Below are 144,179 nucleotides of genomic sequence, written 5' to 3'. Positions count from 1 at the left end.
TTAGTGCGATTCTAATACACCACGTTATATAAAGCACGCGTATAAATGATGGCAAACTACTCTGAAGGCACATTTTGTCCCCGTACAATCTTTATTAGTTCGGTTAATGTCACACATGATTATTTCAGCACTACGTTTAAGCGTTAATAAATCAAAACCTTCATTTTTCTGCTTCATCACTCCCCATGAGTACACTTGAGCATGTATGAGTGTGGAGGGGGGCATATTCAAATGGAATTTCTTAGACTTTAACAAAATATAACAAAATGCATTAAAAGATGGTGACTGCAGATGTACGCACATCCAATGCTACCATTTTGAATGAGTTTCCAAAAATATAAAAAAATATATTTAAAAGATGGTGGCTGTGGACGCATGCACATCTGCGGCAACCATCGTTGTATTCATTTTGAATCTTTAACCAAAACATTTTTGCAGGTTGCCCCCATGGATGCACATGCATTTACAGTGACATCTGGGATAAAACAAATGTTGGCAAAGCCGACAGGTTTCATGGCTGAGGCATATTGGCTTTGCCATTGCTTGGTTGTCTCTGTTTCAATGGATTAACACCATGCAAAGCACTAGATTCTGGCAACTGATGTTATCAATGGTCAAATTCAATGTATCCTGGTGTGATAACACTGTGCCTGTGGGAGGTGTTGGATAATTGCAGGAGGCGCATTATATGTGTTCAAAATTCGACGAAAGACCACACACACCGTTGAGGAGATGTGTTATGTTATCTTAAGTAAATTTAAATTTGTACAAAACACTTCTGCAGGGCCTGGATAATCGAGGGATTCGAGAAGGAGAAAACTGTGAGTACACATTGTTTTCAAGCCCCCTGATAATCTAGGCCACGATTACATAAGGGCCATATCAGTATCGCAGGGGGGACACCACTTTTGCCAGTCCCAAGTACTCCGGTGTCATTGCACCTGTCCAGGTTTACAGGTTGCCAGTCTGCACATTTAAATCTGCAGAGAAGAGAACGATGGTTGTGGGACAGGTGCTGCCTGTCCCCTGCCCAGCCCACAGCAGCACCAAGGGAGAGCAATCCACATTCACCCATCCAGGCCGCAGCCTGCCATGGCCGCCCCCCCTGTCACATGACCCCACACTCCAACACAACATGGCCGACCACTGACATGTACCACCTGCCCTCTCCAGGTGCTAAATGTTTGCTGAGAATCAGAGAAAGCATTCAGATTTTCACTCGGTATTCACAGTCTGCAAAGTTATTCCGCATTTCAGGGACTAACTTGTACTGTTCAGATTTGGGATATCAGGCAGAGTCTCTGCACCTAAAGGCAGCCAACCACTATTATCACAGCAGAAAGTCCGGTTTTACTCGAATTTATATTTTCTATTTTTTTTAAAATCTGTAGGTAGTGACTGATTGGAATATTAGATTGTTTTTTTGGCCGAACGAGGTTGATGGTTAGTAAGAATCTGAGTTTCTGGATTTTTAGGGATCGTTCACTTGTTCATAACAATACTATGGTTTTGAGCATTTGATAGGTACTTTATTATAATCGTCAATTAGGCAATATATACTATAATAATAACACTAATAATAATAACAATAATAACAATAGCAATAATAATAATAATAATAATAATAACAACAATATTAATAATAATAATACTAATCATTGTTATTATTATATATTATTGTTGTTGTTGTTGTTATTATTATTATTATTATCATCAATATGATGGTTATCATGATTATTATTAATAATAATAAATATTGATATTATTATCGCTATCGTTGTTATTATTATTATTATTATTATTATTATTGTTGTTGTTATTATTATTAATATTATTACAAGTACTATTTCAAAGAAGAGTTACATTATGTGAACAAACCAGCACAGCACACAGTAATGTCAATGCAATTGGAAAGCTAACAGGCACGTTTGTAAGGAAAGTTCAAGCTTTGGATATCACGGCTGTCTACCATACTCTCGAGGTCAATTCCTTGAACTCCATTGAGCCTAGTGGTCTCAGCGCCTAGGCTGGTCCACAAGTCTCCTCTCCGCCGCATCCCAGGGACATCACAAGCTCTTCATGCCCCTTATTCATTCCTGACATAGCTATAATGAGTGGGAGGGCATCATCAATGGCCAAGTATCATCAATGTGGCACGAGGCATGGCCTTTAAATGTGCTTTAAAGGTGACATAAAAAAAGGACTTGCTTTATATGAACATGGTCCCTGTTTGCGCATTTAAAGTATAAGAATATGTGACAGAAGTACAGGGCCTAAGAAGCCAGCTTGCTACTTTCTAACAAGAGCGTTCAGTTGTGCAATTAATGAAATATTTGCTCAGTTTTCCTGTTTTCTGAGGCTCAGCTTAATTGGCTGGAAAAGAAACATTTCCATTTTCCAATGCTGTTGCATAAATGTGGCAGCTGAAATATGGCTTCTCTAAGAGCTCCTTATGCCAGCTGCTTCTTGTAGTAAGGAGAGAGAAAAGTAGCAGTAACTATCCACACATTTCCTATGTTTGATCGAGAAGTATTGGTCTCTGTTCTACATAACAACAATTACAGCCGAACACGGGCGGACCCCCCCTCTTTCCACGGAGTGCCATATAGACGGGAGGTACATAAGATACCGTTTTTGGAGTGTGGAAAGACATACGGGGCAGTTGGTGATGGGGGATAAACTAGAGTTCCAAGTACAATCGCACTGTTACATATATCGGTAAGCTTCATGTGACTTACCATATTGTTAGTAATCGACTAATACAGCCATGATACCCTCTCATTGAAACTCATTGTAATCTTATAGACATTCAGCAAGAAAGCCATTTTCACAACTAAGTGCAGAAACACTCCATAACAGAAGTACGCTAAGAATATCAGGGATCTGCGGCCAGACTTGTGACAGACCATTTGGTTTAGGTCTAGGTGATACATTTCTATGCGTATTGGAAATACATTTGTCTTGTTCTGTCCTTCCAGTTTCAATATTTATCAAGGGCCTCAAATAGTACTCATGGCACACTAACAATATAGGAAGGTGTGTGTGTAAAGATCACTTGTTTAAATAGTAATATAATTCACTAAATAGGGTCAGATATATAACATTAAAATATAAATATAATGAAGAAATGCATCATTATTCAAATACATATAGATCACGATTTGGCTGTTATAAATAATACAGCCACTTGGGATGTGGGCATTAGGTGATGCACCAGACAAATACTAATTACGAAATAAAACACATTATTAATTCAGAAATTCACATATATTAATTGCTACAGTCAATCTGCATGAGGGAATAATACAATCAGTGTTTTAATCTACAATGACATGTCAATATGGGATGAATAGAATCTGACAAATTGATTTATTTTAAATTCAACTCAAGTGGATATATATATATGATCTTAGTGCAACTTTGACAAATGATACATGATTTAACTTTTCAATTACTTTTGTGACACATATAAAGGTTATACTAATAGGAGGCGATTATGTTGTTATTGTATCCTTTACAGCCTTGAAAAAGCAAGATACGTGGTAAAACACATCAATCGTCTGCTAAAAGTACATATTGAATAACGCAATCAATTATTTATGAAACATAAGGTAAGCACATGAAGGTAGCATCAAAATAAATACTTGAATGAGCACAGGTGGAGGTCATGTTGTCTTTTTTTTTTAATTAGATTAAGACCACATTGAATTTCCATGTGATGGTACCCTCCAATTAGGTCCCAGTATCTGTCTTTGAAATACTATACATCTACATATGGTTACAACCTAAGTGGGGTTTAGATTGATTGTTTAGGGATGTGTGGTGAGCTATGGGTCACCTGACACGATCCCCATGTGTACATTACTTGCTGAGCTATTTATAATACCTGCAATCATTCTAATTCCTGTACTGTGTAAATGAAAGTGTATAATAATCATATAGTGTTAAATAGCAGTTCGTGTGTTCACTGAACTCAGATATCTGATAGAGCTGTATATAATACCTGGAGGTAAAAGGTTCACTGACATGTTTTGCCTGACTCCTAACACTGTTGTCTACTTGAACTCTTCTCAGTATGGAAGAATGAGAGAAAACGGCTAGTTAATTCCTCGAAAAGATCACAACGTCCTTTTGGGGCTTATGAAATCTACCAGGTACAGCCTCAATAATTTAGGGGAAAGATTGACAAGCGACTCACTTATCATGGGCTCAGCATCCTCAGTGCTTCATTGTCACCAAGCGTGTAGCATTATCAGCGGTTCAACATGATCAGTGGCTCTGCATTAATAGTGTGTCAATATCATAAGTGCCTCCTATTTGTCATTTGTTTATGTGTCGTCACAAAAGAAACTCGGTTTCACTGAAGGCTCAGAATATTTCTCATTATTACTTGTAAGATAACTTAATTAGTTAAGTGCTCACCCCTTATAAGGACACACTTAACTGCAGGTCATATCTTACATTTTGAAAAGAGTGCACTTGCTTTTTATTGTCTTACACATTAAAGTACATTGAGTGCCACTAAATCAAGTAATAGTAACACTGACTATGTGAATTGCTACAAAATGTCAAATCTGTGGTAGCATGTGTATTATAAAGCAGGTTGTTTTTATCACCCACTAAATATAATCAATAACTTAGTGTTATATGAATCTCTGTATCATCAGTGGCTTGGTAGAATCTGTGGCTCAAAATCAATATTAGTATCAGTCATTAGTATCTTAAGGCTCAGTATAAAGGTCCTTACTTGCTCAGCATGACTCAAGTTCCCATTCCACTATGCCTGCAACTAACCAATCTGTTAGGCTGTGTCCACAACCTGTCCTCACTTTCCTCTTTATTTTCTGGCTGCTGAGTTGTTATGATGCTGGAAGTTACCATCTTTAGGGCTAGCAGTAGGCGGGATTTGTCAGGCAGACGTTAATATAAAGGAATGGGGTGTAATGGTGGCAGGGAACGTGTCAGTTGCTCTTGATATAAGGCTTCCAGCCACTGTGAAAGCAGTAGCTTGGGCCACTCACCTGCCAGAATCAACAAACAGAGAACATGTTACCCTTGCTGGACTTTTTGCAGGCATAGGGCTTACAAGGTCTCTTTGACCAACCACCAAATGGCTGGCGTGACTGGGTATGTGCTACAACCAGCCCCCCTCATCAAGCGTTCCTGGCCCTGATGGTGGCATTGTTGTAGACTTGTCTCCCTACTCCATGGAGGGGGCTACTTTAGTGAAAGAAAGAGGGACATTTTGGAAAGCAGACCTGGTGGCACTTTTTTATTTTTCAAAGATATGGCCCTAAAGCCGGGGGTTGTCTTCAGAAAATTAACTGGCAATGTCTGATCTGCAGGGAGTTGTGTCCCAGTGTCTGAGGGACAATGTGCTCTTGTCATTGTGTACACAGCATACCTGGACAGGAAGAACTCTGACGGACATGGGGGCACATTTACAAGAATTGACGGACAGTTATGCTAGCGCAGTTGTCCTGAAACATCTTTAATGCCATACTTACAAAAGAGCGCACCATGGCAGTAAGAAAAGGCTATCATAAAAAAAATGAAGCTCGACTTTGCGACATGTCGCAAAAAAAAATTATGCTAGTGCCACAAAAGTGGCCCTAGCCTGAATAGTGGAACATATTTTGACGCTAGTCATTCTAGTGTCATTTTTGGGCTTAAAAGTGTCCAAAAAAGCCTGCAAAAAGGGCAAACAGAAGCCTTGAGGTGATATAATAGAGAAGTCAGGACAGGAGAGACCCCAGAGAGACCCCAATGAGCCCAGTACAAGCCTGGAACGGGAGGCATTGCCCACATCAGAGGATGAAAATGTGGAATGAACATTTTTCACCTGTAAACCTACCAGTAGCTCCAGTTTGTGTAACCTGGACAGTTTCTCTTTTTCTCTGTGCTTAAGATCATGCCAGTGTTGCCAGAACTATCAACACCCCCTCTTCACTCTCTTGCTGTTGACCAACCACACATGTGGACTGTCATTGTGGCCAATCCTACCTAATGGCATTGCAATCACCTCCTCACTGATGCACTACTCTCCTACACGTCTCATGACATGCTCCTCCCCTGGACACTGTCTGGACATCCAATGGCTTGGGATCCCTAATGGGGTCATCCTCCGGTGTACTGTACAGTACTACATTTATCATTATTGCACATGTAAATACATTAATTCAATACATCATTTGTGTTGAATCTGTCTCGGAGACATACAATGTGTGAAGCCAATACACTGAGGAGGCTATTTACAACAAAATGGTGCAGTGGTGCAAACAGTGTACTGAGCTAAGCTGCGTAGTTTCCAAAGGTTTTCCTAGCACCTTTGCTGAATCAGCTGCCTATTACCAATGCAGGCACCCATTCACCATAGTGCAAGGGTGCCTGCGTTGCAGGGAATGGTTGTTTATGTGCAGGAAATTGTCCCTCCCTGCACATAAACTATCAGTAATGGCTCCCCGCTCCTTCTATGTGTACTGCACAATGCAGCACACATATAAAAAACAAAAACAAGGAGAAATAAATGTATTTCTCCTCGTTGTGCCATGCCAACCCTATCCCTGGGGGGGTGTCAATGTTTTGGCACAGTCACACCTGTATCTAACTACTGTTTGCAAAGGCATGTGCCTAACATGACATGTTCAGACGTGCTACCGCCTAGACAGTAAATCATGATGTAGACAATATAGTAGAAAAAAACAAGATTTAATAAAACTACAAATCTTATCTTAAAACCCCTAAAATACCTATACTAACCTAAACTATACTACCTTATCCTAACTTATTCCTACAACTAACTTATCTTAACTTCTTCTACACATCTAACACCAAATGATAAACATCAGCCCCCCCTCCAGACCCCCATAAAAGACATCTATAGACAAGGACAACTGTAACTACAGCTAAACATTGACTTTTACAACACAAATACCCAAAACATCACCCCCCCAAACATACCAAAAAAAGAGTTACCTGAAAACCCACCCCTAAGAAAAAACTACTGTGTCCTACAACTAATCTTTACTATGCCTACTTATCTAACCCTAACTATCTACATACCCCAAAAATGTACAAGAATATATACAAGGGGAAGAGAAGTAGTGTCTATCTGGACTATTACCCACCACAGCACCTCAACACTGCAGCCCTCATTTCTCTGAGTTTTTTCATTATTTGATCATTATTGTGCTCAAGTCTGGCCATCTGATATTTCTGGTCCGCAAGCTCTGTGCAAAATTCCTACACATAGGGTGGCTCCACATATGTTGGTACAGCCTGTGAACCAGTTGGGTCACTTGTTGTTGCAGCTGCTGTTGTTGCTCCTGTCCCTGTAGAGCCTGCTCTGACTGTGGCCTCAGACCTGCCTGCTGTGTGGGTCCTGGAGGCAGACGGTTCCTTGGGTGGACCCCCTTGAGGGAATGCTTTCCATGCGCCCGATGCACGCTCCCTCTCATAGAGCCACCCCATTCTCTGGTAGCAATTTGTGACCTGACGTATGTGTTGGTAGTGTTCCGCACGCTTTTTACACTAGCACTTCTAGGATGGGATCACGTTTGCAGCTGCAACACGAATGGGACATGTCAGCCAAATGTATAATAGGTAAATGAACAACATGCATGCAATCAAAACACCATCTGCAGTTGTCACACGTGGGAAGCGGTCTTGACCACGACTCCGTAACAACGAAGTTGTGGACAACGAAAGCGGAACAACGCTTTTGTTAACCACGACTTTGTTGTTTGGTGCCTTAACCACGCATGTGCTGAACCACGCACATGTGTGGTTAAGGCACAGAAGAAGGAAGTTGGCTGAGGAGGGCGACGTGATCAGTCAGGTAAGTGGGGCTGATTTAGGGGTGGGGGGTCAGGGTATTTTTAGTTTTAGGGGCAGAATGGGGTGTTGGGTATGTTTAGTTTTGGGGGGTCGGGGTGCTTAAGGGGAGGGGGGTCAGGTTCTTTTTAGTTTTAGGAGCGGTTTAGTTTTAGGGCCGGGGGAAGGGGTGGGGTATTTTTAGTTTTAGGGGCAGGGGCGGGGGGTCAAGCTATTTATAGTTTTAGGGGTGGGGGGGTCAGGGCGGTTTAGCGGCAGGGGAGGGAGAGGAAGGGTAGTTTTAGGGGCTGGGTGGGGGGCCGAGGTATTTTTAGTTTTAGGGTTGGAGGCGGTTTAGGTTTGGGGAGGGGTATTTTTAGTTTTAGGGGCGGGGGTCAAGGTATTTTTAGTTTTAGGGGTGGGGTCGGGTTGGTTTAGGTTTAGGGGCGGGGAGGGGGGTCGGGTCATTTTTAGTTTTATTAGCGAGGGTGGGGGTCTGGTCATTTTTAGTTTTAGTGGTGGGGTGGGGGGTCGGGATATTTTTAGTATTTGGGGTGGGGGGTTGGGGTGGTTTAGGTTTTAGGGGTGGGGTGGTTTAGATTTTAGGGGGTGTTGGGTGGTTTTAGGTTTTAGGGGCGGGGTGAGGGGTTGCAGTAATTTTAGGTGTGGGGGTTGGGTTAGTTTTAGGTTTTGGGGCGGGGTCAGGAAATTTTGGGGGGTTGGGGTGGTTTTAGGCTTTAGGGGCGGGGTGGGGGTCGGGGTAGTTTTAGGGGCGGGGTGTTGGGGTGGTTTTAAGTTTTAGGGGCAGGGTGGGGATCGTGGTAATTTTAGGGGCGAGGTGGGGGGTTGGGGAAGTTTTAGGGGCAGGGGTTGGGGGGCAGGTGGGACGCATGCTGGAACCATGCATGCTGTTCACTAATGCCTTTACCATGAATGCCTTTACACCGAAAAATCATTGTTAAGGCATTCGTGGTAAAGACATTAGTGGTAACAACGCGGTTGTTGTTCCGACCTTGTTGTTCAGGCATGCGTTGTTCCGACATATATTCATCACACGTTGGCCAGCAAAAATCACAGTCCCATCCTGAAGGGCAGGGTTAATACACATCTGCACAACAATCATCATCTCCACATAGGTCATGACCAAGGTATCAAGGCTAGCTATTGTTGCGCATTAACATTGAACCATCTTGGAAAATGTTCAAAGGACCATGTCACCATTGACTAAGATTTACATACACATCAGCCATGTGACCATGGTAGGTAACACTCATCAAGTTGGATTGCTCATCAATGTCCTTTATGTTTGCGCAAGTGACCTCAGATCCGTTGGCATGTACCTAACTCATCTGAGCAAGGACTGCAAGTTAAATGTGGTCTCACAACAGTTTGTGCCTCATATGGCAAAGACAGATGTCTGGACACATTGCTACATGAAAAATGGATGTGACAGGTATCATGTGTGAAAATGGAGGGTGGAGCAATCACCCATGTCACACAGAGGAGCATGACACGACTCTCATATCCACACATGTCAGTACCTGGTGAGCTGTCCCATGACGTGATGCATAGTCCCAGAGTTACTGGATGTCTCCCACTATGCTGCACATTGGCTGTATATGTGTCCAAAACTCTGATCAGCGTGTTGCACAACAGCACTCAGAACCACCATCTGGTATGTGGGTGCATGCATGCCCTACATCTTATCTGCACAGGGATCTTGGAACAGCACTGGCTAATGGTGTACATTGTGTGAAGCTGCTTGCTTCACATCATGGACACTATCTGGACCACCAAGATCTGATGATGTTGTGAATTATGGCATGACGTATGAAAATGTTGTATCGACATCCCTCTGACCAAACACACATGACAAGATCTGTGAGGATGACATGGGTTGGCAATGTTGCGAACTACAACACAGATTATGGGGCATTCCACAACAGTGGTGGCCAAAACGTTGGTATTTTCAAGTGTGGTATGTTGACCACTGTCCTGCTAATCTTAGGATACAATTCACATGGTCATTAATCACACCATGACCAGAGTTACTTTGTACTACGTGTGGCGCACATATCAGTAACATGTTTAGTGAACAACATCTTGCCTCCCTGCATACATTTGTAGGACCCTGAATGTTCGCCACATGTCCTGTCAGCACTGTGTTTCGACTCATGTACCATGTCCAACATTTACACAGCCCTTGCTGCACATGTTGCCACCAGTGCATTTTTTTCTTGGGATGTACATCCTACATACAACTGCAACCATACAGTCCATATCAATGTCTAGCATACGATGTATGTAGTAGCATACATGTACTTGGTACATGGCATTGCACACAACATACAACAGCACACACAGTACTGGCTCTACACATTACACATACAAATTGACACTCACTGGTAGCACCGGGGTCTGCAAACAGTGACACCTCTCCAATGGTGTATGGCTGGGGTTTACCTGCAAGAGGGAACATGAGACATAGCACTGTGAATGTTGCTCAATGAACACTATGGACACATATTGCGCATCAGAAATGATTTGCTAATGGAAACAGAAATTGTATTGAATACTCAAATAGGCCATTAAACATGTCTCAGTGACATACATTGGTAGGCCAGGCTGACATGTACATATATGTGCTGGAACCTGGCATACATGTCTCTGCTACATTGTTCACATTTTGCAGATGACTTCCTACTGCAACATTTTCCAAGCATAGCTAATTGTAATGGCACTCTGCACATACATGGCTCACAGGACACACTCAGCCATGACTCCCTTTACTCCTCAGTTATTTTAACATCACATGTATATGACTAAGCAACATGCAACAGTAGTCAGGCACTTACTGGACATGGACATGTGTTCCTAGTAACCATGCACCCTTCCACCTCGACACAGTTGTGTCGGCATTGGTGCACATCAGAATTTACTGGCAAAACTCAGTGGACAAGGACAGGAATATGCCATTTGTCTGCTTAAAGGAGCCTTGCTGCCCTCATCATGGATGCTATTTTGGACAAACACACTACTCACAGCCTTGCCCTTTTGTCTTAACCTGGCCAACAGACATGCACTTGCAATTGCGAAACAGGAGTCAGCCACATAGATTGTGCACTCACCCACAGCTCCACGAACCTTGATTCCAAGGTGGTCCAGAAGGTTCCGTTCCCCAGGGATGATGTCTGCCTAGCGATGTTTCAATTGGTGGACAATGCACTTTACCTTGACAGTACAGGTCATGTGGGACAGGACCTTCCCCAACTGCAGCTTGCATGCCTCCGTCCGGTATCCCTGTATCACTCTTCCCTCCATGGCCACCATATTAGGGAGGTAATGAGTGACCAGCCATAGGAAGCCTCCCAATTCATTCGCACTGAGGTGACAGGCTCTTCCCTTCCCTACGCTTAACAAAACAAATATAACCCAAAACTACCCGTAACTACCCCAAAGACAAACACCCGACAATACAATCACAAAACAATATAATTAACAAATATACAGGACAAAACTAAACAGACATCAGGGACACTACAGAGACAGAAGACAGCACAAAAGACACCTCTAACAGCACTTTTAAACACAGCTCACAAAACACACCACCTCTCTCCAACACAGACAAAAAGACTGTGAATGTAATAGAAAGTAAAAGTAACTTTGCAGTTCCTAGTGTGCAGCATGGCAGAGACTTTACGTCAGTTCCTGTAGAGATACAGTACATTTTTGACAATGTGTAATTTTTTTAATACTACACGCCAGTGCGTGATGTTTTATGTCGCATGACAACTCAACATGAGGCTGTTCCGGCACGTTGCATGGGATGCGTCATTTTTGACAGACGCAAAGGCTTCTGAAAACAAGCATTCAAACAATGCGTCGATTTTGTAAACACAATGACTGTAATATGTATAAAGATACAGGGGGGGTCATTACGACCCTGGCGGACGGCGGAGAACCGGCGGTAAGACCGCCAACAGGCTGGCGGTCTTAATCTGTGGAATTATGACCATGGTGGTTACCGCCATGGTCATCCGCCGGTTCTCCGTTCCGCCCGCCAGGGCGGAGATGACCGCTGGGCTGGAGACCTGGGTCTCTAGCCCGGCGGCCGTCACTATACCGCCGGAGGTATTTGGACCCGGCTTACCGCCGTGGATTTCCAGCGGTTTGAACCGCCATGAAATCCATGGCGGTAAGCACTGATAGGGGTCTCCACCACCCCCCACCCCAACCCCAACTCCATCCCCTACTCCCCCTCCACCCCTGCCACCCCCCAAAGGTGGCAGGGCCCCCCTCCACACCCCGATCCCCAACATCACTTCACCCATACCCACACGACACGCACGCAGGCACCACCTACATACTTACACGCACACATGCCGACATACATGCCTACATCCACACACATAGTCATACACGCACACCCACATTCAAACATACACGCACACATCCATACAGACATACCCACAGACATACACGCATCCATTCCCATACACACAACACCCCCGCAGGCATACACGCACTCACACACCCCCTCTACATACACACACGCACACCCCATACACCCACACAACACCCCCCACCCTCCTACCCTCACGGACGATCGACTTACCTGGTCCGACGATCCTCCAGGAGGGGACGGGAGCCAAGGGGGCAGCTCCGCCGACACCACACCACCAACAGAATACCGCCACGGCAAATCACAGGATGTGATACGCTGGGCGGTGTTCTGTTGCCGTGGAGGTGGAGTTGGAGCAACCTCCACTTCCCCGCCTCCTGCCAGTATGGCTGTTGGCGGCTCTCCGTCCGTAAAAGGACGGAGAGCTGCCAACGGTCATAATAGGCCGAGCGGCAAACCGCCACCACTGGCGGTCTTCCGCACGGTGGTCCCTCGGCGGTCTTGGAAAAAGACCGCAGAGGTCAAAATGACCCCCATGGTGTCCTGTGGAATTAATTTTTACATGTTATCAGTCGTGGATTATTGTGTTGCCTGTGAAAAGATCTGTTCAACTTACTCCTCGCTTTCCCTGTGTCCAAGGTATGTCTTGTAAGTCTACATAGGTGATAGTACATGCCTTACTAGGATCAGATAATGCATAGGCCACATTTACTATGAGTCACAGACATGACAACTTCAAAGGGTTGCCTCATGTGCCAACTATTGGGCATATTTACAAGCCCATTACGCCCCTTAGTGCCACCATAGCGCCATTTATTTTTATGCTATGGCAGTGCTAAACAGGCTTTACAAATATTTACAAAGTGGTGCAATGTTAGCATTGCTCCACTTTGTAAACCCTTGCACCACATTATTCCTGCACCAGATAAAATGTATGTAAGGGGGACATTCCCACACAGGGAGGCCCCAAAAAATGGCACAGTGAAAATTACAAAATTTCACTGCCCCATTCTAGCATAATTTGTTAATGCCTGCTCATGGCAGGCGTTAAGCTGACGCTGGTGCTAAATCCTATTGGCCTACCTGAGCTTTGCTGGACTACCGTTACAATTTTTGGCACTAGTCCAACAAAGCACCACAATTGTGACAAACATTTTTGCACAGTTGTGCTAATGAGCGCCATGGTACACTGTATTGTAAATGCAGCGCCACCATGGTGTCGGTAGAGGGGCGCAGAGCAGCGCAAGGACACTGGCGCATCAAAGCCGATGCGCTAGTTCCATGTAAATACGCCCCTATGTGTTGGCACATCAGTCCATTGTTTAGTTTACTCCCAGGGATGCCATGGACTAGCCTTGGAATGTGGCCCATACACCCAAATATAGGACTGCGCACATGTCAAACAATATGTGCTGCATCCCTAAGTACAGACAGCAGGCTGTCACGCAAGGGGAGGATGTGGTTACAGTGTGTTATGCTGGCAGGTGTGGTAATACTCAGGGCCTCATTTACAAGCCACTAGCTCCACAGGAGCTTTGCTATTAACCACCTTCCTGTCTTCTTATGTGTACAATATGTTTACTGTGTGTGCACATATGTGAGAGTACATGCATTATTGGGCTCAGACGACACAGATGGCACATTTCCACTATTTGTGTAGCCACACAGCTTAGGATAGCTGACCCATGTGCTCAACATGTTCATGCACATGATACCCTTGCAAAGTGTATATCCAGGGATGCTGTTGACTTTCCCTGGATTGTGGGAAGCTAACCCACCCCCGTGACAGTACATTTGTGTGACAATCTAATGTGTGTCCCAAGGTGCAGACATCAAGCTGTCATGCAAAACAGTTAACTTACAGTTTCCCGTGCAGGCAAGTGCTGGGATTCGCTGGACAGACATGTGCCATGGATGTGTTTGTCATGCCATGCATGTGGGTGGTTTGTGTTCTTCGTGCATGATTTTTTTGTGCCTACTACAGTGCCGTGTTTTGTGAAACTAGTTCAAAAATCTTCATGATCCATTCATGGGTCAATAGCGCTCCTTCAGAGCAGTATCTTTGCTCATATCAGTGAATAAACGTGTTACCCTCTGTAGATACATGTCTATTTTATGTAAGTGTTAAGATCTGTTTTCCCAAAACACCAGGCACTATGGTGCATCTTTGCATTTGTCCATGTTCAAAGGTGCGGGCCACACAGAGCCTGGGGCACCTAGTGTGGTAATTAAGGCTGCATTTTGTAACAATATTCTTTGCACATACACTTTGACTGTACACTTCCTCATCATGAAGTTTTTCACAGACTTCCCTTTTAGCACCAGTCTGCATGGCAGGACTGCCATCAGACATGGATGGCAGGCTACACATCAGTACTCTCTCAAGTACAGGTATCTAACTGTATGACTACACTCCCTATTTTCTACTAGGGACTTACAGGTTGTTGATGTCAACCTTGCCTATTATGTCCCTGGGACTTAGACCCAGATTTACAAGTATCTGGCGCATCAGTATTGGTACACCAGATTTCCTGCGCCCCACCGCCACCTAACAACACCATGGGTGCGCCGTATTTACAGTATGGTGCACCATGGCGCACGTTAGACTAATAGCGTCATACTTTTTTAGGTTATTGTGGCATTTTGCTGCACTCGCGACAAACATTTTGACGCGAGTGCACTAAAGTACCAGGAGGCCCATTGATTTCAATGGGTGCGTCCTTTAACGCCTGCTTGGAGCAAGCGTTAAAAATGACGCCAAAATTGGTGCAATGAAATCTTGTATATTTCATTGTGCCATTTTTGCGGGACTTCTAATGCCAGAACGCCCACCCTTGCATACATTATGCCTGTCTTGTAAATATGGCGCAGTGATCTTTGCCTCGTTGAGCCAAATTAGCTTTAAAAAATGCTAATGTGGCACAAGGAGGCACAAGGGCCTTGAAAATCTGGCCATTAGAGAGGTGATCTATGTCAGCTTTGCCCTATTATCTTCTAGGGATTTACATGTGATTTATGTCAGCCTTGGCCTATTTTCTACTAGGGACTTACAGGTTGTTGATGTCAGCCTTGCCGTATTATCTACTAGGGGCTTACAAGTGATTTATGTCAGCCTTGACCTATTATCCACTAGGGACTTACATGAGCCTGTGAACTGGGATGGTATTTGTGCCTTTATTGCATTGACACTCCATTGGGAGATAGTGGGACAGGGACATGTCTGCAGACCCAGGGTACAGATAGTGTTGGTTCACACATGCATCACTCACACATGTTTGTGCTGGCCAAGCACACAGGTAGGTTTGCTGACACTGTGACTGGGATGTTAAGTAGCCTACACAATGTGTGTGCTTATGTGTGTGGTCTTACATATCCACAATGTTGTTTTGTGGAGTGATTTTTAAAAAAGTTTGTGTAGTCATTCCCACATGTTGAAGCCAGATTGTGTACTGTAGGTCTCAAGACCCACGTTGCTGGCACTGGTTGGACAATGTGTACTTGCTCCTCATCTTCCTCATCCTCACTGCCCAGTCCTTCATGCATGTCACAGTATTTTGTCCATGTCATATTTGCCAATGAACATTGATTCTTCTAAAGGACAAGCACTATTTGCTGTAGCATAACCATTGTATGCAGGATGAGTGACTGACACTCACACATCTCTGGACACCAGCCACAGCAATGGTGTAGTCTGTGAGCCACCTCCACAAAGTGGCTGTGCTAGTTAAGTACAGGAGTGTCTCAACTGTGCTTCAAAATGCATGTGTTTTACATGGGCACTCACACACAGCTGCAGCCAGCATCCTTCACCAGATGCACAATGAGTGTGGGTGGATTGTATGAATAGTCCTGACAGCTTTGAGTACAACAAGTGGAAATATGTTTGTATCCTGATTGACACGTGGAGTTTGCCAAGGATGTGAGACATGCTATGACATTGTTTGACATACTTGCGAGATGACAACTGATTTGAGTAATACAAGCATAGACATACCAGTGCAGTATCCTCTGTATGTCACACACTATTTGTCATACATATAAGTGCCACTGAGGGGTATGGTATGAGTTGTCACCTGTGATTATGACATGAAGACAATGCGTTGTCACATAGCTGACACTGACCCATTGTTGTAGGTACCGACTAATCTTGTCCTACCAAAGCCTGTGTTGGAAATGGCCCCTTTTGCAGGGTCATACCCAATCTTTTTGCCTCCTGAATCCTATTTTATTCTGACCTGTTGATGTTGGCTTTTGAACTCTGAGCACTTTACCACTGCTAACCAGTGCTAAAGAGCATATACTCTCTTAATTGTGCAGTTGTTTGGTTAATCCATGATTGCCATATTTGATTTACTAATATGTCCCATGTAAAGTTCATTACAAGTGCCCAGGGCCTGTAACTCAAATTCTACTAGTGGGCCTGCAGCAGTGGTTGTGCCACCCACATGAGTAGCCCTGTAATCATGTCTCAGACCTGCCACTGCAGTGACTGTGTGTGAAGTTTAACCTGCCAATTCGACTTGGCAAGTGTGCCCACTTGCTAGGCCTAAACCTTCCCTTTTCTTACATGTAAAACACCCCTAAGGTAGGCCCTAGGTAGCCCATGGGCAGGGTGCAGTGTATTTTTAAGGTAGGACATATACTAATGTGTTTTATATGTCCGAACAGTGAAATGCTGCTAAATTCGATTTTCACTGTTGCAAGGCCTATCCCTCTCATAGGTTAACATGGGGGCTACCTTTAAATATGATTAAAGTGTAGATTGCCTTTGGAAGCAGATAGACACGTGGAGTTTGGGGTCTTGGAGCTCACAATTTAAAAATACATCTTTTAGTAAAGTTTAAGATTGTGTGTTTGAAAATGCCACTTTTAGAAAGTGGGTTTTTTTCTTGCTTAAACCATTCTGTGACTCTCTGTTTGTGGATTCCCTTTCTGGGTCAGTTTGACAGTTGGGCTGTTTGCACCTCTTTCTAGACAGTGACACAAAGGGAGCAGGGGTGTAGACTGCAAAGCCTGATGAGCCATCTGTGCTAGGAGGGAGGGTAGGAGTGGTCACTCACACCTGAAAGGGTTGTGCCTGCCCTCACACAATGCAGTCTCCAACCCCCTGGTGTGTGTCTGGGGCCTGGCCTGGGCAAGGCAGGATTTCACAAACAAGAGAGACTTTTCTTTAAAGTAAGCCTACTTCAAAAGGCAAAATGGGTATAAGAAGGGCACCCATAACCACAGACTTTAGATCACTTCTGGAAAAGAGCTGAAGAGCTGAGGGAGAAGAGCTGCCCTGCCTGTGACTGTGCTTTGTGGAGCTATCCTGCAGTTGCTGCTTCTGCCTGTGCAAGAGGACAGAGACTGGACATTGTGTGCCTTCCTTCTTGTGAAGAACTCTTAAAGGGCTTCAAATTGAGCTTGCCTCCTGTTGTTGAAGTCTCAGGGACAGCAAAGAATTCTCTCTGCCAGGACCTGGAGCCTCTGCTGAGACTCCAGACCCGATGTGTTTTGTCCGGATCAATGCATCTTTCTCCTGCGGGGAGAGAAACAACGCACACCGATTGGACTGGAAAAGGAGAAACGTCGCACAACCTCGCTTGCGGGTGGGAAATTGATGCACTTCTAAGCTTTTTCGATGCACACTTTCCCGTGCATGTTATTTTGTCGTGACCCAGGTAAATTTTCACGCTAACAGCGTTAGCGTTGTGCTTCAAAGAACATGAATACTCTTTTTACATTTTAATTAATAGCTTGACTTTTGTATGTTGGATTTTTGTCGTTTTGGTCTTGTTTTGTTTAGATAAATATTCTCTATTTTTCTAAACCAGTGTTGTGTCATTTTGTAGTGTTTTCATTAAGTTACTGTGTGTGTTGGTACAAATACTTTACACCTAGCACTCTGAAGTTAAGCCTGTCTGCTCGTGCCAAGCTACCAAGGGGGTGAGCGGGGGTTAGCTGAGGGTGATTCTCTTTTACCCTGACTAGAGTGAGGGTCCTTGTTTGGACAGGGGGTAACCTGATTGCCAACCAAAGACCCCATTTCTAACAGCCTGACATATGGACAACATTCATCACATGGAGTTCCAATATGGCTGCTGTCAAATTTTAACCAGACAGACTTGTGTGATAGGTGTGTTGCTATGTAAAATGTATGTCCAACTGCAATGCATACTTTACACCCACACATTCCTTTATCAGTGCTTTGTGTGTAGTTGTTTGGTCTACCTGAGTGTGTTCCTACTTGTTTTCCCACTGTTGTGGCCTAGTCTTGCTTTCCTAGATGTGGATGAGTTGCTATTGCATTTGAATGTGATAGATACTCCAAGACAACTGTGTGATTAAGTGATTTATTTACAAATTTCTGCAATGTGAAATATTAGTTTCAATGTTTATCCTGAGGTGGGCCAACATTGTCCTCATCCTCCTCCCTGGGGTCCCCCATCTGCTCATCCCAGGGGACATGCGCCCACATACAAATGTTGTGGAATATGGCACACACCACAATACTTTGGCAGACAAGGGGTGGTGAATATAGGAGTCTTCCCCCTGATAAATCAAGGCATCTGAAATGGGACTTCAGGATCCTGAATGCCCTCTCAACAACATTCTGGGTCCAGATATGTGCCTGATTGTATGCTTTCTCTGTGTTGCTCTGTGTATTTCCATATGTCCATATGGTGTAATCACCAACAGCTGGATGCCACATTCTTGGTCCGCTGCAATAGAAGAGGAAAGACAGTGTCAGACTTGCCCTTGTGTTTCTTTCTAACTAGTCTTTCACAATATCTATGAAGTAGAGATTCAGACTTGCATCTGGAGTTGTGTGGGTTCCTGTTTGCATGCATGATTGTATTTGTGTGTGGTGGTGCACCTTCCAGTCAAGGGTACATACAGCCTCAGGGGCATGGTGATTGTGTGATTTTTGTGGCATGACAGTTCACTGAATGCAGCACACATAGGAAAAGCAAAAACAATGAGAGATTCAAGTATTTCTTCTTGTTGCACTATGGTAATACCACCCCTAGGGTGGGGTTATTTTTTGGTGCTGCCTCAGGTATACAGTTTCCCGTAAATATGGGGATGTGCCAAAATACAATGTGTGTTGCGGTGGCACATCCACAGCAACACCCATTGCACGCCCCTTTTACACTAAGTGATGCGTGTGAAAGGGACACATTTACAAGGCAGCATTAAGACACAAAAAGTGTTATAACACAGCCTTGTAAAGGCAGAGCGGGCATTGCTCCACTGGAGCAACAGTAAAAGTGACACTCCAGTGGTGCTAGGGTCTTGTACATAGGGTCCTATGTGAGGGTGATGTGCATTGGATGTGTGGAGTGATGCATGCTGCATATGTGTTGATCAGCACTCATCCATGAGTTACTATCCATATGCGCAGAGTGTGGTGTGTGTATTGTTTGCCTCATATGCCTTATTTGGTGTATGTGTTATGTAGTTGCTGCTAGCTTACCTACGAGTAGGCCATTGCCATATTGTCCATTCTGGAAACATTGGTTGATGAAGGAGTGCAGGAAGATATAAGCATCATGCACGATGCCAGGATTTTTTGCCAGCACATTGGTAAAAAGCCCCCAGTGGTCCACAATGGCCTACACATTAATAGAGTAGGTGTGCTTCTTTCTCCGATAAAGATATTCTGTTACAGCCGGGCAGAGGAGCTACACATGTGTACAGTCCATGGCACCCATCACATGAGGAAACCCAGCAATTGTATAAAATACTTGTTTTGTTTCCTGCTGCAGTGGCTGGGTGTTGGGGAAGAGGATGTAGCAGGGAATGAGGCGGGCAATGGTGTTCAGTACAGATGGCAGGAAGGCAGAGAAGGATGGCTATGATATTCCACCAACTCATGCTGCAGACATCTGAAAGGCACCAGAGGCCAGCATGCGCAGCACAGCTATAAGCTTTGTCAGGGGTGATATAACTGTCAACCTGTCAGCTCTCACCATGATTGTCGGTGCAATACGGTGGAACAGCTGGAAAACGGACTCCCACTTCAGAAGGTAATATTTGATGACCTCTTCTTCTCTGATGCCAAGGATGGACATCCTTTCGCTCTCTCTTCCTGCACTGCTTTTGTGGTTGCATCTGTGCTGATGGTGGGTGATGCGGTGATGCTGGTGGTGCTTGGCGTTGTCGTTTTTCATTGTCTCTGTGTGCCTAGCTGGAGCAGTAGCAGGTCCACGGTGTCCTGTGGACTGCCAGAGTGCCTTGTGTTTGTTTTCCTTATATACCTGTGCCTATGAGTCATCTTAATGACTGGTCTGACCAGGCATTAAAATGTTGACGCTGGTCAGAGCTAGCGTAATTTTTCCTTAGCTTGTCTTTTTCGGGAGGCTTATAAATATGACGCTACCGGGCTAGCATAATTTTTTAGGCGGGAAGGACTACCCGTCATATCATTGTCGGTAGAAGGGTGCAGTAGCACTCTTAAAAAATGATGGATGCAGTGGGAAAGTGGCAGCAGACAGATCTAACGTCACTTTGTAAATATGTCACTGAGAGTCACCTTTGCACCAAAAAAAATAGTGCAACATGGCGCTAACTCCTTGTAGACATGCCCCATGGAGTCATAGTGAACACACCTTAGAGGCTGCGCCTCCAACGCCGTGTCTCTGAGTGGGTGTCCAATCAGGAGGCTGTTTCTGATGGCAGAGATGGCTTTAGAAACACTGCTATCCTCAACGTTTAAATTAGGCAAGGTGCAAGCAGTTGGTTGACAGCTTAGCTGTAGCTTTATCACCCACAATTTGTATTCAGCCCTTGAGCAAAATTTGCAAGCTGCAGCGATTTCAGCCTGATTTCACAATAAGAGAGTAATCTGCAAAGATGGCATGCATTGTTTTAGCCCACCACCGGGGGCTGTTAGTTTAAATACCCCCAACTTAAATCTAGAGGATTAAGTGATGGGCGAGAGCCTCCATGATGTCTAGAAGAACGAGTCTGACAATCGCCCCATCTTAAGGGGCTTTGTTAAAAGTTGGAGTAAAGGTATTTTACGGACATAAGGGCAGGCTAATTATTGGAAGGTAAAACATCATAGTGTTCATGAATGAAGAAGTAAGTAGGAATAACACTCATGCTAAATAAATGCCAGGCATACACCCTGATCTCTTCACATATTAGGTATCTGTTATAATACACGTTGCTTTTATGAAAGTAATAAACAGGAACCTTTCTAAATAATCGCTAAAAGCGTGGCATATCATGGAGATTTTATCATGTCCCAGAATTTAAAAAACGTGTGGTTTCGATAATTATTGCAACCTAAAGCACCTCATAGAATAAAGGCAAGGCCTAGCCACGTGCAGCAAAGAATACCTCTATAAGAGAAAAATAATTCCGATCTTATAGGAACTATCATAAATTGCCCTGGAGTCTTTGCAACTGCTTTAGTATTTGACAGACCTATGTCAGTGCTGCAGAGGGCATTACCTCTGTCATTCTGACGGGCTACCAACTATCAAATTCAGAGATGATCGCCGCCTATCGGTCATCTGTGTACAGTGAGTGGAGCAGCAGTATCTTTCAATGTTCAAAAATATGGTTGATGGTCGCCATCAGTTCCAACAGCTGTTAACCAAACTTTTAACATTGTTTGTTTCTCAGTCATTGTGCCTGAAAAATAAAAACACCAATGACTCCCACACCCTGAGAGGTTTTTACCTGGATGTGGGGTACATTTTTTGTGTCTTTTTCTCACTATCAGTTTTTCCTGGCAGTGACGGACAGTAAAAAAGTAATTACACCGACCACCCTAAAAAGGGCAAGTGGTATAAAGACTTTCTTCCAATGCTGCCTTCTCTGTCGGGCCGTCGGAGGAAGTTTTCCATAAAGGAGCTAATTAGGGATTCCATCAACGGAAAACTTAAGGACATCTAGGATCAGGATGGATCTGAAAAACACAGCTGAGCAAACAAACGTTAGTTAGATAGGGGTTGAAGATCTTGTTCATTTATACACAATCTCTATGAGTGTTGGGACATTAGTTTTTGAGTGTGAGAATGGGTGTAAGCCTTGATATTTGCATAGTGTGGCATTTGTGACAACATTTGGAATATTCGTGATGTAACAATAGTCCATTTTTGTCATACTGTGGCATCTAAGCAACATGCTGAATATCCCTGCCTTATTGATAACCCTTCTGTTAAATATAGTGAGCATTCTGACTATCCCACATATGGAATCATTGTTAACATATTGTGGTATCCATGATGGGATTGTGGCTATCCCTGACATAAAAGTGCCCCACTCTTGACATATTGTCTATCCTTGCCTTGGAAGGGCCCATACTTGACATACTGTGAGCATTCCTTCTTGACTACATCTTAGCTACCCATTGCATAATAGTGGCCTATCCTTGACACAGTGTGGAAATTCTTAAAGGCATAATGACTTGTCGGTGCACTAATAATTTTCCTCCCATGAGATACTTTGGGCATGTTTGCTGACATTCTGGCTCTTCCCTGCCATATTAGGGGCCCATACATGACATAGGATAGACATTTATTGTGGATTTCTGGCTACATCTGTCATTATATTGGACCATTCTTAACAGATTATGTGCAAGAATGATATCATAGTTACCTATCCGTGCCATATTGTGGGCATCTCTTATGGCATAGCTACACCTGCCATAATAGGCTTTCCAGATATCTGTTAAAACCGACAAATCACTAGAAAACACAACCAGCGCTAAAATCAGCTCTCCTGGATTAACCCAAGTCACTGATTTTTAATATGTTTTACAGCTGCACTGCTTTACCACTTGAGAAGCCAAAGCAATGCAGAAGTACAGGCAAACTTGTTTGCATTTTATAGTAATTCAGCAGCACCTACATTCAATTACTGGAGACGCATTGGTTGGAAAGGTTGGTGAGCGGAGTCAGATCTCATTTAAATGTGTGTAGGGCCTGACTATGTCCTTGACACCCCTCCAATCTACTACAGATGATGCCCTCCTTTGCATCTCACAGAAGATTGTCTCCAGGACCCTGCAAGAGGTACGTTAGCACTGTACGCTAAGCACAATCTGGGCTACTTTCCATGTCATGTGTTGGAGCAGCATCTTCTTGAAGCACATGGGCTTGGAGTTGGGATGTAGAGGAAAGCACTATGTGAATCAGCTCTCCACAAGGTCAGGCCTTTCCCCAAAACACTGTAATAACCAGGATTACTTTGACTAAAGTACAGGAGCACTCCTCACATAACCAGATTCCCAGGGATTCCAGCTCCATCACCGTGCGGTACTGGAGAGAGAATCTGCCTGAAGCATGGGAGCTCTTCCCACATGAAGGGAATCCTATACCCAGTGCTTAATTTGTGCTTTTTGTTTCTGGTGCGGAGCACCAGCACTTATTTTTGAGGGCTGGCACTTATTTTTCTGCCTCAAGCATTTCCTGCGAGCAAAAGACACGTAAGGGAAACACTGAAGAAGAGAAAAACGAAAAAGCTTCACAATGGGAGAAAGCAGAAAGCTTCAAGAGTGAGCTGAAGGGCAGTGAGTGGCTTTAAATGGATTGAAGAGGCCCGAAATGGCTTCAGGATTACACTGCCTCAGTATTCCGTGTTCGCACATTTAATTGCAGAAGCCACGTGTTTAATGAGGGCTTTGGGCACCAACAAGTTTTTATTTACAGTTTAAGCACTGCCTATACAATGGATTCCCTTTCCGGCGCTGCGCAATTCAAGAGAGGGAATCCAGGGAATTCCCTTTTTGCAGAGGTTCTCCCATACACCAGGCAAATTAATCCTGGTGTTTACCTCAAATTTAATGGCCAATGGATGCTTGGGGCGTGTCCCTGCAGCTTCCCCCATAGCAAGCACATCTGACACAAACACTCCCTGTGGGCAGGGCAGGTGGTGTCAAGAGAGGGAACAATCTCTAGTTGAAAGTGAGGCACATTCCAGCCAAGTGACCTTAGTATGGGCTGAGGTGCAGTAGTATGGTTTGGGGTGGAGTGAAATGGGGGAGGATGGGAAGGGGCAGCAGACACATCTTGTGCACCAGCTCCTGGCAATGCTAGATCTTCCCCCTCAGAAGGTAATCACCAGCATTACTTTTCTTAGAGCACACGAGTTCTCCTCACATAAACGGGATTATTATAATAATCTTTGTGAATGGATGCTGCTTCATGAATTATTTTGCATTTTCAATGAATACTTTTCTCCTTTTAAGTTATGTTAAGAGATTGGCATACAAGGTTTGTGGTAGGAGAAAGTGGAAGGGCTCATGAGCCCTGCCAGCAACAGAAATAGTTATCTTCTTAAAAGTACCTCTGTTAGGACTGTAAACACATAGGGTCAGACGTGGAAAGCCCTAATGGTCTGAATTGGTATTTTGAGCGTTAAGAAATGCAAGACAGCCTTTTCTTATGTACAAAGGCCATTAAGAAATCACAATTTGCAATTCCCAGAGGTGGGAACTGCAAGGTGCTTTGTTTAATTGCAATAGAGAACACATATGCCCTTTAACATATGTGTGCTCTACAGGTGCACTCCTATTTAGGGTTCATCAAGGAGGCCCTTTTGCCCATTGACATCCATGGTTTTGCATTTCCTAAATAGCTATTTCTTAATAAGAAATCTCTATTTAGGAAATGCAAAAGTGGCCCATTGACTAAAATGCAATGGGATTTCTTAATACTGATTTCCTAATATTGATTACTACTTTGTACATAGCATTTTGCAGCTACAAAGATGTCTAGACTTATGCATTACTCTTTTTCTTTAAGCCAGATTTATTTCCTTTGCATTCTAGGAATTGTAGTCTTGGCTGTATAATGGGATAAACAAGTATACAAGTCCCAGAAAGCAAAAAAACAAAACTGAATTGGAGCAGCAAGTCACAAATTGACAAGGATAATGTGACAGAGCTTCAGACCCATAACTGATAACTAGGGCTTCCAGTTTTATGGTATTTGTTTAAAGATTTCCATCTGTATATATCCATATTTAATTTGTGGTCATCCTATTGGTTTTTTCCACATTTCATTTGTGTTTTGAGAAGAAATGGAGTCGTAAAATGGTATATTTCCACATTTATTTAACTGATAAGCATGCACTTATACCTTGATGCCTGTCACCTTTAAGGAAACTAAGCAACCAAATATAATAAAACTACACCCACTGGTAAATATAGCATAATGTACAAATATAAGTTAACATATGCTGCCTCTGACAGTGAGCCTGATTCACAAAGGCAAATGTAAACATTTGTGCAAGTTTATGATTGTTTGTTATTCACAAAGGGATTTATGAGTAGAAGCTTTATGAGTGCAGAGTCTCCGTACACAAAAATACCTATCTTTGTATTTGTGGAGACCCTGCACTAGTAAAGATACTGCTTGTAAACCCCTTGATACCCACACCTTGTCCCTTCCTTTGCAAATACTTTTTTCCCCCATTTCATCGATTGCAGTTGGAGTAATGTGCCTGACCACTTCCCCATTCATAGGTTAATGACTGGATGGATGACAAAATGGCATTTCATGGCAAATGCTACCGCTATGTTTTGCTTTTTTCAGGCACACAATATTATTATAGGATGTGCATGATTCACTGCTGTCAAGCACAATAATTAATCAGTTCTAGTTCAAGGCTGTCTTTTAAACCTGTGCTTTTTAGCCAATATATTTAAAAAACAACATGGTAATCTGCATTGTTTTACTCAATTTTGCAAACTTTTAATGTGGAGACAACCTTGCAAAATACCCATGGGGGTTTCTGGCTGGCTCACTCACTAGTGCTGCTTTCAGCTCCCAATCCGTCCCTAGAAGCGCATCACTTCATGATATTTTTCTACTTTTAAAAAAAATTCTAGGTATGGTAATCACCGGGATTACCTTGCCTAGTGCATGGGAGGACTCCTCACATAAAGGGAATCCCATGGATTCATTCCCTGGGATTCCATTTATGTGTGGATTCTCCAGCCAAGGTAATCATGGGAGTTACCTCAATTTTGAAGGCAGCTGGATGCGCATGGCAGTGCCCCTCCACAGCAGGCACGCCCAGCACCAGCACATGCTTCACACTAATCTCTCTATGCTGTCCTACTTTTTTATGTCTCTCCCTACTTCACCCCATCCTCAACCTCACTTACCTCTCTCACTTCCTTATGACTCGCCCAACCTCTCTCACTACCTAACATTTCAATATATCTCATATGTTCTCTCCCTCTTCAACTTTCCATCCCTCCTTAATATTTTTCTACGTCTCTTCCCTCTACGTACCTTTCCCCAAAACCTTACTTCTTTCTTGCTACTTCCCTTTCTCTGCCTCCTTTTCCTATCATTACATCCTGTTCTTTGCAGCCTTTTCTATTTTAACTGACCTTCTCTATTACACCCATTTATCTGCTATTATTTATACATTGCCTCTTTGTCTCTACTTCTCTCTCTCGTTTAACTCACACCTTCTAGTCCCCCACTCCGTTTGCTTTTTTAGGTCGAGCACGCAAGCGCTCTGGCGTGTTGTAATCTATCTGTGGGCTTGTAACCACACCCACCGCACACACCATCACTATCACTTGTTCATGGGCTTGCCTTTCAAAAATCCCTCACGATTGTTACTTCTTGGGGCAGTTTTGTTACCACATTGGCCTTCAACCCTGTTACATGGATAATTGCACGTTTGCAGATACATTTGACTGCGGGCAAACTTCTTTTTCCTTTTGTGTCTCTCCTTCGCGCTCACAGTCACGGTGGCATGGCGCTTTGAATTGGCTTGCTTATGTCTTCTGTTTTAATTTTTATTTTCAATTTATGTGGCAAGAAAAGTCCATTTAGGAATTTACAATGCTAATAGCTCTAACTTGAGCAAAAGCGAGACCCATTGCATTGCAAATGCTTGTCTATATTTCCTTCTCCTTGTCACTAGGGGCCAGATGTATGAAGCACTTTTACTGGTCGCAAACGGCCCATTGGGCCGTTTGCGATCAGTAAAATGCTTTTTGGCATTGACCAACTCTATTTTGCCAGTCAATAACCTATTACCGACTTACAAAATAGGGTTTGCGACTTGCTATTAGGAAGGGGCATGTCAAGGGTGTCCCTTCATAATAGTGAATCGCAAAATTTCACAATTAGAAAATCGCAAACCAAAAGCTACGCACATCAGACCCCAGCTGTTTCTACCGTACTCTAAATTTTAAAGGGGTTATAGTGGAGGGCAGATGGTGAGCAGGGAGGTCCAAATAACCCTCAAGTCTCCCACACTATTGATACCTTTTAGACTTTCAGAAAGACCATGCTTCTCAAAGCATGTGTTTGACTGCAAAGTAGCTAACCACAACCCGAATTGTTGTATACTTATATATGTTTAGATATGCTGATTTTACAAAATTAACATGAAAGAATGTTTGTCATACTGTGGTGCACCAAGAACTGTTTTTTTCTATAAAATGGTGAGGCACAGCATCAAAAGGTTTGAAGACCATTGTCTTAAAAACATACCCATTTCTCTAGCAACGTCTGTCTCTTTCTACCTCTGCCTCTGTCTGGCCACTTCACCTTTCTCCTTCACTAAACATCTCTCTAACTTACCTTTCTCTCAACCTCATGTCAATATCCACTTCCATTATCCCGCTACCTCATTTCTCGCGCTATCCCATTTAGTCCTCCCAGTCTTCATCCTGACTCCTGCACTCTCACATTTTCCTTAAACAGCAGAGTCTAAGGACAGTATTTAGCCAGAAAGGGTCCAAATGGAAAGAAGAGAGGAGGGACATTTACCCTTCTTGAGCACTGCTTTGATTGTCAGTATTGCAGCAAGAATACTAGTTGTGACGTGAAATGTATTCAGGATTTCAAATATCCAGAAGCTACAGCTTCAAGTGCTTTGCTGCGTGGATATGCTTTCTTTCAAAGTAATGCACTAGTCTAGTAAGCATCCCCACAGTACCTCTTACTCTGACTTTCTTAAAATGTGAGTGTCTGGCAGGCAATTCACTGAACTTCAGGATTCCCTTTTGTCGTTGTGGTTGTGCAGTCCAGGTAAAGGTATTCACGGGGACTGCTTGACATTTTGCAGCCCATTGAGGTGCTCCAGCAGATTCCTGGATGGGCAAGCACCAGGTGTGTGGTTCTCATAATGCAGCATGTGCAGTGGCACCAGACCAGTTCTGGGCAAACTCTGTGAGGGGCAGCACAGTCCACTCCAATTATGGGTGGAAGGACACCTCACTCTTCTTGTTTGTATTAGGTGCCATTTTGCCTTCGCTGGCAAGTGGAGACTATCTGTGAAGTGATGGATGAGAAGTAGGAGAATCAAGGCTGAGATTGGGAAGCACATGTTGGTTAAAGCAGTCTACACGGGAATGTCCAGAGATTGCTTTTTCAGTTACTTGGAATGAGATTTGCCAGATGTTTAGGTTCAGCCAATGACTCCTGGGATATTAGAGATATATTTTCATTGGACAGAACAATATTGGTGTGCTGCTATGAGCCAATTCAACAATCTCTAGTACAACTGGTAAATCACGCAAGCGTATACCCTCTTGTGAAACGTTTGTCCCTGGCCTAGCTATAGCATTTGACATCTTGGCTTGTTTCTGTGCCATTAAGATTAAGACCAGTACCTCATTCTACGATTCTAAAATCGAAGCAGCAAGAACCTCCACTAGAGAGTTTTTCTTGACAGTGAAAAGTTAACAATCATGTCTCCTTTGCAAGAACTTTGCGATAAAATGTACACATTTTTAAAGAAAAACTAGTTAAGATTTAAACTTAAATTGATGATCCAGCTGTGCCTGAATGAGCTGAGATTCTGACTACTACCTCTTCCACAGAGACCCGTTGATGATTGTGCTCATGAGTCTTTCCATACAAGACCTCCATAAAGCTCTCCTCTGGACCCTTGCCACCTCACAACATTGCTCTAACATCAGATCAGATATCTTCAGGCTTGGCCAACCTTTGCAACCGATCTTTACTTGCAGCCAAGGTTCAATCCTTCTGGAAGCTTGAAGGGGTGTACTTCTACTAAAGAACCCCTGTGCCAACCCCAATTTTCTTAACATCTGTAGAACAATATTTCTGCTGCTATTCTCATCTTAAATCCTCAACACAAAAAGCGAAAAAGCAACTTCCCAACTTCCGTGAACTCAATCATTTTCTTGATGACACCTGATCAGGTTTTATACCTCTAAACAGCACAGAATTTGATATTCATGTTGTGTTAGATCATCATCAAAAACATTCTTGAGCAAGACAATTCTGCAGCCTTAGTCTTACTAGAGAGTACGGCAGTATTTGACATGGCCACACGTGCTATTTTCACAGTTTCTTTGAAAGGAGTATCCGCATTTGGGATTTAACTAGGTATATCTTGTATTATGCAATCACTCTCACTCTGTCTTACATGGCTCTCTCTGCTCTCCTGAGACTCCAAACAATTGCGGAGTCAGGGCCTATTCTATATGTCACAACATAATTAGTATATACATTTCCCCTATTCTATGCTGGTCATATCATTCTGCTTTGAAGCCATGTCTTCTGCAAATGACACCCAAATTGTGGTGTTCTTCTCAAATAACTTGGCCTCGACCCAAGAACGTTTTGATACCCACATGTCGGCCTTTGTATTTTGGGTGATAGCCAACAGTCTAAAAGGTAATTGCGACCAGACCTGGGTTCCACTTTTTGGTGGTCAACTCTTAGTCTGGCCTTCAGCCTGGTGGACACCTGAGCAGGGTGCTACAACCACCTTGAGTGTTCAAACCATGAACTTTGGGGTCGCCTTTGAGTGCCCCCTATCATTCACTTGCTAGATATACTGAGTGGTGGGTCAATATTTTGCATTGCTCAAGTTGTTAGGGAACATAATCCTTCTAATTACTGAATGGGCCAAAAGAAAACCATCATTCCACCTCTGATCATTTCACACCAAGAGTATAGGATGTCTCTCCATATGGGTCACAAAAGATTTCAGTTTCTATAAGGCACCACAATGGTTTAATTTAGCTACGGTTGATGTGTGCAAACCAGTTGGTAATATGCTTAGATTTCACATTTTAGTTCATACATAAGGCATTTGCTTTTCATGACTCTCTTGCAAAGACAGCACAGACAAAGCCAAAGGAAACAATAGGACTGCAAATCCACTTTAGGAGCCCGAAGAAGACCAATGTTGAAAACAGTCATTTACTGAAGTAATTGTTTAGGTAATTGTTTAGAGTCTAGTTACAGAAATAAGCTTTTCAGGGCCCATCTTAATCTGTGTTGTCTTTATCATAAGAATCTTAACTCTGAATGAGAGTCCTTTCCTGGAACAATTCTTCTTTTCTAACCATTTAACAGGATGTGTGGTTGGGTGAAGGTGGTGGGGGCTTTGAAAAAACTTAAAGGGCAAGTTTTGAAATGTGTTTTCTAAATCAAGATAGTAAACTAGGTTCTAAGTGGGTTTTTCTAATCGTCTAACCCAACAAAAACACCATGCCCCAGAATAAAAATAGCAGCAGGTCATGCGCATGAAAACAAAGATTTCAAAGAAGAGATGTATTCATGAAAGATGTTATTTTGCAAGTTTTGTTGAGTGACTTTCCCAGTAGTAACTGGAAAGATTGCAAGCTGAATTGCTGAACGTCTTGTCACCAAAGCTTACCTAAAATTGACAGAGCCACCAAATAGTGGCAGCTACGCAAGATGTTCCTCAATGAGAAAATAAAACACTTCAAAAAAAAAATGAGGAAGAAAAGGATGTGGCATATAAATGTATACTTTCTTGTGCAATCTGGAACCAGTTGAATCCAAACTGGATCTGCTCCAGAAAAATTTACCAGCAAGCAAAACATTGTGAAAATCTACAAAAATGTGTGAAAAATACCTGCACGAGGTGTTTCTTGCAGATACTGAACATAATATAGAGTTAAACAAAGGTGATGTAAAGATGTCTGTTACCATTGATGAAGCTGCAAGGATGCATGGTGTCCCGCGGTGGAAATATTGATCACATTTTGTGACGCAAAAAAATTGATGGATCCGGTGTACCTTCATGGTAGATCTAGATATAGTGAAAACATGAAAAGCAGTGACATTTGAGTGTTAATGCAGAAAGCACTTACCATGTTTTATAGGAATTGGAGTGATATTGTTTGTAATTGCAGTGATCCATCTCTGTAGATGAACAAGTTGTGTTCATAATCTGTCAAAATCAATACCCGCGCTGAAGTGCTTCCCTGTGGGAGATCCTTGACATTTGTTAGATGGCATGCGACAAGCAACTTTACAATCTTCAGAATTCATGAGAAATGCTATTGACTTGATATTCCATTCTGGTGCAATGCTTCATTGTGGGTGTGTTAAAATGCTAATATTTCTCATTTTGTGTTTAGAGTGGCATAAAAAAAGGAGCCATTCCAACTCTGCCATTTAGCCAGTGGTTCTTGTTGCTAGCGGCTGTGAAAGTTATCCTATCAATGTGGTGACCATTTACAGATTTTTCGTGTAAAGCAAGTGTCACAAGTAAGTTATTTAAGGATCGCAAATATGGCCCGATTAACAAACAGCATGTTGTTCTGCCAGTATACAATTCCGTACCCCTGGCAGAGGAACCACCCACCACATATATGAACGACCACCAAGCAGGTGGTTATTTATAATGCATTGGCAGGATCTGCTGTCACAGTGGTTCCTGTCAATGCATTACGCTGTTTGGTGCAGGGCTCCATCAATATGATGGAGCCCTGCCCCAAACAATTATTATTATTTATTTTTTTCAAAAGGAAGATCCCAAAATAGTTTTTTTTTCAATTCAAAAAATGTAATGCTCCCCTCACCATTGTAGTCATCACCGATGACAAGGGGGCATTATTAGAATTTCACTGTCCCTCACCGCAAGGGTTTGCCTGAAAGTGATGCTCAGTGAAAAAATGGCTAGATGTTTGCCTATCCTGCTAGGTTGGACAAACATAAAGCCATTTCTCCAAAGAACCTTGCGCTATCAGAAAGGTTTGCATATGGGGGGACGAAGTAGCACCTGCTGTAGCCAAACCTATGGACCACCCTCATCTAAATAGGGCAGGCGGACCATTATGTGGTGGTAAGGATATGGTAACCACCAAAATATAAATCAGCCCCTTAGTCACATACTGATAGCAATGTGACAAAGGACAGTCTTGTATATTCTTACATTTTTACTTGAAAATGGGGCTGTCGTAGTGTCTGAAAACCCCCATGTCAACCAGGTATTTAGAGTAATTGTTCGAGATGATAAATATCTCCGCACGTTCCATGTTAGAATGCTTGCAATGTGGGAAGTAAAAAATTGTTGAGTAGTGCCTGAAATTTTAGTTTATAATTCATGAGAAATGGCTTGCAATGAGGCATAGAAATCTCCCATCAGCATCCATGGCATTTGAAGTCAATGAGATGTCACTGAGGTACTGTAGTTTAAGACAACTCCTACGAAGGATACATTTCTCCCGACTTTGATAAGTATTCAGGGGCGAATAGTGCTCATGGGCACAAGGGGCGTTGCCCTACCGCCCTCCGTGGAGAGGCAAGAACAGGGACATACACCAGAACAGCTGACCATTATCCACTGAAACAGTGTCTCCTGGGGAACCCTAGTGAGCTCTGCCTGCCCTACTGCACAAGTGCCAGCCCGGAGGGTTTCTTTGCCCTGCAGGCACAAGCTTCAGCAGTGACATCATCAGAGAGGGAATGCTGAATAAGAATGCCATGGTTCTAGTTGCTTCTGGGGCGCAGAAACAGTGGCCCTGGGAGGGGTTAGCAAAGCTCCATTCCTTTCAATGTCTGGGGATGGGGCAGGCCAGTGAGGACAAGGAGGGAGTGGGTGGCAACAATTTGTTGATCATCACAGAGGGGCAGGCCGTGGGAGGGGTGCAGGGGGCGGCTCTCCTGGTAGTAACACACGTTTAGTACTGCATTTGGTTTCACTTTGAAAAAACACATTATGGAGTTCAGCATGGCAGAGTGCTGTAGAGGCCCAAGAGAGGGAAGTAACCAGCTGCGGACAACAATTGCTGTAGTGGAATAAGAGGTAAGTTTGCAATTAATCTTCTGCCTTCATCAGGGCCATCATCATCCCCCCGCCCCTTAGCAGCTACAGTGGAGTGTAATTCTTGATCTTCTGTCTGCAGCTAAGCAGCAAAAGGGACAGAATTAACTTGGGAGGGTGAGTGAGTGAAAGGACGGATGGGTGGGTGGATAGATGGATCGATTAAATGGTGGATGTATAGATGATTGGATGAATGAGTGAAAGGATGAAAGAGTGAGAGGCAGGGAGAATGTATGAGTGAAAGGGAGGGTGGATGGATGGATGGATTGACAGTTGAATGGATGGATGGATGGATGGATGTATGGAAGGATGAGTTGTTGGATTGTGAGAGAAGGGATGGATGGATGGTACAATGAGTGAAAGGATAAATGGATGGATGAGTGGAAGGGTAAATAGATGGATGAGTGGAAGGATGGATGGATGAGCGAAAGGATGGTGAGTGCAAGAATGTATGTAAACATGGATGAATAAAACTAAAACAACGGGTGGACGAGTGAAAGGCAGGGCAGATGGATGTCTGGATGAAAGGGTGGATGAGTGAAGGGATAAATTAATGGATGGATGAATAGATGTATAGATGGATGAGCGATTGAAAGGTTGGATGAATTAGTGAAAGGGTAAATGGTGGGATGTATGAATGGATGGATGGGACGAAGGATGGATGGATGTAAGGATGGATGGCTGAGTGAAAGGGTGGATAGATAGATGAGCCAAAGGAAGAATGATGGATGAATGGAATGAAAGGATGGATAGATGGAGCGAAAGGGTGGATGCATGAGCAAAAGGATGGACGGATGATTGAAAAGATGGATTAATGGAGGGATGAAAGGGGGTGTGGATAAGTGAAAGGATGGGTGATTGATTGGATTGATTTGGTTTGATGGATGGAAGTCCCTGGACCAGGGGCGGCTCGCATTTATGGGCTCCACAGCTGCACTAAACTCTCCTTGTCTTGTGGTCTATGGTCTATTTTTATTATACCAAGAGTGAATAATTATTCACTCTTGGTATAGTGAAAATAAAATGCAGACTGCAGACCAGCAACAAACTGAGGTAGCTAATGACATTATTTGGTTGCTGAGACAGGTGTATGCAGGTGCCTATACCAGTATTCAGAGATACTGTTCAGAGCTGGAGAAATCCCAGCCCTGTGATCCTGTCTGTGTAACTATGAGTTTGTGAGGTAAAGTGAGAGAGAGTCAGTGAAGGAATGATTCAGAGTGAGTGAGAATGAGTGACAGTAAGAACCAGTATGTTTGAGAATGAATGTGAGCAAGTGAGGGAGAATGACAGTGAGTGTAACTATGTGCTACTGTGTGTGAGACTGAGTTACAGTATGACAGAGTAATTCAGGATGAGTGAGAATAAGTGGGACTGAGTAAGACAGAGTGGGCCACAGTAGAAAGAGTGAGACTGAGTGAATTAGTGAGACCAAGTGAGTCTGAGTGAGTCAGAGTGAGACAATAAACTTAGTGCAAGAAAGTGCAAGAGAACCCTTCATGAAACACTTTTTGGAATTCGAGCCAAGGATTACTCCCCACCACTTTTAAAGATCACCAATTGCCAACATGGGTATTAGTTCACGATTTACTACTGCAATGAGTCTGAGGGCATGTGCGTCCAGTCAACGCATATGTTGCAGATTCTGTCCCTGATAATCTCAATCTTCTGATTTACTAGTATGGGGATGGAAAGCTATGCCAGTGGCCAGAGTGCACAACTTGTATACTGGCTGTTTTGGCACTGCCCGTCTCATAAGTCACTGTTGACAGGTCCTTTTCACAGATAAAAGTTTTCATGGAAGGAAGGAGTGAGCACAGATGACCAAAGACTCACTCCAAGAAGTATTTACAATGTATTACAATAGGTTTGATTTGTAAAAATGTATTTGAACCTTATATAAAGTGTAGTCATACTGTTTAGATATCATGCAACACCATGGCAGAAAGCAATATTAAAAGCAAAACGTTCTATGAACACCTGAAAAACACTGCCTCTGTTGTTTTATTAGCAAAAAAAGTGTTCTCATTGATGACTATTGATTTTTTAAAGTATTATAAACACTGGAAAACACTGAAATAATTCACAAACATAGAAACTGAAAACAGGCCAGCCACATGATAGTGTCTATCCTAGACATGTAGGCCCATATTTATGAAAAATGGCATACAACTGCGCTAACTCAGTTGTGCATAATTTTTTTTAACGCTGGCTAACGCCATTCCCTAACGCAATCCATGCGCCATATTTAGAAAATGACGCATGATGGTGCTAATGAATGGCTAGCATCTCAAAAAAAGACACCAGCCGGTCAGGGATGGTGTTAGGTGAAATGGCACTTGTGGGTTAGAAATTACGCTAGGCTGGTTAGCGGCAACATTTCTGCTGCTAGTCAGCCTACTGTCATTTTTTGAAGCACAAACAGCCAAAAAATGACTCCTGTCTAAGTACAGACAGGAGTCATTACCCCTACCCCAATGCCCAACACAGAGGGCCAGTGTCCCACGGGCAAGCCCTATATTCCCAGTGCCAGGCGGGGGGCACGTAAGAAGCCCCAATGGCACACCACACACATACACAAACTCTTACCTGCAACTTACCTGGGATGGGCTCCCTCCTCCTGTAGTGCTCCTGCATTGTGGGTGTTTGTGTTGCTGGGGCTTGGGGTGGGCATCCTTGTGCCCATTTCATGGAGTTTACTCATGGAAATGGGCCTACCTGCATTTTAACGCCTGGTCTGACCAGGCGTTAAATAATGACGGTAAACAGGCTTAGCGCCATTATTTAGGCCCGCCTCCCAGTGGCGCGTTGTTTCTGAGTCAGGAGTTAAATATGGCGCTCGGAGGCTAGCATCATTTTTAGGAAGGGAACACCTACCTTCCATCTTTTTGACACAAGGTGAGTTAGCGCATCATAAAAATGGCACTAACTCCAATAGTTTGACGCTAGACGGCTCTAGCGTGAAAATATAAATATGGAGTTAAGTTAGGACCGCTTTACCGCCAAAATAAATGTCGCTAAGGCGACCCTAAGCTTCCATAAATATGGACCATAGTGAGCATTCATGATGAAATTATGAGTATCCCTGGATTAATGTTGGCCCCTACTCAACATATTGTGGTTATTCTTGGCAATATTCTAGCTATGCCTGACTTTGTAGTATTCCATCCTTAATATATTTTTCCCTTTTCTGACAAAATTCTGTCTGTCCATGGCATAATAGTGGTCCGTCCTTGGTGTTTTTTAGAGCACTCTTGCTTTTCCTGGCATAATAGTGACCAATCCCTGACTTATTGTTGCCATTTGCAACAACAGTGGCCCATCCTGTCATAGTGTTGACCATCTTAGATAACATTCTGGCTAATCTTGGCAGAACGGTGCTCATTCTATACATATTATACGTATTCTTGACATAACTGTGGTCATCTGTCCCATAATGGCGGCTTTTATAGAATGTTGCCCATCATGGCCTCTTATGGTCAACATAGACATATCTCAGGCTCTTAGGCCGTGATTTATGCCAAAGTGGCACAGCGCGGTGATGCGCCAAAAAAAGAAGTGCTGTGCCACTTTTGAAACACAGAGATGCGCCATATTTACAGGAATACAGCGCACCCCTGCCTTTCCCCCTGCGTCGGCACTGAATTAAGCCGCCTGCGCCAACGCAGGCATCCTTTCACCATAGAGCAAGGGTGTCTGCATTGAGGGGAGAGATTGTTTATGTGCAGAAAGGTGTTCCTTCCTGCACATAAACAATCTATAATGGCGATTTTCAGAATGCAGCACACATAGAAAAAACAAAAAACGAGGAGGAATAAAAACATTACTCCTTGTTTTGCCATGCTAACGCCACCCCTTGGGTGGCTTTAGTTTTTGGCGCTGCCACAGATTTACGATTTATAGTAAATCTGAGGCAGCATCAAAAGCAATGGGTGTTGCAGTGGAACGCCTACAGGAACCCCCATTGCATGCCCCTCTGACGCAGAAAAATGCGTCGGAGGGGCCCATATTTACAAGTAAGTGTAACGCCACAAAAAGTGGCATTACACCTCCTTGTATGTATGGCGCAGTGGTTAGCAGTACCAGTGTGTCATGAAAAGTGATGCTTCAGTGGCGCTAGGGGCTCTTAAATCTGTCCCTTGGTGTGTGAATGTAAGCCTTGGCAGCATGGATATGCTGTGGAATGTTGACTCTAGATGTTGTGTGAATGTGATGATGCACTGGGTTCTGAAACTAGCTGTATCGGAATTCACATACAATATTGAAGCACCTAAGCGGCTACAGGCGCATCTGTATGAAGCCCTGCCATCCAAGTATGTGTTTACCAAATATGCAAATCTTTTATTTTGGTCAAAATATGGTTATTTTTCGTGACAGTTAAACATTTTCAGTTGTGGGAAATGATTTTTTTATACAAAATAGATCATTTGTATTTAGTGGTCAATTGTTTCCATTTTCAGACACTGACAAGCAGATCTATCAGACCTAATCAATATGCTACTGATTTCAATTGAAAACTAATATTTGAGGTACACCTGAGCTCAGGAGTTCCAGTGATAAATTTGGCTCCTTGCTATTCCAGGACATTTATAGCTGTTATTGCATGACCTGGGTGGCAGCATTTCAGCATCCTCTATTGATAACGCTTTTTATTGCATTATCACTACTGTTGGCTTGTCTTGTTCTCGGGCAGGATCAGTCCCAGTGCCCCTGGGCAGGATAAAGCTGTCCTGCCACTTCAGAAAAGCTCCATTAGTGCCTCAGTCAGAACATTTGATTTTTTTTTTGCAAATTGTGTGTTGTAAAATGAATGTTTTTATCCTAATCTTCAAAATGTCTTGTTGATGGTGGAGGGCTGAACAGACTTCATCTAAAGGACGACTGGCTTGATCACTTCACTTGCTTAAGTGGTCCAGTTTGAGGGAGGTTTTCACGTCCAAGCACTTTCTGAGTGCCCAGCTGTGACTGTGACCTGTGCGCTTGAAGTGCCCAGGATACATTGTGAGTGCTATTACCCCATGTGGGGTGCACTTTGAGTACCAATCAGTGTGAACGTTGGGGCAGCGAAGTGAAGTTATGTGAGCGGTGTGAGCGTTGTAGGGTGCTCTGTTAGAGGTGCTACTGCCTTGTGGAGGCTGTAGAAACGCAACACGCATGCTGCATGGTTCAACATGACTGCCACATGGAGCAGTTTGAGTGCAGGTGATGAATTCTACATTCTGTTGAGTGCATCCCGAGAAGGAGCCTGCTGTACTCATGAGAAACATTGTAGCGCCATCCTGTCATTGGGCATATGCCACACTTCATCAATCAATAGATTGAGGGGTGCGTTTTACGAGTTGGGCAGACTGCGGCCTGACACAGATTAATAGGTAACTCTGGTGGAGTGAAAATACTGCCTATTGTATGTTTTTGATGGATAACATGCAGAAATCAAAGTTTCCTGGACACTTCTCACAGGTTTTCACTAGGCTCTGGTGAAATTTCATGTAGGCGGGTCTTATCTTCCATATTTCTGGCATCTTACTTAGGATTGTCATAGGAAATGCCTGAGATCACACCATTAGACCATGTCGCATAACTGAGATTCCGTTCAAATAAAATTCCTACCAATGGAGTACGGATGGAACGCAAACAATTCCAATGCGAGCAGCTGTTGTTTGTGTCACACACAATTTTGCACTATTTTGGCATGAAATATGTCGTCACTCCAAAAATGGATGAGAGGATGAATTTAAAGGTAAAAAAAAGTGAAAAATGCCATAGTCGGCATTTCACATAATAATGCCTGTTTTCAATTTTTTTACTATTCGCTGAATGTCCCCAAAAGAAATTACACAAATTTCACCCAGAGAGCTTTCAGCCGCTGGATGCTCTAGTGAAACTGGGACAGCTGCACTCTCAATGGAGTTGCTAAATCTTGTTATCAGTCTCATCAGTATTCCCGCACCTCTCAAAAGGAGGGCTTCAGGAGATGAGAAAATCATTTTAGGTGTGTTGCAGCCTGACACATGCTTTGCCCATCTCATTGTCTACGTCGTGATCCGGTCCTTTGTTCTAAGCAGAAATGAGTTAATTTTATGCGCTGTCATCTCCTCTCATAACTCAATCACATTTCAAACAACCTTGGCACTCGTCTCCAATGCAAAACCCAAATTAGGGCCTTGACCTCTGTGATGCAAATTCTTTATCACATTATTAAATTCATGTGTAGAAAATTGCTCTTTGGAGATTCAGATTAACTCCTATACTTCTAACGTCGTACAAAACATGATGGCTCTTGAATTTATAATATTCTTAATAAATGGAATGAACTGTGGTCGAGCATATCTGATGAGCTTAGTTCTAGGATTCAGTAAACCACTGTGGAGCATTTCCATAATGCCACTTTACAGGCCTCGGTTAAGAACAGAGACCCAGCGTACCAGTTTTTTTAGATCTGGCCTAGATCCAGAGTCAGTTTCTTGTTTTCCAAAAAGTTCATGATAAAAATACATACATACATATATCAACATACAAGGGTTTCTGTCTGCTATTATCATTTATTTGCCTCTTCAAGCTTCATTCATGTTTTACATCATAGAGTTCGTCGTTTGGCCGTCACGCACTCAAGTGACAGCATTTTCTCGGTTCACATGTGCTAGTTTCTTGAAAAGCAGTGCACTTCAGTTCTAAGACTGAATTACTTGGGCTGCTTAGACACTTATTTTTATATTTATTAAAAAAAGCTTATTGCATATACTTTTGAAAAAAAAAAAGTAAAACATAAAAAAAAATCACATATTTGCCAAGGCCAGGCTTGTTTGCACAGCAAATGCTTGTATAACTTTTGAGCTCAGATCTCTGAATCACTGCTGCAAAACCGGGGTGATGAGCAACTGATTCTTGATGACGTTTATGTTACCACCTCACTGCACGTGTCCCCTTTTCTCACAGCACCCCGACAGTCGGCTGCATATGGCACGCCCTATCCAGTTCTTCTCTGTCCGTTGTCTTGGAGATGGTAGAGAGATGCCAGGCCCAAGGTGTTGGAAATGGACGAGAGGTTTCGATAGCCTTAGGAAAACATGCTAACTTTTATAATGCTACTCTGAGAGCCTTGAGATGTAGGATATAGGTTACAACATTGAAACAACAAACGCCGCAAGCACGCTCTAAACAATGTTGGCTTTACCACGGGAACTTAAAGCTATTGGATAATAAACCATAACCTTCCTTTCATCACATTTTGGAGCATAAGTTTCTAAGGTATTTGGAGGAACATATTGGCCATTAGGGTGGTATGAGATTTTGATAACTTCACTTTGTCTGGTGTGCAATTGAGGGGGCATAAATTGTCAAGTTTGGAGTAAAAATATGCCTTGTAGCCAATCTTCCTGAAGGATAAGATATTTAATTTAAATATCCTATAAAAAAGGACTTACAATATGCTGTTAAACCCGCTCAAGTCTATTGTGCTTGACACACTTCTAACTGTAAATAAGCTGTGTGCTGGTGCTAACTTTTTATTGAGAAATAATATTTTCCCCGACATTGCGAGAACATCAGTGAAAGAGTCTCAGGCACCCTAAGTCACATGACATAAGAGTCGGAATGTACAGATATCATAGTGGCAAGAAGCAGTAGGTAGACCTGCAATCGAAGCAGCTTTTGATTGGATGGGGTTTGCAGCCTTGAAGAAGCGGGCACTGGCCAAAACCTATGAGCTCATTTTGGCCGGTAACTGGAAGAGATGTGGATATTTGTGTTGGTACCTTATGAAATGGTCAGGGATGTTTTCTACAATGTAATAGTTGTGACAGGGAGGCAAACTCAACCTAAACAACAGCAGTCACCTAGATGCTGTCCAAGCAGGTACATCTAAACCAAGGCGCTGCCTTTAGTAAGAGGAAAACATGCTATATGTATTGTCACAGAAATCCTCACGCACACTGAGTTAGAAGTCTCAAAATGTTTGTCGGCAAAGGAAAAGCAGGGCTATGCTGGCATCAATAGGCTGATAGCTAAAGAGCACTAGTATAGAACACAAATTGATATGTTTTCATACACAGGCCTCTAATGGAGACCATGTGACGACATGATTACAAAGTGCCAGGCAGGCGCAGAAATTGAAATTGTGGGAAAGTACACTGTCGAACTGATACCGAAATGTAAGCTTTCCAAGAATTTCAGATCTATGATACCAGACATGAGACTGGCGCTATTACATTTGCACTAATGAAATATGTTAAATTCCACTGTATGCAGTGTCCTTTAGCTCAATATGTGGTTGATGTATTGACAATGCAAGCTCGCTCTGTACCTTTGCACCTGTTCAAAAACATATGATACTGTTTCATCTTGTATATCTCTTGTATGAACTGTTTTGGAACTCTATAAATGTCCGGCTCTCTGACGCCCTCTGGCTTCTTGTTCATGCCTATATACAACTTATAACATATATAATTCATTAATCAATCAATAAGCAGTATGATTAACATTTTGCGGTGTCCTTACACTGATAACACTGATGTTGAAAACATCTCGCAGGTTTTTCCAACTAAGGCAGGACAGAATTTTAAATCTCGCACTTAAATCTTGGATGCATGGGCATGTGTGATTGCCTGTATATCTGTTTTGCATCTCTCCAACTAGATTTGCTGGAACATCCTGGCTAAACACTTAGAAGAGATGTAGGACCTTCCAAGTGGAGATCTATGATTGTTGCAGCTAAGGAAGAAAGGTATTGGTATATTTCAATTACTCTCCTTGCATATAAACCACCAGGATGGGTTTTTATCAACTCTGGGAGTAAAGACAGTAAGCAGACGGCTCACAATAGTATCTACAATGGAGAGACTTCAGAAGACACTGCCAAAGGTACAACTGGGGAAATATTGTCAGAGATCAATTTAAAGGATGCATACCAATGTATCCTAAATGGATCTCATCACCACAGATCTCTCCAATTCATTATCTTGCCACGGTAATTGCACTTCCTAAATCTGAAGACTGGAGATGGCCATTCCAGTCCTCACCAAGATGACTGTCCTTGACTCTTGCATGATGAAGGAATAGCAGATCACCTCTTCCTCAACCACTAGCTTATTTATGAGCACTATCTTAGCCATCTGCGGGGCGCCATAAATTAAGGTTGCTGATCACTTGAGATCTAAGGCAGTTTAGATTTCTCATGAAATCCTGACTGACACCTACAGACAGGTAGAAGGTCATCTAGGCACTCTGTCGGATGAACTTTGGGGCAGTCATGACAGGTGTAGATGAACTTTTCTGTGTCACACTACTGGAGACACTCAATGGGAGTGGCTAAGAGTCCAGGGCCTATTTGTGGACACTGGTGGTTTCTGCTTGCACAGAAATGCAAACCATATTCATAATAATTTGCACAGACTATCAGACATCAATTCAGGCAAGCCTGTATTGTTAATTGAATACATAACACCACCAGTCAGGGAGGAGCAGAACTAATGCAACTTCTGGCAACCATGGGAAATAACAAGGGATGTCATCTGAACAAGACAGGAACAGGAGCGCTACTGGAGCAAAGATGCATCCGTTGCTGATGGGCGAGAAAAGAGATTAAGCACTATTCAAATTGAAAGAAATTGGATGCTGCACACGGGACACTTTTCACGTTTAAAAATCATCAGGGAGAGATTGTGTTAATCAAGAAGGATAACTCCTGCCAATTCATATACAAAAGGGCAGGATATATCAAGTCAGAGTACCTTGTTAATGTGATAACAGAGATTCTTGGGTGGGCTGAGGGTAATTGTCTTTCACTGTCAGTAGCTCATGTGTGGGTTATAAGTGATGGGTCAGCTGGTCTTGGTCTTTCTTCATTGCAATAATTCAGGATCAGTTTCATAGCTATCTTAGAGGTTCAGTCCACAAATTGTGGACAGTTACATTAGCAGGTCAGTCATGAAAGGCTACTCCGGGTTCTACAACCAAATATTATGGTAAATGAAGACATTTCTGGAGGCATGGCCTCTGGGACTACCATGCACATTTCACCCAACCATGTAATAACAAGGTTTGGAGGTGAATGGGGAAAAATCATATTGATCAAGTATTACTTGCATCATTGTCCACAGTTTCCCTTTCTCAAAGCACTGCAGGTGGAGACACTGACAATTATTATTGTTGCTTCTTTTACTCACATGTTGAGTTCTGTTTATATCACAGTGGTGAAGATTCTGAACAAAGGCAAGGTGGCTGAGGGGTCATGTGGGGCAAGCACCAGAAACAGTCCACACTTCAAGAAGATCTTCAATTCAAGGGGCCTACAAATGCCCCTGGATGTTCTTCCAGGTGTGGGGAAAAGTACACAGCCACCTACAATGTGTGCAGCCTATGACTCCTTAAAACTTGTGGTAGCCAAACTCTTGCTTCAGTTGCAACTCTTGAATGCAACTTAACAACTTTTTGAGCACCGGAACTCCCATTAGTCTTCAAGATTATGAAAGATGCCTTCTTTGACTCAGTCAAGTGGTTTTTCGAGATATGCCTTTTTTGTGTCAGTCTAGTTGATTAGGCATGTTGACAGTCTGGGGACATCAGTATCTTACCCACAACATCCTTGAATGGTACCTGAAAGATTTGTTCTGGGTCCGGGGTTAGGTTGTTTCCAAAAATGCACTCTTCATTTCATTTGGACTAGAAAATAGTACTTTCTCCATAGGCAGACAGTGCACACCTAACTAAGAGGCCTCAATGTGAGAAAATTATTTGCAGTATATCTGGAAAGGATTGTATCTTCTGGTGTACAAAATCATCTGATCTTGAATTTTTGAATAAGCAAAAATAGCATGAAACCAAGTTTTACCATTTTCAGCAGACAGATTTGTCGCAGCACATTGAAGGGTTGAGATGTAGTCCTTGTGGATGTCACATCAATATTCAAGAGAAGCTCCACATGAAAAGAAAAACCATCAATGGTAGAAGCTGTAACTGTTCCCATGATAGGTGTTGGACCAGCAGCGGACCACGCCTTTGTGTTGCGCTGTAAGCTGTAGCTGGGAAGTTCATAAGCAGACGTAGTGGGGCTGACACTTGGTTCAAATCATATTAAATAAAATGCAAGGATTTTGATAAGAAGTACTGATGCAGCAAAAGTTATGTACCCTGTGATTCTGATAAAGTATTTGCAACCCAGGGTAAGAGAGCTTTGGTACCTTATCAGAAGTAAGAACCTGGCTAATTGCATCTTCGCAAGGGAAAAGAAAATATTTTTGGTACACACATAAAGAACTAAATTCAACTCAACATGAATGTGATTATGATACATTTGTTACACTGTGTAATTTGTTACACTGTGTTTTGGTTTATGTCATTTTATATCTTGTGTGTTTTTTGGGTATGTATAGTGCTCATATATCGCCAAAGTAGATTCACAGATCCCGGCATAAAAGGACACAATACATTCATTTTCACAGTGCTTCTTGTGGTGAAAGATCCAACTAATTTCCAAATGGCAACTGGTTCCCGTTCATTCATATTCGCTTATCTATGAAATTCAATGGACCTCAAAGTTTACTACAGAAAAGCACATAAACTAAACATTTGTCACATAGTAAATAGAGTCAATAGAGTATTGTTTTAAATGCTAAAATTAAAGTACCAAAATATGAACTAAATGATACCTTTAAAGGAACTAGAGACCAGCGATATATATACTCCTGTGGGCAAAGAACATAATTGTACACTGTATTAGGTTTGCAACAGGACACATTTGTAATTGAGGCAGAGAAAGAATAATATGTTCTAATGTTGCTTTTGCTTGTGGAGCAGGTATCTCTTCATAATAATTTCAGGAAGACAAAACATGTGTCGGATGAAGAAGATGCATTTATGGAATTTATATTACCTGATTATTGCCGTCAGTGCTTAATTTGTGCTGGTGATTACAGGTGAGATTCAATAAAGACCAGGGGGCAACCAGCGCCAGCCTTAAAATATTTCAGGCCCTGTGCAGAGTATAATGTACAGGCCCCCCATGACACAAGTCAAATTGTTTTTCATTGCTAATCATTTTATTTTAGTAGCTTGTTAACAAGTACAACAAGTAAAATGTAACTACACAAATTCGCCTGTACCAGAATAATATATAATGTACCTTCTTCACTAAAAGGGAACTTTTCTTGCTTTCTGTCCTGTAAATTTGTTTATTAATTCACTGTAGTCGTGTGTCCAACTTCATGTTCAAATGATATCAATGCCAAACCAGTCAGCCGGTCCTGGGTCATCAAAGAGCGCAATTAATTCTTAATAATTTTCAACTTTGAGAAGAATTGTTCCACAGAAGCTACTGTGACAGGACCTGTCAAAAACATTCTAAGAATGATGTTTAAATTGGGACATATTTCAAGTTGGTGCAGCAGAGGATAGGCAGATCCTACACCATATTCGACAGCTTGAGCTCCTAATCTAAGGAAGTAAACAGTTGACCACTCGCAGCCTGAACTTTAAAATGAGTAACACCACAGGCCACAAGTTAAAACAACCAGATCTGCATCATCCCTGATGCATGTTTAAACAAGCAGCTTGAACTTCTCACACTGCAGGTTATGGGGAAATGTACTTACTGGATATGAATGAATTGATAAATGTATACATAAATCGCTCTGTCCCGTGGCAGGTCACCGTTCACAATGTACCGTGCACATGGCTGCTTTTTTCCTGCTGTGTGCATTTGAGAACTCACACAGGCCAATACAGCGGAGGCTAACGCCATTCATGTGGTGCAGCAGACTACTATAAATGAAGTTACACGCAGCTTACATTCCAACAGTCAGCCACAGAGGCACTGTGTCCTTATGTTACTTGCTACTGTTCTGAGACCTCAAACCTAGCAGTGGCATAACCAGCGTTTACTGTTCTGTGATCTTCAAAGCTAGCAGTGGCATAGCCAGTGTTTACAGAAACCATGAAAAACCTCCCGCTTTCTGTGGGATGTGTCAATTTACAGGACTTCTGTGGCGCACACAATCCCTTTTGCCTCCTCACCCCTTGTTCTTTTGTTGCCTCCATAGTTGAATACACCCAGCACTTCGGCACTGAGGGGCAGGCATTCTGATGTTGATGGTAAATTTCTGTGAAATTTTCAGAGTAATTTTTAGGGCCCCCCTAAGTTACAGGCCCTGTGAGACCCCATAGTTCGCACATCCCTAAGCCCAGCACTTTCCACAGCAACAGCATAGTTTTTAAAGTGTTAACTAATGGGCCAGTGGTGATGATCCCTAAACAAAGTTTAATTAAACTACCACACTGCCCACACATTGCAAGCACACAGACAGTGGAGAGTGGGTAGAAGGGGCTGGAGCAAGAGCATGGACAATGGAGAGTGGATGAAGTGGCAACAGCAAGCCAATCAACAATGGATGGTAGTTGAGAGGGGCTGAGGCAGCACATTGACAGCACTGTGTGGGGTGAAGGGGGTGGGTTTGGCAACCTAATGTTCAATGAATGTGGCTGGTGGTAGAGCATTGAGGGGGCAGAAGTACTTAAGGGAGACAGCTGAAAAACACACACTCTTGTAGAGTATTTAAAGCAAAAAAGTAGCATCTGAAAAAGCAAGCATTTGAAGGACACAAGTAATGCATCCATGCTCCAGGGTTGGGGGAAACAGGAACGAAGTCTGCAGAAGCTGTTAAATAAGCAATGCCGAACAGGTCTATTATTGCACTGGACATGTCCCAGTGGGCTAAAGCCATGGGAGGCCAGGTTTGAAAGCCCTGGGATGCTCCTGGTGCCTTTTTCACTTTCCCCAGCTCCCACAGATAAACTGCAGCAGACACAGGGTGTTAGATCTGCCCCTCTCTGCAGGGCCACCACCAAACGTTTTGATTTTTACCATCTACGTTTTGCTGAATTTGTTTTGGTTGGCCTTAGTAGTCTGTGCACTTTACCACTGCAAACCAGTGCTAAAGTGCTTATGCTCTCACCTATAAAACATTTTTCAATTGGCTTATAGGCAATTGGCATATTTAATTCATATAAAAGTCTCTTGTAGAGTGGTATACCATATACTCAGGGCCTGTAAATTAAATGCTACCGGTGGGCCAGCCGCACTTATTGTGCCACCACTTAAGAAGCCCTTTAAAATGCGTCCCAGGACTGCAATTGCAGTCTGAATGCAGTTTTAAACTGACTGTCATGTTTGCTTTGCATTAAAACTCCCTTGCCAAGCCTTCAACTCCTCATTTATTACATATGTCACCCCTAAGGTAGGCCCTAGGTTGCCCACAGGTCAGGGTCCATTGTAGTTAAAAGGTTGGATATGGATTTTTTAGTTCTACATATCTTGGTAGTGAAAAACTCTTAAATTCATTTTTCACTACTGTGAGCCGTACCTCTCCCATAGAATAACATTCGGGATTCCTTATTACTTTCAATAAGCTGTAATTTCCAAATGGGAGCAGGTAGCTATGTCATGTCTGGTGTCTTTTTAAGTTGTAATGAAAAACCTTATTTAATGTTAAAGTCAGGTTTCGGATTACAATCTTGAAAATACCACTTTTAGAAAGTTGGCATTTTTCTGCCCTCAGCCCTTTGTGCTTGCAGTGTGACCTGGGTAATAAGACTCGTGTAACTGACAGATTTTGTGAACTCCTCCCAGACAGTCACACAACAGAGGGATTAGGTATGTCTAAATGGGCCATCTGCTGGCAGGATGGGAAGGTGGAGCTGAGCACAGGCCCACTTTCAATTGAATAGCCTGTGCTCTGCCTTCACAGAAAGGGCTTGGCATCCTCACATTGTCACTGCAGCAGCTTGGAACCAGGGCAGGGGAGTCAGGAAATTCCATGCACTTCAAAGCCACTGTCTTAAAGCTTCTCCCACCTTCCAGAAGGAGGGCCAAGGGTATAAAAAGGGGACCTCAGACACCAACTCTTCAGTACACTTCTAGATACTCAGCCAGGAGGAAGGAGTGCTGTGCTGCTGGAAAGACTGCCACTCTGCTGGATGACTGCTCTGAAAGGCTAACAAAAAAAGGAAGGGACCGGGAGTATTTCTGGTCCAGTGTACAATCTCCCAGTAAGAATGATTATATAAAGGTACACTGTTCCAAAGGCACTAATATAGAAGGAAAACAGGGGAGACCTGAAATCTCAGGAGCAAGAGCCCTCAAGCATCACTCTGGATGACTGGTATCATCATCGGGAATAGCTCCTCACTAGGCCGGCACTGCAATGCCTAGTGGGCACCCCGTAATGGGGGCTCTCAGCCGAATTTTGAGATAGTGACTGGAAAATTCACAGTGCAAAATACAGGTGCCGCAAGTCACCACCCAAAGCAAAAAGAAGTGGAAGAGGTTTTAAAATTGGTTATTCATCCATAAACTTCATCATTTAATCGGTCTAGTATAACAAGGATGAAGACCAAGGTTAAAAGCAATTTTGAAAGTGAAATTGAGGATTATGCTCATATATCTTCCAAAAAGTCAATAAATGTACTAGAGTGTCCTAAAAAAATTAATTGAAGGAAACCTCTATGTGATGGTCGACATGTTTCGAGTCTATTGGTCTATCCAGATCCACTGACGCTTCATCAGGACCTACATGACTCGGTAAGTAAACCTCTTTAGAAATACATGAAAACCGGTCACTTACTTTAGTTGACTGGTAATACAGGTACCCTGAAAAACAAAGATAAAATCGCCAAAAGAGTGTGAAACAGATCTCACTATTATAATAAGTATCAAATGAGAAATGGCGCAACCAAACTCTGGTCAAAAGAAAAAATGACAATGAATAGGACATTACACAGGGAAAATGCTTACCACCCCCTACTTGAGAACAGGTTCCATGGGTAAGGCGTCTCTTGGACTCAAAGTGACACTGGTTGTGAATCAACATGGGGAAACAAAAGGAAGAAGTGACTCGTCATGTAAATTAAGAAGGAAAATATGGACATATAAATGGCTATCTAAATTAACGAGTGCCAAGGTGGTATGAAAAGATATATATCTAAGTGGCCTAATGGTGCCACAACTAAAATTGTTAATGATTGATATAATGTTAAAACCGATAAACATCCATCATGTAGTCAAATTCTAAATTATAGCATGTCCAGGAAAAATATGACGTGTGTTGTCAAAAAATGTATGAGCAAAATTACACGTTACTCATCATACAATATATGTGAATGGTCTGTATTTAGATTGAAGAGCTTATGGCTCAATCGGTGTCAAATACCGGCACTTGCGCCTTGCTGTCGAATGGTTGAAGGCAGAGCTACATACAGTTCTTCTTACGGTGTATTGTATGTGGGAAGTTACGTCGAAAATCTATTGAAATCAAACTCATGTTAACTACCGGCACGCTTGCCCGGCCACCAAATGAATACCGAAGTGAAAGAAATATATCACATATCAAGACGTTTTGGTTCAAACGCAGACGTACTTACATAATAGTACACCGGTCCTGTTGTGGGACCTACCCTCGGAGACCACCTCCCGGAAACAACCTGGTCGGGTGTGCTCCGAGCCATTAAATAGACGCCGCTGTTCTCAGTGCGTCTATTAACAAAATAAAAGACGGAGTAGGTAAGTCCGGGGGAATAATAAAATAGAGGAAGGACTACAAGTGCTGGAGCACTTGTAGTTCGAAACCTCGTAACAAGGACCTTAATTTGAGGTCAAAGAGTACAATCGAGTGCCCAATAATACGGCCCATATAATTTAAATGGCTTCAATGGCACTTGGTCCTGCGAGTATTTAATTCTCATCTCATATTTGTAGCAGGTACATAATTAATATCTCAAGAAAACTCGAGTGAGATTTTCTTCTGCAAACATAACAGAAGAGTCAGTGGCCTGGACTACGAGTCGGGGTGTCCTAAAATAATACTCCACATTTATGATGTTTGAAATTAAGTGTAATATAGTACTAGCAAATAACCTGAAATATCTTTTCATTTAGATCGCTTTAACAAATCAATGGTTGATGTACAAAAATAGGAATAAGAATACTTCAAAAAGACGTTCAAAGTCGATGATCAGTGACAGAAAATCAGGGTGAAAGAGAGGTCCAAGGAATGTCATCATTAAGACCTCTTAAATGAGTGCCTAGTTTGAACACCCATTTTTGTTCAATCTTAAAGAGAGCTCTGGAATCATTGGGGCGAATAAAAGGTGCTTCAACTACCACTCACCATAAATCATCGGGGGAATGATGAACCTCCAAAAAATGAACACTGAGTTTAGTAGTGAGCTTTTTACACCTAATGTTACTTCTGTGTTCATTAATACGAGTCTTGACAGGTCTAGATGTCATACCGATGTATCGCAGATCACAAGGGCACGTGATCATATAAATACAATTTTTAGTGTTACAGTTGGTATGTTTTTTAAGGTACCAAGGCCCAATAGAGTCAAAATCTAGTTTCTTTAAATGTATGGTAAGGCCACAAACATTACAATTACCACACAGGTGGTGTCCCACAACTGGAGGGAGGTCCCATAAAGTCTGTTGGTTAGAGGAGTTGTGTTGAATTCGTGGACATGTGTGCACCACTAAATCTCTTATATTGGCAGTCTGTTTGAAAGCAAAGAGAGGTTTTTGTAAATTGCAGCCTCCGCTTGTAAGGATGGACCATCGCTTGTTAATCAATTTCTTGATAGAATTTGACAATGGAGTATAGGTTGAAATACAAGTCAACCTAACTTGAGGACGGTGTTCTCTTGGCGCTAATAGTGCCTCTCTATTGTTGTTCTTGGCTCTTTTCCGTGCTTGATTGACAACTTTAGATGGGTAATTCCGTTCACAAAGTTTTTCTTGGAGAATTTCGGATTGTTGATCGAATTCAATGAGTGAACTGCAATTACGTCTAAGTCGCAAAAATTGACCAAAGGGTAGATTGTCCCGCAAGGCCTTTGTGTGGTGGCTTTGGTACAATAGGAGTGAATTACGATCCGTGGGTTTGTGATACACACTGGTCTGCAATTTCCCGTTGTTGATTGAGATCATCAGATCTAAGAATGGTAATTGATGGTCAGACACAGTGGCTGTAAATTTCAAAAAAGGATCGAGGGTGTTAATCCAAATTATGAATTGCTCTGCCTGGATCATGGGTCCTTGCCAAAGGATCAGAATATCATCTATATAGCGGCGCCATAGCCTAATAGAATTGAGAAACGGATTGATTGGCAATGAGATATATTTCTTCTCAAAATCGTACATGTAAAGACATGCTAGGCTTGGAGCAAATGTGCTCCCCATTGAGGTACCTTGGATTTGATGGTAAAATTGGTCCTCAAAAAGGAAAAATTCTCAGTCAAGGCTAGTCTGGCACACTGTAAGATGAAAGGTGCTGGAGAGGACAAAGTTGGAGATACTTCATGTAGAGCAGTCTCTATAATTCGTAAAGTTGCTTCTTGAGGAATGTTGGTATAAAGTACCTCTACGTCTAGGGTGATGATCGCTTGAGTGGTCTCTCCTTCATTGATGGTTTCAATCAAATTGAGCACTTCCTTAGTGTCTTTCAAATAAGTAGTGGAATTTCTTACTAAAGGTTGTAAGAAATGATCGCAGAAGATCGAGAGTGGTTCTAATATAGAACCCAACCCTGATACTATAGGGCGTCCCGGGGGGGGGGGGTTTGTTTGTAAATTTTCTGTAAACAATAAAAATATGGTATCTGTGGATGTTGTGTATCCAAGAATTCAGCTTCCCTGGGAGAAATCCACAAATTATTCCTAGCTTCCTCAATCATAGTTCTAATCTGTGTCTGTAGTCTCACTGTAGGGTCGCGGTTGATTTTCGCATAATAAGTGGAATCACTCAGAAGACGCAGACATTCGCTCCTATAATCAGCAGAGTTCATTACTACGATCGCTCCTCCCTTGTCAGCTGGTTTTATAGTTATCTCAGGATCAGATGATAACGAGGTCAGTGCTAACCTTTCTCTTGTCGGAATGTTGATGAAGGCTTGTTTTGGATGGAGAGTGTTTAAGTCAGATAGCACTGCTTTTTCAAAAGGCAGACATGTCCAATGGTCCAGAGACGAACCACAGATGATCACCAGAAGCCAGGTTTTTTGAGACCTGACTCTGGTCTCAAAAAACCTTCGACCTTTGTTCCCTCCCCTGCAGCAATGCCAATTGAAGTCCTAACTTAAAAAAAAAGCAGTGCTATCTGACTTAAACACTCTCCATCCAAAACAAGCCTTCATCAACATTCCGACAAGAGAAAGGTTAGCACTGACCTCGTTATCATCTGATCCTGAGATAACTATAAAACCAGCTGACAAGGGAGGAGCGATCGTAGTAATGAACTCTGCTGATTATAGGAGCGAATGTCTGCGTCTTCTGAGTGATTCCACTTATTATGCGAAAATCAACCGCGACCCTACAGTGAGACTACAGACACAGATTAGAACTATGATTGAGGAAGCTAGGAATAATTCGTGGATTTCTCCCAGGGAAGCTGAATTCTTGGATACACAACATCCACAGATACCATATTTTTATTGTTTACCGAAAATTCACAAACAAAAACCCACCCCCTCCGGACGCCCTATAGTATCAGGGTTGGGTTCTATATTAGAACCACTCTCGATCTTCTGCGATCATTTCTTACAACCTTTAGTAAGAAATTCCACTACTTATTTGAAAGACACTAAGGAAGTGCTCAATTTGATTGAAACCATCAATGAAGGCGAGACCACTCAAGCGATCATCACCCTAGACGTAGAGGCACTTTATACCAACATTCCTCAAGAAGCAACTTTACGAGTTATAGAGACTGCTTTACATGAAGTATCTCCAACTTTGTCCTCTCCAGCACCTTTCATCTTACAGTGTGCCAGACTAGCCTTGACTGAGAATTTTTTCCTTTTTGAGGACCAATTTTACCATCAAATCCAAGGTACCTCAATGGGGAGCACATTTGCTCCAAGCCTAGCATGTCTTTACATGTACGATTTTGAGAAGAAATATATCTCATTGCCAATCAATCCGTTTCTCAATTCTATTAGGCTATGGCGCCACTATATAGATGATATTCTGATCCTTTGGCAAGGACCCATGATCCAGGCAGAGCAATTCATAATTTGGATTAACACCCTCGATCCTTTTTTTAAATTTACAGCCACTGTGTCTGACCATCAATTACCATTCTTAGATCTGATGATCCCAATCAACAACGGGAAATTGCAGACCAGTGTGTATCACAAACCCACGGATCGTAATTTACTCCTATTGTACCAAAGCCACCACACAAAGGCCTTGCGGGACAATCTACCCTTTGGTCAATTTTTGCGACTTAGACGTAATTGCAGTTCACTCATTGAATTCGATCAACAATCCGAAATTCTCCAAGAAAAACTTTGTGAACGGAATTACCCATCTAAAGTTGTCAATCAAGCACGGAAAAGAGCCAAGAACAACAATAGAGAGGCACTATTAGCGCCAAGAGAACACCGTCCTCAAGTTAGGTTGACTTGTATTTCAACCTATACTCCATTGTCAAATTCTATCAAGAAATTGATTAACAAGCGATGGTCCATCCTTACAAGCGGAGGCTGCAATTTACAAAAACCTCTCTTTGCTTTCAAACAGACTGCCAATATAAGAGATTTAGTGGTGCACACACGTCCACGAATTCAACACAACTCCTCTAACCAACAGACTTTATGGGACCTCCCTCCAGTTGTGGGACACCACCTGTGTGGTAATTGTAATGTTTGTGGCCTTACCATACATTTAAAGAAACTAGATTTTGACTCTATTGGGCCTTGGTACCTTAAAAAACATACCAACTGTAACACTAAAAATTGTATTTATATGATCACGTGCCCTTGTGATCTGCGATACATCGGTATGACATCTAGACCTGTCAAGACTCGTATTAATGAACACAGAAGTAACATTAGGTGTAAAAAGCTCACTACTAAACTCAGTGTTCATTTTTTGGAGGTTCATCATTCCCCCGATGATTTATGGTGGGTGGTAGTTGAAGCACCTTTTATTCGCCCCAATGATTCCAGAGCTCTCTTTAAGATTGAACAAAAATGGGTGTTCAAACTAGGCACTCATTTAAGAGGTCTTAATGATGACATTCCTTGGACCTCTCTTTCACCCTGATTTTCTGTCACTGATCATCGACTTTGAACGTCTTTTTGAAGTATTCTTATTCCTATTTTTGTACATCAACCATTGATTTGTTAAAGCGATCTAAATGAAAAGATATTTCAGGTTATTTGCTAGTACTATATTACACTTAATTTCAAACATCATAAATGTGGAGTATTATTTTAGGACACCCCGACTCGTAGTCCAGGCCACTGACTCTTCTGTTATGTTTGCAGAAGAAAATCTCACTCGAGTTTTCTTGAGATATTAATTATGTACCTGCTACAAATATGAGATGAGAATTAAATACTCGCAGGACCAAGTGCCATTGAAGCCATTTAAATTATATGGGCCGTATTATTGGGCACTCGATTGTACTCTTTGACCTCAAATTAAGGTCCTTGTTACGAGGTTTCGAACTACAAGTGCTCCAGCACTTGTAGTCCTTCCTCTATTTTATTATTCCCCCGGACTTACCTACTCCGTCTTTTATTTTGTTAATAGACGCACTGAGAACAGCGGCGTCTATTTAATGGCTCGGAGCACACCCGACCAGGTTGTTTCCGGGAGGTGGTCTCCGAGGGTAGGTCCCACAACAGGACCGGTGTACTATTATGTAAGTACGTCTGCGTTTGAACCAAAACGTCTTGATATGTGATATATTTCTTTCACTTCGGTATTCATTTGGTGGCCGGGCAAGCGTGCCGGTAGTTAACATGAGTTTGATTTCAATAGATTTTCGACGTAACTTCCCACATACAATACACCGTAAGAAGAACTGTATGTAGCTCTGCCTTCAACCATTCGACAGCAAGGCGCAAGTGCCGGTATTTGACACCGATTGAGCCATAAGCTCATCAATCTAAATACAGACCATTCACATATATTGTATGATGAGTAACGTGTAATTTTGCTCATACATTTTTTGACAACACACGTCATATTTTTCCTGGACATGCTATAATTTAGAATTTGACTACATGATGGATGTTTATCGGTTTTAACATTATATCAATCATTAACAATTTTAGTTGTGGCACCATTAGGCCACTTAGATATATATCTTTTCATACCACCTTGGCACTCGTTAATTTAGATAGCCATTTATATGTCCATATTTTCCTTCTAAATTTACATGACGAGTCACGTCTTCCTTTTGTTTCCCCATGTTGATTCACAACCAGTGTCACTTTGAGTCCAAGAGACGCCTTACCCATGGAACCTGTTCTCAAGTAGGGGGTGGTAAGCATTTTCCCTGTGTAATGTCCTATTCATTGTCATTTTTTCTTTTGACCAGAGTTTGGTTGCGCCATTTCTCATTTGATACTTATTATAATAGTGAGATCTGTTTCACACTCTTTTGGCGATTTTATCTTTGTTTTTCAGGGTACCTGTATTACCAGTCAACTAAAGTAAGTGACCGGTTTTCATGTATTTCTAAAGAGGTTTACTTACCGAGTCATGTAGGTCCTGATGAAGCGTCAGTGGATCTGGATAGACCAATAGACGCGAAACATATCGACCATCACATAGAGGTTTCCTTCAATTAATTTTTTTAGGACACTCTAGTACATTTATTGACTTTTTGGAAGATATATGAGCATAATCCTCAATTTCACTTTCAAAATTGCTTTTAACCTTGGTCTTCATCCTTGTTATACTAGACCGATTAAATGATGAAGTTTATGGATGAATAACCAATTTTAAAACCTCTTCCACTTCTTTTTGCTTTGGGTGGTGACTTGCGGCACTTGTATTTTGCACTGTGAATTTTCCAGTCACTATCTCAAAATTCGGCTGAGAGCCCCCATTACGGGGTGCCCACTAGGCATTGCAGTGCTCTGAAAGGCTGCCGCCTTGCTGGATTGCTGGCCTGTTCTCCTGCTCCTCTACTGCTTTCTGCCTGAGGACAAGGACTGGATCTTCAACTGTCCCAGAACCTCCAGAGTGACTCACAAGGGCTAGTTTGCTGGCCCACAGGGACACAAAAGGCTACCTCCATTTTGAACCTGCACCTTCACCCACTCTGATTGAGTCCTGACCCTCCAGTCCTCGACCCTTGGAAGTGGTGCTAAAGGTGTCCAGAAGGCCAAAATCCAAAATAGGGAAATTTTTTGGTGAAAACCTCCTGTGAGAACCAAGAGAAGACCAGGCCCAACCTGCTCACTTATCCTCCTGAGCTGCATCGCCGGTCAGATTGGCTTTGTGGCTTCTTCCACTGTGTTCTTCTCCACCGCAGCAAATCCATTTTAGCGGTCCTACACCAAAGGGGTATCTAGGCTTGTGGAACTGTCTGTAACTAGACCCCTTTGCCTCGTCCCACTGGAGTTTTAGATTCCATTTCAGAGACTAAGGCCCTCATTACGATTCCGGCGGCCCGAAGACCGCCAGGGCCACGGTGGCGGTCTCACCGCCGACAGGCTGGCAGTGAAGAACACCACATAATGAGTGTGGCAGTTTGCCTTTGCCAAACCGTCATATCCCTGCTGTTACCGCCAGGGCGGTTGGACAGCCGGGCCAGAGATCAGCATCTCCGACCCAGCGCTCCACCCAATAGCGCTGGCGGTATCACAAGTTCGCTTTCTGCCAGGGATTTTGTGGCGGTAGAACTGCCACGAAATCCCTAGCGGAAAGGCTACCGGCGACAGGAATTTGCATTCCTGTCACCGGTACACGACTCCCCCATCCCCCATTTACCCAAGAGCCCCCCTTCCCATACAACATTCCCACCTCCCTGAACCCCCAGGAACCTCCCTACTCCAGCCCCCTTTAGTGATCCCACCATCCCCTGGCATACACGTACTCGCTCCCCCGATCCCTGAACTTACCCCCGCCCCCACATACACACACACCCACCCACAGACATGCACACCCTGACACTCACTCACACGCACAACACCCCCACTCACACACGCACTCACTACATTCACTCCCATTGACACACATACACACCCCATCCCCCACCCCCTCCTTTCCTCAACATACTTACACACATAACTCCCACCCCTTTCTACATGCATGCACACACACACCCCGAACCAGCATTCACATTCACCCACACACACATTGCCATCACCACATTTACACACAGACACACACGCATGTACACACAATCACTCCCCCTACCTCCCCCCATTCATGACACTCATACACACACTCACACACATCCATTCACACACCCCACACACCTCTCCTTGCGGAGGACACTAACCTCTTCCGACGAGGAGCTCCTCCCTAAGGGGATGGGACCCGGTGCTCCCACCACCGGCAGCGCCCCGCTATCAGGACACTGTCAGGCAGTATTACGGGTCATAATACAGCAGCCGGAGTCCTTTTGGTGGGGCGGGGCCGTCAGTGGAACCACCTCTGCACTTCCGACCGCCAGTACGACTACTGGAGGATTTTCCCCCAAATTGTGGCTGAAACCCTTCAGTACTCGTAATATGGTGGTCGGAAGACAGCCAGCACTGGCGGTCTTCTGGAACCCGTGACTTCGGCAGTCTTAGGAAAAGATTGCCGAAGTCATAATGAGGGCCTAAGTCCGAATATAGAAATCTTTACCACAGCTTCATCCAAAGGCTATCCGGCAATGACAGCTCTTGCAGCCTTAACCCATTGAACTTTACCTACTCAGAATTTTTTTTAAAGAAATGTTTCAGTGTCTGAAGGTAAGCACTAATCAGGCCCAATCCACTTCTGGTATCTGAACTGCATTGCATCATGGTCGACCATATTTTTTTACTTTGATCCAGTCTAGTGCGACTGGATGCCCGCAGTTGGCAGTTTGATCTTGTACGTGCTAGTTTTTACTAAAAACTTTAAAAATCCATAACTCTGGCTCTGATTGGATTTTTGTCATTTTTATGTTAAATCATGTGTTAACATATACTCTGTTTTTCTAAATTGTGTGGTATTTTTGTTGTGTTGTGTTTTCACTTTATTACTGTTTGTGTACTTCATAAATACTTAACACAATGCCTCTAAGTTATGCCTGACTGCTTTTTGTGTCAAGCTGCCCAGGGTTGAACACAGGATAATTTAGTGACTTTTTCTGGTTCACCCTGCAAGGGATTGTGGCTGTTGCTGTACTAGGGCTCACACGTCAGTCAACCAGCATCCTAATTTCTAACACAAGGAGTCTTGAGGAAAGAGAGAAACAGAAGGAGGTAGTAGGAAGATAGATACAAAGCAACCAGAGAGGGAGGAGAGAGAGAGGAAAGAAGGTGAGCTAGAGAGTGGATGGAAGGAAAGTGAGAAATTGCACGAGGAGACAAAAGGAGCAGGCTGATTTGAGTATATTTTGCCAGGGCTGCTTTTGGTTCCCTAGTCCTACCCAGCAAATAACCAAGCAAGCAAATGAGAGTGACAATGAAGCAAACCTAGGGGAACCAACAAGCATTCTCTAAGTACTTGGCAAAGTCACAAAAGGCCTTGCAATACACAATACATGCACTACCTTAGGCGAGACCTAAACAATATAGTAATTCCAGCCAGTCAGTCAGGATAAGGGGAACAGGACTAGACTCCTAACAAGTTGTTCACTGTATATGGTAAAATAGTCCAGGGAGGGGACAGAATCAGAGATGAAATTATCTTGCAGTGACTATCATGCAATTATGCAGGAGATCTGGTCTAGTGCCATAGTTACTTTCCTTGAAAAGAACTGTGTTCTAAACTTGGATTCCACACTTAATAATAATGCGCATGATGCTGAGTAAATCGTTTTATCTTCATGTACCTTAAATTGTTAATAAGTGTGAATACTTGTGTAAACTAATAGTATCTCAAATGCATGTTCCCATCAACCTCCCAATCACAGCCTGGTTGTTGTAATCTGGTTTCATTAGACACCCCATAAACATCACACTGTTCTATCAGCAGCACCCCAGGTTTGAAATGCACCTGCTGCACTACAATTACTTTCTAAAAAGGTCTCGCCTGCTCCTTGGAAATTGGTTCACAATATATCAAATACATACGATCAATAAAATCAAGTCATGACAGGATACGTGCTGAAAAAAATTACATTTCAAGACTGAAAAGCTAAGATGAATTTATAAACGTGTAAAGATAATTGGCAGTTTCTCGGTTATATATTAGAACTGTCGAGGTTGTCACAAATTTGTTTTATCTCTCTCTGTGTCATTTTTTTATTGACAAGGAAGTATTTATATAACAGAAATAAAAAATTTAAGGTGTCTTGCTCTGTTTGTTTTGACATTGTGTATCTGGTTCCATTTCACTCCAGCAATTGTGATGATATTAGTTGCAGTAAATGTAAAAATATTTCCAAGCTGTACGAATTAACCAAAGGAACATTTTGTTATTTGGGGGTTAGTTATCCTCTGAAACAGCATTCCCGTGTCACCATCTTGTTTGACCCAAGCATGGGCGTCTCTTGTTTGAAAACAACCACACAATGTAATATCAGTGGAGTAACCTAAAATGATACCCTCCCTGCAAAATATCAAGAGGGCCCCTTAAGTCTCCCATATTCAGTGCTTAATTTGTAATTAGAAACGTGCTGGTTCCCAAGGCCCGCCTCCTAAACACGCGGCTGCTGCATTTAAATGTGCGAGCAGGGAATACTGAGGCAGCGCAATCCTGAAACCATCTTGGGCCTCTTTAATCTATTTACATCCACTCCCTTCCCCTCCAACTCACTCTTCCAGCTGTCTGCTTTCTCCCTTTGTGACGCTTTTTCGTTTTTCTCTTCCTCTGTCTTTCCCATACGTGACTTTTGCTCACAGCAAATATTTGAGGCAGAAGAATAAGCGCTGGCCCTTAAAAATAAGGGCACTGGCAACAACAAGCACAAATTAAGCACTGCCCATATTTCACAAACATTCATAGGATTTGGACGGAATGGGGCCCATTTGAAGGGTTTGGAGTGCAGTGCTGGGGTGGGGCACCCCTATGTCGCAGGGGCAGTAGGGGCCTACATTATGCCCCTATGTATTATGTGAGGACAAAAATAGTCATTTTGCGTGAAAAAACGTTTGGCTTAAAACAAAATGGACTAATCTTGCAGGAATACAAATGTAATCAGGGGTATAGTATATAGTACATAATAGATATAATATATAACAGCAATAATGTCTAGATAATATTATAATAAAGTGTTTAGTAATAGAAAGACTAAAAAAACTGCTTTCTGGATTAATTAAATCCACCCTTCGCCTTGTTCGTAACCTCGCACTACATGCCGCAAAAAAGACACTCTAAGCAGGGACATAGCACAAGCCCCTGAGGTCCCTATGGTGCTGGGGGACCTGACCCCTTCAGAGGCCCCCCTCAATCCTTCTAGGGCCCCCCATTCAGTCCAAGGTGAAAGAATATTAGTGGGATATTGGAGACTCAGGAGGCCCTCCTTAGATTCTGCAGGTTGGTCCCATATTTTGGTTTACGCCAATGTTTCTAAGGAGGGGTCTCTTTGTTTCCATTCTCTAACCAAACTCCCTGCAATTTTGCTATTGGTGCTGAAGCACCTTCAAGGCCGGCTCCAGGACGGTGCGACAGGTGCCACCGCACCAGGTGCTGACTGCAGGTGGGGGTACCTGGGTATATTATGGTTTTAAAAGCACCTGCTGCTGCCTTCCTAGCCTCAGCAATTTTCAGGCAACAATAAATATGTCAAGATAACTCTGGTGATTAATGTTCTGCTTTGAGAGAGATCAGAGTTTTCTCAAGTGGAAGTTTTAAGGTAGCACAAGGGGGGGTTAATATGCCTGCTGCAGAGCATGTGTACCATGCAGATCACAACGTGCGTATAATATTATAGGTTAGAGTGTTAATACTTTTGACAGAGTGGTCCTTTTGCTACTTGCAGTTTATAAATTATAATCCTAATATACAACAGTAACTGTCATCAAAAAACTGCATGCATTCAGCAAGGTATAGATTCCATTATGACTTTTTTCCCCAGTCTTTCATTATCCCAATGCGGCAAAACGGGTTCATTTGGGTAGAAATCAATTGTTTTTTATTAAAGAGAACCCCCCAACCGTGGTGTTATATTTTAAGTTCTGAGTTTGTGCTTCCCCAGACCAAGCACTCTTTAGCTATACACCCTACCTGTACGGGTGTCATGTGACTCCTACACCTTGCAGTCCTCTGTCTTATGTAACATTTCTTAAACACTGATTTACACACACAATTGATTGCTCTGTGTAAGGTGTGTGCAATATAAAGTGCTCTGACACCCTACGCCAGTGGTTCCCAACCGTTTGACTCCTGAGGACCCCCACTGAATCACTGCTGGAAGCCAAGGACCCCCAAGCAATTCCTACAATTTAAATTTCAAACATTAAAACAGTAATTCAGAAAAAAATACACAAACAAGTACACACCGAACAAATACTCAAATTACTAAAGATATAATTATTTTATATTGACAACATATGCAAAAATTGAAAAACTAATGGGAAGGTTGGTGCTGAATCTCAGCAACTAACTTTTCAGTGTTTGGTTTTATTTAGGAAAGCTGAATCCTCAGGTCAGACTCTACATTTCCAAAGCAATTTTTGTTTTAATTTTTTAGGTACATAGGATCTGAGAAAGCTTTTTCATATAATATGTGGTAGGTGAAAGGCGGTAAAACCATAAGGGCCTCTCATCTATCCATAGCCCCTCTGTCACAAGTATTTCATTAGTTTTATAGCACCTCTCCTACCAGTGTAGGGTGTAGAATACTTTACAGGGGACTGCAAGGAGTAGTAGGCATTTTCTAAGAGTGCTTGGTCCGGAGAAGCACAAACTCAGGATTCAGAACATAACACAGTGGCTAGCGTTGACTTTAATAATAATGCATTCCTATGCAAACAAACTTTTTTTTAGCAGCATAATGAAAGTCTGGGGAAATACATAACTTTCTAAATTGTTCCATGCAGTTCTTTGTTGGCAGCTCATAGCTCACTGTACTAGATTATAGTTATAACTAATGAACTCCACAGTAACAAAAGAATCTCAGTGACATAAACAGTAACCCACTGTGCTATGCACATAATATACTTTCCTTTGCATGACATGCGGTTATTGCAGCAGGCATATTAACCATCTATGCTACCTTAGATGAGTCAAAACTGCCACTACACGAAACTCCCATCTCTCTCCAGCAGGTATATTAATCACTAGAGTTATCTTGATGCTTTTATTTTTGTGGGAAAGCTTACACAATACTTTGCAGTGCTTTTAAAGCTGCTGCACAAATAAACTAACATTAAAAAAGCAGATGTTTTTGTAGAGGCTCCAGATGGAGAAGTGCCTTCCTGTAGGCACAGGTCTGCGGACCCCCTGGGAATGTGTCACGGACCCCTAGGGGGTCCGCGGACCACAGGTTGGGAACCGCTGCCCTACACTGTTATGAGTGGAGCTATAACACTAATTAAATGCATCTGAGAGAGAGTGCTTATGGAGACTTAAGAGGCACTGTTAAAGGGTGGTAGTGAGAGAATTCGTGGCAGAGGTGGTCATTTGGAGGTGCCAACAAACAGTGTCACACACGGCGCCACCAGTGCTAAAGCCCGCCCTGAACATCTACCGCAACCCTTCTTACAGCGACACTGCTAACAAGTAGCAGGGGGATAATTCCCTGGTCATGCAATAGCCCAGGTCTTTACCTGCTTCCATCATGTGTAAATGAGTGTACATTTTGGTTGTTAGAGTGTAAACGCAGTTAGCTACAGAAAAATAAATAGTTTCCTCAAATGGCTACTTCAGGTAGAGAACTGGTCGCCAGTGTTGGCTTTTGGTTGCAATTGAAACTTCATGAAACGTGTTTGCTTGCCTTGGATGGTTCACTGGACCGGACTGGCTCTCCCATGGGGAATTTCCCCGGGGAGGGCTGTAAGCATTGCATGCATTTTTGAAGGCACTGAGCTGCCTCTGACACCTCCTGTCACTCTAGCCAGTTCCCCGGGGTCTACTGCAGCCGGCACAAAGGGGGAGTAAATAGACACAAAGTGATGGGAGAGAGAGAGGAGAAAGAGAAGAGAACGGTGAGGTAGAAAGGGACAGAGGGAGGAGAAACGGAGCGCGACTGTTTTAAACATTTTTGTGAGGGCTGCTCTTTGCTCCCAGTGCAGCCCTAGGTTTTGCTTTCCCAGTAAGCATCCGAAATTTCATCCATTCCCCTTTACATTTCAAGGAGCCCACTGCTTCTTTCTCCACGAATACATGTGAAGCAGTTTAAGGATTGTTAGTCGAACATTCTGAGCATTTCACATAGTGGATTTTCATAGCACCTTCTAACACGTAGGTCGGGTAGATCAGCGGCATCTGGTGGTAAAATAAATAAACTGCACCTATGTTCGCCGAACTGTTTATTCTAAATCATGGCTAGTCTCAAACATTTTCCCAGGGGCCACAAAGTTTGGCCTATGATGTGACGGAGGGCCCCATTAATGCCAGCAAGGTGGCAGTTGGGGATGTGTGTGTGTGTGTGGGGGGGGTGGGGGTTGGCAGAAAGGTGGGTGTAGGGTAAGTGACACATATATATCTTATATCTGAATTACACAATGTGAAACCACAAACATGGGATTAATCACAGCTTCTCACCTTAACTAAATTGTGTGATCCTTGGCAGTTGTTTTATTTTCCTCTTCCTATTCATTATTACATATGAGGCTCTGAAATAGGAGACTTTAGGATGTGTGCAGTACAAAGCCTTCACCTGCCTCTGATTTAGTAAACTGTAATGTTCATGTATACTAGAATCCCGGGCCACCCAAAAAGGACACATAACAACTGATTTGCCTTTTAGTTCACTATTGGCTTCGTGTCAGGGTGGGGGTGAATGTGGGGGAATGAACGTTTCTAAATAAAAGTTTGAAAGCTATCACTTAAAAAATTCTTCTCAATGCATTGGTATAATCTAATATACTAAAGTGAAATGGTTCTGCATGATAATGAAATACGCTTTTTGAATTTTAAACAGACTTTAAAAAACGTTTATGCTTTTGCTAGAAGATGCCTTTAAAAATGAAGGAGTTTCTAAATTTAAGCTGTGTTGGACACCCAGGTTACTTCCTTTCTTTAACTTAAATTAACCTTCAAATAAATAAAGGCTTGACTATTTGACAACTTTTTTATGTTTTTGATGTTCACGCTGAGTCAAGTAAACAGCTGTTGCAGCTGCTGTTGACCAGGGGGCTGCATGTAAAGATCAGGAGGACCGCATGTGGCCCCCGGGCCATACTTTAAGCATCACTAGTATCACTACTGTAAATTAAACTAATCAAGGTGGGTGTAAATTCAGAAATAGACTCCCCTTTCTCACATAGTAAGACCAAGAGTTTGTCTGCCAAAAAACGGTACCTGGGTTGCTAAATTTTGGTGTGTCCTGTAGAGACTGGCTGATTAAACAGATAGCTCCCAATTCTTAATGATTGCCCTGTAATGTCCTATTACTTACTGGTAATCTTCATTACTCCTGGTCCTGTTGTCCTTGTCCCATTCATAACTAATGAGATATTACTATCACGCAGACAGAAAAAGAACAAAAGGAATTCTGGAACCTATACCCCACCACCCTTCTATGAGGAGTTCTTAAGAAGTACTTACTAAGCATTCCTTCTGAACTACCAAGCCCCAAACATGAAGGCCGTCCGGCTGGGACAGAGGGAGGGACGTAATGAGTGGGACAAGGACAACAGGAGTAATGAAGATTAGGGGTGTGTAAAAGGCATTACCCCAGGTCCCGCCTGTCCTCGTCCCATTTATTACTAATGAGAATATCCAAGCCAGGAGGCTGCATTCATGTAGACAGAAATAAAACAAGGGTACAACACCAAACAGCAGCATCCAAAAGGCGAGGTATCCACAGAGGGTAAAACACAACGCAGGAGCGCACAGTCCCCAAACTAAAAAGGGGATCAACACACAACCCATGCAGGAGACCAAAACGTTTGAGAAGGGAAGCAGAGGAGGCCCAAGTCACCACCCTGCAAAAGGCACAACACAATAGCCAATTCAGTGCATTACAAGAAGCAGCCTAGATCCCAAGAGAGCTCCCCGCACCACCAACGAAGGAGGAGACCCAGGCAGAGAAGAACCTAGAGAAAGCAATGTGAAAATCACCAATCAATGAAAAACGATGAAGCTACACCATCCCCTGGAGAAGCCCCAAAGAAAACAAAAGAGACAGACTCAGTGACGGGAAGTTGAGCAAACCCAACAACCAGCAAAGCCCACACCATGTCAAACAAGGACCACAAAACTACCCCAGCTGACCCTGTAGCAGCCACCAAAGCCGGCAGAATAACACCCCAAGACAAAGGATGCACCCACAACAGCAGAAAGACAAAATCCTAAAAGACACAGAAACCAAAGTCCCAACACAAGAGGCCAACCCCAGAAGCAAACAGAAAGCTACACAGCAGCCTTCTCACCCAGATGACCACAGCAGCCAGGTACCTCCAAGGGGGACCGAGACACCCTGATAGCAGGCCACAGGGCTTTCTGGGTAGAGAATGCCAAAACCATCCACAGGAATTGCAAAATAGCACCCTGGAAACAGACCAGGGGAGACCACTGAAGCAGACCACACTAATGCTGTAAATACCTCTTTCTGCCCCAAAGGACCTAGGCATGGAGAGCCCACAAGACTGGAGGAGGGCCACAGCTTAGCAGCAGGGAAGCACCAAACCCTGCAACACCATCCACCCAAAACTCCCAAAAAACGAGAGATGAAGCCACAAAGAGGAGGGGAAAGCAGAGGTGACAAATGATCCAGAACTGCCAAGAGCCCGAGCGGTAAAACCAAAAGCCATAGAGCCAATCCCAGACCACCATCACCTGGGAAACCCCCAGCAGACTTAGAAAGGAACTGGGGAAGGAGGCCAAAGCAGGAAAGGCACATAAAAGGAGGGTCGACCAAGGCGTGGGCAAAACAGCCCCCCAACACCATTATGCTTCAGCAGGCACAAAACCATGGAACAGGAGCAGCAAGCCAGGAAGCAAAGAGGCCCAGAAAAAGGACACCAACCTCTGGCACCCTCGACAAAAACCACCTCAGAGAAAAACAAGGGTGTGGTGGCAGGAAAGCACCAACAAGGAATATCAGCCCCCCAGACGTGACCAGAAACCACTGAGGGGCCACAGAAAAAAAGACCATAGGCCTCAAAGACATCCCCACAGAAAGAACCAGCAAATCCCACCCATGTAGAGCCAAGATAGCCGGAGAAAGCCAGGACCAGCAGATGGAAATCCTGAGGGCATGGATCCCAAAAATCACAACCAACCCCGAGACTGCAGCGAAAACATGGCCCAAAGAACCTGGAACAGCTGCCACCCTGCGACCCAAGAGATGCAACCACAGCTGCACCGGAAGGAAAACCATCCATAAGATCCCAAATACCCCAGTAGGCAGAGGACCAGCAACAGGGCCCAGAGTACAGGATATGGAGACCCACCTGGACAGAAAAGAACTCAAAAACACCACCGTACGCGACACAGGTAAGCTCAAAAAGCAACCCACCGAAAAGAGAGGCATTCTACTGCACCTAAAAACGGGACCAGCCAGAAAACTGCCCCAAGGACTAGACACCCCAACAGGGTCCGAATTGCAATGGACTGCGGAATAAAGAATCCCCTGGGCAGACCCAGCCCACAAACAGAAATGACCAAGGACAAACACCCTGAAGGGTACCCTGGAATGAGATGCAGAACGCCAGTTTCAGAGAAGAAAAACCACCCGAGTGGTCAAGGGAGATAACCTCAATTAAAGGAAATTTAAGAACAGAAATGGCCACAGACACACCTGGAGGAGAACCTTCAACTTTCAGTGCGAGAGTCTGCGACTGTAAATAAGAGGCCACAGTGGCACCCACACTTACAACCAATGATGCGACCATCCACAGGACAACCCCAGCCAACCAACTATCGGCCGTAAGCAAGGTCCAGGAGAGACGAGGCCACCCCTACCAAACTCATAGGGACATGAAAACCCCCACAAGATGAGCTGATTTTGCGTCTCGGAGGGCAGAGGAAAAAAAATCCAAAGCAACACCCCAAACTGCACCCAAAACAACCGAAGCAGTGCTAGCACGCCTGGTCCTTAGTAAGTAAACTTACAAGGGAACGCGTATAGGTCAATGAACCTTTTGATTCGCTTGGAGTATCCTAGTTACGGTGTAACCATTGTGCATAAATGATCAATACACAAACCAATAACCAATAAGCAAACATTAGTCAGTAGTTAATAATGTCAACATTCATGAAAAACCACAACTCAATATACGTTTTAACAATTTTATTTCCCTATTGGTTACAATACTAAGTCATGAGACTAATTCAAACTTTATTCAAAATCAACTCAAGATTAATTCATTAGTGACCACCAATAACATAATCTAATCATAACTTGAGAAAACATGCATTCTAAAGCATCAACGTAAGCCAATAACGATGAATATGTTAACATGAGTAGCACAGTTCAGCAAATCAGTCCTGTCAATCATTGTCACCGTACATGTCAAAGTTTCAGTATAGAAACCCTACCTAACCCAGATTAGCATTAGCATGTGGGACTTCATGTGAAAACAATTTAAAACACAAATTTGGAAAACATCGAACTAAAAGAGACTATTAAACAGCGCAATTGGTACGTAGAAAGGAAAGGCACAAAAGTTAATTCAATCACATTGCCATAGCTACCTATCCACGGTATGGAACAGCAACAAAGTCAGTCTTCGCCTTCAGGCCATCAATTGATCAGCATCACATCAGGCTCTCAAAAACAGGAGCCCAATGACAGAATCTCGAATCTCTTCTTCCCCAATATCGCATCAATTTCGAAATAATGTCTCTCCTTCGACATCTGCCCCCAACATCTCTGCCCTCTCCCCTTCTGTCATGTCATTATATCAAAGTCACCTAGACTATCCCCCAATTTCTAATTGGTCAGTTATTCACCAGTCATGATTCTATCCAATGATCTTAGTTTTTCAAATCTATGAATTCTAATATTACACAGTTCTCAAGGTGACGATTGGTTCACTGTACGATGGCCTCATCATCCGGCTCGTCAGGTATCAAAATGTTGCATCTTCTCCAGTCAGTATCTTCATTGTTCAAATCCTGTGAAAGCACATCTCGTCTGCTTTACACAGTCCTTGATACATTTATGATTCCATCATCTCCTGTCCGTCGGTTCACGCATAGGATTTTACTGAGCAGATTTTATTAAACAATAAGCGGTTCATGGTCAGTCCAGCACATTAGCTTCTCTACATTGCTCTAATAATTCAGCTTCTGCATGAGGCCTGGCAAAACTAGGCCACAACTTCGGCTAAGTTAATTCTAAAATATAATGCAAAACATACATTAGGTATCTCAATATGACATACTACTACATTGTTTTAATATATTTTCCATATTTCATACACGTTAATCATTTTATTAGTACATTTGTGAATCATGGTGACAACTCTTCGAGGGCACATTTTCAAACGTGCACATTAATTCTCTATGTTAATTACTCAAACTACGTAAAATTTATTAAAAATTTCTAATTAGTATATCTGCGCTATCAGCAGCAAAGAGAAGCACCAAGTCAAGATGGTCACCAGCACCACCAACAGCGCAGTGCTCAGACAAGAATCATGAAAAGGATTACAGGAAGGACACCAGAAAAGCTGGATGTCCAAAAGCCGAACCGGACTGAACAAAGGTGAAGCAACAGAAGGGGAGACAGCAAAACGCCCCTTTGACCCAAACTGGCAAAGCTACAGGTCAATACCCTGGTAAACATACCACCAGGACCCCAGACGCCCAAGCCAGAGATGAAAAGGAGCACCTAGGGACCAGCGTGAAAGGAACCCACACCAAAACAGAGCCAAAAGAAAAACTCCAGTAGAGGGAACATGGAGTCCAAACAAGCCCCCAAACAGAAGTTCAAAAACTGGGATATAGGTGCCCCAAAAGCCTGTACTCCAGCCAAACAACATCCTGCAGAAAAAAAAATAACACACAAAAAAAGTGGTGCTGGAGACAGGGTCCAAACCGCACCAACCCAGCTGCCGAAAAAGCAGAGGAAAGGAAGCTAGAAACCATCCCGTGTCAGAACACCGACCAATAAAAGAAAACTATCTCCCAGGTAGCCTGCAATGAAGCAGAGTGCCCAAAAAATCCATGACCAGACTCGATCCTGAGAACCAGCCCAGACTTGCAAACCCAAGGCAAGCACAAAAAACAGAGCCGCTGTGAAGGATGCAAACTCAGAAGCAGAAAGGAACCAACAACGCCCCCTGAAGAAATGTCAGGGAGCCCAGCAAGCACCCTGACCCCCAGACCATCACCACCCGGTCCCGAACTGCAGAAGCGAAAGTGACCAGAGGAAATCACCGCCCGCAGGAGGAAAGGGAAACATCAGTGCTGAGTCGAGCCCAGGCCCCTCACCCAGACAGTGCCCTGTACCAAATGCAGGTGCCAGCAACAAAGACACCATACCAAAGCCTCGCGGCTGGCTGGGAGACCCACCGATCCCACGGCTGACACCCCTGCCCAGATGGAAATGCCGGCCAGGGAGTAATTCAGAACGAGTGGCCTTGGGTGTCCAGGAAACACCGCCAAATGGCATTCCCACGAAGTCGGGCAGCCCAACGCAACCTGAAGAAAAGTATACATAAAACCCATTGTGACATTGAACCCCCATCACAATATGAAAACCAGAGCCGGCTGAATGGCCGCCCTCGAGACACAGATGGTGAGCAAGATCTGCCACACGACCCCCTGCCATGTGGACTGAGGAAACCCTCTGCCTCCACATCCTAGGGAAATGCATGGGAAGGCAGAACATCCCAGGCCACGAGAGCAGCAGGTGAGCCTGCAAATGATGCATGAGAATGTCAAGTAGGCAGGAAGCCAGGTCTTGCACCCACCAACTGACAGAAAAACGAACCACACAAGGCATCACATTGTACATTTTCTTTTACTTTCTTCTTTACCTTCTTATGTCCTAAGCGAAACCAGGCCACCCCGGAAGCGCTCATACTGCCCCACTCTCCCTGGGCCCAAACAATCACCTCGGCCTGGAAGCGCAACTCCCTGTCAGCCCAGCAGCCAGGGTGACGCACACCCCGAGCAGTGACGGGACCTGGAAGTCCCATGAAGAAAACAGACCCGGAATGGGCAGACAGCCATCACCGCAGCATGCAGCAGAGTCAAGGACGAACGGGAAACCGAACCTCCTCCAACATGACGAAACCGACGTCCAACACGCATGCCTCCCTGCCAGCCCGGCAGCCACGGAGGGTGGCTCACTTCCAGCCATCACCACCGCCCCCAGGCACAGCGTCCGCCACTCCAGCCCCACAGGAGCAGCCCTCGTATTCCTGCTGGCAGACAGGAAAAAGGAATGCTGGGTAAGTATGCCGTAAATACTCCCTTTGGGAGTGGGGTGGGGTATGGGTTCCAGTATTCTTTTGTTCTTTTTCTGTCTGCGAGATAGTAATATCTCATTACTAATGAATGAGATGAGGGCAGGAGGGACTGGGGGGTAATTTACTCTTGTTAATATTCCTGGATTATTTCTGAATTCTACGAATGAACTGAGGGTACCAGGATGTATCCTTGTGTCAGAGAAGACTACTCTAGGAATAATCCAGGTGTAGTATAAGAGCAAGGTTCACAGCCTCTAAAAAAATCTTAATCAGTCCCGTACACAGCGGCGTGCCTAATTTATAGAGATTAGAGAATAGATGGTACCCTTCTATCTTTCATTTCCCTCTTTCTTACTCTTTGTTTCTCTTCCGTGCGCTTCCTCAGTCTTTTGTTTTCTTTCCTTCATCCTAATGTTCTTTCTCTTTCCCTCTTTCATTTCCAATTTTTCATTACCCCTTTCTCTGCCATGTACACTCTTTCTTTCTTACTTTCTATTTTTAGATATTTTTTCTCACTTTTTTATTGCACATTTCCTTTTACTTTCTTCTTTACCTTCTTATGAAATAGAAATCATACTCAAAGTTACATAAACACAATAGGGACATGAAAATATATAATTCATCTACAAAACGAAATTTAATTCCATTCACAGTATATCAAAATGTGGATATTGAGGTATATGGCCCATTGTGTAAACTTACAAAATACATCATACACTGCGGCATGTAAATCATATAGTACATCATTTTCAGAGTTCGATCTTGCACAATAATTGTAATTGGCCTGTGCTGTGGATGTTAACTGCTGATAATTGCTTACCATATAATTTTAGACCCATTAAGACAGCAGGAGCATTTAGGGAAGGAAAAGTGCAATCAACTTTCATTAACACCCAGCAGCATGTGGGTAACAAGACTATTATCACTATTCCCTCCCACCCAGCCCAGGAAAGGCAAACACACAAGCACGTTGTCCCTTGGCTTCATGTTTGAGCTTAAAACTTTCACTGACTGAAATTACATGCAAATCTCAGATTGGCAAAGCCATTCTCTTATTCCATAGAAGATGCTACTTAGGTAATTCAGTTCATAAGTTTGAAAACTAAAGTTTGAAATCCCTTTTGGTTGAAAACCTAATGGTGAACTCTGAAGCCCTAATTAGCAAAGGTGTGTGCATGTAAGTTCAGCTCATATGTACGAATTGACACGTGTGGAACATGGTATTTAAAGAACACCTTAGTCAAAGAATATAAATCAACTCCTTGCGTTCTGCTTAATGTTAAAAAGTACTGCTTATATTTTCTGCACATGAAAAATCAGCATGTCATAAACCATGCTTGCAGATGCTATTTATTATCATAGTTAGGGAGGGTGGAGGGGCGCATGACCCTCTTCATACCCTATCTCTTGTGAGGCAGGACCCTTCTTCACACTCAACAATGGTTTTATTTAGGACATTACACAATGCACACACACACACACACGTGTTCAATCTATTTTTCCTTTGAATGTTCCTTTTCCCCATCCCATGCCTGTTTAGCTATCTTTTTAATTATTTTTTAAACTTTGAATTTATTTTAAATGAACCACTTAAAAATAATTTAATTAATCTCAAATATTAATTCATTTCATTAATTACACTGTTGTAGGTGTCAAATACCGTAAATTCGGAACAGGATCCTCAAACATGGACAGCTTGAAGTGCGAGTACCGAAAACCGAGCATAAGCTTCACTAAACCATGTATCACCCTTTAGGGATTTGCGGTTATTGATTTTGTAATTCCAGGAAGGTGAGACATGGTTCAGAGAAGCTTGCCCTCTGAGGGCAGTATCTGGGCATGACACATATCCTGGATTCACGATACCAAAGCAAATCCAAAAGAAAAATAAAAAAGATAAAATAAGGCCAGTCACCAGGTCAAAGGCCAAGTTCTGTGGGCCAGTCCTTATGTGCACATCTGAAATCCATGCATAGCAGGGTTTAGCAGCCACAAAGGGCCACAAAGGGCCAACCCAAGCATACAGCTTGATCAAATGCTAGGCCCTGCAGATAAGATCTGCTGTGCATTGCTGAAGGCTGTGAACAGCAGGGCTTGGCTGCTGCCTTGCGAGTGGTCTTCAGTGATGCATAGTGGTGGTTAGTCACAGGCCACGCCTTGAGGCCAACCTCTGCTGTGCACAGCCAAAGGCCATGTGCAGCAAGGGTTGGTTGCCCACACTGGGTTAAGCTCAGATCCTGGCCACAACAGGGCTAGCAAAATAAATAAATCATAAAAACTGTAATTCACTGACAAAAACTGTAAAAAATAGATTTATGGTTCTGGCTCAAATGTCCTTAACCACTGAAAATTTGCCAGGTATCGTTATCAATTAATGTCATACACAACATACCTTGGTCTACCTCCGATTCTCAAAACATCAGTTTGCCAATGGCACAGAAACAAAGAAGGAAGATATAAGGGCCCATATTTATACTTTTTTAGCGCCGCAATTGTGCCGCTTTTTGATGCAAAAGCGGCGCAAACTTGCAAAAAACAATTGTATTTTGGAGGTTTGCGCCGCTTTTGCGTCAAAAAGCGGCGCAAATGCGTCACTAAAAAAGTATAAATATGGGCCAAAGTGAACATCATAGCAGGTGGTGTGAGTTATGGCGTGTGTTGTATGCAGAGGGGGTTTGAAATAATATATATCATAAAAAAAATCCTAGAAAAGAGATGATAAAAACAAACTTAGAATATGTGTTGTGGTTCTGGCTCAATCTAAAAAACACTGAAATTTGCCAATTATGATATGCAATACCGTAATGCTATAACTTAGTTGTCCATATGCTCAAAAGACATAGTTGTACATGGCACAAGGAAAAAGGGCATTCTAAAAAGAGGAAAAATTGTTGTATGATGGAAACACGCATGCCATTACCACGCATGCTTTCACGATGCATCTATTACCACGCAGAAGCCTTTAACATGCTTGCTTTTACCATGCAAGTCATTACCACGCATATGCCTTTAACACAAATACCTTTATAACAAAAATTTAAGTATATTACAGGTAAGTGAAAACTTTTTATGCCACCCAAATACACTCACCCACCCTAAAAGCTAAGAAAAAGTTGCCACCCAAATGCCCTCACTCACCCTAAACCATAAAAATACCCTTTATACCCCATTACCCTCACCCACCCTAAACCCTAAAAATATCCCTGCCCCCCAAATACTGTCACCCATCCTAAACGCTTCAAATACCCTGCCACCAAAATATCCTCACTCACCCGAAATCTTAATAATATCTTTGTCACCCAACTACCCTCACCCACCCTAAAAATATCCTTGCACCCAAATACCCTCACCCACCCTAACCCCTAAAAATACTAAAATACCCTTGCCACCCAAATAGCTTCACCCACCATAAATCCTAAAAATACCCCTGACATCCAAATACCCTCACCCACCCTAAATTCTAAAATACCCCTCCCACCCAAATACCCTCACTCACCCTAAACTTTAAAAATACCCTTACCCACCATAAGCCCCCAAAACACCCTTGCACCCAAATACCCTCACCCACCCTAAACCCTAAGAACACCCTTACCCTAATATATATATATATATATATATATATATATATATATATATATATATATATATATATATATATATATATATTATTAATTTGTATATTTGTATATCCAGGGCCGCGGATTCATTGTGACGTTGTTGCAAATAATGACAAGCTCGTGCAGGGAAATGCAGAGCTCTGATTGGCTGCCAACACTTCAACCAGGAAGTTGGCAAAAAATGCAAAATAAAAGGAAAAGGGGCCTAGATAGGGACACCCTGACCCCTTTGCTCTGATGCTGGGTTCCCAGAGGGACACAGCCAGAGGAAAAAAAACACTTACCACGAATTTGCAACGTCGTCGAGAATTCACCGTAATTTTTTTTTTTTAAACCAAGCGTGGTCTCCTGCGCTTGTTTTTTAATAAGGCCCCGGGTGAGCCTGGTTCCAGGAGCATTGAAAATGCTCTCACCATGCGTTGCCAATCACCCCACAAATAACGACACTCATAGCATCTTTGATAACATAATTCATAATATCAATGTAACAGTTGCAGTAAAATTTTCAATGAAAAAACTTTGCATGGCGAGGGCGCTAGTTATAGTTACCTTAGGGCACGAGTTATAGTTACTTGAGCTAACGCTAACTATAAAAGGTGAATTTCTATGGTTTTGTATGTTTAAAATGTGAGCCTAACTATAACATCCCTCTAACCTTTGTTTTTTAAATTTAATTTCTATGTTTTTTAAAATTCTATTCCTTAACTATAGCGTCCCTGTAACCTTTGGGTTTTTAGTGAATATAGATAGATAGATCGATGTACCCGGCATAAGCTTTTTTTGTTGTAAAAGCATGCATGGTAAAGGGATATGGATGGTAATGACTTGCATGGTAAAGGGATATGGATGGTAATGACTTGCATGGTAAAGGTATTGGGAGGCAATGGATGCATGGTAAAGGCATTGCGTTAGAATAACTGCGTGGCAATGGCTGTTTCATCCCAAAAATTGGCAGCTTCTGTGAGTTAAGGACTGTTATTGGCCATATTTATTACCCATGCTAGGGCATATAAATAAGTGCATATAGATACGTATATGTAAATGTGGCCCAATAACAGTCCATAACTCACGTAGCCCGACACGTTTTTCTCTTCCTAGAATGCCTTTCGTTCCTGTGCCATGTGTCTTTTGAGAAAAGTAATATAGACAGGGCACAATATAGTACAACAGTGTAAGTGTGATGCATAGCTTTATACAGGAAGGGAACCCTTCCAGTAAACAATACAACAATTAGACAGAGCTTAAAACATTTCCAAGTTTGTATATCGTTGTTGAGGACAGCACACATGCAAAGTTGGAAATGTTTGGAGAAATAAAAACTTTTCTCCAACATTAAGCTTGCACTTTGCATGTATGCTATGTTGTGCAGTATACACACACACTTGGAAACTTATCAAATTATGTCTAAGCATTGAATTTTGTACTGGAAGGGGTTGCTTCAGAAACCTACGGCTGACCCGAGCGACCTGAAAAACTTCCGCCCCATCTCTCTTCTGCCTTTCCCAGCCAAAGTAATAGAGAAGACCGTCAACAAACAGCTGACCACCTTCCTGGAAGACAACAACCTGCTCGACCCATCACAAACCGGATTCCGAACCAACCACAGCACTGAAACCGCCCTCATCTCAGTCACTGACGACATCAGAACCCTGATGGACAACAGTGAAACAGTCGCCCTCATTCTGCTCGACCTCTTGGCTGCCTTTGACACCGTCTGTCACCGCACCCTAATCACCCGCCTCCGCTCCACCGGAATCCAAGGCCAGGCCCTGGACTGGATCGCCTCCTTCCTCTCAAACCGTTCCCAAAGAGTTTACCTCCCTCCGTTTCGCTCAGAACCCACTGAGATCATCTGCGGGTACCCCAAGGCTCATCACTCAGCCCGACACTCTTCAATGTCTACATGAGCCCCCTCGCCAACATCGTACGCAAGCATGACATCATCATCACCTCCTACGCCGACGACACCCAACTTATACTCTCCCTCACCAAGGACCCCGCCAGCGCCAATACCAACCTACAAGAGGGTATGAAGGACGTCGCAGATTGGATGAGGCTCAGCCGCCTAAAACTGAACTCTGAAAAAACGGAAGTCCTCATCCTCGGCAACACCCCGTCCGCCTGGGACTACTCCTGGTGGCCCACGTCCCTCGGCACCGCACCGACCCCCACAGACCACGCCCGCAACCTCGGCTTCATCTTGGACCCTCTTCTCACCATGACCAAGCAAGTCAACGCCGTGTCCTCTGCCTGCTTCCTCACCCTCCGCATGCTCCGCAAGATCTTCCGCTGGATCCCCGCCGACACCAGAAAAACCGTGACCCACGCCCTCGTCACAAGCCGCCTGGACTACGGCAACACCCTCTACGCCGGGACCACAGCCAAACTCCAAAATCGCCTGCAACGCATTCAAAACGCCTCGGCCCGCCTCATCCTCGACATACCCCGCAGCAGCCACATCTCCGCACACCTGCGACACCTGCATTGGCTCCCAGTCAGCAAAAGGATCACCTTCCGACTTCTCACCCACTCACACAAAGCCCTCCACAACAAGGGACCGGAATACCTCAACAGACGCCTCAGCTTCTACGTCCCCACCCGCCTCCTCCGCTCCTCTGGCCTCGCACTCGCTGCTGTCCCTCGCATCCGCCGCTCCACGGCGGGTGGGAGATCTTTCTCCTTCCTGCCGGCCAAGACCTGGAACTCCCTTCCCACCAGCCTCAGGACCACCCAGGACCACTCCGCTTTCCGGAGACTCCTAAAGACCTGGCTGTTCGAGCAGCGATAACCCCCCTTTTTCCCCCAGCGCCTTGAGACCCCACGGGTGAGTAGCGCACTTTATAAATGTTAATGATTTGATTTGATGATTTGCTTCCAGGAAAAAACCTGGAGGCTCGGAGTGTATTTCCATGAAAAATGCTGTGAATCTGAAGATTTGGTCCAATAAACTTCTGGATTGGATAAGACTTTATACAGATTGGCGTGGAATCTCAGATTGCGTTTCTTTTGAACTTTTCTCACTTGAGTTTTTGACTGACTTGATTTGTGACTAGAAAAACTTGAAGTGGAGGGGGGCCGCACGCAATGTTAAAGTATTGATTGGGTTCTTTTTTTGAACCTTGAAGGGATGGGTGTTTTCCTTTGTGTAGGCAACCCCTAATATGATATTTGGCCAATTAGTTTCCTGAGCGCCATCAGTCCCCTGTTATTACACCCCATTTCACTCATTGCTTCCAGGAAAAAACCTGTGCTAGACAATCACACATACACACAGCCCATGATGGCAGAGAGGGAGGAGTTGCAGCGTAGAAGCTGGGAAGAACAACTTATATTTAGAAACGTGTTTGCCATTAGCTATGTTGATAAGAAGGAATTTGAACATTGGTTGAGAATTGATATGAAACCAGTGCTTAATTTGTGCCGGTGGGTCCTGGTGCTGGACACCTGTACTTATTTCTTAACACCCCACTTATTTCCGAAGTCCACCACATGATATCTCTCAATTTTTTAGCAAAGCAGAATAGTATTTAGAAGGATCAGGGGCATCTTAAGGGTTTTGGGGGCCCCGGGCCACACATATTTTGGGGACCCACTGTTCGGAACAGGTTTGAATTTATCATCCAAATCCAGCACTGCCAGTGGTCAGGCACACTCCACCTAATTCTGAATGTTTTGACATCTAATATTAGGGCTAGTGAGGTGCATTTTGAATATTCTAACACAGCAGCAGATCAACATTATTATTACAAATAATTTGAGAGACAACCTCAGATTTGGCATATGCGAGGTCCTGCTTTGACCTAAAATAAACCTTTTTTTGGATATTGCATGAAACGGAAATATAGCATTTCTTTGCAAAATGCCTGTAACACAGCCTAACACATCAGTCACAACAAAGAATAAATGAAATGAAAACAGTATTAAAAACTGCATAAGAATTATTCAAAGATCATCAGGGCAAGACTCTGTAGATCAGAGCTGGTTCCATTGGGGGGTGGGTGGGTGGGGGGGGGGGGAGGCGGAAAGGCTGTGGCTCCGCGCCTGAGCCCACTTTGCCCACGCTTTAAAAAGTCTCTGGTATAGACTTTCCCCATGGTCACAGAAAAGACGTAAAGAAAGCATGATTTGCATTGAAACACGGAGACATAAGTAACGCGATCGTGACTTTCTGTCGAACAGCAACTGCAGAGCGCACCGCGTCGGACGTCCTTAGGTGCGCCACTAAGCCAATATTTACATAGATATTCAAGTCCCTCTCAATGACAGATTACAGGAGGACTGCAGCACTGTAAACTTTCCCATCCCTAACCAGCCATAATAAATACATCACATTTCACACTTCACTCAGCACATCCACAAATTAGATTTGAAAAGCCTTTGTTTTCCCAACACCTCTACCATGTCACATTAAAAGAAAAGGAACACACGGTGCAAATATTTTACAACAATGACACGATCAAGGTCTGTTTTTCAAAATTCAGCATAAAATAATCTTTTAACAGGCCGGCGTCCTTATTGCCATATGTATTTATTCAGATGGTTTATGCATGATGCTTACACAACACGCTCGCTGACGCCCACGTTGAACGCTGCATTGTGCTCCCAAAGTGGTAAAAGAATAAATAATTGTGTATTTATCGTTCTGCAGAAGACTTACAAAGCTATTCAAGCTGAAACCAGCATTCATGATACAGTGGTACGGTGGCTGCCTGCAAAGAGTCCAGTTGCCGAGTGAGAGAAGATGGCATCACCCGGTCCTCTAAGTGTATGTATGTTGTATTTCTAAAAGGCAGCGGCGCGTTCTACAGGGTCAAAGGCGAGCATATACTCAGCGATTCATATGAGCTGAATCTGGCTACTGGACTGTGACTGCGTTGTGATGTAGTGTTCTTTAAAGAGGATCATCGTCAACTCCTAACTAGGAACAGCACTGAAGGGGACCTTTTGGATATGGGGATAGAATTCCAGATCCCATAAACATAAATGGAAAGGGCCTGCTGCCTATTTTTTTTTTTTTTTTTTTTTTTACACGTTCTTCTCAAAACTGAAGGGGCTTGGGTGTGCCAAGAGCCACCAGGTGTGATGAGGTTATCTGCAAGATAAGCACTGCTGTTTGTCATGATGGCTAGGTAAGTGAATCACCTGGTTTTGAAGACAATGAGGGCTGGCAAGGAGAGCCAATGAAGTTCCGTCAGAATGGGGGTGATGCAATCATATTTCTTTCGGCCCTGATGAAAGGTACTGCAGCGTGCAGGATGCCCTTAATGGGGCAAATGTTGAGTCTGGGAGGTCATGGAGAAGGGTGTTACCTCCTAAAGTTGCAAGAGTATGTGGGCCTGAGCAGCAGTTCCATAGTTGTTTTCAGGAACAAAGCTTTCACTTTCTTCAAGAGTGAGAGCTGTTACCACACTGTCTTTTTGGCAAAATGTCACATTAGACAAAGAGGACTACAAGGTGTAGGATGCACATGTCATCAACATCAATCCTGGTGGACAATTTTTAAGAGTGCTTGGTAGGAGAAGCATAAACTCAGGATTAAGAATGTAACACAGTGGTTAGGGTTGACTTATTAATAACAATTTATTTCTACCCAAACAAACCCTTTTTTAGCAAAATTAGGATAATCAAAGACTGGGAAGAACATCACTTTCTAACCTGTACAATGCAGTTTCCATGCAGGTCTTTGAAGGTGGTTCATAGCTCATGGTGCTAGATAATGCCTGTAACTTATGAACTACACAATAACCAAAGGATCTCTGTGACAAAAGCAGTATCCCACCGAGCTATGCACATAAAGTACTGTTCTATGATCTACATAGTACAAATTCTTTGCAGCAAGCATATTAGGTTAGATTACCCTAGATGAGTCAAAACTGCCACTAGACAAAACTCAGATGTCTCTCCAGCAGGTACATTAATCACCAGAGTAATCTTTGCATTTTTATTGTTGCGTGAAAACTGTTGGATATACAATGAACTCTGGAGTACTTTTACAACTGCTGCACTGCTACAAAATCAATGGCATAGTGACAAAAGCGGCCCCCACCCTTCCTACCTCACGGGGAAACGCCTGGTACGACCCGTCCTGCCTTGAATCCCATTTGAAACTTCAGTGTATGGATGAGGTTTGGATGGTAGACTATCAAAGGCTGCTGAAAGATCCAGCAATATCAAGAGGCAGGAGTAATCTTATTCTGTAGTCACAAGGACGTACGTATGATGTGTCAGGTAGCAGTCTCTGTCCTTCAGGCGACCTGAAGCCAGATTGGTAGACATGAAGGAGACGGTTATCATTGATGTGATCTAAGAGTTGAGCGTATACTGCTTTTTTAATGATTCTACTCCCAGACTCCTGTGAACCATCTTTGGGAGGACGGAATATCGTTGAGCTATATGCAGGGTGTAGGAAAGTACCATCTTGCCTGGCATGTTACCCCCATTTTTCACTGTATATATGTTGTTTTAGTTGTATGTGTCACTGGGACCCTGGTAACCCAGGGCCCCAGTGCTCATAAGTGTGCCTGAATGTGTTACCTGTGTAGTGACTAACTGTCTCACTGAGGCTCTGCTAATCAGAACCTCAGTGGTTATGCTCTCTCATTTCTTTCCAAATTGTCACTGACAGGCTAGTGACCATTTTTACCAATTTACATTGGCTTACTGGAACACCCTTATAATTCCCTAGTATATGGTACTGAGGTACCCAGGGTATCGGGGTTCCAGGAGATCCCTATGGGCTGCAGCATTTCTTTTGCCACCCATAGGGAGCTCTGACAATTCTTACACAGGCCTGCCACTGCAGCCTGAGTGAAATAACGTCCACGTTATTTCACAGCCATTTTACACTGCACTTAAGTAACTTATAAGTCACCTATATGTCTAACCTTTACCTGGTAAAGGTTAGGTGCAAAGTTACTTAGTGTGAGGGCACCCTGGCACTAGCCAAGGTGCCCCCACATTGTTCAGAGCCAATTCACTGAACTTTGTGAGTGCGGGGACACCATTACACGCGTGCACTACATGTAGGTCACTACCTATATGTAGCTTCACCATGGTAACTCCGAATATGGCCATGTAACATGTCTATGATCATGGAATTGCCCCCTCTATGCCATCCTGGCATTGTTGGTACAATTCCATGATCCCAGTGGTCTGTAGCACAGACCCTGGTACTGCCAGACTGCCCTTCCTGGGGTTTCTCTGCAGCTGCTGCTGCTGCCAACCCCTCAGACAGGCAGCTGCCCTCCTGGGGTCCAGCCAGGCCTGGCCCAGGATGGCAGAACAAAGAACTTCCTCTGAGAGAGGGTGTGACACCCTCTCCCTTTGGAAAATGGTGTGAAGGCAGGGGAGGAGTAGCCTCCCCCAGCCTCTGGAAATGCTTTGTTGAGCACAGATGTGCCCAATTCTGCATAAGCCAGTCTACACCGGTTCAGGGACCCCTTAGCCCCTGCTCTGGCGCGAAACTGGACAAAGGAAAGGGGAGTGACCACTCCTCTGACCTGCACCTCCCCTGGGAGGTGTCCAGAGCTCGTCCAGTGTGCTCCAGACCTCTGCCATCTTGGAAACGGAGGTGCTGCTGGCACACTGGACTGCTCTGAGTGGCCAGTGCCACCAGGTGACGTCAGAGACTCCTGCTGATAGGCTCCTTCAGGTGTTAGTAGCCTTTCCTCTCTCCTAGGTAGCCAAACCCTTTTTTCTGGCTATTTAGGGTCTCTGTCTCTGGGGAAACTTTAGATAACGAATGCATGAGCTCAGCCGAGTTCCTCTGCATCTCTCTCTTCACCTTCTGATAAGGAAACGACCGCTGACCGCGCTGGAAGCCTGCAAACCTGCAACATAGTAGCAAAGACGACTACTGCAACTCTGTAACGCTGATCCTGCCGCCTTCTCGACTGTTTTCCTGCTTGTGCATGCTGTGGGGGTAGCCTGCCTCCTCTCTGCACCAGAAGCTCCGAAGAAATCTCCTGTGGGTCGACGGAATCTTCCCCCTGCAACCGCAGGCACCAAAAAGCTGCATTACCGGTCCCTTGGGTCTCCTCTCAGCACGACGAGCGAGGTCCCTCGAATCCAGCGATGCTGTCCAAGTGACCCCCACAGTCCAGTGACTCTTCAGCCCAAGTTTGGTGGAGGTAAATCCTTGCCTCACCTCGCTGGGCTGCATTGCTGGGAACCGCGACTTTGCAGCTACTCCGGCCCCTGTGCACTTCCGGCGGACATCCTTCGTGCACAGCCAAGCCTGGGTCCACGGCACTCTAACCTGCATTGCACGACTTTCTAAGTTGGTCTCCGGCGACGTGGGACTCCTTTGTGCAACTTCGGCAAGCACCGTTTCACGCATCCTCGTAGTGCCTGTTTCTGGCACTTCTCCGGGTGCTACCTGCTTCAGTGAGGGCTCTTTGTCTTGCTCGACGTCCCCTCTCTCTGCAGGTCCAATTTGCGACCTCCTGGTCCCTCCTGGGCCCCAGCAGCGTCCAAAAACGCCAAACTCACGATTTGCGTGTAGCAAGGCTTGTTGGCGTCCTTCCGGCGGGAAAACACTTCTGCACGACTCTCCAAGGCGAGAGAGATCCGTCCACCAAAGGGGAAGTCTCTAGCCCTTTTCGTTCCTGCAGAAACCTCAGCTTCTTCTGTCCAGTCGAAGCTTCTTTGCACCCGCAGCTGGCATTTCCTGGGCATCTGCCCATCTCCGACTTGCTTGTGACTTTTGGACTTGGTCCCCTTGTTCCACAGGTACCCTAGATTGGAAATCCACAGTTGTTGCATTGCTGGTTTGTGTCTTTCCTGCATTATTCCTCTAACACGACTATTTTGTCCTTAGGGGAACTTTAGTGCACTTTGCACTCACTTTTCAGGGTCTTGGGGAGGGTTATTTTTCTAACTCTCACTATTTTCTAATAGTCCCAGCGACCCTCTACAAGGTCACATAGGTTTGGGGTCCATTCGTGGTTCGCATTCCACTTTTGGAGTATATGGTTTGTGTTGCCCCTATCCCTATGTTTCCCCATTGCATCCTATTGTAACTATACATTGTTTGCACTGTTTTCTAAGACTATACTGCATATTTTTGCTATTGTGTATATATATCTTGTGTATATTTCCTATCCTCTCACTGAGGGTACACTCTAAGATACTTTGGCATATTGTCATAAAAATAAAGTACCTTTATTTTTAGTATAACTGTGTATTGTGTTTTCTTATGATATTGTGCATATGACACTAAGTGGTACTGTAGTAGCTTCACACGTCTCCTAGTTCAGCCTAAGCTGCTCTGCTAAGCTACCATTATCTATCAGCCTAAGCTGCTAGACACCCTATACACTAATAAGGGATAACTGGGCCTGGTGCAAGGTGCAAGTACCCCTTGGTACTCACTACAAGCCAGTCCAGCCTCCTACATTGGTTGTGCAGTGGTGGGATAAGTGCTTGAGACTACTTACCACTCTTGTCATTGTACTTTTCATAAGAGAAAAATATACAAAACAAGGTCAGTGTATATACACATAGCCAACAAGTTTTGCATTTCCTCTTTTCACTCTTTTCTAAGTGCTGAAAAGTACTTCTAAAACTTTCAAAAAGTTCTTAAAAGTTTAAAAAGTTTTTTCTGTCTTTCCAAAAAGTTCTGAAAACTTTTTTCTCTTTTTCTATCACTTTAACTCTCTCTAAAAAAATGTCTGGCACAGGAAAAAATGTTGAACTGTCCAAACTTGCATATGATCACCTTAGCTGGAAAGGAGCAAGGAGTCTCTGCATAGAGAGAGGTTTGAGTGTAGGGAAGAATCCTTCCTTAGAACTGTTAATTAACATGCTTAGAGTACAGGATAAGGCCATAAGGGCCCAATCTGTTGAAAAAGTAGCTAATGGTTCTCAATCTGATCCAGGGACTCCCCCAGGAAAAGATTCAGGAAAGAAACTTCTCAGCCTGCCCATTACTAGACAGTCTAGCATAGTTGGTACAGAGGTTGAATCACACCATACTGATGGTGTGCTCTCACATTATACTGGTAGCCAAGCTGTTAGGGTGCCCTCTGTAAGGGACAGGTCTCCTTCTGTTCATTCCCATCATACCTCTGTATCTAGAAATGTCCCTCCCACCCACCCTGATGACAGATTGTTAGAAAGGGAGCTCAATAGATTGAGAGTGGAACAAACCAGACTGAAGCTCAAGAAGCAACAGCTGGATTTGGATAGACAGTCTTTAGAAATAGAGAAGGAAAGACAGAAGTTGGGTTTAGATACCCATGGTGGCAGCAGCAGTATTCCCCATAGTCATCCTGCAAAAGAGCATGATTCCAGGAATCTGCACAAGATAGTTCCCCCTTATAAGGAGGGGGATGACATTAACAAGTGGTTTGCTGCACTTGAGAGGGCCTGTGCTGTACAGGATGTCCCTCAAAAGCAGTGGGCTGCTATCCTATGGCTATCATTTAGTGGAAAAGGTAGGGATAGGCTCCTTACTGTAGAAGAAAATGATGCTAATAATTTCCAAGTTCTTAAGAATGCACTCCTGGATGGTTATGGCTTAACCACTGAACAGTACAGGATAAAGTTCAGAGAAACCAAAAAGGAGTCTTCACAAGACTGGGTTGATTTCATTGACCAGGCAGTGAAGGCCTTGGAGGGGTGGTTACATGGCAGTAAAGTTACTGATTATGACAGCCTGTATAACTTAATCCTGAGAGAGCATATTCTTAATAATTGTGTGTCTGATTTGTTGCACCAGTACTTGGTGGACTCTGATCTGACCCCTCCCCAAGAATTGGGAAAGAAGGCAGACAAATGGGTCAGAACAAGAGTGAACAGAAAAGTTCATACAGGGGGTGACAAAGATGGCAACAAAAAGAAGGATGGTAAGTCTTCTGACAAGGGTGGGGACAAATCTAAAAATGAGTCTTCATCAGGCCCACAAAAACACTCTGGTGGGGGTGGTGGGTCCAAATCCTCCTTTAATCAGAACAAGGAAAATAAACCATGGTGCTATTTATGTAAAATAAAAGGCCATTGGACAACAGATCCCAGTTGTCCAAAGAAAGGCACCACAGCTCCTACCACTACAACCCCTACTGCTACACCTAGTGTCCCTACTAATAGCAGTGGTGGTGGGAGCAAACCTACTAATAGCCAATCCAAGGGAGTAGCTGGGCTCACTTTTGGTAATTTAGTTGGGGTTGGTCTGATTAGGGAGACCACAGAGGCTACTTTAGTCTCTGAAGGGGCTATTGATTTAGCCACTTTGGTTGCTTGCCCCCATAACTTGGAGAAGTACAAGCAACTAACCCTAATAAATGGTGTTGAGGTCCAGGCCTACAGGGACACAGGTGCCAGTGTCACAATGGTGATTGAAAAACTGGTGCACCCTGAACAACACATACTTGGACACCAGTACCAAGTAACCGATGCTCACAACATAACACAAAGCCACCCCATGGCTGTTGTAAATCTCAACTGGGGGGGGGTAACTGGTCCAAAGAAAGTTGTGGTAGCTTCAGATTTACCTGTAGACTGTCTATTAGGGAATGATTTGGAGACATCAGCTTGGTCAGATGTGGAGTTGGAGGCCCATGCAGCAATGCTGGGCATCCCAGGGCATATTTTTGCTTTGACAAGGGCTCAGGCCAAAAAGCAAAAAGGACAGGGAAGCTTGGATCCTGGAACAATGGACCAAGTGCTCCCTAAAGCTAGGGCTAGTAGAAGCAAACCACTTCCTACTATCCCTCCCTCTACAGTGGATTCAACTTATGAGGAAGAAGAATTCCCTCCCTGTGCAGAACCTACACCAGAGGAGCTGGAAGCAGACACTGCTGAGCTTTTGGGTGAAGGGGAGCCTGCCAGGGAGGAGCTGAGTGTGGCACAGCAAACCTGTCCCACATTAGAGGGTCTCAGACAGCAAGCTGTCAAACAGGCTAATGGGGATGTCAGTGACTCTCACAGAGTTTACTGGGAGGACAACCTCTTGTACACTGAGCATAGGGATCCTAAACCTGGAGCTGCCAGGAGATTAGTGATTCCTCAGGAGTACAGAAAGTTCCTCCTAACACTGGCACATGACATTCCCTTAGCTGGGCACCTGGGTCAAATGAAAACTTGGGACAGATTGGTACCATTGTTTCATTGGCCTAGGATGTCTGAGGACACAAAGGAATTTTGTAAGTCCTGTGAAACCTGTCAAGCCAGTGGCAAGACAGGTGGCACTCCAAAGGCACCCCTTATCCCACTGCCTGTGGTTGGGGTTCCCTTTGAAAAGGTAGGGGTTGACATAGTTGGCCCCCTTGACCCTCCTACTGCTTCAGGCAATAGGTTTATCTTGGTGGTAGTGGACCATGCCACAAGATATCCTGAAGCTATTCCTTTAAGGACCACTACAGCTCCTGCAGTGGCAAAGGCCCTCCTGGGAATATTTTCCAGGGTGGGCTTCCCAAAGGAAGTAGTATCAGACAGAGGAAGCAATTTCATGTCTGCATACTTAAAGGCCATGTGGAAGGAGTGTGGTGTAACTTACAAGTTCACAACACCCTATCATCCACAAACAAATGGACTGGTGGAGAGATTTAATAAAACTCTCAAAGGCATGATTATGGGACTCCCTGAAAAACTCCGCAGGAGATGGGATATCCTTCTACCATGCCTCCTTTTTGCCTACAGGGAGGTACCCCAGAAAGGAGTGGGCTTCAGCCCCTTTGAACTTCTTTTTGGACACCCTGTTAGGGGTCCACTCACACTTGTAAAGGAGGGTTGGGAACAACCTTTAAAAGCTCCTAAGCAGGATATTGTGGATTATGTACTTGGCCTCAGATCAAGGATGGCTGAGTACATGAAAAAGGCCAGTAAAAACCTTCAGGCCAGCCAAGAGCTCCAGAAGCAATGGCATGATCAGAAGGCTGTTTTGGTTCAGTACCAACCAGGGCAGAAAGTGTGGGTCTTGGAGCCTGTGGCCCCAAGAGCACTCCAAGATAAATGGAGTGGACCCCACACAATTGTTGAAAAGAAGGGTGAAGTCACCTACTTGGTTGACTTAGGCACTGCCAGGAGTCCCCTTAGGGTGCTCCATGTCAACCGCCTGAAACCCTACTATGACAGGGCTGATCTCACCCTGCTCATGGCAACAGATGAGGGACAGGAAGAAGACAGTGATCCTCTACCTGATCTCTTCTCTTCCACAGAACAAGATGCTCTTGTGGAAGGTGTAGTTTTGGCTGATTGTCTTACTGCTGAGCAGAAAGATAATTGCATAAATCTCCTAGGACAATTTTCAGAACTCTTCTCTACTGTGCCAGGCACCACTTCTTGGTGTGAGCACACTATAGATACTGGAGACAGTTTACCTGTCAAAAGTAAGATCTATAGGCAGCCTGACCATGTCAGGGACTGCATAAAGCAAGAAGTTCAGAAAATGTTGGAGCTAGGAGTGGTTGAGCACTCTGACAGTCCATGGGCTTCTCCTGTGGTACTGGTACCAAAACCCAATTCTAAAGATGGAAAGAAAGAAATGAGGTTTTGTGTAGACTATAGAGGTCTCAACTTGGTAACCAAAACTGATGCTCACCCTATACCCAGGGCAGATGAGCTCATAGATACATTGGCATCTGCCAAGTATCTAAGCACTTTTGATTTGACTGCAGGGTATTGGCAGATCAAATTGTCAGAAGATGCTAAACCTAAAACTGCATTCTCTACCATTGGAGGACATTACCAGTTTACTGTAATGCCTTTTGGTTTGAAAAATGCACCTGCCACTTTTCAGAGGTTGGTGAACACAGTCCTGCAAGGGCTGGAAGCTTTCAGTGCAGCATATTTGGACGATATAGCTGTCTTTAGCTCCAGCTGGGATGATCACCTGGTCCACCTATGGAAAGTTTTGGAGGCCCTGCAAAAGGCAGGCCTCACTATCAAGGCTTCAAAGTGCCAGATAGGGCAGGGTAAGGTGGTTTATCTGGGACACCTTGTTGGTGGGGAACAGATTGCACCACTTCAGGGGAAAATCCAAACTATTATTGATTGGGTTCCCCCTACCACTCAGACTCAGGTGAGAGCCTTCCTAGGCCTCACTGGGTATTACAGGAGGTTCATTAAGAACTATGGCTCCATTGCAGCCCCTCTTAATGACCTCACATCCAAGAAAATGCCTAAAAAGGTATTATGGACAGCAAGCTGCCAGAAAGCTTTTGAGGAGCTGAAGCAGGCCATGTGCTCTGCACCTGTCCTGAAAAGCCCTTGTTACTCTAAAAAATTCTATGTCCAAACTGATGCATCTGAATTAGGAGTAGGGGCAGTCCTATCACAACTTAATTCTGAGGGCCAGGATCAACCTGTTGCTTTTATTAGTAGGAGGTTGACCCCTAGAGAAAAGCGTTGGTCTGCCATTGAGAGGGAGGCCTTTGCTGTGGTCTGGGCTCTGAAGAAGTTGAGGCCATACCTGTTTGGCACTCACTTCATTGTTCAGACAGACCACAAACCTCTACTTTGGCTAAAACAAATGAAAGGTGAAAATCCTAAATTGTTGAGGTGGTCCATATCCCTACAGGGAATGGACTATACAGTGGAACATAGACCTGGGAGTAGCCACTCCAATGCAGATGGACTCTCCAGATATTTCCACTTAGACAATGAAGACTCATCAGGTAATGGCTAGTCTTATTGTCCTTCGTTTGGGGGGGGGTTGTGTAGGAAAGTACCATCTTGCCTGGCATGTTACCCCCATTTTTCACTGTATATATGTTGTTTTAGTTGTATGTGTCACTGGGACCCTGGTAACCCAGGGCCCCAGTGCTCATAAGTGTGCCTGAATGTGTTACCTGTGTAGTGACTAACTGTCTCACTGAGGCTCTGCTAATCAGAACCTCAGTGGTTATGCTCTCTCATTTCTTTCCAAATTGTCACTGACAGGCTAGTGACCATTTTTACCAATTTACATTGGCTTACTGGAACACCCTTATAATTCCCTAGTATATGGTACTGAGATACCCAGGGTATTGGGGTTCCAGGAGATCCCTATGGGCTGCAGCATTTCTTTTGCCACCCATAGGGAGCTCTGACAATTCTTACACAGGCCTGCCACTGCAGCCTGAGTGAAATAACGTCCACGTTATTTCACAGCCATTTTACACTGCACTTAAGTAACTTATAAGTCACCTATATGTCTAACCTTTACCTGGTAAAGGTTAGGTGCAAAGTTACTTAGTGTGAGGGCACCCTGGCACTAGCCAAGGTGCCCCCACATTGTTCAGAGCCAATTCACTGAACTTTGTGAGTGCGGGGACACCATTACACGCGTGCACTACATATAGGTCACTACCTATATGTAGCTTCACCATGGTAACTCCGAATATGGCCATGTAACATGTCTATGATCATGGAATTGCCCCCTCTATGCCATCCTGGCATTGTTGGTACAATTCCATGATCCCAGTGGTCTGTAGCACAGACCCTGGTACTGCCAGACTGCCCTTCCTGGGGTTTCTCTGCAGCTGCTGCTGCTGCCAACCCCTCAGACAGGCAGCTGCCCTCCTGGGGTCCAGCCAGGCCTGGCCCAGGATGGCAGAACAAAGAACTTCCTCTGAGAGAGGGTGTGACACCCTCTCCCTTTGGAAAATGGTGTGAAGGCAGGGGAGGAGTAGCCTCCCCCAGCCTCTGGAAATGCTTTGTTGGGCACAGATGTGCCCAATTCTGCATAAGCCAGTCTACACCGGTTCAGGGACCCCTTAGCCCCTGCTCTGGCGCGAAACTGGACAAAGGAAAGGGGAGTGACCACTCCCCTGACCTGCACCTCCCCTGGGAGGTGTCCAGAGCTCTTCCAGTGTGCTCCAGACCTCTGCCATCTTGGAAACGGAGGTGCTGCTGGCACACTGGACTGCTCTGAGTGGCCAGTGCCACCAGGTGACGTCAGAGACTCCTGCTGATAGGCTCCTTCAGGTGTTAGTAGCCTTTCCTCTCTCCTAGGTAGCCAAACCCTCTTTTCTGGCTATTTAGGGTCTCTGTCTCTGGGGAAACTTTAGATAACGAATGCATGAGCTCAGCCGAGTTCCTCTGCATCTCTCTCTTCACCTTCTGATAAGGAAACGACCGCTGACCGCGCTGGAAGCCTGCAAACCTGCAACATAGTAGCAAAGACGACTACTGCAACTCTGTAACGCTGATCCTGCCGCCTTCTCGACTGTTTTCCTGCTTGTGCATGCTGTGGGGGTAGCCTGCCTCCTCTCTGCACCAGAAGCTCCGAAGAAATCTCCCGTGGGTCGACGGAATCTTCCCCCTGCAACCGCAGGCACCAAAAAGCTGCATTACCGGTCCCTTGGGTCTCCTCTCAGCACGACGAGCGAGGTCCCTCGAATCCAGCGACGCTGTCCAAGTGACCCCCACAGTCCAGTGACTCTTCAGCCCAAGTTTGGTGGAGGTAAGTCCTTGCCTCACCTCGCTGGGCTGCATTGCTGGGAACCGCGACTTTGCAGCTACTCCGGCCCCTGTGCACTTCCGGCGGACATCCTTCGTGCACAGCCAAGCCTGGGTCCACGGCACTCTAACCTGCATTGCACGACTTTCTAAGTTGGTCTCCGGCGACGTGGGACTCCTTTGTGCAACTTCGGCGAGCACCGTTTCACGCATCCTTGTAGTGCCTGTTTCTGGCACTTCTCCGGGTGCTACCTGCTTCAGTGAGGGCTCTTTGTCTTGCTCGACGTCCCCTCTCTCTGCAGGTCCAATTTGCGACCTCCTGGTCCCTCCTGGGCCCCAGCAGCGTCCAAAAACGCCAAACGCACGATTTGCATGTAGCAAGGCTTGTTGGCGTCCTTCCGGCGGGAAAACACTTCTGCACGACTCTCCAAGGCGAGAGGGATCCGTTCACCAAAGGGTAAGTCTCTAGCCCTTTTCGTTCCTGCAAAAACCTCAGCTTCTTCTGTCCAGTCGAAGCTTCTTTGCACCCGCAGCTGGCATTTCCTGGGCATCTGCCCATCTCCGACTTGCTTGTGACTTTTGGACTTGGTCCCCTTGTTCCACAGGTACCCTAGATTGGAAATCCACAGTTGTTGCATTGCTGGTTTGTGTCTTTCCTGCATTATTCCTCTAACACGACTATTTTGTCCTTAGGGGAACTTTAGTGCACTTTGCACTCACTTTTCAGGGTCTTGGGAAGGGTTATTTTTCTAACTCTCACTATTTTCTAATAGTCCCAGCGACCCTCTACAAGGTCACATAGGTTTGGGGTCCATTCGTGGTTCGCATTCCACTTTTGGAGTATATGGTTTGTGTTGCCCCTATCCCTATGTTTCCCCATTGCATCCTATTGTAACTATACATTGTTTGCACTGTTTTCTAAGACTATACTGCATATTTTTGCTATTGTGTATATATATCTTGTGTATATTTCCTATCCTCTCACTGAGGGTACACTCTAAGATACTTTGGCATATTGTCATAAAAATAAAGTACCTTTATTTTTAGTATAACTGTGTATTGTGTTTTCTTATGATATTGTGCATATGACACTAAGTGGTACTGTAGTAGCTTCACACGTCTCCTAGTTCAGCCTAAGCTGCTCTGCTAAGCTACCATTATCTATCAGCCTAAGCTGCTAGACACCCTATACACTAATAAGGGATAACTGGGCCTGGTGCAAGGTGCAAGTACCCCTTGGTACTCACTACAAGCCAGTCCAGCCTCCTACACAGGGACAGGAACTTACTGTCTTTCATGCCACACAGTTAATGTTGCAGGGGAGATCAAGCTTAATATTTACGGTGAGCTGGTTCTTGCTCATCGTTGCCCTGCTTAGAACCCCTAGCTTTTTTTTGTTTTTGTTTGCAGGAGATGTGTTAGGAATGGAGCATCCTGCAGTGGCATACACTGGAATATCCAGTATACAGTGGAGTGGGGTAGAGTGAAGTATCATGGAGTGGTGTAGAGTAGAGTACAATGAAGTTGCTTACAGAGTAATAACATTCAATGGAGTAGTGTACAGTGGAGAGGGGTATAGTGGAGTGGCATAGAGTTGAATAGTGTAGAGTTGAGTGCTGTAGAGTGTAGTTGTGTAAAGTCAAATACTGCATAGTGGAGTTTGATACAGTGGAGCGGCATGCACTGGAGTGGTGTAGAGTGGAATAGGGTATACTGAGTGTTATACAGTGTAGTTGTGGAGAGTGACATACAGTAGAATAACATAGAGAGGAGTGGTGTAAAGTGGGGTGGTGTACAGTGAAGTGTGATAGAGTGTAATAGCGTACAGTGGAGTTGCGCACAGTGTAGTGGCGTATAGTGAAGCAGTGTACAGTAGAGTGAGGTACAGTGTAGTGGCGTACAGTAGAGTACCGTGCAGTGAAGTGGCATAGAGTGGAGTGGCATAAAGTGGAATAGCATATAGTGGAGGCGTGTACAGTGGAGTGGTGTAGAGCAGAGCAGGGAGAGTGAAGTTTCAAACAGTAGAAGAGCATACAGCGGCTTAGAATACAATGGAGTAGCATAGACTGGATTTGCATACAGTAGAGTGGTGTAGAGTGGCATGGCATCGAGTCAAGTGGATTAAAGTGGAGTGGGGTGAGTAGAGTAGTGTAGAGTGGAATGGTGTACAGTAAAAGTTATTAGTGTACCATTTTTGGGAATTAATGGGCTTCAGTTATATTGTTTGGGCTACTTTGCCAGCCCAATGTTCTTTTTAACCAATCAGAATGGTTCTTTTAATAGTATAATATGTTATAAAGAATATCATTTTATGGTACATTTGTAATAGTATGCTTTATTGGTGAATATGGCTCCATAACCTTAAATCTACTGAAATCAATCAATCAATCAATCATTTGTAGAGCGTGCTACTCACCCCGAGGGTCTCAAGGTGCCGAGGGGGGGAGGGGGTGGTGCTACTGCTCGAACAACCAGGTCTTGAGTTGTCTACTGAATGTCAGCAGGTCCCAGGTCTGCCGTAGGTGGATGGGGAGGGTGTTCCACGTCTTGGCGGCGAGATGGGAGAACAATCTGCCACCGGCTGTAGTCCTGTGGATACGTGGAACAATGACGAGGGCGAGGTTGGCGGAGCGGAGTTGCCGGTTAGGGGTGTAGAAGGTGAGTTGTTCCTTGAGGTAAGCTGGTCCGGCGTTGTGGAGTGTTTTGTGGGCATGGGTGAGGAGCTTGAAGGTGATCCTCTTGTTGACGGGGAGCCAGTGCAGGTCTTTTAGGTGGGCTGTGACGTGGCTGCGGCGTGGGATGTCGAGGATGAGGCGTGCGGAGGCGGTCTGTATACATTGCAGTCTTTTCTGGAGTTTGGCCGTGGTTCCAGCGGAGAGGGCGTTACTGTAGTCCAGTCTGCTGCTGACGAGGGCCTGGGTGACCGTCCTTCTGGTTTCGGTGGGGATCCACCTGACAAGCTTGTGGAGCATGCAGAGGGTGTTGGAGCAGGATTATGAGACGGCGTTGACTTGCTGGGAATCCCAAGTTTCGTGCATGGTTGGTGGGAGTCGGTACGGTTCCTAGAGTGGCCGGCCACCAGGAGTCATCCCAGGCGGAGGGGGTGGAGCCGAGGATGAGGATCTCTGTTTTGTCCAAGTTCAGTTTCAGGCGACTGCTCTCCATCCAGTCGGCGATGGCCTTCATTCCGTCATGGAGGTTAGTTTTAGTGGTGGCGGGGTCTTTGGTGAGTAGAAGGATGAGCTGGGTGTTGTCGGTGTATAAAACGATGTTGAGGTTGTGTGATCGGACGATATTGGCGAGCGGTACCATGTAGATGTTGAAGAGGGTCGGGCTGAGGGAGGATCCTTGGCGAATGCCACAGATGGTCTCGGTGGCTTCAGATCAGAAGGGGAGGGAGGCAGACTCTATGGGTTCTGCCTGTGAGGAAGGAGGTAACCCAGTCCAGGGCTTTGTAGCGGATCCCTGCGTCATGGAGGCGTGTGCCTAGGGTGTGGTGGCAGACGGTGTCAAAGGCGGCGAGAGGTCTAAGAGGATGAGGGCCTCAGTTTTGCCATCGTCTAGTATGGTCCTGATGTTGTCGGTGGCGGCGATGAGTGCGGTCTCAGTGCTGTGGTTGCTGCGGAAACCGGATAAAGACGGGTCCAGAGTGCTGTTGTCGTCAATGAAGCAGGTCAGTTGACTGTTGACGATCTTCTCGATGACCTTCGCTGGGAATGGGAGCAGGGAGATGGGCCGGTAGTTCTTCAGATCTCGTGGGTCTGCCTTGGGTATCTTTAGTAGGGTGTTGATTTCGGCGTACTTCCAGCTTTCCGGGAAGGTGGCGGTCTCGAAATAGCTGTTGACAATCATCGGAGATGGGGGGCGATGATGGAGCTTGCTTTGTTGAAGACGTGATGAGGGCAGGGGTCGGGTGGTGAGCCGGAGTGAATGGTGTTCATGATTTTGATGGTGACAGCGGTTGTCGTGGGGGTCGAGGTGTTGAAGCTGTCATGGATGTCTGTGATCTCGCGGTGAAAGAAGTTGGAGAGGGAGTCGCAGAGGTTTTGCGAAGGTGGGGTGTCATTGGAGCAGGGTCTGGGGTTGGCGAGTTCCTTCACGATGTTGAAGAGGTCTTTGCTGTTGTGTGCGTTTTTGTTGATGAGTTCCTGGTTACTGAAACAGCTGCATGTAGCGAATAGTATATTAAAAGTTAATAGTCTAGTCTTTTTTTTAGGAATGAATGGGCATGGATTGTACTTTTTAAGCTATGTTACCAGCCTAATTTCATATTAAATCAATCAACATGTTTACAAATCAGATCATTTAGTGGTAGATTTCTAATACTATGCTCTATTGGTTCATGAAACCTTCAATTCCACTGGAACTGGCTGTATTTACTCAGTAGTATGTTAAAAGTCAACAGTCTATTCTTTCGAGGAATCACTGGGCTTTAGTTGTACTGGTTGGGCTATGTTACCAGCCCAATCTTGTACTGAACCAAGCAGCATGGTTCTTTCAGAAGTATAATATGTAACAAAAAAGATAATTGGGATGTGTGCTAGGGTATTATCTATATGTTTCATCTGACTCCACTGAGTGCTTCTTGAAGGTAATGGGTTGTGGTAAAAATAAATGCTTTGTTTGTGGATAATTGGAAACAGCTACATTTTTTAGGCAAGAAAGTATGCCAACAGACGAGCAATTGAGCATAATGTAGTTGTACCAAATGTTGAAATCAAATAGATGGGAAAGTGATGTTTTAAGGTGGGATAACATCTTACCTCTAATTTAATCACTTTGTGATTGTCAGAATACCCAAGTCATGTTATTCATTGTGGAGGCAATGATACTGGTCACCTCACAGGTGTAAGAATTGATTTTGAGATGAAAGCAACTTTTACATCTTTGGTGTGTTTATTTCCTGACACCCATTTTGTGTATTTGAATACTTGACAAAAGATCCAATGGAAATACTATGTAGAAAATGCTGCGAAATCGGAAAAAACCCACAGACATATCAGCAAAACAGTGTCTGCATTCCTAAAAGATCACAACATGTCCTCCATGTATCACCTCAACATTCAGTTTTCAGATACTTCCCTTTATCATGTGGATGGTGTCCATTTCACCACAATTGGCAATAACATTTTCATTAACAACATGAGCCAACTCCTACTATAACATATGTAAATTCCCAATAGTTTGTTATAACAAAAGGCTCTTTTAAGAGCCAACCTTTCAGGATCATTAATATATGTAAAAAAGAATGGGTTGTTTTTCAGTACTGAAGTACTCATAAATTCCCACGTGGCCGTAATGCAATAGAAGATAAATAAAAAAAGAATCAATACATCTCCACACTTTTAACTGTACAGAAGCCAACTATAGCAACCTCAGCCCATTACAATCTTAAAGCATTATTTAGCGCAACATTTCAGAGTGCTGTATAAAACAACGTTGCTGCCATAAGGTTTTTTAGAACTCCTCATTAGCCAATCAGATTATGCCTTGTCATTGCTATGTACCAAGGTTGTACTGCAGTACTACCACAGCTACAAATATAACTAAATAAATGCCTTATAACTGCACAGGGGGTGTTGTCACAGGGTCTGCGGCCAACCCCCTATATGCACCCAACTGTGTGCCACCACGATCCTGGTTGGCTGCAGGGCCTAGCCGCAGGCCAGGCCATGCAGCATACTTCCTATATGAATCCAACCCCATGCCACCCAGAGCTTTTGCCTGTGCATGGCAGTGGTTGACCACAGGGCCTGGCCACAGACCAGGCCCTGCGGTCTACCCCAAATGCACCCAACCTTGTGCCATGCACAGCCTGCGGCCCGATCCTGTCACAGACCCTTAAAAGCATGAACGGCCTTTGGGGTGCAGCCAGCACCATGTTTAGCAACCACCTTCATGCCACACAGCCTTGAAACTGAAAAGAAAAGGGGGAAGGGTAGGACTATCCTGACACCCTAACCTTGGGTAGGGCAAAAAAGCATTTAAAAAAATTTATGCCAAAAAATGACAGCAGATTTTCAAATCGATGGCAAAAATGAAAATAAAAATAAAAAACAAGCGGTGTCTCCCATGTTTGTATACAGAAAAGCCCACGGGTGGACCAGGTCCCGGGGCATGAAGGTAATTCTAACAAATGAAGGAGGGGGGCACACAGAGCCTACTCCAAGGGCACATTTTGGCCCAATGAACCACCACCTCCCAGGGTTTTTTTTTTTAATAAGAGAGGGGCCGCACAGACCCCTCTCCATTGGGCTTATTGAGCCCTGGGAACCAACCCCTCCCTGGGACTTTTTTTTTTTTTAAATGAGGAGGGCCACTCGGACCCCCCCTTCTGGGGATTTAATATGCCCCAGTGACCAGCACCTCCCTGGGGCTAAATACATAATAATGAGGGGGCTGCATATTTTAAACTGGGAGGAGGGCCACATGGCCCCCCACTAGGCTGATTTCAGTGACAGGAAACCCATCCACAGGGCCCGGACATGTCCAACTGGGTGTTCCTGTCCTGGCATGACAGTAGGCAGGGAAAGAGATGAAAACTTTGCTCCCACTGAGTAGCAAAAGTTTGAAAGCTTCCGCTCTCTGGAAGCGGAGTTAGTGTTTGCTCTCGCTTGGCAGGAGCTGTCACAGCTCCTGCCAAGTGAGAGCAAATAGTTATTTCCTGGAACCAGCCCTGGTTGGTGGCAGTCCCCAGGGCCTCTAATTAACATGGGCAGGCCCCAGAGAAGTGGTGGCCTTGGGAGGTGTGCTGCACAGGCCTCCTCCTACTTTTAATTAAATAACTTGTCCCCGGAAGGTGATGGTCTCCAGGGCACAGGGGGTCTACGAGGCCAGAGAGATGGTGGTCCGGATGGGTCGTCAGCACGATCCCGCCACTTTTTTAGTATGTAATTGGCCACGGGGAGGTGTTGGTCCGTAGTGCGTGGGGATTCCACGTGGCCTCCAGAATAAGTATTTACTTTGCCTCAGGGAGGTGGTGAACCCTGAGGAATATTAAAGTGTCAGGACGGGGATCTGTGCGATCCCCCTCCTTTATTAAATAAAACCCTGGGGAGGTGGTGGTCCCAAGGGCTCAATGACCCCAATGGAGGGGTGTCCGCGCAGTGCCCTTTCTTTTTTTATTAAAGCCCCAGGGAGGTGGTGGCCGATGTGAACCTTCACCATTTTTGGGCCACTTGGAGGATTTCCTGTATACAAGCGTGGGAGACCACACTTCTTTTTTTAAAAAAAAGGTTTTGCAGGGAATTCACAAATCTGCCCCACTTCTGCAGCAAAATTAGAAAACAAAACTCTTGTTATCCCTGCAGGGTCCCTGGAGGATCCTAGCACCAAGGTTAGGGAGGGTCAACCTGTACCCTTTTCTTTTTTTAAAACTTTTTTGGTACTCGGCTGACTCCCACTCACACACCCACTCACACACCCATTCACACACTCACACACCCACTCACACACTCATACACACCAACACATCGACTCACAAAACCACTACCACACCCACTGATAGACTGACACAGTCACTCACACACCCATTCACACACACACACACACTCACGGACCTACAAAACCATGACCACACCCACTCATGGACCCACATAGCCAATCACACACCCATTACACACTCACACACCCACCCACATACCCACAAAACCACTACAACACTCACTCACAGATCCACACAGGCACTCACACACCCACTCAGACACCCTCTCACCCACTCACACACCCACTCACACACTCATTTACATACTTGCACCTAGTTGTAGACCCACAAAACCACTATCATGCCCACTGAAAGACTGACACAGCCACCCACACACCCACTCACAGACCCACAAAACCACCTCACCCACTCACTGATATACTCACACACGACTCACACACCCATTCGCACACACACACACACACTCACATTCTCACACACCCACTCACACACTCCTTCACACACTTACACATACACTAACAGACTGTCAGGTGCCTTCATTCTCCACACGAGTACAATGAATGTAATTTCCCAATGCCCACCAACGGGTAACACCTGGCTAGTTTTCAACAGTACAGGGGAAAGGAGATTGGGATAGAGAAGATACAACTCCAGATAACTGTGGTGCTGTTGTGACTGGACTTTTGCTACCCTCACAGTTTCCTCTGTAGTAGGCTCTGTAGCTTATCCCTGAGAGAGTACCTAATGCACAGAAAGATGGAGACAACATACTAATCAACATTCTACCCAATTACAACATTTTCTATGGAAATGCATTGCTTTTTCAAATCCACACACAATATCCTAATCTACCTTACGGAATTAATTGCTTTTCTTCTATTCTGCCTGCATGTAATGATTCAGCAGGCTAACAATATTGTGAAATCCAAATAAATGAGATGGTCAGGACTCCTGAGTGATCAAACAGTTCCTGAAAATTATTTACAGATGACTTGAAAATGTTCCACAATTAATTTCTTCAGGAAAAAATAGATAATGTTAATATAGATATAAAAAATAGTGTTCCGAAGTTCCTTATCTGATGGATTGCACAGGAATCCCCTTTAATCTCATAGTTTTCAATCAAACGCTAGCAATATATGCCATTGTGCAAAAAGGAGACTGGGGAAGGAAATTAGCGGGAGGAAGGGCACAGGTAAACCGCACGAAGGGAGGCTTCAAAGGGGAAAGACGCAATGCAAAGATGAGAGGATAAGGCTGAGCACGCTTACTGACTTTGTGGAAACAGCCCTTGGAAAATTTTCCAAATGTGATGAGTTCTCCTTGGACTTGAGGCGAGATACTGCCCTCAACAAACTCAGCACACACAAAGGAGGGACGCCACTCTATGATTTGAAAAGCTGTCAGGACATTCAGCTGGTGCTGAGAAGAGAGACCGCTCTCCACTTCAGAATGCTGTCAGAAAACAGTGATGCACTGAGGAGAAGATGCCACTCTCCAACTAGGGATGCGGTCAGGAAATAGCAAATGTTCAGAAGAGAAACGCTGCTCTCCAATTCAGATTGTTGACAGAAATGGCAAATGTGCTGCAGAGAGACACCACTCCTCTACTAGAAATGCTGTCAAGAAATGGTAAATGTGCAGAAGAGAGACACCACTCTCCAATTCGGACTACTGACTAGAAATGGTGACTGCACTAAGGAGAGATGCCGCTGTCCAACTCAGAAAGCTGATCAGAGACAAAGGAGAAGCTCAAAAAGACACCTCTCACAAATGTCAAATTGAAGTGTGCAGAGCTACACTTGTGAAGCTGATTTTACCAACAACATCTCGCAAGAATTCCAACACCAAGGGATGTCATACAGCCCCAGTAACACAGTGGCTATCTTGTAATGTCGTACTAAAACCTGTAGCTCTAAGGGGGTTATTACAGCTTTGGAGGAGGTGTTAATCCGTCCCAAAAGTGACGGTAAAGTGACGGATATACCACCAGCCGTATTACGAGTCCATTATATCCTATGGAACTCGTAATACGGCTGGTGGTATATCCGTCACTTTACCGTCACTTTTGGGACGGATTAACACCTCCTCCAAAGTTGTAATAACCCCCTATATGTTTTCTCAGTGATTAATCACTGGGTGCTCAGTTATTACTCTGAAACGTGACCTACGCCCACCCTTCCTGGTACTATGAGAAATCACAGCAACGTTAGTCTGATTCCTGACACAGACCCACAAAGCCACTACTACACGCACTCACAGACCCACATAGTCACTCACACACCCACTCAGACACCCATTCACACACACACCTAAACATTCATTGACACACTCACACACCCACTCAATCATTTGAAAACCACAACGGCACCCCCAAGCAGACCCATACACCTATTCACACACCCATACAGTCACTGATACATCAGCTCAGAGACCCAGAGAACCACTCTGCCACCCACTCATAGACTCGCACAGGCACTCACACAGTCACATATACCCCCACACAGCCACTTACACACCCACTCACAGACCCACAAAGCCACTTACACACCCACTCACACACCCATATGGTCACTGACACACCGCTCAGAGACCCAAACCGCCACTTACACAACCACTGATACACCCACACACCACTCACTCCTATTAACACCCACACAATCACTCACACAGCCACTCAGAGACCCAGAAATCCACCGACACATCCACTCACATACCCATGCAGCCACTCACACACCCAGCCACACATCCATACAGCTACTCACACACCTATTCAGCAACTTACACACCACTCACTGATCTAAAAACACTAACGCACCCATACAGGCACTAAACAGCTACTCACATACCCACACAGTCACTTACCGAGCTACTCATACACCCACACGCAGTGATACAGTTTTATAAATTGCAATAGGATATGTTTGTAATAAATGTGTTGTTTTATATTGAATGAGTGCTTCTGGTTGGAAACGGATCCGCAGATCCATTGCAAATCCTCTTGCAATATAACTGGCAGACCCCTTATTTGGCCACTGATCTGCGATGGATCTGCAGATCCAGTGAGAAATAATTTTTTTTAAAAAGGATTTAAAATAAAAAGAAAAAATGTTTGGGAATATGGATGGCTCTAGAAAGAGCATTTGTGTTTATGGTGTGTAGATAATAATTACACATAGAACAAAATGCAGTATTTTAAGTTGTTGAGGAACACCCTATTGCCTTCGACTGTGAAATGGACTCTGGGCCTCATTATAACATCGGCGGGTGGTGGAGGCCACCTGCCAATGCTATACTGCCATCATGTCACACAGACGGCCTGAACCCCGCTGGCCCTGTTATGGTTTCCCCGCTGGGCCGGCGGGCAGAATTAGTGTTTCTGCCTGCCGGCCCAGTGGGTAACAGGACCTTTTACGTTGCAGCCAACTCCTAATTCGGGCAGTGGAATGCACAATGGGGCTGTGCATGGGGGCCACTGCACTACCCATGCCAAGTGCCTGGGCAGGGCAGGGGCTCCCAGGGCCCTCCAAGTCCTCCATCCCTCCAGCCTTTCCATGAACAGGCTGACGGATGGGGACTCATAATCCCCAGGGCAGCACTGCCCTGGCGGATTACAACTGCTGGGACTGCCAGGCTGCAGGCTGGCGGCAGCCCGGCGGTGTCGGCAGTTGGACCGTGGCGGCTCCGCCACGTCATAATGTGGCAGTTGGACCGCCACAACCACAGCGGTCTGACCACCACCGTGACCCTGGGGGTCTAGTGACCTCCAGGGTCATAATGACCCCCTCTGTTTTTTTTCAGTATATTCCATCCGTATTGAAGAGTAAGTTGTTATGGTATATAAAGCCCAGTATGTGGTTTTGGAGAAATGTAGAAACAGATTTATTGACATGTTCTCTGTATTTGTCTAGCTGCAGACAAAATTCGGTTGACCACTGCTGTCTGTCTTTGCAAATATTGGAGGACACCAAGGCAGAGCATGGGAAAATTGACATTAAATTACCAAAGGTATCTTCCATTAGGATTTCCAGTCCTAACCTAGTGATTGTGCCTAGGTCATTGCCACCACAGTGCAAAAAGCAACAGATCTTGATGTTGGCAATTCACAATGCTTTCAACCAAAGGCAGCAATTGGTGCCACTCTAAGCCTTTCTGGCCAACCTAAGTAATGTCACCATTAGGTAAACCTAATTCCTTGTTAATGCCACTCTTTCTAGCACTCTCTCTGGCCCAAAACACACAACTATGGGCCACAATCCAGACTCTAACCATTTTGGAGTTAAGCAGGAGGAGCAGCACACAGGAACATGCTGTAGGAGAATGAGGCAGTTTTGAAGAAGGAAGGCAGTTAAAATGGAGGACAGCAAGTAAAACAGAAAATAACATATTTGATTGGATGAGTGGAGATGTGCAGTGAACTAAAATTAGGTACTGACTTTAAGAAAAAGTAACTAACTCTACTATTGGCTTTGGAAAGATTAAAAAAGAAAATTATGTTGTTTGGGATATGTTTGGAATTGCAAACAGTCAACCACACCTGGAACAGTTAGTGTGAAGATAGCATGCTGTTGAAAGAATGTCTTGTGAACTTTTGACCTCCTGGTAGGCAGAGGCTATTAGAAACATGGTTACTATGTAAACAGTGCTAAAAAAGTGTGGAAGAAGGGAACAAAAAAGACTGCAGTGTGAAACTGAAAGGCAGGGTGGTGTACAAAAATTGCTCAGTAGGGTTTGTGTGTATTGGCAAAAGCATTGAAGATGACTGAAAATCAAGGAGAGGGCACACAAAAATGAGTGAAAAGTAAAGTGAAAGCATTGGGAGTAATGGAAAAGCAAGGAGAAAGCACACGATGGGGAAAAAAGCAAATAGAAAGCAGTGAAAAAACATCAGAAAAAGCAAAGAATAAGCAGAGAAAAATGGCAGCAAAAGCAAGAAGAAAGCAGTGCAAACTAGGGAAAAGCAAGGAGCGGGCACACAAAATATGGTGGAAAAAGGTAGCAGAAAGCAGTGAGAATGAGGGAAATGCAAGAGGAGGGCACAGAAAAAAGGGTAAAAAATCAAGGTAAAAGCAGTGAGAACAAGGGAAAAGCAAGAAGAAGGCACATAAAAAATAAGGGGAAAAGCAAGGAGAAACCAGTGAAAACAAGGGAAAAGCAAGGAGAAGGCACACAAAATATGGGGGGAAAATCAAGATGAAAGTAGTGAGAATGAGGGGAAACTCAAGAATCGGGATGGAAAAACTACAGGAGAAATAGCAATGAGAAAGTAGTGAAAATGAGTGAAAAGCTAGGAGAGGGCACACAAAAAATGAGGGGAAAGCAGTGAAAACAAGGAAAAAGCAAGGGGAGGGCACACAAAAAACGTGAGAAAGCAAGGTGGAAGCAGAGAGAACAAGTGAAAAGCAAGGAAAAGACACACAAAAAAAGGAAAAAAGCAAGGAGAAAGCAGTGTAAATGAACGAAAAGCCAGGAGCGGGCACACAAAATACGGGGAACAAACAAGGAGAAAGCAGTGAGAATGAGGGAAACGCAAAGGAGGGTTCACAAAAAAATGGTCAAAAAGCAAGATGAAAGCAGTGAGAACGAAGAGAAGCAAGAAGACACACCAAAATTTGTGAAAAATCAAGGAGTAAGCTGTGAAAAAAAGAGAAAAGCAAGGAGAAGGCACATAAAGGAGATGGAAAGCACAAGGAGAAAGCAGCGAAAAGGAGGGAAAAGCAAGGGGCCGGCACACAAAATATGAGATGAAAGCAGTGATAATGAGGGAGAAGCAAACGAAAGACACATAAAATACAGTTGAGAAAGCAACATGAAAGCAGTGAAAAGGAGAGAAAAGCAGGGAGCGTATGCAGAAAAAACGGGGATAAGAAGGAGAAAGCAATGAAAACGAAGGAAAAGCTAGGAGAGGGCAAACAAAATATTGTGTAAAAAAGCAAGGTGAAAGAAGTGAGAACGTAGATGAAAGCAAGGAGAAGGCACACAGAAAACAAGGGAAAAAGAATGGAGAAAGCAGTGAGAACAAGGGAAAAGCAAGGAGAAGGCACAACATAAGGAGAAAAGGCAAAGCGAAAGCAGTGTGAATGAAGGAAAAGTAGGTAAAGGGCACACAACAATGAGTCAGGTTAAAACAATGAAAATGAGCATCAAAAAAGGAGAAGGCACACACACAACAAGGGAAAAAGGAAGGTGAAAGCAGTGGAATGAGGGCAAAGCCAGGAGAAGGCACACAAAAAATGGGGTGAAAGCAGTAAGAAAGCAATCCAAACAAGGGAAAAGCAAGATGTGGGCACAAAATACTGGGAAAAAGCAAGGAGAAAGCACTTCAGATGAGGTAAAAAAAATGGCTAAAAAAGCAAGGTGAACGCAGTGAGAAAGAGGGAAAAGCAATGAGAAGGCACACAAAAAATGAGGGAATAATCAAAGAGAAAGCAGTGAGAGAGGGGAAAAGCAAGGATAAGGCACACAAAATACAGGAGACAAGCAGGGTGAAAGCAGTGAGAACATGGGGAAAAACAAGGAGCATGCACACAAGATACAGGGGATAAAGTAAGGAGCAAGCTGTGAGAATGAGGTAAAAGCAAGGAAGGGCACACAATCAATTGGTAAAAAAGAAAGGTTAAAGCAGTAAAAATGAGTGAAAAGGTACTAAATGAGGGAAAAAAGAATGTGAAAGCATTCAGAACAAGGGATAAGCAGGGAGAAGGCACAGAGAAAGTGGGAGAAAATTAAGAAGATCGCAGTGAAAACTAGGAAAACTTAAGAAGTGGGTACAAAATAAAGATGAAAAAGCAAGGTGGAAGCATTGAAGGTGAGTGAAAAGCAAGGAGAATACACAATATACAGGGGAATAAGCAAGTAGAAAGCAGTGGAAGAAACAGCAGAAAAAGCAAGGAGAAAGCAGAGACAAAAATGGCAGAAAAAGCGAGAAGAAAGCAGTGCAAACTAGGGAAAAGCAAGGAGCGGACACAAAAATATGTAAAAAAGCTAGTTGAAAGCAGTGAGGGCTCTTAGGAGGCCAAAACAACTGAAATACAGCTTTTGGCCCTGAGCTCGCATGGAGAGTTTGCTTTCCAGTATGACACTCAAGATTTTGACTTCTGATTTGGGGGATGGATAATCTCCCAACAAGGGAGACCAACTAAGCCACTTCTTGAGTGATCGATTGTTACCAACCATCTGAACCTCATTTTTGTCACCGTTTACCTTCAGGTAACTGGCAGCCATCCTGTCAGTGACTTGCTTTACACAGGAGTTAATTTGTTGTGAGATTTGTCCTCTGTGGTGAGTGGTTGTTGGGAGATTTGGCCTCTGTGGTGAGTGAGGGAGACAATCATCTATGGTATAACACCATAGCAAAACGTAAGAACCAATTATGTCTGACAGTGGACGAACATAAAGATTAAAAAGCATTGGGCTCAAAGAGGAACCCTGGGGAATTACACATTTTGGATGATGGATGGAGGAAAAGAAAGACCCTTCACCCACTTAGAAACTTCTGTTGTCTAAGAAGAGGAAAGCCATTTAAATGCACTTCCCATGAGCCCTACATCCTCCAATCTATGTAGTAAGATTTGATAAGATACAGTATCAAATGCTGCACTCAAGTCCATCAAAATGACAGCGGTTGAACCACCTTGGTCAAGGACGCTTTTCAGTTCCTCTGTGGCAGCAAGGAGAGCTGTTTCTGTACTGCATCCTGCCTGGAAACCAATTTGAATGTGGTGCAGAATATTGTAAGACTTCAGAAATACTGAGTGATGGTTATTAATCTTTTTTCCAGGATTTTGCTTACCCCAGGAAGGAGGGAGATTGGCCTGTAACGTTTGCCTAGTTCCAGGCTCAAAGATGGTTTCTTTGGCAAAGGTCTAATAATAGCGTGTTTCCAAGCATCTGGTACCTTGCTATTATCCAAAGACAAATTATAAATGTCATGAAATACTGAAAGAATGGCATCACCTCCTTTCAGCAGAATATTGAGGGAAGACTACCTAGACCTCACTTCACCACCAATATATATTGCAAGCACCAAGTGGTACATGTAGCCGATCTTTATGTACACCTTGGCACACAGTAGGACACCCCTGTTCAATACAGTACTCTGTAAAAAATCTTGATTATCGATTGATATTCTTCTATTTTTCATTCACTAGCATTACTTCATTTATACGTGTTCCAGCCGTCTTTCGGATATGTTGGAAGAACTGATATGTATCCTTTATTGAAGCTGACCTTAAAATGAAGTGATCAAGGTTGATGTTATTTGCATTTACAATAAATATAAAAAAACAAGCAAAATGGTTACATATTACCAGTACTTAGGGCCGTATTTATACTCTGGTTGCGCCGAATTTGCGTCGTTTTTTTCGACGCAAATTCGACGCTAAACTAACGCCAACTAACGCCATATTTATACTATGGCGTTAGACGCTTCGGGCGCCAAAGTGCCCGGAGTGTGCGTCATTTTTTAGCGTGAACCCCTTCCTTGCGTTAATGATATGCAAGGGAGGCGTTCCCGTCTTAAAAAATGACTCCCAGGCCTTTACGTGGTATTTATACTCCCGGGCAAAAGAGACGCCCGGGAGTGGGCGTGGCCAAAAACGGCGCATTTGCGCCGCTTTTTAACGCCTGGGTCAGGGATGGCGTTAAGGGACAAGTGGGCTCAAAATGAGCCCAGAGTGCCCTCCCCTGCCCCCAGGGACCCCCCCTGCCACCCTTGCCCACCCCAGGAGGACACCCAAGGACGGAGGGACCCATCCCATGGACATTAAGGTAAGTTCAGGTAAGTATTTTTTTATTTATTTTTTGTTGCATAGGGGGGCCTGATTTGTGCCCCCCTACATGCCACTATGCCCAATGACCATGCCCAGGGGACATAAGTCCCCTGGGCATGGCCATTGGGCAAGGGGGCATGACTCCTATCTTTACAATGATAGGAGTCATGTTGATGGGGGATGGGCGTCGAAAAAAAATGGCGCAAGTCGGGTTACGACGATTTTTTCGACGTAACCTGACTTGACCCATTTTAAGACGCCCATACGCCATTTTCCCCCTACGCCGGCGCTGTCTGGTGTACGTGTTTTTTTTCCACGCAAACCAGGCAGCGCCGGTCTGCTTGCGCCGGCTAACGCCATTCCATAAATACGGCGCCCGCATGGCGCTTCAGAATGGCGTTAGACGGCGCTAAATTTTTTTACGCTAAACTGCGTTAGCGCAGTTTAGCGTCAAAAAGTATAAATATGGGCCTTAGTATGTGCACTTACATAACCAATAAGAAGAAATATTCTCTGTTTTAAAGGCAGCATGGTACCAAAAATAAACAATAGAAATCCATGACTACCATTATGTGGGGACTCTTCCAGAGACCTCTCAAGTGACAAGACAAAAGAGAGTGGCCTTCTAGAGCCTCACAGCACAGTGTCAACAACCTATATAAATATTGGTAAGTGCGATAAAAATAAATAACACATTAGTCATAGCTGCTGCAATGACACAAATCAACAATAAATAATTATTTTTTGCCATTTTCTTTCTATTCTTTATCACTGTATATATAGAAACTTTTATCAAATCACACAATCCATGAAAACAGTACAACTTGTCACCTGGAAAGACCAAAACACATAGGACCCTGGCTACCAAGTGGGAGAAGAAGAGAAAGAAAAAACAATTAAATCAGGTATAAAACATTTTGAACAACCGCCGTTTGAAAAAAAAACAGTAACTAGCCTAAAATGTTTACGTTACTTAACCGTTTGTGTGCCCAGGACGAGGTGATCTCGTCCAAGGCGCCGGTTCCCCGGTGCCTTGGACGAGATCACCTCATCCTGCTATGGGCCCCGGGGGGGAGCGCTAGCGCTCCCCCCGATGGCCATGCACACCCCTCCTCTAGGCAGGGGTGGAAGGGGAATCGCTTCCCCTTCCACCCCCCGTGACTCCCACGTGGCGTCTGATGACGTCAGCGTGCTTTCGCACGCTGACCTCATCAGAGGCCTTCCCTCCGGCGCTGGAAGCTCAGCTTCCAGCGCCCGATCGGAGGAGAAATGCAAAGCATTTCTCCTTTGATCACGTGGAGGGGGAAGAGAAGCCTGAAAGGAGAGGAAAGGCCTTTCCTCTGCTTTCAGGCTCCTATGAGCATTTCTGCTGCCCGATCGCCCAGCAGAAATGCCACTAGACACCAGGGATTTTTTTATTTTTTTATTTACATGATAAGGAGAGCGGCCCCTTGGGCAAGGGCCGCTCTCCAGGGGAGCAATTTGTTTTTTGGCTGTTTCTGCCGCCTAAAATTATTAGGCCGGAAATCCACTAGACAACAGGGAAAATATTATTATTTTTTTTGTTTTTTTGTTTTGTTTGGGGAGAGACCCCTTGGGCAAGGGTCGCTCCATGGGGGCAAATTATTGTTAGGCCATTTCTGCCCCCCCGGGGGCAGATCGGCCTTGTGACCTGCCCCCGGGGGGGGGCAGAAACCACTAGACACCAGGGAATATATTTTTTGGTGGGCTTTTTGAAGTAAGGGGAGCAGCCCCTTGGGCAAGGGCTGCTCCTCGGGGGGTAAATTATTTCTGGGCAATCCACTAGACACCAGGGATAATTTATTTTTTATTTTTTATTTTTTTCATGTTTGGGGAGCGACCCCTTGGGCAAGGGTCGCTCCGGGGGGGGGGAATCATTATTAGGCCATTTCTGCACCCCCTGGGGGCAGATCGGCCTTTTGATCTGCCCCCAGGGGGGTAGAAACCACTAGACACCAAGGAATATTTTTTTGTGTGGGCTATTTCAAGTAAGGGGAGCGGCCCCTCCTCGGGGGCAAATTATTTCTAGGTCATTTCTGCCCCCCCGGGGGCAGATCGGCCAATATTATTAGGCCGATCTGCCCCCGGGGGGGGACAGAAAACCACTAGACACCAGGGATACTTTTTCTTTTGTTTACTTTTATTGTTTTATGTTTGGGGAGCGACCCCTTAGGCAAGAGTCGCTCCCGGGGGGGGGGAATTATTATTGGCCATTTTTGCCGCCCCAGGGGTAGATCGGCCTAATATAATTAGGCCGATCTGCTCCCAGGGGGAGCAGTAACGACAAGACACCAGGGATTTTTTTTTTTATACTAACGCATAAGGGGAGCGGCCCCTTTGGCAAGGGCCACTCCCCGGGGGGGGGGAATATTTTTAAGCCTTTTCTGCCCCCCCTGGAAGCAGATCGGCCTAATATAATAAGGCAGATCTGCCCCCAGGGGGGCAGAAACCTCTAGACACCAGGGATATATATATATTTTTATTTACTTTATGTTTTTATGGATGGGGAGCGACCCCCTTAGACAAGGGTCTCTCCCCTGGGGGGCAAATTGTATGAAGCCCATTTCTGCCCCCCTTGGGGGCAGATCAGCCTATTTTTGTTAGGCCAATCTTCCCCCAAAGGGGGCAGAAACCTCTAGACACCATGGATTGGTGTGTGTGTATGTGTGAGTTTTGTTTGGAGGGGGCAGCCCCTTGGGCAAGGGTCTCTCCCCATGGGGGCACATTACTGTTGGCCATAACTGCCCCCCTTGGGGGCAGATTGGCCTATTTTGAAAGGCCCGTCTGCCCCCAAGGGAAGATTTTTTTTTCAAAATAAGAGGTTGGGGGTATGGCCATACCCCTACCCCAAATAAATGGGGCCAAAGTTGTTCTGCCCACCAGTGGGCAGATTGGGCAATTATCCCCGATCCACACCCCGGGGGGACAGAAAGTCTACTAGATGCCAGGGAATACAAAAAATAAAAGAAAATAGTGGGGTGGTGGCTACCAACTAGTATGGGCCTGGTTATGCCCCCACCCGAACTGAAGGGGCTAACAGTCTTTCAGCTCTCCCCCGCACACTAAAACATCGCATCCCATGGCAAGCAAGAGGACATTTGATTATTTTGGGGTTTTGTTTTACATTTGGGCCATGAGAGCTTGGTAACTCTCAAAACCGTCACACTTGGAATGGTAGGGATGCACTTTTATTTACTTTGGGACGCTGTCATGTAGAAAAATCCACAAGACCTAGACACATCTGAAAACTAAACATCTAGTTGATTCCAGGGTGGTGTGAACCCATGCACCCGCACCATTTCCTTACCCACAATGCCCTGCAAACCTGCAACTTTGATGGAAAGCACACATTTTCCCACATTTCTGTGACGGAACCTTACGAAATCTGCAGTAATCAACAACATTCCTATCACCCAGCATTGTCTCATCTATACCGATAAAATTTCTGCTGCACTTGTCAGCCTAAAAATGTTTTTTTCAAACTACCCGTTGGACCCACTTTGGATCCCCCTCAATTTCGACGTGTTTTTGTCTCTTCCCTGTCACAAACACTTGGCCCACCTACACAAGTGAGGTATCATTTTTACCGGGAGACTGAGGGGAATGTTGGGTGGCAGGAAATTTGTCGTGGTGCAGTGATCCCACACAGAAATGTGGGAAAATGTGATTTTTTTAGCTAAATTTGCGGATTCTGGGTAAGAAAATATTGAGGGATCCACGCAAGTTACACCTCCCTTGACTCCCTGGGGTGTCTAGTTTTCAGAAATGTCTGGGTTTGGTAGGTTTCCCTAAATGGCTGCTGAGCCCAGGACCAAAAACGCAGGTGCCCCCCGCAAAAACAGGTAGTTTTCTATTTGATAATTTTGATGTGTCCATGTTGTGTTTTGGGGCATTTCCTGTTGCGGGCACTAGGCCTACCCACACAAGTGAGGTATCTAGTTTTCAAAAATGCACAGGTTTGGTAGGTTTCCCTAGGTGGCGCCTGAGCTAGAGGCCAAAATCCACAGGTAGGCACTTTGCAAAAAAAATGCTGTTTTCTGTGGAAAAATGTGATATGTCCACGTTGTGTTTTGGGGCATTTCCTGTTGTGGGCACAAGTGAGGTACCATTTTTATCGGGAGACTTAGGGGCACATAGAATAGCAAAAGTGTTATTGCACCTTGTCTATCTCTACATTTTTTCCTTCCAAATATAAGACAGTGTGTAAAAAAGACGTCTATTTGAGAAATGCCCCGTAATTCACATGCTAGTATGGGCACCCCAGAATTCAGAGATGTGCAAATAACCACTGCTCCTCAACACCTCATCTTGTGCCCATTTTGGAAATACAAAGGTTTTCTTGATACCTATTTTTGACTCTTTACATTTCAGCAAATGAATTGCTGTGTACCCGGTATAGAATGAAAACCCACTGCAAGGTGCAGCTCATTTATTGGCTCTGGGTGCCTAGGGTTCTTGATGAACCTACAAGCCCTATATATCCCCGCAGCCAGAAGAGTCCAGCGTACGTAACAGCATATTGCTTTCAAACATCTGACATTGCAGGAAAAAGTTACAGAGTAAAACGTAGAGAAAAATGGCTGGTTTTTTCACCTCATTTTCAATATTTGTTTTATTTCAGTTGTTATTTTCTGTAGGAAACTCTTGTAGGATCTACACAAATTACCCATTGCTGAATTTAGAAATGTGTCTACTTTTCAGAAAGGTTTAGGTTTCTGGGATCCAGCATTGGTTTCACACCCATTTCTGTCACTGACTGGAACGAGGCTGAAAGCACAAAAAATCTTTAAAATGTGGTATGTCCCAGTAAAATGCCAAAATTGTGTTGAAAAATATGTTTTTCTGATTCAAGTCTGCCTTTTCCTGAAAGCTGGGAAGCTGATGATTTAAGCACCACAAACCCTTTGTTGATGCCATTGTCAGGGGAAAAAACAAAAGCCTTCTTCTGCAGCCCTTTTTTCCCATTTTGTTTAAAAAACGAAATTTTCACTATATGTTGGCTAATTTCTTGGCCTCCTTCAGGGGAACCCACAAAGTCTGGGTACCTATAGAATCCCTAGGATGTTGGAAAAAAAGGACACAAATTTGGCGTGGGTAGCTTATGTGGACAAAAAGTTATGAGGGCCTAAGCGAGAACTATTCCAAATAAGTTAAAAAAAAGGTCTGGCACAGGAGGGGGAAAAGGCCTGGCAGCGAAGGGGTTAATGTAAAAAAAAAAAAAGATGGTGTTTAACCCCTTTACTGCCAGGCCTCCCCCCCCCCCCCCTCCTTTTTTTGGCTATTTGGGGTAGTTCGCGCGTAGGCCCTCATAACGTTTTGTTCACATAAGCTAGTCATGTCAAATTTGCATCTTTTTTTTCCAACATCCTGGGGATTCTAAAGTTACCCAGTGTTTGTGGGTTCCCTTGGAGAAGACCAAGAAATTAGCCAAAATATAGCTAAAATTTGTTTTTGGGGGGAAAAATGGGAAAAAGTGCTGCAGAAGAAAGCATGTGTTTTTACCCTTCAAATGGCATCAACAAAGGGTTTGTGGTGTTAACATCACCATCTTCCCAGCTTTCAGGAACAGGCAGACTTCAATCAAAAAACCAAACTTTTCAACACAGTTTTGGCATTTTACTGGGACATACCCCATATTTACCATTTTTTGTGCTTTCAGCCCCCTTCCACTTAGTGATAGGAATGGGTGTGAAACGTGTGATGGATCCCGGACAGCTAAACATCCCTCAAAAGTAGACAAAAGTATTCTGAATTCAGCAAGGGGTCATTTGTGTAGATCCGTCAAGGTTTTCCTAACAGTTGAAATTTAAAAAAAAATTGTTTTTCAAACGTTTTTAGGCTGACTAGTGGGGCAGAATTTTTATTTGAATAGATGCAACAATGCTAGGTGGTCAGAAGTTTGTGGATTCCTGAAAATTCCATAAGGTTCCATCACAAAAATGTAGGGAAAATGAGTGATTTCAAGCAAAGTTGAAGGTTTGCAGGGTAAAGGTAAGAAAATGGTGTGGGGTACATGTGAAGCACACTACCTGGATTTACACAGATGTTTAGTTTTCAGGTTTGTCTAAGTCTGGTAGGTTTTTCTAGGTGGCAGCGTACCAAGTCCAAAAAGTGATGCCGCTCACCATTCCAAGTAGGACGATACTGGGAGTCAGCCAAGCTCTCTTGGCCCAAATGTAAAATCAAAACTCAAAAGAATAAAATGTCCTCTTGCTTGTCATTAGGATGAGATGCTTTAGTTTCCTGGGGCTGAAAGACTGTTACCTCATTAAGTTGGGATGGGGGGATAACCATGCCCATAGTGGTTGGCAGCTCACACCCCTCTATTTTTCTTAATTCCCTGGCATCTAGTGAGCTTTTTTTGACCCTGGAGGGCCGATCGGGGGTAATCACCTCATCTGCCCCTTGGTGGGTAGAACAACTTTGTCCCTATTTATTGGAGTGGGAGTATGGCCATATCCCCACTTTCCTTTTTTTTAAAACCCTGGTGTATAGTGGGATTTCTGCCCCCGTGGGGGCAGATAGGCCTAATAAAAATAGACTGAACTGCCCCAAAGGAGGTAGAAATGGCCAACAGTAATGTGCCCCCATGGGGAGCGACCCTTGCTCAAGGGGCCACCACCCCAAACAAAACACACACACAAAACAATCCCTACTGCGTAAGGGGTTTCTGCCCTCCTTGGGGTCAGATGTACCTAATACAAATAGACCAATCTGCCTCTAAGGGGGGGGCAGAAATGGCCATCAGTAATGTGCCACCCTGGAGAGCAACCCTTGCCTAAGGGGCCACCCCCCCCTAAACAAAACACACAGCACAACAATCCCTGGTGCCTAAGTGGTTTCTTCCCCCATTTGGGGCAGATGGACCTAATAAAAATAGGCAGCTCTGCCCCTAAGGAGGGTGGCAGAAATGGCCTAACAAATTATGCCCCCATGGGGAGCTACCATTGCCTAAGGGGCCGCTCCCCGTATAAAAAATAATAATGATAAACAATATCCCTGGTGTCTAGTGGGATTCTGCCCCCCTTTGGGGGCAGAGGGCCTAATAAAAATAGGCCAATCTGCCCTCAAGGGGGCAGAAAAGGCGTAAAGTATAATGCCCCCATGGTGGGTGATCCTTGCCTAATGGGCCTCTCCCCTATGTAAAACAAACAAAAGAAATCCCTGGTGTCTAGTGGGTTTCTGCCCCTTGAGGGCAGATCTTCCTAAAAATATGGCCGATCTGCCTCCGAGGGGGGGAGAAACAGCCTAAACCTATTGCCCCCAAAGGGGAGTAACCTTCTCCAAGGGGTCACTCCTCAAATAATAAAACAATAAAAAAAAAATCCCTGGTGTCTAGGGGAATTCCTGCTGCATGATCGCTGTGCGATCGTGCAGCAGGAATGCTCAAAGAGACTACGGAGAAAAGAAACAGCCTTTCCTTTCCTCCAATGTCTCTCTGACCTCCCTCTTCCCCATTCCAGAGGAGAATGTGCTTAAATCTATGCTTCTGGTACGTCGGGGTGACCTATGATGACCTCGGCACACTGTGCGCTCTGACATCATCAGATGTCATGTGGCGGTCAGGGGTGGCAGCAGAGGCACTTCCCCTGCCATAACAGCCCAGGGGTGGTGGGTTGCTGGCCCACAGCGGGAGCGCTAGTGCCTCCCGCAGTTCACAGCCAGGACATAACGGTTAACTCCTTGGCACAGCAGCGCTGTGCACTGGGCATAACCGTTACATCCATGACATAGAAGGGGTTGAAAACATTTTGATAAAGGGGGGAAGCATTAGCCTAACAGATATAATTTTCTCTTGAAGGTAAAAAAGTAAATAATGAGAAGGCTGGTTTAAGAAAATCACATGGTTCCAAACCTACAGATTACTAGAAAATTGAAGTCTAATGAAGTAATCTTAGAACACAAGTGGCAAAAAAAAACAAAGTACAAATTTTAAAATGACAATATACAGATAGACTAAAATACCAAAAATACCAAATACACCAAAATACCAAAATAAATCAAATTCCAAAATTCCAAAATATAAACCAGCATTAAAAAATGTTTTTGGGGGTTTCTATATTAACATGAATGATTGAAAAACATGGTCACCCCCACTTACTTTACCTCCATAATGGGGCATCAATTTCTTAAGACATCAGGTTCCTATGCTGCAGGTAAAAGGTACACTGAACTCGTTGAAATTATGCCAAATATTTATCTGGCCGTTGCAGGGGCAGAGAGGTTACTCTTGGGTATTTCAAAAAAGAACCTCAGAACATAAAAAACATGGCCCTGCAACTGAAACGGCACTTAGGGAAAAAGTTGAACAGATCAAGGCACTTGCTAGCACTTCCAATGTGCCCTGTGATGCAGTATTGATAGCAGTCTTATAAAATGTCCTATGCAGGTTGCCACACAAATGCATGCAATTCCAATTTGAAAATAATTATAAATAGATAAACACAATCAGATAAATGTCTCCCTGCCCATTGCAAAATCTTTAGTAGCATAAAAATTCCTAACAAACTAATAGAATTTTTACACCATGAAAAAGATCTACTCTACAACAATAACGACCCCCAGAAAGACTTACTAATATTTAGCATTCTCCGCAACATTATCACTATACAAAATAGTGAAATTTAGAGATAGATGGGACATTTTAAAGTACACCCCATCAATTTACACAAATTAACAGTGTGCATGCTAACATAAATAAATAACATTAACACAACTGTAGTTAATGCGATACCAGGCTATCTTCAACATATAATGAATTTGACATTTTAAAACTGTCTGCATTAGCTGTTGTTTTTCCTGAACAGGTAGACACAATCTATAATGCAATTATGCAATCAGATTATTTTTAAGTGTAAAAAGGGCACCATACTAAATTATTTTGTGGAAACATGGATTGACCATCTAAACATGACAGAAGAGTTCCACAATTTCAAATTGATAGGTGCAACTGCTTCTCGACCTGATAAGAAGAAGGCGGAAAGACTAATATTATTGATGATTAGCATAACTCCTTCTCGTCCCCTATAGGCAAAGTTAACTCCACGTTTTTATGAAATCCTGAACATTCTTAAAAAGGAGCACGGTTTCCACAAGATGTGACAAACAAAATCTTTTCAGGTAGTCTGCAGCCTAGAGTTAGAAAATCAATAAAAGAATGAATGCTTCCTTTTTCCTTTTTATGGTTCAATAATGTGGTATGTTTGCAGGTAGAGACTACTAGAAAAATATTGAATATATACTACATTACTAACCAGTCAAAACCATTATCTGTATTTGTCTGCCAAAAAACCACTAAGTAATCCAAAAATCATTGAATTGGATCAAAAATGTCCTACTTTAGATGTCTTCTTTCTTCCAACAGAGATGTTTTTTAGATACTAGTTCCATCTAAACTCTAGAGTAATCCACTATCATAACCTTCCTAAACCTGAAAATGTATATGATACCATATCAGTTGAATCATCATGCTAGGAAAATATTTTTAAAAAACCTCCAATTTAAAGAGAATGCACATTTTACAAAAACTTTTCAACAGGTTAAAAATCTATTATTTTTGTTAAATACAAATATTCAGATCTATTGACATGTAAACCACAAAATAAACCCTTTCAAAAAGTAAAAAAGGAGTGTAGAACTAAAATACATATTAAAACACTCTATACAAATGGAGAAAAGAAATTGGGGAGGAAATTAAGGGCCTGATTTATAGTTTGGCAAAGGGGTTACTCCGTCACAAATGTGACGGATATTCAGTTTGCCGTATTACAAGTTCTGTAGGGCCTAATCGAATTGTAATAAGGTTAACGGGCTATCCATCACGTTTGTGACAGAGTAACGCCTGCTGCAAAACTCCAACAGCCTGATTATGAGTTTGGAGGTCCTCTGGCCACCACACTTTTGGTGGCTGTCAGACCACCATCGTTGTGGTGGTCCGATCGCCACATTACGAGGTTGGCGGGCCGCCTCACCAACCTACCGCCGTCTTCCCGGGATCTTCGATCCCAATAGGATGACAGTGGACGGGTCATCCTGCCTGCCGAACTCATAATCTTACCCTAAATCAGGCCCTAAGTCAAAAAGGAGTGAAGCTCTAACATACCACATTGAAAACACTCCATACAAATGGAGCAAAGCAAGTAGTGAGGAAATCGAGTCAAGGTTACACTTGACACCTCCATACACTTGACTCCAAAGGCTGGTCAGAAATCTTGTTCTGACCAGATTTCACTTCACCTACATCCAGTTAATGGGGTGATTAACAGCAGGATGTAACTCTCGCACAGAGCTTCCCCCCTGCCCTTGTGATGAGAAATATACCCTGTCAATTCTGCATATTATGTTTTTTGTTTGTTTTACTTAAGCCCAATCACTTCTTCCCCACTCCTCAATCAATTTAACTTCTGTCAATGTAAGCCAGCGCTGCTGTTTTTGTAGCAGCTACAGTCCCTATGACATGGTCTGTGGTGGTGACCCTTATTTCGCAGATTTTCAAAATTAGAAAGGCATCTCCCTAAAGTGAGGAGTTTTGTATGAGTTTGTTCCCCGTGATAAAATTAAATGCGGTTAATAAATGTATTAATTTTAGAGCATGGTTTTACAGTTTTTTAAAGGAGTATAATTTTATTCAATTGTTTTTATTGTCAGCTGTGTTTTTGTAATTGATCGCATTTTATGCAGCAGATGTGCTGCGATTAAAGTTACTGATTGATTGATTGATAGACTCCAAAGCCAAACCACAGTTCAATAACCACAGTTTAAAAAAACACAAAAAAGGATTAGAAACTAAACAATGGTAAAGGATACAGTAGAAGGAAACACACTCTAAACTCTATTACTACTCTTTAATTTCTTTAAAATTATACATCTCAAAGAAAAGTCACCTGCAGGCACAAACTCCAAAAATCTACATACCTTGGGGGAAAAAGTCAAAAAAATAAGGAACAATAAAAAAAGGAACCAAAAGTCCAACAACACACTACCTAGTGAACCCTCTTCTACCCTTCCCATACAATATAGGCACACTTAAGAAACCAATGATAGTCATAAAAAAAATTGTCACATCTGGCACACATGTTTTTCGCAGTCTTCAACTGCAGACACTCCATGGACTGAGTAAACAGATGCTGCAACTGGGAAACGAAAAACAAAACGGTTGCAGTAAAAACAAAAATGACAATTTCGTCAATTGACTTTAATGGAAGTGTACATGGAAAAAAAAAATGTTATTAAATGTTTAACCAATACATGCAGAAATAGTAATAATGTTATTGGTGTTTTTAATGTTTCACAATTACTAATAAATATATAATTCTTTAAACATATTCAATGAAGCATAAAATTAATATATATTAGTAAAATAATTTAACAGACATGTTATGTGTTTTATTTAACATTATGTGCAATATGATTCCTGTAATGTATGTGTATTGTGTGAAGAATAACAACGAACACTTATCTTATGTGAAATAAGTAGCATTAAATTTTGGGACACCAATAAAATACCCACTTAGAACCTTAACCATAGATAACTGTAAGGCATTAAAATAACCCTCTTGCTTTATTAATTGCTCAACAAATGCAGTCTTCATCCAGGGCCCCTATATCACTTGCATCACATCAATAAAACCTAATACACTAAACCAAAAGATTAATAAAAAATAAATACTCACACATCAAAAAATACCTACTCCAATAAATAACTCCAATACTTTAAAGTATATAACAAAAATAATACACTTCTCAGCCAGGAGTCATATAATCCTTGCACCCCATACCTAACCCCCTCACTCAAACCCATCACTACCCTAAAACCTCCCTACTACCCCTAATCCTAACCCCTTCCTGGGAATCCTAAAACCATTACTACCCATAAACCCAACCCCTTCCACGTACCCTAAAAACAGCATACTATCCATAAACCTAATTTCTTCCCTGGACCCTAAAGAGTAATTACTACTCATAGACCCAATCCAGCCCTAAAGCCTAAAAAACATACATACACCTAAAAACTCTTAACACCCAAACCCAGTCCCTTCCCCGAAACCCAAATACCCCTTTCTACGCAAAATCTTCTCCTAAGCCAAAAACCCTTACTATTCCGAAATCTAACCCACCTCTCAACCCTACCAACCCTTTAGTACCTCTAATCCCAAGTCCATCCCAGAAGCCTAAAACTTCTTACTAACCCTAATGCCAAATTATCTTTGAGCCTTAAATACCTGTTACTATACACCAAACCCAACCCATTCCTCTACCCTAATAACTCCTTGCTACCCCTAACCCAACCCCACTTCTGAAGCCTAAAACACCCATATTACTACTATTTCCAAACTGCCCAACAGCCCTAAAAACCCTTACAACTCCTGCACTAAACCCCTGAATCCTAAAATCTCCTTACCTAATACCTATACTTACCGTGTGCTCCTGATGTGAAGTAAAATGATGTAATGACTCCCAGTGTAAAAGGCACTTAAAAAACATTTTGTAATTGTATCACAATATAATGACAGCAAAGTTTGGGCAGTAAACCATTCTTGCTTTCGTGGTTGTGTTTAATTGCATGGCAGTTATGACAGAATGCTTATGAAAGCATGCATTATTTTTTAAATGAGGGACCACGTATATTGTTTCAAACATTTACTATTGCTTCAGAGTGGTAGGTGGCATGTAACCTGTATAGAGGTTTTTATTTGACTTCAGGGTGGGTGGGTGGGCCCCCCATTAATTAGTTGGTAGATGGGCCCCATCAATTAGTTGTTAAACCTCCTTCTCATGAAAATGGCTAACCCAAGAACACTTGATGTTCACTCTGTTCCATGATTGCTTTTGCCTGATCCTTAAGTATATTAAAATGTATTATGTATGTTAAAAATTTAAAAAAAATGTCAGTTAATGTAAAAAAAAAATTTAAAAACATATTTATTGTCTAATCCTAAAATATTTTGACAATTGTTTTTTTAATTTATAAATTAGTAAAGCATCACATTTTCTTAAAATATGAATACATTACTTTTAATTAATTCTATAAATTACTTTTCATAATTATTAATGAAAAATATTTTTTTTATTTTCAGTTGTATTTTCTTTCTTTAATCAAACAGCAGAAAAATAGTATTTATTTTATTTGATATATTTAAATTAATTATTTTGATGTAATTCAAAATTAAGTTAATAGTGCTGTTGTTTATTGTTCTGCATTTAAAATGAATATGTAAAAATAATTTACATTAGTATAATACAAAAGTATGTTTACTAAACGTTCAAAAACGTTATTTTTATTTTTCCCTATAGTTTACCACAAGAAGAATCAACAGCAGGGGGTGGTTGTCCGTATGGTATAGTACAGGAAAAATTTAAAATGTTTATTAAACTTTATAATAAATTAGTTAACAGTCAACCTGTTACTACTGTCACCGTGGTTGGGATAGCTATTTTAATAACATACATAGATAAAACGTTTCCCAGCCAGCAGCTGGTATCCCTATTGATTTGTTAGTTTTATCTTAGAGGTTGTTGTTACAGATCCAGAATTTGCGGCAATCGATATTCTTAGAAACCCTATCAAGTTCATTCTACCAAATATGTACATATGTGCCATTTGCATTTCACATCAACTGTTTTAGTTTAAAAATAAAATACATTTTTTATGGACTTTTGCAAAATAGACGTCATTCAATTCAAAACACAGTGGTTCAAGACTGGAATGAAATCAATTGCAGTGTAAATACAGTAATCTCCCCAGGAGGTTTCAGATTGCAATTGAATGCCATAAATACATCATGTTTATTGTTGTGCAACACAGGAGGGGAGGGCAGGGGGAAGAGGGCCCCAAGGGCACCCAGGGAACGCAAGCGTCCCACATCTAAAAGACAAATATCAACAGAGGAAGAGGGAGGGGGAAGGATCAGCACTCATTCACATCCACCAGCACAACCATACAAACTTACCATAACCCTCATCCTTTTATCAGTCCTTCATCAAGCCGGGGGCGGAGGTGGCGGATAGGGGGCGGGAGAGCAATTGATTAGCTACATCAGATCTGTCAGCGGCCCTCGGGGGAACTGAATTGTGGGCACTGGTGATCCCGGAGCAGAGTTTCCCACTGCCACCCCAACATCGCCCAAGGGATCCACCATATCATTCCACAAATCCAAGTCCCTCTCTGTGTGCTCGTCAGTAGGAACTCTCCTAAGGTGACACTCCTCTGCAACCGCCCACTCCAGCAAGTCAGCTCTCCACCTATCCGATACTGGTGGTGCTGCCTGCGCACAGTGAATAGCAACACGGCATCTGACCTGCATCTGGTCTGCACCGTTCCCAATGGAGCTAACCTGTACTTCATTTTCGTACCCTTCTTGGAGCTGCAGAATGACCAAGTAACAATGTAAGATCATCTATTTTAGTCCATGTTATTAGGGCCATATTGCATAGTACCCGAGCCCAGTGGGTCTGCAGCTCGAGACAGCTCCATGTCACATGGATGAAATCTGCAGAGGCCTCACTACATATGACATTTGAAGACTGGCAGATGTTACATCAGTGTGCCTGTCACCCTTCAGGGCAGCATACAGTCAGGACATGAGGCCCCTATGGGAGCCTGGATCTAGCAGCACCCCCACCATCCCGGATTCGTGAAGTTCCACAGGGAAGTCCTTCCATATCTCAGCGCTGTGCAACATATGCTTGCCTATTGTAAAAACTGCCCAGTGCCGATGCCAAATAGCTTCTATATGACAGTCAGAAAAGAACTATTTAAGCAGAGGTCTCCCACTCTTTGGCAATCACCATGCACCCACTGCATAGCGTCCATAGAGGCACGAATTCACAGGAAGGGCCTGATCCACCAAAACAGGAAGAAGCTGCACATAAGGTGCACTCTTCAAGATGCACATGATTGCCTTTTCCCAGGCCTGCACAACCTGGGATACTATGAACATGGTGACTGTTGGTAACCGGCGGCCCCCTATGAATGATTGCCGTAATTCATCCACCATCACTAGGCCCTCTAGTAGTTTCTTTTTCCAACTGGGGCCATCCTCACACCACAATGTTGCAAAATGAAGCAGTCCAAAAGCTAGTACATCAGAAAATCTGGGGGTCCCAGCCTTCCCTCTGCTAGATCTAATTTAAGGATCTCCAGTCGGTGCGTTTGCAAGCGCAAACCAGGAACACCAACGTGCACGTTGAGATGGCAGAACAGTGAGGACAGCAGAATGCAAAAAAGAGTTTTGCATGGCCTTTGGACATCTGGGCAGTATCACCATTTTACTTATCTCCATTCTGCCCATGACAGACAGTGGCAGGGTTTTCCAGAGCTCAATGGAAGTAGTGATGCGTCTATAACTTTTCCTGTCTTCAATTGATATTGTCTGCGTTGGTTGTGTGTCAACTGTTTGAATTTACTGCATAAACATGTATGTTTTTACAACAGGCTCATAATGTTTGGTGTCTCATGAAGTTATGGAGTGACTTGGCAAGTAACATTTTCTGGTATCTTCACTTTGGACTACACCTCCTATTTTCTTGATTACCTGACATTGGTATCAGAATAACTGTAGAAAAATTCCTTGAAAAATTGAGAGAGATCAAGACAAAAATTTAATCCTGGAGATTAGCCTTTGCCATAGCCACTATGGCCCATATTTATACTTTTTGACTAAACCAACGCCGGCGCAGGTTTGAGTCAAAACATTTAACGCCGGCTACCACCATTCCAACTTTCCAGCCGGGTGTCATATTTAAGGAATGACGGTAGCCGGCGCTGTGGCCTGGTTAGCGTCAAAATAAATGACTCTAACTGGGTAGCGGAGGCGTAGGGAGGACTGGGGGCTGTGCGTCAAAGAATGGTGCAAGTCAGGTTAGAGTAAAAAAAAAATATTCTAACCTGACTAGCGTAATTTTTTGACGCACAACCCCCATGGAAATTACTCCTGTCTTAGCAAAGACCGGAGTCATGCCCCCCTGCCCAGTGGCCATGCCCAGGGGACTTCTGTCCCCTGGGCATGGCTATTGGGCACAGTGACATGTACGGGGACCCAAGTTAGGCCACCCTATGCCACCTAAAAAAAAAATTACTTACCTCTACTTACCATAGATGTTCCCCCCATCCATGGGTGTCCTCCAGGGGTGGGCAAGGGTGGCAGGGGGGGTGTTCCTGGGGGCAGGGAAGGGCACCTCTGGACTGAAATGAGCCCACAGGTTCCTTAACACCTGCCCTGACCCAGGCGTTAAAAAACAGCGCAAATCCAGCTGGGCGCCATTTTTTAAGGCCCGCCTCCTCCTGTGCGTCAAAATGACGTGGGAGGATAAATAAGGGGCACGTGCCTTAGAGTAATTTTTTGCACAGGAACGCCTACCTTGCATGTCATTAGCGCAAGGTAGGTTTTCACGTGCAAAAAATTACTCAAACTCCATAACTTTGGCACTGGACGGGTCTAGCGCCAAAGTATAAATATGGAGTTAGGTTTGCAGCGAAATTACGTTTAAAAAAATGATGCAAATATGGCGCAAACAGAGTATAAATATGGGCCTATGTTTGCTAATTTCAATTGCAAATTAAGTGTTACAGTGCTGTCTTTCCACCCAGCAAATAGGGCATTTGCAGCTGAACCTTAACTAGTCCTTTTAAGTCCCAGTTCTTTTTAGTTGCCTCAGCCCCGATATTTCACCAACCCGTGCCACTGTTTCACCATTACTGGGGTTTAGAATAGACTTGAACATTTGTCAGCAGTCATCCCTCTCCACTCTATATGCTACTTCAAAGTCCTCAATGCTTGAAAACAATTGCTTGTGTACAGAAGTGTAGTACAGCACTACTAAACAACGTTTTAAGACATCTATGTATCTAGAGTGAATGTCAGTTTTTTTTACAGTCATAAAGCATTCTGAAGAACAAACAGTGCTATCATATTTGGATTGAAATGTCTCTACCCAAATAGTTATAGAGAATAATGTACTGTATACATTTGTGCCAACATGACTAAAATAGGATGTAGAGAGGAGGTGTTACTAAGTTATTACAAAACCATTCTTTAGATAACTACTGAGGTGGATTTATTAAGGCCATAGTCATAGACTGATTATTTTAAAGATATAAATGTGACAACTTTATAAAAGTCAACTTGTCTTAGTTTTAAATAGCGCAAATTCTGCCGAAAGGTATTGGAGCACTTTACGTGAACACCGGTTACATTATAGACATTCAATTTTTTAGGCATATGGACAGTAACTGATTTACCCAGAATCAGAGGATGATAAACTGATGTCAGGACTTAAACCTGGCTCTCCGGTTCCAAAGTCAGCAGCTCTGGCCGCAACGCCAAATCTTTAGCAAAATACAAAAAAATTCAAGTTGACTATTGATTTTTATTTTACATTAGTAATTAAATGCTGGAAGTAAGACATTTCTACCTATTTCCAGACAATGGTTAGCAAAAAAATTGAGTTTAGTAAAGTCACACTTTTGAAAGATTGCACCCTAGCTCACCTCGCTTATATTTGCTGTTACCTATTAAATTTAAGTGTGTGTATACAGTTTACATGTCAGATTTAAGCATCAAGCTACTGGACATAACTTTTAAAGGTTCAGTGATAGATAGCTTGCACAGTGTTAATTCTGGCATTTCATAAGTAAAAAATAAGTGTTTTGTTTTCCGTTTACATGTACACCTATATTCTTGTTGCATGGATTTTTCTATTCTCAGTTTTGTATGTGTTGCCTCAAAAAAAGTTATCTCTAGGCCTCACATAAAAAAATTGACTTTTAAACAGCTCATGCCATTTGGGTACACTTTACAGATGCCTTAGAAAAAGTAAAATGTGTAAATTTAATAGCATAAACTGGCTCAATACTTTAAGGAAATATGCAGTCAGGGTCTGTTTACAAGACCCTATCTGGTCAAATGTAAAATACCAGCTACTGCGGTGGAAATTAATGTGAGAGAACTATGTAACACTGGAGGCTTTTTTTCCTGGAGTCCTCTTTCTACTCCCATTGTTCCACTGGTAGGAAAGGCTTATGTGTGTCTGCTGGCAGGAGGACTGTAGTATGCATAGGAGTATAGAATTCTTCGGAGTGGAATACAACCTTGTGATGTCAGGGATGAGGTCATGAGAGAGAAGGTTGGAGAGTTAGATGCAGGCAGTTGGCTCTTGGCTGGATGGGACCTCTGTTTACTTGAATAAAGCTTACACCGTGATCTACATGCCTCTGACATCTTTATTTCATCTGCAAAGCCACCTGCCTTACTACACTGGCGACGAGGATGGGATACAAGTGTTTTTAATGCTGCCTCATCATCCCTTCAGCTCGGATATACAGAGGTCTCAACAAAGGACTTGTCGTTGTGTGTACCAGAAGAGAAAACGATGAAAAGGAGAGCTCACCTTTCATCTTCAAAAACTGACATTTAATTATTCTGGTGAGTCTTCCCGGCTTCAATTTTGGTTTACCTCCCTGAACGCCCTGTAATTATTTTTCAAAAGCGTCCCGCGTGCCGGCTATGGTGCGTGCATTTCCATGCAGCTGAACAGCTGAGCCGCGTGTGAGCCACGTGTACTCCAACTCCGCGGTCATGCTTGAATTCTTTCAATAAGCCGCGCGTCATCTGTTTTGAGCCACGTGTGCTCCAGCTCTTCAGTGACGCTTGGATGATTCTGATTAGCCGCGCTTCAGCTGTTTTGTGTTTACACACACCGCGGCATGAAATGAACCGCACGTCAGCTGCTGCCTTCAACTGAGCCGTGCGTCAACTGCTGTGTCTCACCCCGTACAGAGAACCGAAGATCTCTTCCTGCTAACTATTCTTGCATACCTGTTTGGAAAAAATAAAAGCAAGGAAGACAATAAGACTGAGGTTTAAAAGACTGCATGAACAAGGAAAAAATCTAAAGGCATTGGAAAGAAACATTCCTTAAAAAAAACATTTTGTTTCATGGACCAAAAAAACTGCCATTTGTTGCACTGTTGGAACACCTCATTATGCAGAATGTTACTGCACCGTCGTTCTTTTTGGCGCTGCCAGGAGAACCACCCATAAAGTGGCAGAAATGGAAGAAAGTTTTTGAAAGATATGCAAAGGTGTGCAGTGCATCATTAAGCCTAGAAAGGAAAACTGCGTTATTGTTACATTGTTTAGGTTCAGAGGGTCAGGAAGTGTTTGACAACCTAAATGAATATGAGACTTGCATAGAAAAACTGGATAGACATTATCTTCCAAATGTTAGCACCATACTCGGAAGATACCACTTTGGCAGGAGAAACCAAGAAGAATGTGAAACTCTGGAAAGTTATGTTACAGCTCTAAGAAAACTAGCGTCATCCTGCAAATTTGGATCGTTGTTGGACGAGAGAATCAGGGATCAGTTTATGCTGGGTTGTAACATAGAGAAGGTCAGGGAGGAAATTTGGCAAAAGGATGATCGGCGTTAGATGAGGTTGTGGTACTGGTAAAGAAAATGTAACACTCTCTCAAATGTGTTGAGGCCATCAAGAAAGAAGAAAACAAATGTGACACTGTGCATCTAATCAAGAGTCATGCGGACAAACAAGAAATCTCAGTGAGACAAATTTACAGAAAGGAACAGAAAAGCTTTCAAGGGAAGTGTTTTCGTTGTGGCAAGCAGGGCCATATGGCAAATGATAGAAGCTATTGATGAGGTTTTGGTGGACGATGAAAGAACTAAGGTTCTTTTCGACTCTGGAGCAAAGATTACCATCATATAAAAAGAATTATACTTGGGAAAACTCATGAACAAAGTCAAACTATTCAAACCTGATATCACTCCTCATGCATACAGTGGGGGACCTATTAAGCTGCATGGGTATTTTAGGGGCTTACTGGAATTCAAACATAAAAATACCAATGCAAAGATTTACGTCTCCAAAAAGGGAGACAGTGTCCCAAGTTGGTTTCATCAGAAAGAACTTGGGGTGATACTTGATCCAAATAGTGACCCTCCGTTGAAGATCAAAGATCAAGAAGGGGTGAACGAGATTGTGGAACATGATGGGTCTGTTGGTCAACAAATCACAAAAGATGGTGATTTTGTGGAGAAACTGAAATTGAGGGTTTCTTCTGTCTTTCAAAATAAATTGGGGTTTCTTCGAAACTATGCACATCATATACACCTCAAGGAGGAAGCAAAGCCAGTATGCAGCAAAGTTTGTGGTGTACCGGTGGCCTTGCATGAAGAAATGAAGGTAGAACTGGAGAGACTTCGGAAAGAAGGAATTATTGAGGAGGTCGAAGGAACTGAATGGTTGGCACCAGTGGTTGCAGCCAGGAAAGCAAATGGCAGTCTACGCTTGTGTGTGGACTTAAGAGAACTGAACAAAAATTTTATTGTGGATAGATATCTCTTACCAAATATTTCAGACATGTTGATGTTGCTTCAGGGAGCAAAGGTGTTCTCCACTATAGATCTAACATCGGCATATCATCAGATCAGACTGGCTGAAGGGTCCAAAAATCTTACTGCTTTTGTGACTCCATTTGGAACATTTAGGTACACTAGATTACCTTTCGGATTAATATCTGCAGCCTCGGTCTTTCAAAGAATGTCGGAGAGAGTTTTGAGGGGCTTTGAAGGTGTAAGAATATATCAAGACAATGTTTTGGTATTTGGGAAGGACGATACTGAGCATGAAGAAAGAGTACTTAGAGTTTTGGAGAGGCTGGGAGAATGTGGCTTAACCATAAAAATGGAGAAGTGTAAATTTCAAAGGGACTCCATTGAATATTTAGGTCATACGGTCACTGCAGAAGGCATATCATCGAAGAGAGAGTTAGTAGATACCATTAAGAACTTACAATCTCCTTCCAATAAGGAGGAACTTATGAAGTTTAGTGGAATAGCTGAGTACTATGGGAAGTTTATCAAGAATTTTGCAGAAATATGTGTAAATATGAGGAGGTGGTTGCAGAAAGGTGTAGAATTCGTATGGTGTAAAGAATGTGAGAGAGAATTCAGAGAAATCAAGGAGAAGTTTGTTAGTGCTCCCAAATTGGAAAATTTCAACCCTAATCTCCCATCAGTTTTTATTACTGACGCCAGTGCGAAGGGTCTTGGTGCTGTGCAGCAAGGTAACCATAAGTCTGAGCAAGTGGTCTTGTTTTTGTCGCGGGCTCTAAAGAATGCTGAGTTGAACTACTCGGTTATAGAGAAAGAGGCATTGGCAGGGCTATGAAGAAGCTTAAAAATTTGTTGTGGGGCAGCAAATGTGAGGTCAGGCGAGATCATAAACCACTTTGTGAGATATATAAAAGGAAAGGAGTTGATGCGATATCAAGCAGGATCACAAAGTGGGTGGTATCGCTACAGGATTTTGATTTTGAAGTGAAATACATTCCTGGAATGCAGAACATGGTTGCTGACACATTATCCAGGTTGGTACAGTCAACAGGAGTTGATCAAGAAAGAGAAGGGAGTGATGGGGATTTGGACGGTGAAGCGGTATGTGAAATAGGAGGAAGTGGTTTTGATGACAGCGTTGTGACAGAAGAAAGATGGAGGAGAGCGTGCGTTTTGGATAGTACAATGGTGGAAGTGCTTTCCTTGATAGAGGAAGGTTGGCGAAACAAGAATGATGGGAGTGTGGAGACACAGAAGTTTTGGCACGTGAGAGGGGAATTTTCAAGCAAAGATGGTCTGCTGTTTAGGGGTACAAGGCTACTTCCCCCCCATCACGCTTAGACAGGAGCTTATTTCTCTTGCCCATTTGGGTCATCAAGGAATATCCAAGACCAAAGGGCGATTGCGGCTGACGTACTGGTGGCCAGGAATAGACAGACAGGTAGAGAGGGCTATTAGGGAGTGTATGCAATGCATAATGAGTGAGAAAACAGTCAAACCCAAGGTTCAACCCATGGAAATTAGAATTCGTCCCACTCAGCCTTGGGAGGAGGTTGCATTGGATATTCTGGGGCCCATTCGTGGAGAGGGTTGTGATGTGTATCTCCTGATGCTGATAGATGTTTTTTCAAGGTGGCCGGAGATCAAACTTACCAGAGGCATTGAGACAAGGCATGTAATCGATTTTCTGAAAGAGGTGTTTGGGAGAGAAGGTATTCCAAAATCCATTCTCACTGATAATGGGGTACAGTTGGTGTCCAGAGAGATGGAACAATTTTTAGCAGACTGCTCCATACAGCACAAGAAATGTGCGCTTTGCCATCCAGAAACCAATGGCATGGTAGAGCGTTTCAATAGCGTGTTGAAGGAAACTATAGTATTGGCCAAGGGTAATGTTTGAATTGGAAAAAAGAAGTAATTAAAAGGGTTGAGACACACAGGGTTTCCCCACACTCCGCTACGGGAAAGAAACCATTTGAATCACTTAGAGCCAGACACCCGAATACCTTAGTAGCTCCCAGTTGGGTGAATGATATGGAGTCAAAGACAGGGGTGGTTGTGTCAGATGATAGTTGGAGAGAGAGTGAACGAAAGAAAATAGAAGCTAGGAAGAGATATTTTGACTCAAAGAAGTCAGCACAAGTAACCAAAGTTAAGGTAGGGGATTGGGTACTTATTCGCGGCCCGGCGAACAAAGGCAGAGGAACATATAAAGCTAAACCTGTAAAAGTGGTCAAGTTGTTAAAAAATGCGTTAAGAACAGAAGATTCCAAGATGTGGAATCTCAATCGAGTGGTGGTTCTCAAATGTAACATGTTTAATTAACTGTTTGGGTGTTTTGATTACAAAAAAAATGTTTTTTTTCCCTTTGTGTCTTTGTATGCTGTTTTGTTTTTTGTTAAGAGGGGGAGGTGTGTAGTATGCATAGGAGTATGGAATTCTTGGGAGTGGAATAGAACCTTGTGATGTCAGGGATGAGGTCATGAGAGAGAAGATTGGAGAGTTAGATACAGGCAGTTGGATCTTGGCTGGATGTGACCTCTGTTTTCTGGAATAAAGCTTACACTGTGATCCACACGCCTCTGACATCTTTATTTCATCTGCAAAGCCACCTGCCTTGCTACAAGGACCTATTCTGGTGTGATACCATTCTTTGATAACAGTGAGCTCAAAGGTAGCAGCACCTGTTCAATGGCTATTCTTTCACCCTTGGTGGACGAACAGACTGCAAATAGAATATGATGAGGAATACTTGGAAGAAATCATGGTAAATCATTACGAAATGCTTATAGGGACAAGACTTAAACTGAGGCCCTCGTTTCGAGTTTGGCGGTAACTGGACCACCATATAATGACTACGGAGATTAACCCAATGCAACACAGGCCACTTACGGCCAGTACCACGACTGCGGCTGAGCCAGCGGTGGTAGCCATCTTCAGGCTGGTGAGAACCAAAGTACCGCCCACCATATTACGAGTCACCAGATCGCCAGGATTTACGGGGTGGGCTGATCACGATGAAAAGCTTGGCGGAAACAGACAGTACAAAAGGAGACACTCACCTCCAGGTACACAGACACGTCCGTGGCCACCAAGGCAATGAACTGCAAGTCCTCACAGCGTTGTATCTCGCCATACATCTTCAGGACCAGTGACAATGACTAAGACGACAACCGTAAGAACGCTTAGCACATAGTAAAGGAAAGGGCAGTGATACACACCCACACATAACACACACTCCTGGCACGGACAGCGAATGGCACACACACACACACAAACAAACATATCATACCAGCACACACATCTACACAAACACAAGCACACACAAAATACGAAAAAGCCTAGTACCAAATACACACACAAAGCCAAGCAGATACATGCGAAACACACAATACAACGCACACAAACACCACCAACACTGTCATACACATCCACACACAACCCCCCATAATCACACAATGACAACTAGGCCACAAACACTTTAACGCAGTGATAGTTAGGCACGTTGAGAAACACCACACATCCACACACACAAAAAGCTGTATTTAGCAACAGCACACAATCAATATCAGTGAACAGACATTCTAACAATGACACAGGTGCCACGTCACGTACAACCAACATACAAAGGAATCCACAGATGCAGCACCATACACACGGACACACACACTACCCTAAACAATCCCACAAGCAAGCAGTCAGACACATTACAGCATGCACATGGCCCAACCCACCTACCCAGTGCATGCAACAACACAAACACAACCCATACACAAACATCACACACCGTTGCACACAGATGTTGCACCACCATGTAGAAGGAAACCAGGACAAGCATCTCATCTTGCCAACCACAACAACCTCTTACTGTGTGGAGGAGCAGGGCCAAGACCAGAGTGGGCAGTGAAGGAATGGGAGGTGGAAGTGCCTGGTAGGGGCAGGGGGAAATGATGTTTGGGGCAACACAGGGTGGTACAGGAGTAGGGGACAGGTCAAAGGTGGCAAGGAAGACTTTTTTAGGGACACGGGGGTGGGCACATGAAAGAGTGGAGGTAGAGGGCATGCTCGTGTGATGTGTTGGTGTGCTGTACGTGGATACTGGTGTTTGCAATGTGTGCGTGTGTGTGGTGGGTGAATGTTGGGTGGGTGAGTGAGTGCGTGTGTCCATCTTGGGAGGAGGGAGGTAGAGATGCAGGGAGAGGGAATGGAAGATGTGTGAGTGAATGTTGGGGTGGTGTGTGCAAGTGACGTGGATGTGGTGCAGGTGGTAGAGAGGGTGGTCGTGGAGTGCGAAAGTGGTGTGTGGGGTGGGTGTCTGTGAGTCTGCTGTTGTGGTGATTGAGGGTATGACAGTAATACTGGCAGGATCAGTGTGTGATGATGAAGTGCTGGCAGATGTGAGTGGTGATGTGACTGTAAGGGAGGCAGTGTGGGAAGTGTCTGTTTTTGTGTATGCAGGTGTTTGTTTTGTGTGTGCGTGCCTGTGGGTTAGTTTGTGGTGCTTGTGTTTGCCTTTTGCCCACCTTGTGTGTTGTAGTGGGTATTTGCTGGTCTGTAGGTGTGCCCTGGATCGTTGAAGGGAGAGGGGTTGTGGATTGGGAAAAGGTAGCTGGAGGGGCAGGAAGATGAAGGGACACTGGCTGCCGTCAATGAGGAGGCCAGAGCCTGAAACAATCTCTGTAGGACAGATAAGGCGCCATGAATACCTTCCAGGTAGGCATTTGACTGCTGCATCTGGGATGCCAGTCCCTGGATGGCATTCAAGATGGATGTCTGCCCCACAGAGATGAACTTCAGGAGCTTCCTCATTGAGGGCAGCAGGGCTGACAGAAGCAGGGGCAGAGGTGCCTGGGGTGAAGGAGACGGCCACCCTCCTGGGTGAGCAGGCACGGGCAACTGGGTGGGAGCTACAGGGAGGGCTGTGCTGATAAAGGGGGTGGCGGCCAAGGATGGTGCTAGTGTGGTCCCAGATGGGTCCGCCACCGCCAGGGAGCTGTCTCAGTAGAGGAATCTGAATCAGATGTTGTGGTAGCTTCAGTCTCCAGCATGGTACTCCCCTCGACTCCCTCCCACTGGTTCCCTCGGCTCTGCTGGTGCCAGCCTCCTGGGTGCTGTGGACTAAAGCATCCTCACTTGCCGGTGCCCTTCCTCCTTAGCCAGATGATGCTAATGCACACATACACAGAAGTGGACAGGGAAGGAGGTTGGGAGCGAAAGAAAGGGAAGAAATGGTAAATACCTACACATCCACTACACATACAAACAAAACACCCATTTGCCCCTGTCATGAAAACAAGAGCCCATTTTGCAGTCATGAACAATAGAGTCATGCAAGCCTTAACCAAACTAATCATCTATTAACCTCACCCCTGCAGCCTGACACCTGATTGAAAATCCTACATGCCTGTCAACTGTCTAACTCACTCATCTATCAAGTTAATCCATGAACATACCCAACTACATGTCAGTCATTACAGGATTAAATAAATCTGACCTCAGAGGTACTGTGAAAACAAACGAAATGACAGGTATGTGTGGAATACAGTCTGTACAGATGTCCAGTGATATTGCAATTATATCAATTTGAATGTAAACTACATATACTTGACATTACCCAAATACAGTGGACTCAGGGATGGAGTATGAAGCCAGTAAAATGCCTCAACATTGGAGTAACTCACATGTACAGTAGAGTATGTGGTACAGTACCACCACTTCAGTTTCTGCATGGCTTTACATAGCTAACGTACTACACTGCAACATGATTGGAGTGACAAGCAGGACTGTACACTCCTCAAATTCCATCTGACCTCGTAAATCCCAAGTCCAGTGAGGGACACACTAGACAATCATGTTGTGCTGCCATCAAGCGCCCATCCAACTCTGGGTAGGCCACCGCCAGTATGTGGGTCATTAGGGGGAGTCAGGATCCGACGGGCCCCCCTTCCACATTGGGAGGCTGTCCCCAGCTGGGCCTCTGCGGTCTTCTGGGCCCAGCATTTCATGTCCTCCCACCGCTTCCTGCAGTGGGTGCTCTGTCGGCTATTGACCCTGAGGGTTCACACTTGTTTGGCAATGGCTCTCCACAACTCATTTTTCTGGTGGGCGCTGACCTGCATGGGAAACATTGAGAAAAAGAAGGACATGATGTAGATGATACCTATACAGCTGCAACCTTTGGCGATACACAACATACATGGCCAATGCACATTGCCGATACACCAAATACCACATACATCATGTGCATGCAATTCCCCAAATCAGTCATCACATGTCAATGTGCACACAAATTCGCCATCAAACACCACCCGAAATGGAAGACAAAGGACGTTGTACTGACCTGTTGCCTTGGAGCCCCATACAACCGCTCATACAGGGGTAGGACCCCTTCAATCAGTTTATCCAGCTCCTCAGGTGTGAATGCTGGGGCCCGATCCCCTGCATTGTGTGCCATTGTGGCTCCAAGATATAGGAAACAGCAGCACCCGAAGTGGAGGTCTTCCTTACCCAAATGCCAGGAGTCAAGTGAGCTTGGCCATACAAAATGGCAGTCACGACGGCAGTGGTCATGACCGCCAGCGCCGGTGGTGATCGTCATTGGTCCTAGTTTTCCATAGACATCAATGTTAACCAATGAGGAGTTGCACAGAGGTCCTGACCTCCTTCCGCCATGACGGCTGCCGCCGGCGAAATGAGGTCACTTCCATCTGTCCTCTGCATGCAGGACTGGCGGCTGCCATTTTAGAATGTTACACGACTGTCCTAGGTTCCCACTGCGTCGTTACCTGCATATCGTCATAATATGCTTAATTGTAGGTTACATTTTGTCAACACTCACATATGTAGTGGGTGTCAGGTGCCATAACCACAGTTGTTACTACATGTGTTTGTATTGACAAACCTTATAGTGGAACATATGGAAAGTCTTGGTTTATACATCACTACAATTCCTGTACACGTCCCTTGTCACAGGTATAGCAATATGAGGGATGTTCTGGGTAGGAATGGAGTGTGGTGTAATGTGTCTTTCCACAACTTGACAGCCAACTTACATGACTAATACTTACTGATTGTCATATGTCAGACATGTGTCACCACATTACGAGATGTGTCAAGATTGTTGTTTGTCTCCCTGCCTAGATACCGCCAAAATGGAGTGATGAGGAATGCACCAGTTTATCAACCCCTAGTAGATCTTGGAACCATAGAAGAGCACCACATCATCATGACCTATCGACTGAACCATGTGTCCATCAGGGAATTGGTCACCCAGTTGGAGCCATACCTCCTGCCAGCTTTGAGAAATCCCCATGCCATCCCACCAACAGTCCAGGTGTTGGCAGTCCTACATTTCAGGTGACTGTGGGACTGGTTTCAGGGATGTTAGAGCCCAAGTTCAGTATGGTGTTACTGGATGTGTTTGATGCCCTACTCAAGCATTTGAACAAGTAACTAAGGTTCCCACAACGTGCTGTATTGAACACTGTTAAGTCAACCTTTTACAAAATTTCAAATGTCCCACATGTAATAGGGGCCATTGATGGGACTCACATCACCTTGGTACTGCGGGCCAATGAAGAGGTCTACAGAAACCGAAAGAGTACATAGTCGCTCAATGTACAAGTGGTGTGTCTTGCAAACAGTTATATATCACATGTGACAGCAAAATTATCCTGGTTCGGTACATGATTACTACGTCCTAAAGAACAGCAGTGTCCCTACATTGATGTTACAGGTACAGGGAGAAAGGGACTGGCTAATAGGTATGTGTACTGCTGTCCATGTCAGATGTTTGACATCCCTCCCTCCATAGTCTGCACTATGCCTAGCACTGTTTACTATAGTCATATCTCCTGTTCCATACAGGTGACTCCGGATACCGCAACCTGCCCTGACTCCTGACACCAGTTAGAAATCCAACTATAGGAGGTGAGAACAGGTACAATGAGGCATGTGGCTGGGCGAGGCAGGTGAAAGAGGGGACTTTCGGCTTCATGAAAGCTAGATTTTGTTGCCTCCATGTGTCCGTTGGTACCCTACAGTAGCGACCAAGGAAAGTCTGCAAGATCATTGTTGCAAGCTGTATACTCCATAATCTGGCCCTCACAAGGCACATCCCACTATTGGAGGAGAGGGACATTGATGCTGGAGCAGTGGTTGAGGCTGGTGACCCTGATACTGTAGAGGAGGCAGACGAGGAGGAGGCACATGACAACAGGACTGACCTGATTTGTCACTATTATCGATGATTTTCAGGTGTGTGTGATTTGGATGTTATGTGCACATGGACCATGTATTGGAAAAGCTAATCTGTACTTAGATTTTGCATGCATCAAGGTGTGTGTGGAGACTACTGCCTTCCTTCTTGGTTTCCGATCCTGAAAGGTTGCTGAACTACCATGAGGGATAGAGGAAATGTATTGCTGCAAATTACATGTGTTTCATGCTGGTGCCATGACAAAACAATCCTATGGTTGTACCCAAGTTTCTGGCTCCTCAGTCTTACTGTTTGGGTAAATGTACAGGACACTTATTGGACTTGTCCTGTTGTGTAGGCCTATCATGCTGTATTGTCAGCTGCTGTGTGGCAACTACCTATTCCTGACTACGCAAGGAGGTGATCGATAAAGGATGTCACTTATGAGGAATCTTTACATTCCTACACGTGTGTGAGTGGCAATCCAGGCCTTTACATATGTGGTATCATAGCTGCTGGGGCAATCATCCTGTGTTTGTGTTGTACTGCTGTTGATGTATGGATATGGACTACATGCCTTACAACATTAAGCCTTATTCCATGTTTTTTCCCTCTTCAGGTCACATGTCTGTTTGCAAGCTGATTACCGAAATGCCCGTTGGCACCCTTGACACTGGATGTAATTACAATATGGATGTACTTATACACCTGCTGGAGATTCCTCCTTCATCTGTCACTTTGACATTCTTGTAGTCCAGATATGTGAATTTGTTGTTGTTTGTAAACAGAAATGCCATTTTAAACAATGAAGACACATACACCATTACTTATACTCATTGGTGTTTTTTGAGTTTTTCACATCACAGTTCCTAGGAGTGGTAACATGGTTTCAGTGATAATCCGAGTGAGTTGTCCAGCCTTCTGTCAGTGTGCTCTTGCCTCGCTATGCATGACTTTCTAGGTGCAAAGGATTCTGGGTATCTGTGGGGGGTGTTTTGTAGTGCTCTGGTCAGGTGTGTGTGGTGTGTCTATGTGTATCAGATCCGGTTTGGGGTATTGTTTTTGTCCAATGTGGTGCAGTGATCTGGTGGAGGTGCTTTTTTTGTCTGCGGTGGTTTGGACCGCCAATGGATTGCTGCCGGTGCTGATTTGTGATTTGTGATTTGGAGGGTGGGATGTTGTCGGGGTGGCGGTGCTAGTGGTGGAAACACCTCTTTCACACCGTTGATGATCAGGCCGACAGTGTCGGATTTTTGTTATTTTTTGGGCGGTGTTGTGTTTCGTAATACGACGGTCTTCTGACCGCCATCACTGGTGGTCTTTCGGTGCCCGCTCATACGGCGGTCTTCGGTAAAGACCGCCAAAGTCAAAATGACCACCCGAGAAACGATAACATTTTGCACAGATGGAACTGGTCAGCTATGGGCTCAATGTGGCAATATACTAGCAAGATCAACATTTTGGAGATGTGTGGACAGTGACATAGTCCATATACCATGGGAATGTTGTTCCTTACAACAAAATTGGGACACAATTTAGAGAAACCATGAGGAACATACTACATATTTCAGGGTCAAGCAGCACTTTTGCTCAACTCTGCAGACTACCCAGACATTACGTAGCCTATAAAAAAGTGATTTGCTATAGGACTTGTAGTGGTAAAATGTGCATTTTACATCTTAGGTGGACCAATTTCTGTCCTGATGTTCAGGTGTGGACGATTCAAATTCACAAAACAGAGTTATATGAGCAGGTGATATAAAGCTTGAACAATCAAATGGAACAATCGTTGCTATCACATGAGGCAGATTTCTACCAAACAATACAAATTGCAGATTGTAGATATAGCAGAGGAACTCCAGGCAACCCTTTTACTTGCTTTTTACTTGTTACTTTTTCAAATGTTCCCTTACCTAAAAGAACCCGGTATATGGGGAGGTAAAGGTGATTTTGTCAAGATACATGTGGTCTAGCATGTGGTTCTTTTCAAGAATGGTTCTTTTCGAGTGCTGTAAGCCATGATAACCGAGCCCCCTCGCCAGCCTCGAGTGCTGTAAGCCATGATAAACGAGCCCCCTCGCCAACATCGTACGCAAGCACGACATCATCATCACCTCCTATGACGACGACACACAACTTATACTCTCCCTCACCAAGGACCCCGCCAGCGCCAAGACCAACCTACAAGAGGGTATGAAGGACGTCGCAGATTGGATGAGGCTCAGCCGCCTAAAGCTGAACTCTGAAAAAACTGAAGTCCTCGTCCTCGGCAACACCCCGTCCGCCTGGGACGACTCCTGGTGGCCCACGGCCCTCGGCACCGCACCGACCCCCACAGACCACGCCCGCAATCTCGGCTTCATCTTGGAACCTCTTCTCACCATGACCAAGCAAGTCAACGCCGTGTCCTCCGCCTGCTTCCTCACCCTCCGCATGCTCCGCAAGATCTTCCGCTGGATCCCCGCCGACACCAGAAAAACCGTGACCCACGCCCTCGTCACGAGCCGCCTGGACTACGGCAACACCCTCTACGCCAGGACCACAGCCAAACTCCAAAATCGCCTGCAACGCATTCAAAACGCCTCGGCCCGCCTCATCCTCGACGTACCCCGCAGCAGCCACATCTCCGCACACCTGAGACACCTGCATTGGCTCCCAGTCAGCAAAAGGATCACCTTCCGACTTCTCACCCACGCACACAAAGCCCTCCACGACAAGAGACCGGAATACCTCAACAGACGCCTCAGCTTCTACGTCCCCACCCACCTCCTCCGCTCCTCTGGCCTCGCACTCGCTGCTGTCCCTCGCATCCGCCGCTCCACGGCGGGTGGGAGATCTTTCTCCTTCCTGGCGGCCAAGACCTGGAACTCCCTCCCCACCAGCCTCAGGACCACCCAGAACCACTCCGCTTTCCGGAGACTCCTAAAGACCTGGCTGTTCGAGCAGCGATAACCCCCCCTTTTCCCCTAGCGCCTTGAGACCCGCACGGGTGAGTAGCGCGCTTTATAAATGTTAATGATTTGATTTTATTTTGCAGAATGTTTACAATGTCTGTCTTGTCCTACATTATATATCAGGTTTATTAGAGGCAACAATGTTTTTGTATGAGACACTCCCGGACTATGAGAGATTTGAACCACCCTGATGTGAATAATTAGACAGAGATTGAACGGAAATTTAAAATAGCCTCTCATCACCAGTCAAAGGTTATGTGATATAATCTTCAATATGTCTCCTTGGGAGAGGGAGTGTAGGTGGTGCAATGTTACCTTTGTTTCCATAAGGATTCTGGCAAATAGACGCAACTGCATAATGAATGTACATGTAGACATGGCAGAAGCCATCACCATGTGCACATGCATAGTGTGTTCACTGGTGCAATGGTGCAGGGCCTACGCTTACAAGCTCCCCAGAAATTGACTCAATTTCTTGAGTAAGAACGCATAAACTTCACTTCCCATCAAACAAGGTAGCATTTCAACAAGTGCAGCACATTGGACCATGTACAAATTAGCAAAATACCCAGCAAACAAGAGCACAATAAATCCAAATTGAAAACATTTACTATTACACCCCCCTTTGCTGGCAACATAGCACACAAAGACCAGGAGACATAAGGTAAACATTCTACATCCCTTACACCACCAAAGACTGCATAGTGATTGGTCTCTGCCGGGGCATCCCATGACTCTTGCTTACACCCCTTGTAATCTCCAGGGTACCCATAGCAGAGCTAGAAGTGTAGGGTCACCAGTAGGTCAGCCCCCCTTCCAACCAGCCTCAACCCTCAAAGGCTACTTCCAAAGAACGCGGCCATTCAGGTAACTGCGTACCCTCAAGAATCACAGTACCATTACTTTGGTTACAATAGGCCACAGAACAGAGAGGTCACAGGTGCATCCGCCCTCTCCTCACATGACTTTCCTTCTTTCGACAGCCACCCACAAGTTTGATAGCCCCGCCTCTCACAGGCAAATTTAGTGTTATCCAGGTCTAGCAGCCCATGCCTAATTGATCTATGGATGCCATCCTTACAGCTTCCATGGAGTAGTTCAGCATTTACACTAAATTGTTCAAATATTTAGACTATAATAATAGGGAGCCCAGAAGCAAGTGACACAATTTGAGAAACATAAACTTGAGCTCTTCACGGATTTCTTACCTTCTTTGTGGAATCTTGTCATTTCCCTCAACAAGAAGAATGTCTCGCTTGGACAAACATCCAATGATGCTTTCCTGTTCTTACCTACTTCTGCTGGCATCCATCCCTGCCCTATGTACCAACTGATGATGCCCACCAGCAAATGGAGATAGGCTCCTTGCCTTTCCCTGTTACGTGTGCTGAATGATCACATTCATTTGAATACAAAGCGGCAAAAGAAGCAGAAGTTAGAATATGTTGGAAAGCCTGCAGACATTCCAGGCAACAGAACGTTTTTTGTTTTAAGTATTGTTTTATCATGTATGTATAGCCCTAACAAGCTAATGTTCTTCCAGAGCATGTCACCATGGGAAAGAGGTGTTGCATTAAAGTATATACAAAGGACCTGCAAAAGTCATCAACTACTTTGTGATTCAGGAGCTCTTCAGCACTGCCTCAACAAACTCTAGACACAACTAGTGAAAGAGGGTGCAGTGCCCACTTTAGAGTGGGATCCAAGATCAAGGGGATCGCTCTGCATGAAAGCCTGAACCATGCCTGCAGAAATCTTTGTGTGTGGGGGGCATTATTCAAGGGATAATTACAACAGAATGATAACTCTGGTGGTTAATGCATTTGAGGGAGGAATCTGTAATTTATCTAGTCACAGATTTGATATAGTAGCATAGAAATTTATGTCCTAATTATGACCCTGGCGGTTTTCGGACCGCCAGGGCCGCAGTGGTGCTCTGACTGCCACCAAAGCGGTGGTCTGACCGCTTTGGCGGCGGTCAGACCACCACATTATGACCGTGGCGGCTCAGCCACTGTCGGACTGCCAGCACTGCCAGTTTCCCTCCATTGACGGTGCTCCAAGTGCTGCCGATCCTAATCCGCCAGGGCAGCTCTGCATACAGCGCCACCCTGAGGATTACGAGTCCCCTCTCTGCCAGCTTTCCCATGACGATTGCACCGCCATGTAAAAGCTGGTGGAGACGAGGTGCAGGGGCCCCCATGGACAGCCCCATCACGCTTTTCACTGTCTGCTATGCTGTTGCACCCTACACACTGCAACATTGCCACCGGCTCAATTATGAGCCAGCATCAATGTTGTAGGATGTTTCCTGCTGGGCCAGAGAGCAGAAACAAGATTTCTGCACGCTGACCCAGTGGGGAACTTGTAATGGGGCCTGCGGGATTACGGCCACACTGGCAGCAACCTGACTGCAGGCGTTTGGCCGGCGGACTTTTCCACCCGCCAAACTCAAAATGACACCCTGAAAGTTCTAACTGCAGAGCGTTAACGTATGGCACGCAGGTCACAGTTTAGTATTTTATGGAGATGATATTGCTTTTGTCGTAGAGTTCCTTTTGTTACTTGGAGCTCTTACGTAACAATCATAATATAGCACGTAGAGGTATGAACTGGAATCAAAGTGCTGCATGCAAATTGAAATGAATAGGAATAGAACCCTACTGCTTTTCCCCCTCAATATTTTATTTTTCTAAGGGTGCTAAAAAGGCTTCTTTGGGTAGCAAGACAATTCTATTAGTACAACACCCCAATCATTGTATGCCATTTTAGGGGGTTGGGGTTGCTAACACTTTGCACCTGGTTTGCATCACAAAATGTGTTATTTTGGGGCTTACTTTCCGCGACAAATCCCAGATTGCATTGGACAATAGTCATTAAATAACAGAAAGTAACACTATATGCTACTTTACATCAAAGAGGCCATCCATGGGTGGTACATGGGTGCTCCCATGTACTCACTGATGGGTTTTGACACTAATCTATATCTACTAACTTTGATAGAAAGGCACTGACATATAATAATTATGCCTACTTCAGGCAGGCGTGAAGTTGGAGAAAAGATTTATTTTAGCCAAACCTTTCCATCTTTGCATGTATGCTGCCAGGTAAGTGAATAAGTGTTAACCTTTCCCAAAGCAGAGAATTTTGAATTGGAAAAATACCCTTCCAGCATAAAACCTAAGAAGCATATTTACAAGCCCCTTGCGCCTCCGTGCTCCACATTAGTGTAATTGTTTTTATGCTAATGTGGCATTAAGGAGGCACTTTCATCTGGCCATATTAACAAAGTTGCGCAATGCGTGTATTGGAACACTTTGTAAACCCTTGCGCCATATTATGCCTATGCCACGCATAGTGTATGCAAGGGTGGGCATCCTCCATCAGGAAGGCCGAAAAAATGGTGCAGTGACATCTAGGAGATTTCACTGCGCTATTTTCAGTGTCATTTTTAATGCCTGCCTTCGGCAGACGTTAAAATGATGCTCCAATTGTTTGCAATGGGCCTCCCTTGACTTTGGTGGCTTAGCGCCATAATTTATGGTGCTAATCCACCAAAGCGCCACAATAGCATCAACATTTTTGACGCTATTGGCCTAATGTGCGCCATCGTGCGCCGTAATGTAAATACGGCGCTCACATGGTGTCATTAGAGGGACGCAATGGGGTGCAATAAAAGTGGCATATCATCTATGATGCACGTCTTTCTTATAAATATAGCCCTAAGTTTGACATTACACAAACACCATTACATTACGGTGCACATGTGTGTGCTTCGGTGCTAGGCAGCCTACGGTACACCACTACTAGAAGAGAGAACAACAACACCACATCTTGGGGCATATTTATACTCCGTTTGCGCCGGAATTGCGTCGTTTTTTTGTACGCAATTCCGACACAAAACTAACTCCATATTTATACTTTGGCGTTAGACGCGTCTAGCGCCAAAGTCCATGGAGTTTGCGTCATTTTTTAGCGTGGACACCTACTTTGCGTTAATGAGATGCAAGGTAGGCGTTCCCGTCTAAAGAATTGACTCCAAGGCATGTGCGCCGTATTTACACTCCCGGGCAAAATTCACGCCCGGGAGTGGGTGGGTCAAAAAAAATGACGTACGGCCGCTTTTGCGCCGTTTTTTAGCGCCTGGAAAAGGCAGGCGTTAAGGGACCTGTGGGCTCGGAAGGAGCCCAGAGGGGCCCTCCCATGCCCCCAGGGACACCCCCTGTCACCCTTGCCCACCCCAGGAGGACACCCAAGGCTGGAGGGACCCATCCCAGGGACATTAAGGTAAGTTCAGGTAAGTCATTTTTTTTTTTTTTTTGTGGCATAGGGGGGCCTGATTTGTGCCCCCCTACATGCCACTATGCCCAATGACCATGCCCAGGGGACAGAAGTCCCCTGGGCATGGCCATTGGGCAAGGGGGCATGACTCCTGTCTTTGCTAAGACAGGAGTCATTTCTATGGGGGTTGGGAGTCGAAAAAAATGGCGCAAATCGGGTTGAGGCGATAAATTTGCCTCAGCCTGACTTGCCCCATTTTTTGACGCCCAAGCCCCATATCCCCCTACGCCGGCGCTGCCTGGTGTACGTCGTTTTTTTCACGCACACCAGGCAGCGCCGGCGGCTAACGCCGGCTAACGTCATTGAGTAAATACGGCGCCCGCATGGTGCTTCAGAATGGCGTTAGCCGGCGCTAATTTTTTTGACGCAAAACTGCGTTAGCGCAGTTTTGCGTCAAAAAGTATAAATATGGCCCCTTATGTGCTACTCTCTCTCCTTTTCACACAACCCAGCAAAGCATCGTCGATTACTGCACATTGTAAAAACTTACCCAATGTGCCCCCTCGTTTCTCCTCGTCAATCTTTTTGTCCTAATTGTTTTAAGTATCATTTCCTATACATTGTTTTACACATTAGTACGGCTCGTTGTTTGTGGTGTAAAAAACCCTGACAGCCTAAATTGTGATGAGTTCTTCTATAAAATAAATAAATATGTGCCAGGACCTAAAGAGAGATGCGGGGCCCATTCGAGAATGGCAGTGAGGGAATCTGTGTAAAATGGCGGCACTGGAGAGATGCCAACAGAGATTGTAGCACCGGGGACCACCCGGCCCTGACAGAGCAGCCACATAAAGTCTGTTTCCTTTCCGAGTCACTTCCGTGACAAAGCAGATGCTGCCAGACCTTGTGGAGATTTCCGACAAACGGAGTTAAATTCTTCCAACATTGTCTGTTTTTCTAAAGCTACATTTGCTTTTGACTTTATTGAGGGAATAACCTTGTTTTGATAGAGTGTGTTATTATTCATGGCCTGGCGTGGGCCAGCCGGTCTGAACTAGTCTTGTATAAAACGAATTCAGGCTCGCCATCAGGCAGCTGGTTTATCTCTCCCTCCTCAGCGCGGCCTTGTTTAACATGCAGCTCGCTTCGGGTCCGGCTCCCAGGAGCAGCCTTATTAGCAGAAAGACGGATGGTGTAGTCCTGAACTAATTTGCACACTCCGCGCCTCTACTGACTTTGTAATGATTCGCAAGAGTGAACTTTCTAATTTCAGGCTCGTGGACAAGACAAACAAGGAAGTACATTTCTCACGTTCTAGAACAGCAACAAAATATTGCGGAGGGGAAAGGTCAAGCGTTTAATGACAAAATGATGGAGTCCATATGGCTAGGACTCCAGCAGATAATTACAATTATTTTTTCAGAGCAGGCAGTGGTCCTATGGACCCCTGCCTACTCTGAAAAA

At 44.1% G+C, this 144,179-nt stretch overlaps 1 long non-coding RNA gene across 1 annotated transcript; it reads left to right on the top strand.

The window, feature by feature from the left end:
• The first annotated feature begins 68,587 nt into the window (after positions 1 to 68,587).
• LOC138261225 (uncharacterized) lies at positions 68,588 to 136,297 on the top strand. The gene is made up of 4 exons (XR_011199058.1): positions 68,588 to 70,677; positions 78,961 to 79,077; positions 134,424 to 134,639; positions 136,100 to 136,297. It is a non-coding gene; the product is annotated as an uncharacterized lncRNA (long non-coding RNA).
• Positions 136,298 to 144,179: the final 7,882 nt, after the last annotated feature.

Source organism: Pleurodeles waltl, chromosome 10, assembly GCF_031143425.1.
Source record: "Pleurodeles waltl isolate 20211129_DDA chromosome 10, aPleWal1.hap1.20221129, whole genome shotgun sequence".
In the NCBI taxonomy this organism is placed as follows: Eukaryota; Metazoa; Chordata; class Amphibia; order Caudata; family Salamandridae; genus Pleurodeles; species Pleurodeles waltl.
This window is presented reverse-complemented; position numbering and strand designations above follow the sequence as displayed.